The sequence below is a fragment of the Balaenoptera acutorostrata genome, chromosome 10 (genome assembly GCF_949987535.1).
Source record: "Balaenoptera acutorostrata chromosome 10, mBalAcu1.1, whole genome shotgun sequence".
Lineage (NCBI taxonomy): Eukaryota > Metazoa > Chordata > Mammalia > Artiodactyla > Balaenopteridae > Balaenoptera > Balaenoptera acutorostrata.
In genome coordinates this window covers 40200306-40329188 of record NC_080073.1, presented here as the reverse complement: position 1 = coordinate 40329188, position 128883 = coordinate 40200306, and the positions used below count along the sequence as shown (strand labels likewise).

Genomic DNA, 128883 nt, shown 5'->3' with positions numbered 1-128883 from the left:
GCTCCACAAGCTGAGGAAATGTGGAGGATGGAGAAGGCCGTCCGGGCCCCTCTCCCACCCTGGGCCTCCAAGTCTAATTTTATCACGAGAGAGGGAAGTGACCCAAGGACTGGGCTCTGCCTCCTGAACACCAGGGCCCAACTCTGGACCGCTGACTCCTGTCCAGCCAGTAGTTCTGGCCATGAGCCGCTGACCACAAGACTTAACCCTACGGCCTGGACTGTGGGCCTCGGCACTGTTTGCTCACCTCCATTTTAGCTCTTGTATATTTTCTCAGAATCATTTCCTTCTCTCCCACCCTTTCTTACCTCATTGGGATAGCAATACCGTAAATATAATAATAGCTACCGCTTATGTAGTGCTTAGGTCCCCGTGTTCCAAGGGCTTTATCTATTAATTTGTTTAATCCTTTTTTTTTTTTTTTAAATGAACTCCCTTTATTTATTTATTTATTTAATTTATTTATGGCTGTGTTGGGTCTTCGTTTCTGTGCGAGGGCTTTCTCTAGTTGCGGCGAGCGGGGGCCACTCTTCATCGCGGTGCGCGGGCCTCTCACTATCGCGGCCTCTCTTGTTGCGGAGCACAAGCTCCAGACGCGTAGGCTCAGTAATTGTGGCTCACGGGTCCAGTTGCTCCGCGGCATGTGGGATCTTCCCAGACCAGGGGTCGAACCCGTGTCCCCTGCATTGGCAGGCAGAGTCTCAACCACTGCGCCACCAGGGAAGCCCTGTTTAATCCTTTTTAAAAAATTTTTTTTTATTTTTGGCTGCATTGAGTCTTCGTTGCTGCACGCGGGCTTTCTCTAGTTGTGGGGAGCGGGGGCTACTCTTCGTTGCGGTGCACAGGCTTCTCACTGCAGTGGCTTCTCTTGTTGCTCTAGAGCGCAGGCTCAGTAGTTGTGGCGCACGGGCTCAGTAGTTGTGGCTCATGGGCTCTAGAGTGCAGGCTCAGTAGTTGTGGCACATGGGCTCAGTAGTTGTGGCTCACGGGCTCTAGAGCGCAGGCTCAGTAGTTGTGGCGCATGTGCTTAGTTGCTTCGCGGCATGTGGGATCTTCCTGGACCAGGGCTCGTACCCATGTCCCCTGCATTGGCAGACAGATTCTTAACCACTCTGCCACCAGGGAAGCCCTAATTCGTTTAATTCTTACAACAGTTCTATGAGAGAGGAATTGTCCCCATTTTATAGATGACCGGATTTGTTGTTATATCCCCTGTACCAGTGGCGACTCCTAGAATGAATGATTTTATGAGAGAGGCAGAGGTACAGCAATCAGTCTTTAAGAAGACTTGTCTTTAGATAGCATGTTTAGAGCAAATACTCTGCTTATTTAGATTGTATATTTATTTTAGGTGTCTGGTTGAGATTATGACCACTACCTCTGTTTTGGGCCTACCGTTAAATTCATTAAATATTTAAAAAGCTTTTGCTGGGGTGGAGGGATAAATTAGGAGGATGGGATTAACATATATATACTACTATATGTAAAATAGATAACCAACAAGGACCTACTGTATAGCACAGGAAACTATACTCAATATTTTGTAATAACCTGTAAGGGAAAAGAATATGAAAAAGAATATACATATGTGTAACTAAATCACTGTGCTGTACATCTGAAACTAACATAACATTGTAAATCAACTATACTTCAACTAAAAAAATAAAAAGCTTTTGCTTTCAAAGTTTTGTATTATGCAAATAATACAAAATAATTACAGCCTTAGAAAATACAGATAGTTATAATTTTAAAAAATCATCCATAATTCTACCATCTTCAAAGAAACAATGGTCAACATTTTGAACTTTTTGTATGGACATACATTATAATTATACAGTCAATATTTGTTTCATGGTTAAAGGAATGGAAAGTCCTTGCCTGAGCAGACATTTCCTGAATGGGATTTGCCCAAGTAGGTTGACATACTGAAGCATTTCCACCAGCAATCCAAGTATTGGAATGAAAACAGTGTCAGAAATGTTAGAGAACCTTTTTTTTTTTTCCTTTTTAAATGTTGTTGGGGGCTTCCCTGGTGGCCCAGTGGCTAAGACTCCGTGCTCCCAACGCAGGGGGCCCAGGTTCGATCCTTGGTCAGGGAACTAGATCCCACATGCCGCAACTAAGAGTTCACATGCCGAAACTAAAGATCCCGCACACAGCAACAAAGATCCCGTTTGCCGCAACTAACACCCGGTGCAGCCAAATAAATAAATAAATATATAAATATTAAAAAAAAAAAAGTTGATGAAGTGTTGAGGATGACTTTTTTTTTTTTTTTTTTTTAATGTTTGGGTCCATGGATTGTGAAATAAAAGCAAAAGAAAAGGAATAATTTAACCAAACCCTTTTCCCCATTCACTCAGGAATGCTCTCCAAAGTCCTGGAGCAGCTCTGGGGGGAAGGGAAGAGCCCTGCGCTGTGAATTGAGAGGTCTGAATTCTAATCTAGCTCTGCTTTGGGGCAAGTCAATTTTTGTTCACTCGTTCATTCAGTCTCTACTGTGAGCCTACCAATTTGCCAGATCCAAACAGACAGGGTTAATGCTTCCTTGGAGATTTGCCTGGAATACTCTTCTTCACTCAGCTAACACCCACCCTTTCGAGAAAGCTCTACCCTCAGATACCCTCACTGACACATTCCCGTTACCATCCACATTCCAGGCACCACGTGTTTACACTGGTTTCTGTGATAATTTAATCCCCCCCCAAAAAGATTATAAACTCAAAAGGATAGGGACCCCCGCCTTTCCTTTTCTCTACTCTAGTGCCTGATTCAGGGAAACCCTCAGTACATATAGATTGAATACATGCTATGAAGAAAAAGTGTGACTGCTTTGAGAGTGTTTAAGAAGGGAATCTAATCTGGTCTGGTACCGTCAGGGAATTCCTGAGGAAGTGTCCGGGAGGATAAGTCCTTAGGAGGTGGAAGAAAGCGTGTTCTGGGCAGAGGGACAGACCCTAAGCAAAGTCTCTGAGGCTGGGAGGAGGTCGCCCCCCCCCCCAACCTTGTGGCAGAGAACAAGTGGGAGGGGATGTTGCAGAGGGTGCAGACTCTGCAGGGGCTTGTAGACCACATTCTGCAAATTTATCTCAAGGGCAATGGGAAATAATTGAAAGGTTTACATTTATATTTGAAAAAGATAACCCTGGCTGATTTAATGTTTTACATGTGCCCATTCTTCTTTCACCCACCTGTGCTGTTAGCCAGATTGGATTTATTCTGCATGGTTACCTGAGGCAGCGTGAGCCTCCCTGGAGGCTACAAGGTTTCAGATTAACACTAAAAAGGAAAGTCAGAACTAACAAAGCTTTCCAAGATGGAATGAGCAGTCCACAAGTCTGTATAACCAGGGTCTTAGATGCTGTGGGGGTGAGGAGTACCTAGCATCGAGGGTTCCCAGATCCTAGTTCTACATTACAGTTATCTGGGGAGCTTTGACTTTTATTTAGTTATATATTTAGTGAGTTCGCAATTCATTTACATGGGACAAATTCAAATGATACCAAAAAAGGCCTAGACTAAATCTCCCTCCCATCCCTGTCTACCCTGTTTCCTCCCCATTGGTCATCACTGGCCAGTTTTGTGTGTGTGTGTCTCCTAGAGCCTGTGTCTATGCTAACAAGTGCATGTACATATTCCGCCACACATACTTTTTATTTTTCACAGATGGTAACAACATGTTATAAACACTGTCCTGAATCTCGCTTTTTTCCACTTCATATATCTTGGAGTTGGTTCCATATTAGCAGATAAATTTCCTCTTTTTTTTTTTTTTTTTTTTTTTTTAATGGCTACCAGTTTGGGGAGCTTGTTTGAAAATAGAGATTCTCTGGTCTCCCTTGGATATTTTGATTTCATAGGCTTGGTGTAGGGCCCTGCCTGGAATCTGTATAATCAGAAAGCTCTATGAATTGTTCTGAAACACAGTTTTGGGAACCACTTAACTGAATGACTTTTAACGCCACTGAATTCCAGAGATCCCACACATTATTCTAATACATAATTTGTGTTTATCCTGGTTTGTGCTGGGTAACAAGCTCTGTAGGATGGTATTCTGAGCACAGGCTAAATCTTGTGGTTAAATGTCTGCTCTGGGATAACAAACTTTTGTAGCAGAAACCGCCCCCCCACCCCCATTCTTTCACGTGTGCTTCCCGAACAGTGAAACCCACCCCCAGTACTTTTTCGGCCTCCTGTCTTATGGCAGAGAACTCCCAAATTCCCGTTACTGATAGGAATATCTCGCCTGAATTCCTGCCCCACATCTGAATTCACCTAGAATGGCCCGCCGGCAAATCACAACTCTACTTACCTCAAGTCCACTTACTTCTCTCTCTTTCCTTCCTAACCGGACTTGTGACCCTCCCTAGTGCCCTTGGCAGGAAAAGGCACCGGCACCTTCACCTGCCTGTTTTTCCCCCCCGCTGCTGACCTGATCTGGCTGGACTCCCAAGCCCTTGACTTGTAAATGCTCTTTCTAAATGCAAATCTGATCTCCTCTCACCCTCTGTTTGAAACCCTTTCCTGTACCCCCCAACTGCTTAAAGCAGGGGCTCCCATACATTTTGGACCCATGACCTGGAACACAAATATCAAAAAGTTTTCAATACATCATTTACTCAATACTACCTGTAATACACTGTTTTCTCTTTTATTTTTGTGACTTAAAAAATCCTAGCTATGAAAAAATTTAAAACTTTTAAAAAATCCTAGCTATGAGTCCCTAAAATAAATGTGTTATGATGGCCTGTGACCTACACTTTGAAAAGCAGTGGCCGACAGGCTCAGTAAGCTAATAATGGTGTCAGCAGGACTCCTTTCATCTCAAAAGCTGTATGAAAAAATAATGTGGGCATTCCCGGGCAGTCCAGTGGTTAGGACTCGGCGCTTTCACTGCCGTGGCCTGGGTTCAATCCCTGGTCAGGAACTAAGATTCCTCAAGCTGCCCGCAGAGCGGCCAAAAAAAAAAAAAAAAAATCTCAGAAAAATTCCTTCCCATTCCTCTTGTTTTGTGTAGTTTATTACTTGGCTCAACATCCCTGTTCTTGCGTTCATTCACTCAACAAATGTTTATTCATTGCTTACTGGGACAAACCTTGTGCTAGAAATAAAATGCTACAATCCCTACCCTCAGCCGGCTTATATCTGCCAAATAATGTCTCACAGAGGAATCCTTACAGTGAAGAAAGCATTATCATGATAATGGATGCTGTCTGGGGCGGGCTGGTGGAGCTAGGAGGAGGGGTGGAGATGGAGACTCAGAAAGCTGGAGTGGGGAGGGAGGGGGCACTTCCCAAAGGAGATTAAAGCTACTGAAGCTTGAGGGTGTAGGTTGTTGGAAAAGGGGGATTCGGGGTGGGGTGAGGTGGGGTGATTTTTAAGGAGAGGAAAGAGGCCTCAGAAGCCAGGAGGTGGGGATACTACTTCTGCAGAATGGGCTCGTGGGAATGGCTGTGAGGACACAAGTGGGAGGAAGGGGACAATTCTTGAAAGATTGAGCATGCTGAAGGGATTGGCCTCATCCTGTGGACAGGGGAGGGTGTGGAGGGTGGATGAAAATTGCTGCAGGGTGGATCAGTGGGGGAGAGTGGGGAAGCCTGGGGAACAAGGAAGGGGCTGTCCAAATAGTTCCGGTGAGGAATGGCAAGATCCTGAACCGAAGCGGCGGGAAGCAGGGTGAGGGCTCAACAATGGGAAGAGGGGTGTGAGTGACTTCAGGAGCTGAGGAAGGAGATGGAGCCACTGGGTTTTCATAGCTGAGTCACTGAGGTGGGGGAGGGAACAGGAGGAGTCTAGAATGATTTCTAGGAAAGGACTTAAGCAGCTGGGTGGGTGGTGGCATTATTTCAACAATAGGAGGCACAGTTCTTGGAGGAATCTGATGAGCTCAGTTTTGGGCTTGTCTACTGTCTGGTGTTGGCATTCGGGAGAGAGATTTGGAGTTCATTAGCATAAGGATGATAATGTCCACTGAGAGTGTGCAAGGAGTGTTTTAGGAGGCTGGCTCTGGAGGGCACCAGCACTGAAGCCTGGATGCAGCAGGAGAGGCCCAGGAAGGTGGGGCTGGAGAAGCCACCGCAAGGCAGGTGTGGCCAGTCTATGGTTCAATCCTGGTGAATGAAGGGAGTCACTGAAGGGGGCCATGCAGAGGTCTTCATCGTGTTGAGTGAGTGGTAGAGGTGGGAGGTGAGGAAGAAGCCACTGGAAGGCTCTGGGATGGCAAGAGATGGCACAGAAGGTATAGTACGGTTCAAAGTGCACCAACAAGCACTTAAACAAATGTTCATAGCCATGTTATTCATTTTAGCCCCAGCAGAGAGCAACCCAAATGCCTATCAATCATACAATGGTTACCTAGAGGTTCTTCCATACGGCAATGAAAAGTAAAAACTACACCATTGGGACTTCCCTGGTGGCGCAGTGGTTAAGAATCTGCCTGCCAGTGCAGGGGACATGGGTTCGAGGCCTGGTCCGCGAAGATCCCACATGCCGCAGAGCAACTAAGCCCGTGCACCACAACTACTGAGCCTGTGTGCCACAACTACTGAAGCCCATGCGCCTAGAGCCCGTGCTCCGCAACAAGAGAAGCCACCCCAATGAGAAGCCCGGGCACTGCAACGAAGAGTAGCCTCCACTCTCCGCAACTAGAGAAAGCCCTTGCAAGACAACGAAGACCCAACGCAGCCAAAAATAAATAAATTTAAGAAAACATAAAAACATACTACACCATGGATAAATCTCACAATCGATGTTGAGCGTAAGCCAGACGTGGAAGAGGACATACTGTTTGTCTCCGTGGCATAAAGTTAAACAAAAAAGAAAGTCCTGCTTTTTAATCTTGGTGATAGAAGTTAAGGTCCTGGTGATCTCTGGGGGTGGTGGTGACTAGAAAAGGCCGTGAGGAGGACTTTTTACATGAATGTGCTCACCTTGTGGAAATTCACTGAGCTGCATGCTCCTGATTTGTTCACTTTCCTGTATGAATAGTATATTTCAGTGAAATGTTTCCTGTTAGTAACAAAATAACTTTCCCTTGACCCCACTTTCCCCTCCAGCTATATTCCTTTCCTTCATAGTAAAATGCAAAAAAGTTGTCTCTAACTTCTCTCTGACCATTTTCTTTTTTTTTTTTTTTTTTGGAAAAGTATTTTTTTTATTAGTTATCTCTTTTATACATACTAGTGTATATATGTCAATCCCAATCTCCCAACCTCCCATTTTCTCTTCAACCCACTCCAACCAGACATTCACCCTGCCGACTCCGTGGAAATGGCATCTGGCAAGTTCTCCAGGGACCTTCATTTTGCTGAACCTAGTACCAATTCGTATGCCTGTCTTACTCTGCTCAGCAGCCATCTGTTATAGCACTGGACACAGTTCACTACTCCCTTCTAGAAATATTTGCTGCACTTGGATTTCAGGACACCCTACTCCAGATTTTCCACCTCTGTCCAGTTGCTCCTAAAAAAAAAAAAGATGCCTTAACAACATTATAAATCAACTATACTCCAATAAAAAATTAAAAAAAAATTCTTTGGAGAGGTCATGACAGAGGAAGCCATTTGGCCACTCAAGGGTGGGAAGCAGGCACAGGGAGGGAAAACAGCCTTGAAGTTCTTCTGGGGCATGGCGGCCTCTTGTTCCAAGTAGCAGCAGCATAGAGCCTGGCTCGAAGCCAGAAGGAGAAATGTTTGTGGTGTAAATGAAAACTAAGGATGTGAATGTTATCCTGAAGGCAGTGGGGTTAGAAAGGGCCTCTGAGACACCATCATTCCTCTCCACTCCTCTCCCTGCAAGGAAGATGAACTGAACTTATGGCTTGGGGTGGTGAGGCAGGTCCCTGGGGTCCCTTTTCTCTTCTGAAAAGGTTGACTTTTTCTGCTGCTCTTCCCCGGTGGACATTGGCATAGCACCCAGAGAGGCCACCAGAGGGCACTTGTTTCCCAGGAGAGTATTCTTGGGGACCGAATTGAGGAGTGTTGTTGGTAGAAAAGGCAGCTAGAGGGACTTGCCACGTGTGAAAAAGTGAATGCACCCCAGTCTCTGGGGCTCTGCTTCTAGAGCCTTTTTTTTTTTTTGGTCTGCGTTGGGTCTTCGTTGCTGCACATGGGCTTTCTCTAGTTGCGGAGAGCAGGGGCTACTCTTCATTGCGGTGCGTGGGCTTCTCATCGCAGTGGCTTCTCTTGTTGTGGAGCACGGGCTCTAGGCGCGTGGGCTTCAGTAGTTGTGGCTCACGGGCTCAGTAGTTGTGGCTCTTGGGCTCCAGGTGCGCGGGCTCAGTAGTTATGGCTCGCAGGCTTAGCTGCTCCACGACACGTGGAATCTTCCCGGACCAGGGCTTGAACCATGTCCCCTGCATTGACAGATGGATTCTTAACCACCAGGGAAGTCCCTCTAGAGCCTTTTTCAGGGTGGGACAAGCTCAGGGCCAGGAGCCCCAAACCTGTGTTGCTAGTCTTAGCTGGCCCTTTATCTTATGTATCAGCCTCTTGATCACTCTTGGTCTCGGATGCACCCCTCCAGGATATGGGAGGAATGACTCCTGATCAGTGTACCACACAGAGACATTAGCAAGAGAGAACAAAGCAAGTAGTGTAAACACTTCTCAGAAGTTTGAAATAAACTTCTGAAAAGTGAGTCTGACTCCCTCTGGAAGTCAGAGGTCCTGACTAGCAGCTGGGCCCTCCTTACAGCTTGCACCTGGGTGCTATTCACCTCACAGATTGTCCTGGGAGGAGAGGAAACACTTTGTGCCAGGGGCTGGAAGGGGCTGGAGACCAGGAAGCTGGACCTGTGGTAACATTGCCCTGTCCCAGTCTTTCTCAATCCCTGGACCTCCGGGAGGTGAAATTGTTCCTGGGGTTCCCTCCTGTCCTGGTTGAGTTAGAGCCTCTTGTGCCATCCTGCTGCTGACTGGTTGACAAAGGCCCCCATTAGGCAAGGTGCCTTGTTGGGGGGTGGCAGATAGAGGAAGGGCTCATGGTTTTTTTTAAAACATGTGACTTTTTTTTTTTTTAATTATTTATTTATTTATTTATTTATTTTTGGCTGTGTTGGGTCTTCGTTTCTGTATGAGGGCCTTCTCCAGTTGCGGCAAGCGGGGGCCACTCTTCATCGCGGTGCGCGGGCCTCTCACTATCGCGGCCTCTCTTGTTGCGGAGCACAGGCTCCAGACGCGCAGGCTCAGTAGTTGTGGCTCACGGGCCCAGTTGCTCCGCGGCATGTGGGATCTTCCCAGACCAGGGCTCGAACCCGTGTCCCCTGCATTGGCAGGCAGATTCTCAACCACTGCGCCACCAGGGAAGCCCAGGGCTCATGGTTTTGATAAAAGAAATTTTCACATATTGAGGTATGGGGGAGTCATTCTGGCTTATACATGAGTTAACTTGAATTTTATGGTAACTGAGACAGCCTGTTTGTGGCCTATCAAACATGCATTGTATATCTGTTTTAATTATTAAAGAAAAGGGCACATTGACCAGAAGTAAAGAATGCCCATGTTAAAAATAAAGCTTAGGGTTTATTAAAGTTCCCTGGTAGCCTAGTGGTTAGGATTCCAGGCTTTCACTGCCGCAGCCTGGGTTCAACCCCTGGTCAGGGAACTGAGATTCCGCAAGCCGTGTGTCCAGGGGTGGGGGGTGGGGGTGGGGGAAAGCTTAAATGTTTCCTTTCCTGGGACACCAATGCTGGTACTCCTCCTTTGATGATAAGGCTCCCTTCCCAGGTGCCAAGGCCATACTGACTCGCTGTGGACATGCTGGTCTGTTTTTTTTTTGAAACCTTGAAGAAATGTATCCCTGACTTGTTTAATGTTCTTTGTTCTGAGAAGATGTAAAACTGTGCTTTAGCCAGTTCCTGAAGCCACGCTTCTCAGGAGCAGTTTCTCAGAGTAATCTGGGAAGCTGGTTTCCAGGCTATAGTCCTCAGTTTGGCTAAATAAAACTCTCTTCTATTCTTATTATAGATTGTTTATTGATTATTTTCATTGACAGTTTCCAGGACCTAGACCTGAGCAATACCTGCCCTAGAGGACTTGGGGCTGGACCTATTCCAATCCTTTGAGCCTAAAATCCAGACTCCAAGGCGTGCCCTGGGCCTTCTGGGATGTTTGTGTGTTCTGTGAAAAAAGGGGCACAATTGAGGAAATCGGGGTTAATCAGAGTGAGACAGGTTCCTTTCCTGCAGGACTCTCACAGCCTTTAGTAAGCTAACGTGTATTGTGAGTCTCCGGGAAACAGCAAGGGAGGGTTCACATACTTCTTTGACCATGAGACCCTTTTCTTGGGAATCTTGCACGACCCCTAGTCCATGGAACATGCTCTGAGAAGTACCCACTTAATCCATGCAGCCCTCACATTCACTTCACAGAGGTAACGGAAACACAGAGTGGGCTAGGGGCTTGCCCCAGCCCCAGGTTGGTGGTCTCCTAAGCGTGGCCGGGGCCTCCCTTCCCTGAATGCACTCAGAGCCTTCCTGAGTGGGCAGGGAGGGGGCAGCTACAGGGCCACTGCTCTTCCTCGCCTTCACCCCTTTCTCTCATCTTCAGTGGCTCAAGGGCCAGTTCATGTGAGCGTGGGCTCTGTGGCCACGGAGAGCTGGGGACACCGAACAATTGCCCACACATTGCCGGCACTTCCCTCCCTACTCTGCAACTTTTGAAACTGAGATATAAATTATCTACCATAAAATTCACAGTTTTAATGTAATTATTTCAGCTTTGGCAAACACGCACAATCGTGTAACCATCACCACAATCAGGATGTAGAACATTTTCGTTACCCCAAACGTTCCCACACGGCCCTTTGCAGTCTATCTTGTCTTCCTAACCCTGGCCCCTGGCAGCCACTGATCTATTTCCTATCACGATAGTTTTTCCTTTTCTGGAGGTTTCATATAAATAGAATCATGCAACATGTGATCTTTTGCATCTGATTTCTTTCACTTACCATAATGTCTAGCATAATGTTTATGAGGTTCATTCATGATGCGTACATCACCAGTTTGTTCTTTTTTACTGGCAAGTAGCATTCCATCGTGTGGATGTCCTGCAATTTGATGGACTTGCTGATGGACGTCGGGGTTGTTCCTGGGTTTTGACTATTATGAAGTTGCTATGCACATTCTTGTACAAATTTTTGTGTGGAGGAATGTTTTCATTTCTTGATGGTAAATACCTTGGAGTGGAATTTCTGGGATGTATGGTAAGCGTGAGAGCTTACCCTTTTCAAGATGGTTTCTGGTTGTCCTCCCATCATCTGCAAGGAGAAGAGGGGGATGAGAGGGTGAGCTGAAGCTGGGAGAGGTTGGAGACTCAGCCTTACATCTGTCTCTGAGTAGTCTGGTACCTTAGGCAAGTTGCTTTATCCTGGTCTGGGCTGGCCTCAGTTTATTCATCCGTGAAATGGCAATAGCACTATGATTCTCCCTTCCTGTCCCAGCGGATGTTCTGTGGATGAAAGGAGATGAGCAAAGTTTATCTCTAGAAGCTGTGAGAGGACTATACTCTGAGGGGTGGAGCGAAGGTCAGCGGTACTTGCAAGGAAGAACATGGTCCTGGGACAAAGGCCTCCCTTTTTTTTTTTTTTTTAAGGCTTCCCTTTGAGAGTTCTATTCCTTCTCAAGTCAGTGTGGACAGGACAACAGTCAATTTCTGCAAATCGTAAGAGGTTCCTTTTGGTCCTGAGCTGAGTGGGCAAGGCCTAACATTTTTGGGGTTGTCAAAGGCGATCCTCTTGCCACAAACACCTTGGAATATGGAGCTATAAAGGAGGAGAAAAATTATGCAAGGAGGCCAAAGAAAAAAGGATCTTTACCACTGTCTTATACACATGTGGCCACTTAAATTTAAATTAATGAAAATTAAATTAAGAAGTCAGTTCCTCAGTTGCACAAGTCACATTTCAAGTGCTCAGTAGCCATGTGTGTTTAATGGCTGCCATACTGGATAGCACGGATATAGAATATTTCCTTCATCACAGAAAGTTCTGGTTGAGACTCCAAACCCTTCCCTTTGGGAGGGTCCGTATTATTAGGACATCTCTAGTAAACTGAGGCGGGCCCCATGGAGGTCAGCTGGCTTACAGATAAGGACCCCAGAAGATCCAATGGGCAAAACTCACTGTGAGAGAGCTGGCTGCACAGGGACCCTGTGGCTGGCTGGTGGGCATGGCCCCTGAGATGGACAGCTGGACATGGTGAGGGCCGTGCACAGGCAGAGGGCTGGGATGCAGCCCTGGCTCTCCAAGGGGCTGTGGAGGGAGGCAGGGTGGAAGAGGAAGTGGTTGGCTAGAGCAATTGTGGGAGCTGGCAGGTTTGCTAGCATAAGATGTGGGAGCTCCATTTGAGGGGTGGGCAGTGGGCCTTCTGGGAGGGTCAGACATTCGAGAAATGAATTGGGCCTAGGACTGGGCTGGGCCTCGTGAGAGCACCTCCTCGGCCAAGGCTCCTGAAGGGGGCGGGGGACTCTGACCTTCTTCTGCCTGAGCCCGGCTGTCTCCAGGAAGGCAGCCCTTGCCTGAGTACTCTCAGCAAGACTCTCAAGGGTTGGTGTTGTGTGCAGGTCTCAGACTATCAACAGCCAGTGTTGTGACAGGACCAGCCCTTGGGGTTCTGATTATGACTGCAAGATGCCCTTCAGCAATCGCCATCAGAGAACTTTGAAAAAAAAAGTTTCATTATTTATGGGACTGGGAAATTATGTGGCATGACTGGGGCCACTCAAAGACATCTAGGGTAGAGAGAGAGAGTATAGGCCTGGGGTCCTGCTTTTATTGCAGTTGAGGATGAGGGCCTAGGGTTTCTAAGGGCTCACTTTTTATTGGTGAATTTAAAACATAAGAGCAGGAATTTAAAGCACAGGAAGAGAAAAAACAAGTGGCCCAAATGGTCAGTTAAAGAAATCTGAAACAAAGGACCCTCAGTAGGGGGAGGTGGCCTGGCTTTTTTAATCTAGTCACGTGGCTGACAGCATGTTTATTGAAGATAGCCACCTTTGAAATGGATGCCTGGCCGTCAAAGCTTAAGTAAGGCACTTGCATTACAAAAAAGAAAAGAAAAGAGAGAAAGAAAAAAACAATCAACTGTCAGCGTTTACACTACAATCCACCAAGTGATGCCTGGGCATCAGAGTCAATGGTGAGGACCTTAACTACCTGGGTAGTTGATATGCTAAAAGTCAGAGGTTATAACCCAGAAACACACATCTAAATAGGATTACAGTAGCAAATTTTTTAAAAAATACATCTCTATTGGAGTATAATTGCTTTACAATGGTGTGTTAGTTTCTGCTGTACAACGAAGTGAATCAGCTATATGTATACATACATCCCCACATCCCCTCCCTTTTGAGTCTCCCTCCCACCCTCCCTATCCCACCCCGCTAGGTCATCACGAAGCACTGAGCTGATCTCCCGGTGCTGTGCAGCAGCTTCCCACTAGCTATCTATTTTACATTTAGTATTATATATATGTCAGTGCTACTCTCTCACTACGTCCCAGCCTTCACTTCCCCGACTGTGTCCTCAAGTCTGTTTTCTACGTCTGCGTCTTTATTCCTGCCCTGCCAGTAAGTTCATCAGTACCGTTTTTTTTTAGATTCCATATATGTGCGTTATCATATGCTATTTGTTCTTCTCTTTCTGACTTACTTCACTCTGTATGACAGACTCTAGGTCTATCCACCTCACTACAAATAACTCAATTTCATTCTTTTTTAGAGCTGAGTAATATTCCACTGTATATATGTGCCACATCTTCTTTATCCATTCATCTGTCAATGGACATTTAGGTTGCTTCCATGTCCTGATATTTTAAATAGTGCTGCAATGAACATTGTGGTACATGTATCTTTTTTTTTTTTAAATAGATTTATTTATTTATTTATTTATTTATTTTTGGCTGCATTGGGTCTTCGTTGCTGCCCGTGGGCTTTCTCTAGTTGCAGCGAGCGGGGTCTGCTCTTCGTTGTGATGCGCGGGCTTCTCATTGCGGTGGCCTCTCTTGTTGCAGAGCACAGGCTCTAGGTGCGCGGGCCTCAATAGTTGTGGTGTGTGGGCTCAGTAGTTGTGGCTTGTGGGCTCTAGAGCGCAGGCTAAGTAGTTGTGGCACGTGGGCTTAGTTGCTCCGTGGCATGTGGGATCTTCCCGGACCAGGGCTCAAACCCGTGTCCCCTTCATTGGCAGGCGGATTCTTAACCACTGTGCCACCAGGGAAGCCCACGTGTATCTTTTTGAAGTATGGTTTTCTCTGGGTATATGCCCAGTAGTGGGATTGCTGGGTCGTATGGTAGTTTTATTTTTAGTTTTTTAAGGGACCTCCATACTGTTCTCCTTAGTGGCTGTAGTAGCAAATCTTATAATAATTATACAGGCAATAGTCTGAAATCCAGTCTAGAGCCATTGTCCCAAACTTGAAGGTTTCAGCCATGAAAATAGGTCAGTGATCTTGAGGGTCCTAGGAATTTGTTCAAGGATTTGCATAATATTGTGGAAAATGTTAATATTTGGCACCATCCTGTGAAATAGGTCTGAGCCTGTCCAGAGTTGGTAGGTTGCTCCATATCTCATCGAACCAGTCTCTTAGTCCTGAGAATAGATCAGTTTAGTTAAAAGGTCGTGCCTCGTTTTCGGAAGCAGTGATGCAGGTGGGTTCCCCAAGTTAGGCCTACAGAGTACAAGCAATCAGGTATTTAATGAGAGGCATTTCTATGGAAACAATCAAAACAAAAAAATTAAAAAAAAAAACAAAGGTGAGTGACTGGAGCAGATTGTAGTCCCAATTTCTGACTTCTGAAGGCAGCCAGATTTCTAGGTGTTGGGCTTAAATCCTCTTCAAATGGAGTGAGAGCAGACAGTAGCAATCTAATAGATTTTCCTGGGTCACAGTTTGAATCTCTGGTGATGCTTCTGAGTGGCCCACACAGCAACAGACATGAAGATTGTCCATACATGAGCTGTTATGGTGATTTCTCTGATATTTATATTAAGTTGTCCTATTTTAGCCTGCATAGCTTCAGGAAAAGGGCAGTTTTAGTTCTCAATGATTCCAAGTCAGGAGGATGGGAGAAAAATTAGAAACATTAGTTTGGAGAGTTGTAGCCAGATATTAGAGGAAATGAGGAGAAATCAGTATCCAGACCAGTTTATAGGTAGACAACAAAACCTCAATGACAATTAACAGAACTAGTATTTAATATCCTCAAGTACATATTAAATCTTCTACTGAAACATAATTTTTCTGTCTACAATTACCCCCATTTTTTTTTTTTTTTTAGAAATTCACGTTCTTTTATTTATTTATTTATCTATTTATTTATTTATGACTGTGTTGGGTCTTCGCTTCTGTGCGAGGGCTTTCTCTAGTTGTGGCAAGTGGGGACCACTCTTCATCGCGGTGCGCGGGCCTCTCACCATCGCGGCCTCTCTTGTTGCAGAGCACAGGCTCCAGACGCGCAGGCTCAGTAATTGTGGCTCATGGGCCCAGTTGCTCCTTGGCATGTGGGATCTTCCCAGACCAGGGCTCGAACCCATGTCCCCTGCATTGGCAGGCAGATTCTCAACCACTGCGCCACCAGGGAAGCCCCAATTACCCCCATTTTTATCAAAGATAACCAGCATAAGGCTAATTTGCTTGCAAATTAAGTCTAGTTTCAATAAACTTGGCCTGATTTTTTATATAAGTACAGCAAGAAAAAGTGACGGACCATATAGGCTCCTTTAAGTCTGCTTGGCTGGAACTTTTCATAAGGAATCCCAGATTGAACTTTTAAAATTCTACATGACTCTTCTTGAGGCTTGGTTGGGAGGGGCCAGGGCAATAGGCCACGGCTGGCAGGGACTTGGGATGGGACATTTTTAGAGTGAGAAAGTCAGTGGAGAAGAATCCAGGAGAGGGGACAAATGGAGCCAAGCCCCTGACTGGCTGAGGGCTGGGCCCAGAAGACAAGATGGTGTGGGGTTGACTGTCTGCCTAGGGTTTGGCTAGGTGTGTAAGGCTCTAGAAGGGGCTGGGTACAGTCATCCACTCATCAACATTAACTGATGACTACTGTGTGCCAGGCAGTGCCTGGAGTTGGAGGTTGGTGCTGAATACACTCCTTTACCCTATTCCTGCGGAGGCCAGAGTGTGGAGGCAGAGGGGACGTAAGACAGAGACTGGTCCTCCCTCTCCTGGAGGACTCAATGCTCTTGAGCAACCCTGCCTAAGACACTCCCCATGGGCCCCAGGAGAGGCCAAGACGTTGTCAGGGAGATGGAGAAACCATTTCTTCACCTTCCACAGGAGGCTTCCCTTGCCCACTGCCCAGCAATCCCGTGAGGCAACAGCAGGAGCTGAGGCAAGGCCAGCTCACAGCCGGGGAGGAGATCAGGGATGGGGCAGGTCAGGAAGACACGTGGTTGAGCCATTGCATCAGGCCCAGGAGGGGCATAAAGGAGGGTCCTGCATGCTGGGAGGAGGCCGACTTGGGGACCATGGAGACTCAGAGGGCCAGCCTCGCCCTTGGGCGGTGGCCACTGTGGCTACTGCTGCTGGGACTAGTGGTGCCCTCGGCCAGCTCCCAGGCCCTCAGCTACAGGGAAGCTGTGTTTTGTGCTTTGGATCAGCTCAACGAGCGGTCCTTAGAAGCTAATCTCTACCGCCTCCTGGAGCTGGACACGCCTCCCAAGGCCGTGAGTCAGCAGGGGCCTGGGAAGGGGGCCACCTCCCACCAGCCCTGGCCACATTGTCACCCCCTCTGCTCAGGCTGTACCTCCTGTCAGGAAGGTGGGCTCCCACCTCTTCCGGGAAACCTTCCCAGAGCTGGGTCCCCTCCCAGCATGAGGCTTCCTGACTTATCATCTCTACTGTGGGAACAGGTGCCCTGGGCTCCAGGGCTTTCTGGGAGCTCCAGGGATGGGGGGGCAGTTACTCGGTCTGTGATGTGACTTCCCTGCTTTAAGTCCCCTCTGTTCCTTGTTGTCTCCCTACCAGGGAGGGCTCTGCTCAGCCTGGAGGTTCCAGTGACAAGGTGTTTCCCTGCAGGTGGTCCCTGACTTGCCTCCGCCCCTCTGTGGGGAAGGTGTTCTCATCAGAGCTGGTCTGAGGTCCCCTCCTGCTCTCTGTGTGCCCACGAGGCCAGGAGTGGGCTCTGCCCCCTTCCCCTGTGCACCCAGCACCAAGCCCAGGGCCAGGCACACAGGAGGGGCTGGAGAGGCTGCCGTCTAGGTGGGGGCAGGGAGACAGATCAGAGAAGGAAGCATGAGCTTGTGCCCAGTCATCCCACTTTGATCCTTGACCAGGACGAGAACCTGGACACCCCAAAGCCTGTGAGCTTCACGGTGAAGGAGACCGTGTGCCCCAGGACGACCCAGCAGCCCCCGGAACAGTGTGACTTCAAGGAGAATGGGGTGAGGTTGCGGGCTTAGAGTGCTGGTGGATGCTTCCCAGGGAGCTGAATAGGGGGCTTCAGGGAAGATTTCCAGCCCCTGGGCTGAGGCTGGGAGGCAATGGTCCGGGGGTTCCAGTTTGAACTCGAGCCTCCCCTTACAGCTGGTGAAAGAGTGTGTGGGGACAGTCATGCTGGCTCAGGTCAGGGACAACTTTGATATCACTTGCACTGTGGTGAGTGGCCCATTCTGTGTTGTGGAGCTAATAACAGGGTGGGTTGTGGAACATCCTTTGGACCAAATACCCACTGCCCCTTCCAGGGCAGAGAAAGGCCCTCCTACCCTGGTCCCTCCCTCACCCGAGCCCCAGGTCTCCAGGACTGGCTCTGCCATCCCTTAGAGCAGTGGTTCTCTAAGTGGGGTCCCCACCCGGGAACCTGACAGAAAGGCAGATTCCCAGGCCCCACTCAGACCTCCTGAATCAGACTCTGGGCTGGGGCCCAGCCATTTGTATTTTCACCAGGCCTCCAGGGGATTCTGACTGCTGAATTCTGAGAGGCACTGACTAGAGTAATGTGCTTTCAGCCCCTGCTCCCGTCCAGCTTTGATGGGATGGGCTTGTGACCCTGGGAAACCCCTTGCCATCTGTGGGCCCCAGTTTCCCCATATGTCTGTGTGTGTGTAGGGTTTCAACCACATGCTCTAAAGGTCACAGTCAGAAAGTGAACTGGGGCCCAAAGTCTCCTGAAGTCACCCACTTAGTGGGGATGTCCACGTGGGGAGGATTCTGGTCTTACCCTGGGCCCATTTTCCATAGTAACTTGTTTCTTCCTGTTGCATAGCCCCAGAGTGTCCGGGGACTGCGAAACCTGGGTAGGAAGATACTAAGAGGTTGGAAGAAGTATGGCCCAATTATCGTCCCAATAATCAGATTAATTGTGTGAATTGTGAGCCCAGGGAAAAGTCCTAAGGGTCTGCCTGCCCTGGTTCAGACTTCTGGACTCTGAGAAATAAATTCTTGTGAAAGCAACTTACTCCAGACCTCAATTTCATTTGTCTCCCCTCCTCCCACTTACCAGGACCGAGTCCTTAACTCTGGGAAGCCTCTTTTGGGTGTGTGTGTGTGTGTGTGTGTGTGTGTGTGTGTTCACTCCTGTAAACACAGTCATGGGGGTCACCCCTGTTCCTTCCAGGCGGGCATGGGGAGAGGCAGCAGGGCCAAGAGGTCCAGCATAGCATCTCCATTCTCGGGTCCCTCCCGTGCCCTTCACACGCCTCTGCCCTCCTCCTCCAACCCCCAGTAGGGACTTAAGGAGACCTGCTCTGTGTGCAGTGCTGGTGGGGATGCTGTCCTTGCTCACATGGAGGTGACAGTCCAGGAGGGGCCAGGCATTTGTTAAACACTCACAGAGACGCAGTTCAGTCTCAGGGCTAAGCCTACAGGTACAATGCCCATAGCGTTCCACTTCTCCTTGACAATCTGAAGTCTGGGAAAGCCTACCCCTCCTGGCTTTTCCTCTGGCATTGAGACACATCACTGTTTCTTCAGCTGGGTCTCAGATTTCTGTGGTGGGCTTGTGTGTAGGGATCACATGGTACAAAAATTTGCACCATTAAAAACAAGCATGCTGCTCATCTGGGTGAACAGCTCTGCATGAATGTGAGAGACACACAGAGTGACACACGGGTCACATCTCTGTGTGCCTGGGTGTTTCAGACACTGTGCACATCCTGTCCCCTCCTCATTCTCTAGCTGACCTTTGCTCTGGGGCAGACTGGAAACATTGGGGAGTTTGAACCCAGGGAGCAGCCTCAACCAACCACTGGGGGGACTTAGTGGAAAAATACCTCCTCTTCCTCACTCCTTGGGGGGCCCACTCCCAGACGTGTCACACCTCCCCCTGAGGTCCCCAGCTGGCTTGAGCCCCTGTCGCCCACTTCTGTGACCTGTTCATTGACACGTCCTCTTCTGACTCGGGTCCTGCCCTGTCTCCCTTCTCTACATTCGTGCTGGAGCTTTCTGGAATCACCTCCCAAACAAACTACTTCCACTAAATGCTTGTCTTAGGTCTGCTTGTGGGCCAACCTGAACCAAGACACAGATTCCCCTCTCTGAGAGGGACAGAGGACAGGATCTCACAGAGCATTTACTTTGTTACCTGTCAGGCTTGTCTCCTCTTGGTGAGCAGGTGGGGCTGATTTCAGGCAGGTTAGAGGAACCTCCTGCTTCTCACTCTACAGCAACCCAAGTTGAGGGAGGAAACTTTACAGAGGACACCCAGGGGGCTGTGTTCTGTCTGTGCCAGAGGATACAGGCTTGCCAGTGCCAATTGTTAAATGGTCAGGATTTTTTTGAGCTGGTTGTTAAACTCTCGGTAGCTTGAAATTGGCCTTGGTGGAAGTATTTCCATCATGGAAATCAGCAAATGTTACCTATCATTTTTGTCATAGCTGGTACATCACTGCCCACCCTGAGAGAGGGATCACTCATCAGGATGCTATGGGGTCTGTGTTGATCACATCTGTTTCCAATTGTCCCTCATGATTGCCCTTCCTGCTTCCATGGCATCCCTTCTCTATCCTCAGCCCTGCCTTGTCCTTTTGAAATGAAGCAAGACCCTATGGTCCTTCCCCACCATGTCCTCCACTTGCCTTTTGCCTGTGAAAAAAGCTTTAGCCAGAGAAGAAGTTTATTCAAAGAAGTGAGAAAATGCAGAAAGAAAGGAAAACAGTTCAACAAGACCAAATAATAATAGTTTAGTCATTCAGCAAATTCAAGGACCTTTCGTTCCTCCTCAAGGGCTATAGATAATGTTCTGAGCCATATCCTGTGAGCTGTTTTGTAGATACTGAAACCCCACCAGGTGGAAGAAGTTAACTACATGATGACCAGGCTGTAGCCATGACATAAGCTGCCACAATTCCAAGAACTGGCCTCAAAGAAATGGAAACTAAGCAGCCCTGGAACTGAAGATTAACTGTACTTCAAACAAGCAAGATGACACTGGTCAGATCACCACATGAGCAATTTCAAGATGAGTGTCAGAGTTGACCGTGCTATTTCTGCATGTAGCCTCCTCCCTCCGCTTATAAAAGCTCTTGCCCACTGATTGGCAGTGGAAGGGTCATTCAGCCTTTGGACAGGAGTCCCCCTACTCCCCTTACCACCTCTGAGCAAACGTTCCTTTCCACCAACCTAGTCTCTCTCTCTTTTTTTTTTTTTTTTTGGTATAAACTTATTTATTTATTTATTTTATTTTTGGCTGCGTTGGGTCTTTGTTGCTGCGCGCGGGCTTTCTCCAATTGCGGCGAGCGGGGGCCACTCTTGGTTGCTGTGCGCAGGCTGCTCATCGCGGTGGCTACTCTTGTTGCCGAGCACGGGCTCTAGGTGTGCGGGCTTCAGTAGTTGTGGCACCCGGGCCTTGTTGCTCTGTGGCATGTGGCATCTTCCCGGACGAGGGCTCGAACCTGTGTTCCCTGCATTGGCAGGGGGATTCTTAACCACTGTGCCACCAGGGAAGTCCCCAACCTAGGCTCTTTAGCAGCTTCAGAGCGGCGAGCAACCGGACCCACTCTTAGTAACACTTTCATATTTGACATGGATGTTGGCCAGATGTCCCTTGCCAGGGACTAGGCCCTCAACATGCATACATGACAAATGATACCAGAAAGGAATGGATGCTTACATTTCATTTCATCTGAGCCTGAGATTGGAAGTCTGCATGCCTTGTCAGAGCCTTCTAAAGTGATTGACTGGTGAGAGTATCATAGGACCACTTACCTGAGAAATCAAGTATCGGACCCTTTCATGGATTCCCTGGAGCATCAAGTCATGGTACCCTGGCTTGTCAATTCTCCTAACAGTAGACCTCTGGATGGTGAGTTCCATAGGCAAGTAATGCCCGCAGTTTTATAAGCATGGAATTGAGTGGACCCCAGCCCAGCATGGGGGAAAGGAGAGTGTTCCTAGGAGGAAACTGCTTAGGCGAAGTCACAGTGACTGGCACAGTAGAAGTGAGAAGTGACACTCAGTTCAGTGCTCAAGTGAGGCATGCAAGGGGTGGGTCAGTGTGGAAGTGGAGAGATGGACAAACCCAGGTACTAAGGGGCACTAGGGAACCAGTGATGATTTTAGCATGGGGAGAGCACATCCTTGTCCATCTTAGCCATCACCCTGGCTTCAGTGTGTGTGTGTGTGTGTGTGTGTGTGTGTGTGTGTGTGTGTGTGTCTACGAAGGGTGAATCATGAGGGTCCCAGCAAGGATGTGTCCCCCCAGGCAGTGGCCAAGGGGAGAGGAGGGAAGAGAGAATGGAAGGAGGGTTGCCCAAGAGGCTGGCAGAGTGTTGGGCTGACTGGGATGGAGTCACTGCAGAGACGATGAAGCAGGTTGATTCCCTGACAGGCTGGACAATGTAGGTGGTGGGTTCTGAGAGCCTGGTACTGGGCTGGTCAGTGTCCTGGTGTAGGTATGAGATGAGAGTTGGGGGACGTGATACTTCGGTTTTGACCACATTGGTTCTTAGGTGCCAGTGGGATGTTGGTCCCTGGGCGGGGCACTGGGCAGTAGGTGCTGTGAGTGCCCTGCCCAGATCCCCCTCACTGGGCGGCTGCCCCCCCCGTCCCCCAGCTGTTTGAAATGTGCAATACGGATGCTAATGGCTCACAGGTGCCCCCTTCACAGCTGCCTTCACAGCCTCCCAGGAGATGCCTGGGGGGTTGTGTCCGCTCTGCCCTCAGCCTGTGGATGGGGACTGACTATGAGGGGACATCAAAGCCCAGCCCCCGCCTCAGTCAGTCCTAAAGCAGGGGTTCCAGGCTTTTGTGGGTGAGGCTGAAGCTCGTCTCAGGGTAGAACACGTCCCTGCTCAGCTCCTTCCTCTGCCCTATCCTGCTCCCCTCCGCCTCCCTCCTCCCGACAACACCCCTCAATAAATCAGATGCCTCTCACTTCCCAGCTGAGGCTCTGCTTCTAGGGAACGTGGCCTGTGATGGCGGTGGAGCTGTGCAGAGTTCATCCACTCGTCCCAGGTGGGTCAGGTGCGGGGCCTGATGTGCAGAGAAGAGAGACGAGCCCGAGGCGTCCAGGGTGGTGGTGCAGGAGGGGAGTGGGGTGGGCGTGGTGCTGTAAGCCAAGGGGCACTGAGGATTTTACAAAGTGGTCAGGGTAGGACAGGAGCCCACGAGGCCCAGGGAGTTGAAATACTGTATGTACATATCAAATGTGCACTAATGATAAGTGTACGTCTTGTGGAGTTTTTGCTGTATGTATACATTTTTGTAATGCACCTAGAGATCTTATCTCCCTTCCAGTTGCTACCCCTTCCCCATAACCATGACCCTGACTTTGAAACCCTTAGATTAGTGTTGTCAGAATTTGAAACTCATAGAAAATTGAACTATAACATATATACTGTAGGGGCTTCCCCGGTGGCGCAGTGGTTAAGAATCCGCCTGGTAATGCAGGGGAAACGGGTTCGAGCCTTGGTCCAGGAGGATCCCACATGCTGCGGAGCAACTAGGCCTGTGCGCCACAGCTACTGAGCCTCTGCTCTAGGGCCCGCGAGACACAACTACTGAAACCCGCATCCTAGAGCCCGTGCTCCGCAACAAGAGAGGCCACTGCACTGAGAAGCCCACGCACCGCAACCAGAGAAAAGCCCGCGTGCAGCAACGAGGACCCAACACAGCCAAAAATAAATAAATAAAATAAAATAAAAAAAAAAAAAGAAAAAAGAAATACTGCTCCAAATGTTCTCATGTAGACAGTGTTGCACACATGACGAACTATGTCTTAGAAATTTAATTTCTAGGGTAGAAATTGTAGTCAAAAACAACAAACAAAAACATATATACTGTATTGTGCACAATTTTTTCATGCAACATGTTTGTGAGAATCTACCATGTTTTTGTATGTATTACAGTTGGGCAAATTTTTATTGCTTAGTTAGTATTCCACTGTACGAATATACCAGAATATGTTTACTTTCACTATTGATGGATATTTGTGGAGTTTACACACCATTCTTTTTAAATGGCTGCACTCTAGGACATAGAAAGCACAGAGCATTCCCACCGACACATGTCTGGAAGGTTTCCAGTCCCCAAGTAGGCAAAAAGAAGATGCAGGACGCATCTTGCTTCCTTTGTCCTCATGCACATGAGTGAGCGTCCATGAGGGAGGCTCCTGAAAAGTGGGACTTCTTGGGGGGACACTGATAATGGCCTGCACTGTGCCAGGCTTCTCCAAGTGAGCATGTCCAGGGGGGTGGGTATGGAGTGGACGGCTGCTGTCCCCCTTTACCCCCAGGAGTCGGGGAAGGCTCTATGGAGACTGAGTCTCTGGACCTCACCTTGAACTTCGGATGGGAGGAATTTCTCCATGGGGGAGAGGAGGGCCTTCTGTGCAACTGTAAGAAATCTTCCATTTTACAGACAAAGAGAAGGAGGGGCAGCTGGTGAAAGTCTGGTTTAAGTTGACCTAGGTGGTCAGCAGGTTGGGCAGAGGCCGGAACCGGGGGACCAGAAGCCAGGGCGCTCAGCCCTGGCCCTGCTCCTTCTCTTAACCACTCTGCTCTGTTTGCCTGGAAGTCCTGGGCTCTGGGGCCGGGATGAGGATGTGTCTAAACACAGGTGAGGCTGTGCTTTGTCCAGTTGGGGGTTTTAAGTGCAGAGCATGATGGGGAAGGAAGGCTGGCTCAACCAGACTGGGCGGGGAAATAGAGGGGAGCTGGGAAAGGTGGGAGCCCCAGGTTGGGGACGAGGTGGTGACAACACTCTTGCAGCAGCCTCTGCAGGAGCCTCTGCTCCCATCTCTTGGCTGGTGTGTCCTCTGTTGGGTTAGGAGGGGGCGTGGGGAGAGTGCCCAGGGCCCAGCCTGACCATCTCAGGGCACAGCTACTGTGGCCTCAGAGATCCTCCCTCTCTTGATGCTGCCCCTTTATCCACCCCACCGCCCCCCGCTTCCTTCTCCCCCTGCTTCTCTCTCTCTCTCTCTAAGCAAGAGCCCAGAGAGAGAACTGCAGGAAAATGGAGCCATGTGGGTTTCTCTGAGGCCATTGGAGTTGGGTTCACTCTCCCTTGCTGCTGAGAGTTCCACCAGAGCAGAGTATTTGCAAGGAAGTCACAGCTGGTGAGAGGCAAACCAAGAATTCAAACACACGTCTGCCTGACTCCAGAGTCTAAGGTCCTGGGTAGCCGTGGGGACGGCTTTCTGGCCTGTTGATACTAGTAGCTGCTCTTTATGGAGCATCAGTTATAGGCCAGTTGCTCCCAAGGTCTTTCCCAGGGTTGACTCCTTTATCAGACCTTGTCCTTGAGCAACCGGTTGCCTGTTCCCATGGAAGGATGGGGAAGGGGACCTCAGTCCTAAGGTTTAGGAAATGCAATGGTGCAGAGGCAGGAAAGCAAAGGGAGGATTACAGACACCCAGTAACCATGTGAATTGCTAATTATTTTCTACTGTAATCACCTTCTTTTCCTCCGTTGACTTGGGGAAAGGACACAAATTGACCAAGAGGCCCCTGGGGCAACACCTGGACTGGGAAACCACGTTGCACAGAAGCCCAGCTCTCCTTCCTTCTCCAAGGCTGAGTGTGCAACCAGCGCCATCCATCCAGGCTGCCACCTTCTGAGGTGCCCTGGCCATGCCCCCAAGGGTCCTGCAGGCCGGCTGAGTCCAGGAGCTACCCCAGGCCCCACAACTACATGGTCATTCCTCCAGAAAACTGTACAAGAATCTCCTTCTTGGCCTGTGGCCCCTCTATTGCTTTGGCCCATGATCTTTCCGGCTGTGTTCTCACCACCTCCCACACTGGCCCCCCCAGCCTGGTGTCTGATCCACAGCGCTGGACAGGGAGCCACTGGGGGTCAAATCAGAAGAGACTTCCTGAGGCTGTGGGAGCCAAGAGGAGGAGGTGTCATTTCTGGTTGGAGGTCAGGGAAGCCTTCCCCAGGAAGGGCAGCGCAAGCAGAGGGATCAGGCGCAGAGACGGGGAAGAGCAGGGGGCTCAGCGCTGTCTGAGTGGTTGCGGTGGATGGGGCAGCCTGACACCTGAGGCCTGCAGGGCAGGGGCTGAGGGCAGCAGGGAGCATCAAGACCCAGACCCTGACGCCCCTGCCTCAAGGCAGCGGGGGAAATGGCCACATCAGTGCTTGGCGTGAGCCCCTAGACAATGGTGCGGAGGGCGGACAGTGGTCTGGGGAGAGCCTGGAACCAGAGAAGGTGGAGTCCGGAGGCTGTGGCTACGCTTGAGAGGAGAGAAGACGGTGGTAGGAGCTGGGCCGGGCTGGTGGGAGGGCAGAGGGAGTGTCCTCAGGAGGAAGAAAGAGCAGGTGGGGCTCCCAGGCTTTCAGCTCAGGGCTCCTGCGGCGGCACCCAGCCAACAGCAGCCAACAGCCCAGTGCGGACAACCAGGGGCACTCATGGGAGTCTTGAGCTCAGAGATACAGACCAGTGATGTGTGTCCTTGATAACTGGTATCTTGAGAAGGGCTTTGCCCAGGAGTGTGTGAGGACTGGGAGGAGAAGCAGCCCGGATGCACCTGTGCCAGCCCTGCCTCTTCGGAGGAGGGTCCTTGGAGGAGACCGAGCAGGAGCCACGGGGGAGGCAGGAGGGCACCCAGGAGAGGGGCATCAGGGGAGAACTGGTCAAGGGCCATTTCAGGAGGACAGAGGGGTCCCCAGAGTCTGTATAGTCGAAGACAAGGCTTGAGTGTGAATTTGGATCCAGTGAGGACTGGCCAGCCTGCAGTGGCCTGGAGTGTGAGAGACGGCAGTGAATTGGGGTCCCAGTGCAGATGACCCCTCCCATGCTTGGTTGAGGAGGGGTCAGGGGAACAGGCCATGTCTGGTGGGGACCTGTGGAGAACTATTTGACCCGGAAAACAGTGTGGAAGAATCCAGGACAGGAGACAGATGCAGCCAAGCCCCTGACTGGCGGAGGGCTGGACCCAAGGACAGGAAGGTGGAGGTTGAAGTCTGCCTAGGGACAGGCTGGGCGGGTAAGACTCTAGTAGGGGTTGGTGCTGCCATCCATTTATCCAACGTTAACTGAGTGCCGCTTGGGTTCCAGGCAGTGCCTGGAGTTGGAGGTTGGTGCCGAATACACTCCTTTACCCTATTCCTGCGGAGGCCAGAGTGAGGAGGCAGAGGGGACGTAAGACAGAGCCTGGTCCTCCCTCTCCTGAAAGACTCAACGCTCTTGAGCAACCCTGCCTTTGACACTCCCCATGGGCCCCAGGAGAGGCCAAGATGTTGTCAGGGAGATGGAGAAACCATTTCTTCACCTTCACAGGAGGCTTCCCTTGCCCACTGCCCAGCAATCCCGTGAGGCAACAGCAGGAGCTGAGGCAAGGCCAGGTCACAGCCGGGGAGGAGATCAGGGATGGGGCAGGTCAGGGAGACGTGTGGGTGGGCCATTGCATCAGGCCCAGGAGGGACATAAAGGACGGTCCTGCATGCTGGGAGGAGACCGACTTGGGGACCATGGAGACTCAGAGGGCCAGCCTCGCCCTTGGGCGGTGGCCACTGTGGCTACTGCTGCTGGGACTAGTGGTGCCCTCGGCCAGCGCCCAGGCCCTCAGCTACAGGGAAGCTGTGCTCCGTGCTGTGGGTCGCCTCAACGAGCAGTCCTCAGAAGCTAATCTCTACCGCCTCCTGGAGCTGGACCCACCTCCGAAGGCCGTGAGTCAGGAGGGCCCTGGGGAGGGGGCTGTCTCCTGCCAACCCTGGCCACACTGTCACCGCCTCTGCTCCGGCTGTACCTCCTGTCAGGAAGGCACTTCTCCCTCTAGGTGGGCTCCCATGTCTTCCAGGAAACCTTCCCAGAGCTGGGTCCCCTCCCAGCACGAGGCCTCCTGCCTTAGCATCTCTACTGTGGGAACAGGCGCCCTGTACACCCTGTTCGGGCTTAAGGGCCTTCTGCGAGCTCCAGGGATAGAGGGTGGTCACTGGCTCTGAGACGTCACTACGCTGTTTTGAGTTCCCTCTGCACTTCTTTGTTCCCTACTTGGGAGGGCTCTGCTCAGCCTGGAGGTTCCAGTGACAAGATCTCTCCCTGCAGGCAGCCCCTGACTTCCCTCAGCCCCTCAGAGGTGCAGGTGTTCTCATCAGAGCTGGTGTGAGATCCACTCCTGCTCTCTGTGTGCCCACGAGGCCAGGAGTGGGCTCTGTCCCCTTCCTCTGTGCACCCAGCACCAAGTCAGGGGCCAGGCACACAGGAGGGGCTGGAGAGGCTGCCGTCTAGGTGAGGGGCAGTGAGATAGATCAGAGAAGGAAGCATGAGTCTGAGCTCAGTCTCCTTACTATGATCCTTGACCAGGATGGCGACCCGGACACCCCGAAGCCTGTAAGCTTCACAGTGAAGGAGACCGTGTGCCCCAGCACGACCCAGCAGCCCCCGGAGCAGTGTGACTTCAAGGAGAATGGGGTGAGGCTGGGGCCTGGGGGCACTGGCGGATGCTTCCCAGGGATCTGAACAGGGGGCTTCTGGGAAGATTTCCAGCCCCTGTGTTGAGTTTGGGAGGTGATGACTCAAGGGTTCCAGTTTGACCTCGAGCCTCCCTTTCCAGCTGGTGAAACAGTGTGTGGGGACAGTCACCCTGGACCAGTCCAAGGACCAATCTGACATAAACTGTAATGAGGTGAGCGGCCCCTTCTGTGTTGTGGAGCTGATAATGGGATGGGTTGTGGAACATCCTTTGGACCAAATACCCACTGCCCCTTCGAGGGCAGAGAAAGGCCCTCCTACCCTGGTCCCTCCCTCACCCGAGCCCCAGGTCTCCAGGACTGGCTCTGCCATCCCTTAGAGCAGTGGTTCTCTAAGTGGGGTCCCCACCCGGGAACCTGACAGAAAGGCAGATCCCCAGGCCCCACTCAGACCTCCTGAATCAGACTCTGGGCTGGGGCCCAGCCATTTGCATTTTCACAAGGCTTCCAGGAGATCCTGACTGCTGAATTCTGAGAGGCACTGACTAGAATAATGGGCTTTCAGCTCCTGCTCCCATCCAGCTTTGCTGGGATGGGCTTGTGATCCTGGGAAGACCCTTGCCATCTGTGGGCCTCAGTTTCCCCATATGTCTGTGGCTGTAAGGATTCAACCACATGCTCCAAAGGTCACAGCTTACAGGTGAACAGGGCCCAGTGCTCCTGGTGTGTCTGTTAGGGGGTTGTTCATGTGGGGAGGGAGGGGCCTCGTGTTGACTCCTGCCTAATCACAAAAGAAATAAATTTCGTTGTGGTTCACAGGTTCAGAGTGTCAGGAGAATTCGTTTCCGGCCTCCACGTTTGCCAAGGCCAAGGCCACGCCCGTGGATCCCGCCAAGGTTCCCCTTTCCAAGGATTCCCGGAAAACGGTGAAGGATTGCCTGATGTCATACCCATTAAGGGCTTTTGGTGAACCCTGAGCCCAGGGAAGAGTCCTAAGGGTCTGATATGTTCTGGCTCAGACTTCTGGATGGTGAAAAATAAATTCTTGTGAAAACAACTTCCTCCAGGCTTCAATTTCAATTTTCTCGTTCTTACCACTTACTGGGACCAAGTCCTTACCTCTGGGATGCCTCCTCTGTGTGTGTGTGTGTGTGTGTGTGTGTGTTCACTCCTGTAAACACAGTCATGGGGGTCACCCCTGTTCCTTCCAGGCGGGCATGGGGAGAGGCAGCAGGGCCAAGAGGTCCAGCATAGCGTCTCCATTCTCAGGTCCCTCCTGTGCCCTTCACACGCCTCTGCCCTCCTCCTCCAACCCCCAGTAGGGACTTAAGGAGACCTGCTCTGTGTGCAGTGCTGGTGGGGATGCTGTCCTTGCTCACATGGAGGTGACAGTCCAGGAGGGGCCAGGCATTTGTTAAACACTCACAGAGACGCAGTTCAGTCTCAGGGCTAAGCCTACAGGTACAATGCCCATAGCGTTCCACTTCTCCTTGACAATCTGAAGTCTGGGAAAGCCTACCCCTCCTGGCTTTTCCTCTGGCATTGAGACACATCACTGTTTCTTCAGCTGGGTCTCAGATTTCTGTGGTGGGCTTGTGTGTAGGGATCACATGGTATAAAAATTTGCACCATTAAAAACAAGCATGCTGCTCATCTGGGTGAACAGCTCTGCATGAATGTGAGAGACACACAGAGTGACACACGGGTCACATCTCTGTGTGCCTGGGTGTTTCAGACACTGTGCACATCCTGTCCCCTCCTCATTCTCTAGCTGACCTTTGCTCTGGGGCAGACTGGAAACATTGGGGAGTTTGAACCCAGGGAGCAGCCTCAACCAACCACTGGGGGGACTTAGTGGAAAAATACCTCCTCTTCCTCACTCCTTGGGGGGCCCACTCCCAGACGTGTCACACCTCCCCCTGAGGTCCCCAGCTGGCTTGAGCCCCTGTCGCCCACTTCTGTGACCTGTTCATTGACACGTCCTCTTCTGACTCGGGTCCTGCCCTGTCTCCCTTCTCTACATTCGTGCTGGAGCTTTCTGGAATCACCTCCCAAACAAACTACTTCCACTAAATGCTTGTCTTAGGTCTGCTTGTGGGCCAACCTGAACCAAGACACAGATTCCCCTCTCTGAGAGGGACAGAGGACAGGATCTCACAGAGCATTTACTTTGTTACCTGTCAGGCTTGTCTCCTCTTGGTGAGCAGGTGGGGCTGATTTCAGGCAGGTTAGAGGAACCTCCTGCTTCTCACTCTACAGCAACCCAAGTTGAGGGAGGAAACTTTACAGAGGACACCCAGGGGGCTGTGTTCTGTCTGTGCCAGAGGATACAGGCTTGCCAGTGCCAATTGTTAAATGGTCAGGATTTTTTTGAGCTGGTTGTTAAACTCTCGGTAGCTTGAAATTGGCCTTGGTGGAAGTATTTCCATCATGGAAATCAGCAAATGTTACCTATCATTTTTGTCATAGCTGGTACATCACTGCCCACCCTGAGAGAGGGATCACTCATCAGGATGCTATGGGGTCTGTGTTGATCACATCTGTTTCCAATTGTCCCTCATGATTGCCCTTCCTGCTTCCATGGCATCCCTTCTCTATCCTCAGCCCTGCCTTGTCCTTTTGAAATGAAGCAAGACCCTATGGTCCTTCCCCACCATGTCCTCCACTTGCCTTTTGCCTGTGAAAAAAGCTTTAGCCAGAGAAGAAGTTTATTCAAAGAAGTGAGAAAATGCAGAAAGAAAGGAAAACAGTTCAACAAGACCAAATAATAATAGTTTAGTCATTCAGCAAATTCAAGGACCTTTCGTTCCTCCTCAAGGGCTATAGATAATGTTCTGAGCCATATCCTGTGAGCTGTTTTGTAGATACTGAAACCCCACCAGGTGGAAGAAGTTAACTACATGATGACCAGGCTGTAGCCATGACATAAGCTGCCACAATTCCAAGAACTGGCCTCAAAGAAATGGAAACTAAGCAGCCCTGGAACTGAAGATTAACTGTACTTCAAACAAGCAAGATGACACTGGTCAGATCACCACATGAGCAATTTCAAGATGAGTGTCAGAGTTGACCGTGCTATTTCTGCATGTAGCCTCCTCCCTCCGCTTATAAAAGCTCTTGCCCACTGATTGGCAGTGGAAGGGTCATTCAGCCTTTGGACAGGAGTCCCCCTACTCCCCTTACCACCTCTGAGCAAACGTTCCTTTCCACCAACCTAGTCTCTCTCTCTTTTTTTTTTTTTTTTTGGTATAAACTTATTTATTTATTTATTTTATTTTTGGCTGCGTTGGGTCTTTGTTGCTGCGCGCGGGCTTTCTCCAATTGCGGCGAGCGGGGGCCACTCTTGGTTGCGGTGCGCAGGCTGCTCATCGCGGTGGCTACTCTTGTTGCCGAGCACGGGCTCTAGGTGTGCGGGCTTCAGTAGTTGTGGCACCCGGGCCTTGTTGCTCTGTGGCATGTGGCATCTTCCCGGACGAGGGCTCGAACCTGTGTTCCCTGCATTGGCAGGGGGATTCTTAACCACTGTGCCACCAGGGAAGTCCCCAACCTAGGCTCTTTAGCAGCTTCAGAGCGGCGAGCAACCGGACCCACTCTTAGTAACACTTTCATATTTGACATGGATGTTGGCCAGATGTCCCTTGCCAGGGACTAGGCCCTCAACATGCATACATGACAAATGATACCAGAAAGGAATGGATGCTTACATTTCATTTCATCTGAGCCTGAGATTGGAAGTCTGCATGCCTTGTCAGAGCCTTCTAAAGTGATTGACTGGTGAGAGTATCATAGGACCACTTACCTGAGAAATCAAGTATCGGACCCTTTCATGGATTCCCTGGAGCATCAAGTCATGGTACCCTGGCTTGTCAATTCTCCTAACAGTAGACCTCTGGATGGTGAGTTCCATAGGCAAGTAATGCCCGCAGTTTTATAAGCATGGAATTGAGTGGACCCCAGCCCAGCATGGGGGAAAGGAGAGTGTTCCTAGGAGGAAACTGCTTAGGCGAAGTCACAGTGACCGGCACAGTAGAAGTGAGAAGTGACACTCAGTTCAGTGCTCAAGTGAGGCATGCAAGGGGTGGGTCAGTGTGGAAGTGGAGAGATGGACAAACCCAGGTACTAAGGGGCACTAGGGAACCAGTGATGATTTTAGCATGGGGAGAGCACATCCTTGTCCATCTTAGCCATCACCCTGGCTTCAGTGTGTGTGTGTGTGTGTGTGTGTGTGTGTGTGTGTGTGTGTGTGTGTGTCTACGAAGGGTGAATCATGAGGGTCCCAGCAAGGATGTGTCCCCCCAGGCAGTGGCCAAGGGGAGAGGAGGGAAGAGAGAATGGAAGGAGGGTTGCCCAAGAGGCTGGCAGAGTGTTGGGCTGACTGGGATGGAGTCACTGCAGAGACGATGAAGTAGGTTGATTCCCTGACAGGCTGGACAATGTAGGTGGTGGGTTCTGAGAGCCTGGTACTGGGCTGGTCAGTGTCCTGGTGTAGGTATGAGATGAGAGTTGGGGGACGTGATACTTCGGTTTTGACCACATTGGTTCTTAGGTGCCAGTGGGATGTTGGTCCCTGGGCGGGGCACTGGGCAGTAGGTGCTGTGAGTGCCCTGCCCAGATCCCCCTCACTGGGCGGCTGCCCCCCCGTCCCCCAGCTGTTTGAAATGTGCAATACGGATGCTAATGGCTCACAGGTGCCCCCTTCACAGCTGCCTTCACAGCCTCCCAGGAGATGCCTGGGGGGTTGTGTCCGCTCTGCCCTCAGCCTGTGGATGGGGACTGACTATGAGGGGACATCAAAGCCCAGCCCCCGCCTCAGTCAGTCCTAAAGCAGGGGTTCCAGGCTTTTGTGGGTGAGGCTGAAGCTCGTCTCAGGGTAGAACACGTCCCTGCTCAGCTCCTTCCTCTGCCCTATCCTGCTCCCCTCCGCCTCCCTCCTCCCGACAACACCCCTCAATAAATCAGATGCCTCTCACTTCCCAGCTGAGGCTCTGCTTCTAGGGAACGTGGCCTGTGATGGCGGTGGAGCTGTGCAGAGTTCATCCACTCGTCCCAGGTGGGTCAGGTGCGGGGCCTGATGTGCAGAGAAGAGAGACGAGCCCGAGGCGTCCAGGGTGGTGGTGCAGGAGGGGAGTGGGGTGGGCGTGGTGCTGTAAGCCAAGGGGCACTGAGGATTTTACAAAGTGGTCAGGGTAGGACAGGAGCCCACGAGGCCCAGGGAGTTGAAATACTGTATGTACATATCAAATGTGCACTAATGATAAGTGTACGTCTTGTGGAGTTTTTGCTGTATGTATACATTTTTGTAATGCACCTAGAGATCTTATCTCCCTTCCAGTTGCTACCCCTTCCCCATAACCATGACCCTGACTTTGAAACCCTTAGATTAGTGTTGTCAGAATTTGAAACTCATAGAAAATTGAACTATAACATATATACTGTAGGGGCTTCCCCGGTGGCACAGTGGTTAAGAATCCGCCTGGTAATGCAGGGGAAACGGGTTCGAGCCTTGGTCCAGGAGGATCCCACATGCTGCGGAGCAACTAGGCCTGTGCGCCACAGCTACTGAGCCTCTGCTCTAGGGCCCGCGAGACACAACTACTGAAACCCGCATCCTAGAGCCCGTGCTCCGCAACAAGAGAGGCCACTGCACTGAGAAGCCCACACACCGCAACCAGAGAAAAGCCCGCGTGCAGCAGCGAGGACCCAACACAGCCAAAAATAAATAAATAAAATAAAATAAAAAAAAAAAAAAAAAAAAGAAATACTGCTCCAAATGTTCTCATGTAGACAGTGTTGCACACATGACGAACTATGTCTTAGAAATTTAATTTCTAGGGTAGAAATTGTAGTCAAAAACAACAAACAAAAACATATATACTGTATTGTGCACAATTTTTTCATGCAACATGTTTGTGAGAATCTACCATGTTTTTGTATGTATTACAGTTGGGCAAATTTTTATTGCTTAGTTAGTATTCCACTGTACGAATATACCAGAATATGTTTACTTTCACTATTGATGGATATTTGTGGAGTTTACACACCATTCTTTTTAAATGGCTGCACTCTAGGACATAGAAAGCACAGAGCATTCCCACCGACACATGTCTGGAAGGTTTCCAGTCCCCAAGTAGGCAAAAAGAAGATGCAGGACGCATCTTGCTTCCTTTGTCCTCATGCACATGAGTGAGCGTCCATGAGGGAGGCTCCTGAAAAGTGGGACTTCTTGGGGGGACACTGATAATGGCCTGCACTGTGCCAGGCTTCTCCAAGTGAGCATGTCCAGGGGGGTGGGTATGGAGTGGACGGCTGCTGTCCCCCTTTACCCCCAGGAGTCGGGGAAGGCTCTATGGAGACTGAGTCTCTGGACCTCACCTTGAACTTCGGATGGGAGGAATTTCTCCATGGGGGAGAGGAGGGCCTTCTGTGCAACTGTAAGAAATCTTCCATTTTACAGACAAAGAGAAGGAGGGGCAGCTGGTGAAAGTCTGGTTTAAGTTGACCTAGGTGGTCAGCAGGTTGGGCAGAGGCCGGAACCGGGGGACCAGAAGCCAGGGCGCTCAGCCCTGGCCCTGCTCCTTCTCTTAACCACTCTGCTCTGTTTGCCTGGAAGTCCTGGGCTCTGGGGCCGGGATGAGGATGTGTCTAAACACAGGTGAGGCTGTGCTTTGTCCAGTTGGGGGTTTTAAGTGCAGAGCATGATGGGGAAGGAAGGCTGGCTCAACCAGACTGGGCGGGGAAATAGAGGGGAGCTGGGAAAGGTGGGAGCCCCAGGTTGGGGACGAGGTGGTGACAACACTCTTGCAGCAGCCTCTGCAGGAGCCTCTGCTCCCATCTCTTGGCTGGTGTGTCCTCTGTTGGGTTAGGAGGGGGCGTGGGGAGAGTGCCCAGGGCCCAGCCTGACTATCTCAGGGCACAGCTACTGTGGCCTCAGAGATCCTCCCTCTCTTGATGCTGCCCCTTTATCCACCCCACTGCCCCCCGCTTCCTTCTCCCCCTGCTTCTCTCTCTCTCTCTCTAAGCAAGAGCCCAGAGAGAGAACTGCAGGAAAATGGAGCCATGTGGGTTTCTCTGAGGCCATTGGAGTTGGGTTCACTCTCCCTTGCTGCTGAGAGTTCCACCAGAGCAGAGTATTTGCAAGGAAGTCACAGCTGGTGAGAGGCAAACCAAGAATTCAAACACACGTCTGCCTGACTCCAGAGTCTAAGGTCCTGGGTAGCCGTGGGGACGGCTTTCTGGCCTGTTGATACTAGTAGCTGCTCTTTATGGAGCATCAGTTATAGGCCAGTTGCTCCCAAGGTCTTTCCCAGGGTTGACTCCTTTATCAGACCTTGTCCTTGAACAACCGGTTGCCTGTTCCCATGGAAGGATGGGGAAGGGGACCTCAGTCCTAAGGTTTAGGAAATGCAATGGTGCAGAGGCAGGAAAGCAAAGGGAGGATTACAGACACCCAGTAACCATGTGAATTGCTAATTATTTTCTACTGTAATCACCTTCTTTTCCTCCGTTGACTTGGGGAAAGGACACAAATTGACCAAGAGGCCCCTGGGGCAACACCTGGACTGGGAAACCACGTTGCACAGAAGCCCAGCTCTCCTTCCTTCTCCAAGGCTGAGTGTGCAACCAGCGCCATCCATCCAGGCTGCCACCTTCTGAGGTGCCCTGGCCATGCCCCCAAGGGTCCTGCAGGCCGGCTGAGTCCAGGAGCTACCCCAGGCCCCACAACTACATGGTCATTCCTCCAGAAAACTGTACAAGAATCTCCTTCTTGGCCTGTGGCCCCTCTATTGCTTTGGCCCATGATCTTTCCGGCTGTGTTCTCACCACCTCCCACACTGGCCCCCCCAGCCTGGTGTCTGATCCACAGCGCTGGACAGGGAGCCACTGGGGCTCAAATCAGAAGAGACTTCCTGAGGCTGTGGGAGCCAAGAGGAGGAGGTGTCATTTCTGGTTGGAGGTCAGGGAAGCCTTCCCCAGGAAGGGCAGCGCAAGCAGAGGGATCAGGCGCAGAGACGGGGAAGAGCAGGGGGCTCAGCGCTGTCTGAGTGGTTACGGTGGATGGGGCAGCCTGACACCTGAGGCCTGCAGGGCAGGGGCTGAGGGCAGCAGGGAGCATCAAGACCCAGACCCTGACGCCCCTGCCTCAAGGCAGCGGGGGAAATGGCCACATCAGTGCTTGGCGTGAGCCCCTAGACAATGGTGCGGAGGGCGGACAGTGGTCTGGGGAGAGCCTGGAACCAGAGAAGGTGGAGTCCGGAGGCTGTGGCTACGCTTGAGAGGAGAGAAGACGGTGGTAGGAGCTGGGCCGGGCTGGTGGGAGGGCAGAGGGAGTGTCCTCAGGAGGAAGAAGGAGCAGGTGGGGCTCCCAGGCTTTCAGCTCAGGGCTCCTGCGGCGGCACCCAGCCAACAGCAGCCAACAGCCCAGTGCGGACAACCAGGGGCACTCATGGGAGTCTTGAGCTCAGAGATACAGACCAGTGATGTGTGTCCTTGATAACTGGCATCTTGAGAAGGGCTTTGCCCAGGAGTGTGTGAGGACTGGGAGGAGAAGCAGCCCGGATGCACCTGTGCCAGCCCTGCCTCTTCGGAGGAGGGTCCTTGGAGGAGACCGAGCAGGAGCCACGGGGGAGGCAGGAGGGCACCCAGGAGAGGGGCATCAGGGGAGAACTGGTCAAGGGCCATTTCAGGAGGACAGAGGGGTCCCCAGAGTCTGTATAGTCGAAGACAAGGCTTGAGTGTGAATTTGGATCCAGTGAGGACTGGCCAGCCTGCAGTGGCCTGGAGTGTGAGAGACGGCAGTGAATTGGGGTCCCAGTGCAGATGACCCCTCCCATGCTTGGTTGAGGAGGGGTCAGGGGAACAGGCCATGTCTGGTGGGGACCTGTGGAGAACTATTTGACCCGGAAAACAGTGTGGAAGAATCCAGGACAGGAGACAGATGCAGCCAAGCCCCTGACTGGCGGAGGGCTGGACCCAAGGACAGGAAGGTGGAGGTTGAAGTCTGCCTAGGGACAGGCTGGGCGGGTAAGACTCTAGTAGGGGTTGGTGCTGTCATCCATTTATCCAACGTTAACTGAGTGCCGCTTGGGTTCCAGGCAGTGCCTGGAGTTGGAGGTTGGTGCCGAATACACTCCTTTACCCTATTCCTGCGGAGGCCAGAGTGAGGAGGCAGAGGGGACGTAAGACAGAGCCTGGTCCTCCCTCTCCTGAAGGACTCAACGCTCTTGAGCAACCCTGCCTTTGACACTCCCCATGGGCCCCAGGAGAGGCCAAGATGTTGTCAGGGAGATGGAGAAACCATTTCTTCACCTTCACAGGAGGCTTCCCTTGCCCACTGCCCAGCAATCCCGTGAGGCAACAGCAGGAGCTGAGGCAAGGCCAGGTCACAGCCGGGGAGGAGATCAGGGATGGGGCAGGTCAGGGAGACGTGTGGTTGGGCCATTGCATCAGGCCCAGGAGGGCGTAAAGGACGGTCCTGCATGCTGGGAGGAGACCGACTTGGGGACCATGGAGACTCAGAGGGCCAGCCTTGCCCTGGGGCGGTGGCCACTGTGGCTACTGCTGCTGGGACTAGTGGTGCCCTCGGCCAGCGCCCAGGCCCTCAGCTACAGGGAAGCTGTGCTCCGTGCTGTGGATCGCCTCAACGAGCAGTCCTCAGAAGCTAATCTCTACCGCCTCCTGGAGCTGGACCCGCCTCCGAAGGCCGTGAGTCAGGAGGGCCCTGGGGAGGGGGCTGTCTCCTGCCAACCCTGGCCACACTGTCACCGCCTCTGCTCCGGCTGTACCTCCTGTCAGGAAGGCACTTCTCCCTCTAGGTGGGCTCCCATGTCTTCCAGGAAACCTTCCCAGAGCTGGGTCCCCTCCCAGCATGAGGCTTCCTGCCTTAGCATCTCTACTGTGGGAACAGGCGCCCTGTACACCCTGTTCGGGCTTAAGGGCCTTCTGCGAGCTCCAGGGATAGAGGGTGGTCACTGGCTCTGCCATGTGGCCTCCCTGCTAAAGTCCCCTCTGCTCCTCGTTGTCTCCCTACCAGGGAGGGCTCTGCTCAGCCTCGAGGTTCCAGTGACAAGGTGTTTCCTTGCAGGTGGTCCCTGACTTGCCTCCGCCCCTCTGTGGGGAAGGTGTTCTCATCAGAGCTGGTCTGAGGTCCCCTCCTGCTCTCTGTGTGCCCACGAGGCCAGGAGTGGGTTCTGTCCCCTTCCCCTGTGCACCCAGCACCAAGCCCAGGGCCAGGCACACAGGAGGGGCTGGAGAGGCTGCCGTCTAGGTGGGGGCAGGGAGACAGATCAGAGAAGGGAGCATGAGCTCAGCTTCGTTTCCCCACTTTGATCCTGGACCAGGACGAGGACCCGGACACCCCGAAGCCTGTAAGCTTCACGGTGAAGGAGACCGTGTGCCCCAGGACATCACAGCAGCTCCCGGAGCAGTGTGACTTCAAGGAGAATGGGGTGAGGCTGGGGGCTGGGGGCTCCCTGGGAGCTGAACAGGGGCTTGGGGACCATTTCCAGCCCCTGGTGTGAGGCTGGGAGGTTATGGCCTGGTGGTTCCAGTTTGACCCGAGCCTCCCCTTCCAGCTGGTGAAACAGTGTGTGGGGACAGTCACTCTGGACCAGGTCAAGGGCCAAATGAACATCACCTGTGATGAGGTGAGTGGCCCCTTCTGAGCTGCAGGGGTTGCTGGGGGGGGTTGGACTGTGTAACATCCTTTGGACCAATTACCTGCTGCCCCTTCATGAGCAGAGAAAGGCCCTCCTACCCTGGCCCCTCCCTCACCCGAGCCCCAGGCCTCCAGGACTGGCTCTGCCATCCCTTAGAGCAGTGGTTCTCTAAGTGGGGTCCCCACCCGGGAACCTGACAGAAAGGCAGATCCCCAGGCCCCACTCAGACCTCCTGAATCAGACTCTGGGCTGGGGCCCAGTCATTTGCATTTTCACCAGGCCTCCAGGAGATTCTGACTGTGCTGAGTTCTGAGAGGCACTGACTAGAGCAATGTGCTTTCAGCCCCTGCTCCCATCCAGCTTTGCTGGGATGGGCTTGTGACCCTGGGAAGCTCCTTGCCATCTGTGGGCCCCAGTTTCCTTATCTGTCTGTGGGTGTAGGGATTCAACCTTGTGCTCCAAATGTCATAGCCAGAGGGCAAACTGGGGCCCCAAGTCTCCTGGTGTGGTCCTGGAAAGGGGTGTCCAGGTGAGGAGCGGTCTTGTGTTACCCCTGGGTCCATCCCCACAAGTATCCTGGTTCTTCCTCGTTCATAGGTGCAGAGTGTTGGGAGATTTAGTCGGCTGCGTAAGAGGATCCGAAAAGTCTGGCGGAAAATTGGTCCGATAGCTGGCCTGATAATCGGCCGTTTTGGGTAAATTGTGAGCCCATGGAGGAATCCTACAGGTGTCTGCCTTGGCTCAAGCTTCTGGACTCTGAAAAATAAAATATTCTGAAAGCAAATTCCTCCATTATTTAATTTCACTTGTCTCGTCTCCTCCCACTTACTGGGACCAAATCCTTAACTATGGGAGGCCTCCTATATGTGCCTGTGTGTGTGTGTGTGTGTGTGTGTGTGTATGTGTGTCTGTCTGTCTGTGAGAGTGTGTGTTTTTCTGTGTATGTATGTGATTGCACATGCAAAATACAGGAATGCTTGTTCTTTCCAGAAGGGCATGTTGTGAGGCAGCAGGGCCAAGAGGTCCAGGACATCGTCTCCATTCTCAAGTCCCTCCCATTCCATGGACCAGGCCATGAACATGCCTAAATGAACACTGACAAAAAAAAAATTGAATATTTTTCATCTCAGCCCTTGAGACGGGAGATGTAATTGGCCCCTGGCTGGGAGGTCTGCAGGCCTTGTCAGTGCCTTCAAAAGTGATTGACTGGTAAGAGGGTCTGCTCTTTGACCGTTAGACACCTCTTACCTTTGTGAGAAGGTGACAGACCCTTTTATGAATGGCACTGGGTCTCAGGCCATGGTACCCTTGGCATGTCAATTTTCCTCGAAGGCAAAAGTCTGGATGGTGAGTTCCATTGGGGAGTGATGTCCACAGTGTTATGGACGTGCAAAGGAGGGGACTTGAGCCCAGTATGGGGGAGATGAGGGTGCTCCAGCAAGGTAGAGCGAGGAGTGACACTCTGCTCAGTGCTCCAGGCAGGCATGCAAGGGTGGGGTCGGGTAGGAGTGGAGCGATGGACAGACCCAGGTCCTAAAGGGCACTAGGGAGCAAATGATGGTTTTAACATGGATGAGCAGATCCGTGTCCATCTTAGCCATCACTCTGGCTTCAGTGTGTGTGTGTGTATGTGTGTGTGTGTTCATGAGGGGTGAATCCTGAGGGGCCCAGCAAGGAGGTGTCCCCCCGGGGCAGTGGCCACGGAGAGAAGAGAGACGATAGAATGGGAGGGTTGCCCAAGAGGCTGGCAGCGTGTGGGGTAGACTGGGATGGAGTGTCTGCAGAGAGGATGAGGCAGGTTGATTCCCTGACAGGCTGGACAATGCGGGGGGTGGGTTCTGAGAACGTGATCATGGACTGATCAGTGTCCTGGTGTAGGTATGAGATGAGTGTGGGGGGAAGTGACGGTTGAGTTTGACTACATTGGTTCTGAAATGCCAAGGGGTTGTTGGTCCCTGGGCGGGGCACTGGGCAGTAGGTGCTGTGAGTGCCCTGCCCAGATCCCCCTCACTGGGCGGCTGCCCCCCCGTCCCCCAGCTGTTTGAAATGTGCAATACGGATGCTAATGGCTCACAGGTGCCCCCTTCACAGCTGCCTTCACAGCCTCCCAGGAGATGCCTGGGGGGTTGTGTCCGCTCTGCCCTCAGCCTGTGGATGGGGACTGACTATGAGGGGACATCAAAGCCCAGCCCCCGCCTCAGTCAGTCCTAAAGCAGGGGTTCCAGGCTTTTGTGGGTGAGGCTGAAGCTCGTCTCAGGGTAGAACACGTCCCTGCTCAGCTCCTTCCTCTGCCCTATCCTGCTCCCCTCCGCCTCCCTCCTCCCGACAACACCCCTCAATAAATCAGATGCCTCTCACTTCCCAGCTGAGGCTCTGCTTCTAGGGAACGTGGCCTGTGATGGCGGTGGAGCTGTGCAGAGTTCATCCACTCGTCCCAGGTGGGTCAGGTGTGGGGCCTGATGTGCAGAGAAGAGAGACGGGCCCGAGGCGTCCAGGGTGGTGGTGCAGGAGGGGAGTGGGGTGGGCGTGGTGCTGTAAGCCAAGGGGCACTGAGGATTTTACAAAGTGGTCAGGGTAGGACAGGAGCCCACGAGGCCCAGGGAGTTGAAATATTGTATGTACATATCAAATGATAAGTGTACATCTTGTGGAGTCTTTGCTATATGTATACATTTTTGTAACGCACCTAGAAATCTTATCTCCCTTCCAGTTGCTACCCCTTCCCCATATCCATGACCCTGACTTCGAAACCGTTAGGTTAGTGTTCCCAGATTTGAAACTCATAGGTAATTGAACTATAACATATGTACTGTATTGTGCACAATTTTTTCATGCAACATGTTTGTGAGAATCTACCATGTTTTTGTATGTATTACAGTTGGGCAAATTTTTATTGCTTAGTTAGTATTCCACTGTACGAATATACCAGAATATGTTTACTTTCACTATTGATGGATATTTGTGGAGTTTACACACCATTCTTTTTAAATGGCTGCACTCTAGGACGTAGAAAGCACAGAGCATTCCCACCGACACATGTCTGGAAGGTTTCCAGTCCCCAAGTAGGCAAAAAGAAGATGCAGGACGCATCTTGCTTCCTTTGTCCTCATGCACATGAGTGAGCGTCCATGAGGGAGGCTCCTGAAAAGTGGGACTTCTTGGGGGGACACTGATAATGGCCTGCACTGTGCCAGGCTTCTCCAAGTGAGCATGTCCAGGGGGGTGGGTATGGAGTGGACGGCTGCTGTCCCCCTTTACCCCCAGGAGTCGGGGAAGGCTCTATGGAGACTGAGTCTCTGGACCTCACCTTGAACTTCGGATGGGAGGAATTTCTCCATGGGGGAGAGGAGGGCCTTCTGTGCAACTGTAAGAAATCTTCCATTTTACAGACAAAGAGAAGGAGGGGCAGCTGGTGAAAGTCTGGTTTAAGTTGACCTAGGTGGTCAGCAGGTTGGGCAGAGGCCGGAACCGGGGGACCAGAAGCCAGGGCGCTCAGCCCTGGCCCTGCTCCTTCTCTTAACCACTCTGCTCTGTTTGCCTGGAAGTCCTGGGCTCTGGGGCCGGGATGAGGATGTGTCTAAACACAGGTGAGGCTGTGCTTTGTCCAGTTGGGGGTTTTAAGTGCAGAGCATGATGGGGAAGGAAGGCTGGCTCAACCAGACTGGGCGGGGAAATAGAGGGGAGCTGGGAAAGGTGGGAGCCCCAGGTTGGGGACGAGGTGGTGACAACACTCTTGCAGCAGCCTCTGCAGGAGCCTCTGCTCCCATCTCTTGGCTGGTGTGTCCTCTGTTGGGTTAGGAGGGGGCGTGGGGAGAGTGCCCAGGGCCCAGCCTGACCATCTCAGGGCACAGCTACTGTGGCCTCAGAGATCCTCCCTCTCTTGATGCTGCCCCTTTATCCACCCCACTGCCCCCCGCTTCCTTCTCCCCCTGCTTCTCTCTCTCTCTCTCTAAGCAAGAGCCCAGAGAGAGAACTGCAGGAAAATGGAGCCATGTGGGTTTCTCTGAGGCCATTGGAGTTGGGTTCACTCTCCCTTGCTGCTGAGAGTTCCACCAGAGCAGAGTATTTGCAAGGAAGTCACAGCTGGTGAGAGGCAAACCAAGAATTCAAACACACGTCTGCCTGACTCCAGAGTCTAAGGTCCTGGGTAGCCGTGGGGACGGCTTTCTGGCCTGTTGATACTAGTAGCTGCTCTTTATGGAGCATCAGTTATAGGCCAGTTGCTCCCAAGGTCTTTCCCAGGGTTGACTCCTTTATCAGACCTTGTCCTTGAGCAACCGGTTGCCTGTTCCCATGGAAGGATGGGGAAGGGGACCTCAGTCCTAAGGTTTAGGAAATGCAATGGTGCAGAGGCAGGAAAGCAAAGGGAGGATTACAGACACCCAGTAACCATGTGAATTGCTAATTATTTTCTACTGTAATCACCTTCTTTTCCTCCGTTGACTTGGGGAAAGGACACAAATTGACCAAGAGGCCCCTGGGGCAACACCTGGACTGGGAAACCACGTTGCACAGAAGCCCAGCTCTCCTTCCTTCTCCAAGGCTGAGTGTGCAACCAGCGCCATCCATCCAGGCTGCCACCTTCTGAGGTGCCCTGGCCATGCCCCCAAGGGTCCTGCAGGCCGGCTGAGTCCAGGAGCTACCCCAGGCCCCACAACTACATGGTCATTCCTCCAGAAAACTGTACAAGAATCTCCTTCTTGACCTGTAGCCTCTCTAACACTTTGGCCCATTATCTCTCCCAGTTATGCTCTGTCCACCCTCCAGCACCGGTTCCCTAAGTTCTTTCCCAGGGTTGACTCCTTTATCAGACCTCATCCTTGATCAGCCACCCGAGGTGTGTGCTTTCCAAGGACAAATTTACACAGAGAAAAATGGAGGCACAAAGAGACTGGGAGCTTCTTGCCCAAAAGTAAACAGCAAGTGAGGGGCAGAGCTAGGACCTGAACTTGGACTCTGGCTTCAGGGTCCGTGCCCTGGACCATTTTATGGCATGTCAGTCATCAGAACCAACTTCCCCAGGACCTGTCCCATCTGTCCTGACCCCAGGAGAGCAGAAGATCCACTTTCTGGAGGAGTTCCCATTTGTCTTCAGCGGACCCTGTCCAGATCTCCTGTTCCTTGTAGAAAAGCTGAGAAGGGCACTTTTGGAGCCCGGGTGCTCCTGTCTTTCCTGGCTCAGCTTCTGGTGCCCATTCTGTGGGAGGACCTGGGATGATCCTGAGCTTCCCTTCCTTATTCTTTTTTGTTTTTTTCTGGCTGCACCGCGTAGCATGCGGGATCTTAGTTCCCCAACCAGGGATCAAACCTGCGCCCCCTGCAGTGGAGGCTCAGAGTCTTAACCATTGGATCACCAGGGAAGTCCCCTGAGCCTCCTTTCCTCAGCTCACAGGGCCGGGTACCCAGCTCTCCACGCCACGCTCAGTGTCTCAGAGCACAGGGGAGCTTGTCCTGAGGAGCGAGGACTCTGGAGGTCAGGCCGGCTGGGCTGGGCAGCTGCAGGAGGCTGTTCCAGCCCAGGAAGCAGCCTGCTGTGTGGGTCCCACTGGGCCTGAGCAGGTTGGGGGCAGGGGGGTGCTGGGCTGGAGAGGAGGCCATGGGCCCTGTCACGAGCTCCAGATGCCCCCAGAGTTGGACGGCTGTGGGTGCTGTGGGCGATGGAAAGAGCGCTGGCCCGGGAGTCCAGCCCCAGCCCTGCCACGTGCCCGCCCCGCCGCAGCCTTGCTGAGCCCCCTTGTCTCTTGCTCTCCTGGGGCCTGGTTGCCCTTCTGAGCAATGGGAGTTGCTATAGTTAGCGCTGCTACACTTGTGTATGTTTGTGTGTGTTTAGAGCCCTTCTTTATTTCTTAAAGAAGACTTCAGAGAACCAGTAAATCAAAGTGATAAGTGTGTGTTGTATTTCCCAGGGAATTAAAATCTCTGCCATCTGAGGAACTCCTGAAGCAGGTACTTGGAGCTCTTCCTGCCATGACTGTATTTTTGGGGTTGGGGGCAGGGCCAGTGTCACGAATGTGTCACCAGTGCAGTCACACAGGCCCCTGTGCTCAGAAGGGCTTGGTACTTGGTAATGACTTATTCTTTTTTTTTTTTTTTTTAACATCTTTATTGGAGTATAACTGCTTTACAATGGTGTGTTAGTTTCTGCTTTATAACAAAGTGAATCAGCTATACATATACATATGTCCCCATATCTCTTCCCTCTTGCATCTCCCTCCCTCCCACCCTCCCTATCCCACCCCTCTAGGTGGTCACAAAGCACTGAGTTGATCTCCCTGTGCTATGCGGCTGCTTCCCACTAGCTATCTATTTTATATTTGGTAGTGTATATATGTCCATGCCACTCTCTCACTTTGTCCCATCTTACCCTTCCCCCTTCCCGTATCCTCAAGTCCATTCTCTAGTAGGTCTGCGTCTTTATTCCCGTCTTGCCCCTAGGTTCTTCATGACCATTTTTTTTTTTAGATTCCATATATATGTGTTAGCATATGGTATTTGTTTTTTTCTGACTTACTTCACTCTGTATGACAGACTCTAGGTCCATCTACCTCACTACAAATAACTCAATTTTGTTTCTTTTTATGGCTGAGTAATATTCCATTGTATATATGTGCCACATCTTCTTTATCCATTCATCTGTCGATGGACATTTAGGTTGCTTCCATGTCCTGGCTATTGTAAATAGAGCTGCAATGAACATGGTGGTACATGACTCTTTTTTGAATTATGGTTTTCTCAGGGTATATGCCCAGTAGTGGGATTGCTGGGTCATATGGTAGTTCTATTTTTCATTTTTTAAGGAACCTCCATACTGTTCTCCATAGTGGCTGTATCAATTTACATTCCCACCAACAATGCAAGAGGGTTCCCTTTTCTCCACATCCTCTCCAGCATTTATTGTTTGTAGATTTTTTGACGATGGCCATTCTGACCGGTGTGAGATGATATCTCATTGTAGTTTTGATTTGCATTTCTCTAATGATTAATGATGTTGAGCATTCTTCCATGTGTTTGTTGGCAATCTGTATATCTTCTTTGGAGAAATGTCTATTTAGGTCTTCTGCCCATTTTTGGATTGGGTTGTTTTTTTTTTTGATATTGACCTGCATGAGCTGCTTGTAAATTTTGGAGATTTGACTTATGCTTGAGGTCTTAAAATTCCCATGATTTTGCACTAGGGGCCCCACGTTCTCATTTTGCAGATGACGTAGCCAGTCCTGGCCAGTGGTGACTCCACACTTGTCACAACACAGGAAGGAGGTCCTGGAAGCCATTCTGAGAGAATTTATATCCCTGGGTACTTGCCTCGAAAATGCCTGAGTCTTTGCCCTCAGCCATGAGCAGTCAGAGGGCAGGGAAGAGCCCAGGAAGGGAAGGAAGAGAGTGGGAATACAGAGCAGAAGGGGACCCCCAGAACAGCCCTTCAGTGCCTCTGGAGGGGCAGTTTCTGCCTTCCCAGGGCATCTATGACCAGATGCATTGACCTTCACTAAGACAAGCCAGGCTGTGGGGAGGGACCACAGAGGCCCCCAAGAAAGGTGAAGGTGTGTGGGCCTCGTGTGCAGTGCCCTGTCTCACTCCATCCTCCTGGAAGCTGGGGTCCAGATAGGCTTGACCTGCTTCCTACTTGCAGCACATGGCCTCTTGGAGGCCGACCCTGAGACCCTGGGGTTTGCAGGTCTTTGTTCTGGTAGAAGAAAGAGGGAGGATGTGCCTTCTCAGATGTACCCGAGGCATCCAGAGTCCCCTCTGGGGAGGGGCTTGCCCTAAGCCTGATCCTCTTCTGCAAAGCTCAGGCACCCACTCACTCAGCCTCCACCTGGGCCCAGCTCACCTTGTCACGCAGCCCCAGATGCTGCGGAGAGGAGCTGGTTAGGCGTTTGATCGAGGTGGGGTAGCGCTGCCCTCCTGCTAGCTGCTCTCCTTCTCCTAGGCCCATGCCTGGGAAATCCCAGTCTGGCTGAGGGCTTTCCAGGAGGACATAACCTCCCCAGTTCTTTGCTTCACATGAAGTGGTACAAGGGAAAGGAGGAAGCTGACCCTGAGCAGAGGGTCCTGACCTTCCTCCCTGACCCAAATTCCCACCCTCACAGCATCCATGGCTGCCTTCCCTGCTCACTGCAGAGGGCAGGAGCGGGGGCTGAATTCCCTCCCCTTGTCCCTGTAGGAGGGCAAGCGTGGTGGGTGAGTCGGGGGCAGTTGATCCACGTCCAGGTCTGTCATTTTTCAGAGGGTGGGGGGGCGTTGTTGGAATGATATTGCCTGTGGGTCTCATTTTATACTCATCAGCTGGTCAAATCAGAGAGCTAGTGGGTGTCCCCACAGTTGGGGACACAGCAGCCTAGGGTCCAGTTCTCTTTCCCATGAAGTGTCTGGACAGGAAGGATGGCTGAGAGGAGCAAAGGAGTGGGTGATGTAGGATCAGGGCTCATACCTGAGTTTGTTGGGGTGAAGGGTACATGAGGATTTCTCAAGGACCAGATGTGGAGTCAGGGGCAACCTGCCTGGGGACAAGGGCTGTGATGTCTTTCCTGAGAAGACCTCCACTCTGATAGGCTGTGAGGACTAAACCAGGAAAGCCAGATGCTGGAGGCATGGAAGGCAGGCCCCCCATTACAGGAGGTGCAGTGTGAGGACCTGGCAGAGGACCCTACACGGGATGCAGGGAGGATGGGGAAGGGGACTTGAGTCTGAAGTGTGAGCAAATGGAAAGGTCCAGAGACAGGAATACACAGGGAGGGTTTCATAATACCCAGTAACCATGTGTATTGCGAATTATTTTCTACTGTAATCACCTCCTTTTCCTCCCTTGACTTGGGGAAAAGACACAGCTTGACCAAGAGGCCCTTGGGGCAACACCTGGACTGGGAAACCAGGTTGCACAGAAGCCCAGCTCTCCTTCCTTCTCCAAGGCTGAGTGTGCAACCAGCGCCATCCATCCAGGCTGCCACCTTCTGAGGTGCCCTGGCCATGCCCCCAAGAGTCCCGCAGGCTGGCTGAGTCCAGGAGCTACTGCAGGCCTCACAACTACATGGTCATTCCTTCAGAAAACTGTACAAGAATCTCCTTCTTGGCCTGTGGCCCCTCTATTGCTTTGGCCCATGATCTTTCCGGCTGTGTTCTCACCACCTCCCACACTGGCCCCCCCAGCCTGGTGTCTGATCCACAGCGCTGGACAGGGAGCCACTGGGGCTCAAATCAGAAGAGACTTCCTGAGGCTGTGGGAGCCAAGAGGAGGAGGTGTCATTTCTGGTTGGAGGTCAGGGAAGCCTTCCCCAGGAAGGGCAGCGCAAGCAGAGGGATCAGGCGCAGAGACGGGGAAGAGCAGGGGGCTCAGCGCTGTCTGAGTGGTTGCGGTGGATGGGGCAGCCTGACACCTGAGGCCTGCAGGGCAGGGGCTGAGGGCAGCAGGGAGCATCAAGACCCAGACCCTGACGCCCCTGCCTCAAGGCAGCGGGGGAAATGGCCACATCAGTGCTTGGCGTGAGCCCCTAGACAATGGTGCGGAGGGCGGACAGTGGTCTGGGGAGAGCCTGGAACCAGAGAAGGTGGAGTCCGGAGGCTGTGGCTACGCTTGAGAGGAGAGAAGACGGTGGTAGGAGCTGGGCCGGGCTGGTGGGAGGCCAGAGGGAGTGTCCTCAGGAGGAAGAAGGAGCAGGTGGGGCTCCCAGGCTTTCAGCTCAGGGCTCCTGCGGCGGCACCCAGCCAACAGCAGCCAACAGCCCAGTGCGGACAACCAGGGGCACTCATGGGAGTCTTGAGCTCAGAGATACAGACCAGTGATGTGTGTCCTTGATAACTGGCATCTTGAGAAGGGCTTTGCCCAGGAGTGTGTGAGGACTGGGAGGAGAAGCAGCCCGGATGCACCTGTGCCAGCCCTGCCTCTTCGGAGGAGGGTCCTTGGAGGAGACCGAGCAGGAGCCACGGGGGAGGGAGGAGGGCACCCAGGAGAGGGGCATCAGGGGAGAACTGGTCAAGGGCCATTTCAGGAGGACAGAGGGGTCCCCAGAGTCTGTATAGTCGAAGACAAGGCTTGAGTGTGAATTTGGATCCAGTGAGGACTGGCCAGCCTGCAGTGGCCTTGAGTGTGAGAGTTGGTAGTGAATTGGGGTCCCAGTGCAGATGACCCCTCCCATGCTTGGTTGAGGAGGGGTCAGGGGAACAGGCCATGTCTGGTGGGGACCTGTGGAGAACTATTTGACCCAGAAAACCGTGTGGATGAATCCAGGACAGGAGACAGATGCAGCCAAGCCCCTGACTGGCTGAGGGCTAGACCCAAGGACAGGAAGGTGGAGGTTGAAGTCTGCCTAGGGACAGGCTGGGCGGGTAAGACTCTAGTAGGGTTTGGTGCTGTCATCCATTTATCCAACGTTAACTGAGTGCCGCTTGGGTTCCAGGCAGTGCCTGGAGTTGGAGGTTGGTGCCGAATACACTCCTTTACCCTATTCCTGCGGAGGCCAGAGTGAGGAGGCAGAGGGGACGTAAGACAGAGCCTGGTCCTCCCTCTCCTGAAGGACTCAACGCTCTTGAGCAACCCTGCCTTTGACACTCCCCATGGGCCCCAGGAGAGGCCAAGATGTTGTCAGGGAGATGGAGAAACCATTTCTTCACCTTCCACAGGAGGCTTCCCTTGCCCACTGCCCAGCAATCCCGTGAGGCAACAGCAGGGGCTGAGGCAAGGCCAGGTCACAGCCGGGGAGGAGATCAGGGATGGGGCAGGTCAGGGAGACGTGTGGTTGGGCCATTGCATCAGGCCCAGGAGGGGCATAAAGGACGGTCCTGCATGCTGGGAGGAGACCGACTTGGGGACCATGGAGACTCAGAGGGCCAGCCTTGCCCTGGGGCGGTGGCCACTGTGGCTACTGCTGCTGGGACTAGTGGTGCCCTCGGCCAGCGCCCAGGCCCTCAGCTACAGGGAAGCTGTGCTCCGTGCTGTGGATCGCCTCAACGAGCAGTCCTCAGAAGCTAATCTCTACCGCCTCCTGGAGCTGGACCCGCCTCCCACGGCTGTGAGTCAGGAGGGCCCTGGGGAGGGGGCTGTCTCCCGCCAGCCCTGGCCACACTGTCACCCCCTCTGCTCCGGCTGTACCTCCTGTCAGGAAGGCACTTCTCCCTCTAGGTGGGCTCCCACCTCTTCCAGGAAACCTTCCCAGAGCTGGGTCCCCTCCCAGCATGAGGCTTCCTGCCTTAGCATCTCTACTGTGGGAACAGGCGCCCTGTACACCCTGTTCGGGCTTAAGGGCCTTCTGCGAGCTCCAGGGATAGAGGGTGGTCACTGGCTCTGAGACGTCACTACGCTGTTTTGAGTTCCCTCTGCACTTCTTTGTTCCCTACTTGGGAGGGCTCTGCTCAGCCTGGAGGTTCCAGTGACAAGATCTCTCCCTGCAGGCAGCCCCTGACTTCCCTCAGCCCCTCAGAGGTGCAGGTGTTCTCATCAGAGCTGGTGTGAGATCCACTCCTGCTCTCTGTGTGCCCACGAGGCCAGGAGTGGGCTCTGTCCCCTTCCTCTGTGCACCCAGCACCAAGTCAGGGGCCAGGCACACAGGAGGGGCTGGAGAGGCTGCCGTCTAGGTGAGGGGCAGTGAGATAGATCAGAGAAGGAAGCATGAGTCTGAGCTCAGTCTCCTTACTATGATCCTTGACCAGGATGGCGACCCGGACACCCCGAAGCCTGTAAGCTTCACAGTGAAGGAGACCGTGTGCCCCAGCACGACCCAGCAGCCCCCGGAGCAGTGTGACTTCAAGGAGAATGGGGTGAGGCTGGGGCCTGGGGGCACTGGCGGATGCTTCCCAGGGATCTGAACAGGGGGCTTCTGGGAAGATTTCCAGCCCCTGTGTTGAGTTTGGGAGGTGATGACTCAAGGGTTCCAGTTTGACCTCGAGCCTCCCTTTCCAGCTGGTGAAACAGTGTGTGGGGACAGTCACCCTGGACCAGTCCAAGGACCAATCTGACATAAACTGTAATGAGGTGAGCGGCCCCTTCTGTGTTGTGGAGCTGATAATGGGATGGGTTGTGGAACATCCTTTGGACCAAATACCCACTGCCCCTTCGAGGGCAGAGAAAGGCCCTCCTACCCTGGTCCCTCCCTCACCCGAGCCCCAGGTCTCCAGGACTGGCTCTGCCATCCCTTAGAGCAGTGGTTCTCTAAGTGGGGTCCCCACCCGGGAACCTGACAGAAAGGCAGATCCCCAGGCCCCACTCAGACCTCCTGAATCAGACTCTGGGCTGGGGCCCAGCCATTTGCATTTTCACAAGGCTTCCAGGAGATCCTGACTGCTGAATTCTGAGAGGCACTGACTAGAATAATGGGCTTTCAGCTCCTGCTCCCATCCAGCTTTGCTGGGATGGGCTTGTGATCCTGGGAAGACCCTTGCCATCTGTGGGCCTCAGTTTCCCCATATGTCTGTGGCTGTAAGGATTCAACCACATGCTCCAAAGGTCACAGCTTACAGGTGAACAGGGCCCAGTGCTCCTGGTGTGTCTGTTAGGGGGTTGTTCATGTGGGGAGGGAGGGGCCTCGTGTTGACTCCTGCCTAATCACAAAAGAAATAAATTTCGTTGTGGTTCACAGGTTCAGAGTGTCAGGAGAATTCGTTTCCGGCCTCCACGTTTGCCAAGGCCAAGGCCACGCCCGTGGATCCCGCCAAGGTTCCCCTTTCCAAGGATTCCCGGAAAACGGTGAAGGATTGCCTGATGTCATACCCATTAAGGGCTTTTGGTGAACCCTGAGCCCAGGGAAGAGTCCTAAGGGTCTGATATGTTCTGGCTCAGACTTCTGGATGGTGAAAAATAAATTCTTGTGAAAACAACTTCCTCCAGGCTTCAATTTCAATTTTCTCGTTCTTACCACTTACTGGGACCAAGTCCTTACCTCTGGGATGCCTCCTCTGTGTGTGTGTGTGTGTGTGTGTGTGTGTGTGTGTGTGTGTGTGTGTGTGTTCACTCCTGTAAACACAGTCATGGGGGTCACCCCTGTTCCTTCCAGGCGGGCATGGGGAGAGGCAGCAGGGCCAAGAGGTCCAGCATAGCGTCTCCATTCTCAGGTCCCTCCTGTGCCCTTCACACGCCTCTGCCCTCCTCCTCCAACCCCCAGTAGGGACTTAAGGAGACCTGCTCTGTGTGCAGTGCTGGTGGGGATGCTGTCCTTGCTCACATGGAGGTGACAGTCCAGGAGGGGCCAGGCATTTGTTAAACACTCACAGAGACGCAGTTCAGTCTCAGGGCTAAGCCTACAGGTACAATGCCCATAGCGTTCCACTTCTCCTTGACAATCTGAAGTCTGGGAAAGCCTACCCCTCCTGGCTTTTCCTCTGGCATTGAGACACATCACTGTTTCTTCAGCTGGGTCTCAGATTTCTGTGGTGGGCTTGTGTGTAGGGATCACATGGTATAAAAATTTGCACCATTAAAAACAAGCATGCTGCTCATCTGGGTGAACAGCTCTGCATGAATGTGAGAGACACACAGAGTGACACACGGGTCACATCTCTGTGTGCCTGGGTGTTTCAGACACTGTGCACATCCTGTCCCCTCCTCATTCTCTAGCTGACCTTTGCTCTGGGGCAGACTGGAAACATTGGGGAGTTTGAACCCAGGGAGCAGCCTCAACCAACCACTGGGGGGACTTAGTGGAAAAATACCTCCTCTTCCTCACTCCTTGGGGGGCCCACTCCCAGACGTGTCACACCTCCCCCTGAGGTCCCCAGCTGGCTTGAGCCCCTGTCGCCCACTTCTGTGACCTGTTCATTGACACGTCCTCTTCTGACTCGGGTCCTGCCCTGTCTCCCTTCTCTACATTCGTGCTGGAGCTTTCTGGAATCACCTCCCAAACAAACTACTTCCACTAAATGCTTGTCTTAGGTCTGCTTGTGGGCCAACCTGAACCAAGACACAGATTCCCCTCTCTGAGAGGGACAGAGGACAGGATCTCACAGAGCATTTACTTTGTTACCTGTCAGGCTTGTCTCCTCTTGGTGAGCAGGTGGGGCTGATTTCAGGCAGGTTAGAGGAACCTCCTGCTTCTCACTCTACAGCAACCCAAGTTGAGGGAGGAAACTTTACAGAGGACACCCAGGGGGCTGTGTTCTGTCTGTGCCAGAGGATACAGGCTTGCCAGTGCCAATTGTTAAATGGTCAGGATTTTTTTGAGCTGGTTGTTAAACTCTCGGTAGCTTGAAATTGGCCTTGGTGGAAGTATTTCCATCATGGAAATCAGCAAATGTTACCTATCATTTTTGTCATAGCTGGTACATCACTGCCCACCCTGAGAGAGGGATCACTCATCAGGATGCTATGGGGTCTGTGTTGATCACATCTGTTTCCAATTGTCCCTCATGATTGCCCTTCCTGCTTCCATGGCATCCCTTCTCTATCCTCAGCCCTGCCTTGTCCTTTTGAAATGAAGCAAGACCCTATGGTCCTTCCCCACCATGTCCTCCACTTGCCTTTTGCCTGTGAAAAAAGCTTTAGCCAGAGAAGAAGTTTATTCAAAGAAGTGAGAAAATGCAGAAAGAAAGGAAAACAGTTCAACAAGACCAAATAATAATAGTTTAGTCATTCAGCAAATTCAAGGACCTTTCGTTCCTCCTCAAGGGCTATAGATAATGTTCTGAGCCATATCCTGTGAGCTGTTTTGTAGATACTGAAACCCCACCAGGTGGAAGAAGTTAACTACATGATGACCAGGCTGTAGCCATGACATAAGCTGCCACAATTCCAAGAACTGGCCTCAAAGAAATGGAAACTAAGCAGCCCTGGAACTGAAGATTAACTGTACTTCAAACAAGCAAGATGACACTGGTCAGATCACCACATGAGCAATTTCAAGATGAGTGTCAGAGTTGACCGTGCTATTTCTGCATGTAGCCTCCTCCCTCCGCTTATAAAAGCTCTTGCCCACTGATTGGCAGTGGAAGGGTCATTCAGCCTTTGGACAGGAGTCCCCCTACTCCCCTTACCACCTCTGAGCAAACGTTCCTTTCCACCAACCTAGTCTCTCTCTCTTTTTTTTTTTTTTTTTGGTATAAACTTATTTATTTATTTATTTTATTTTTGGCTGCGTTGGGTCTTTGTTGCTGCGCGCGGGCTTTCTCCAATTGCGGCGAGCGGGGGCCACTCTTGGTTGCGGTGCGCAGGCTGCTCATCGCGGTGGCTACTCTTGTTGCCGAGCACGGGCTCTAGGTGTGCGGGCTTCAGTAGTTGTGGCACCCGGGCCTTGTTGCTCTGTGGCATGTGGCATCTTCCCGGACGAGGGCTCGAACCTGTGTTCCCTGCATTGGCAGGGGGATTCTTAACCACTGTGCCACCAGGGAAGTCCCCAACCTAGGCTCTTTATCGGCTTCAGAGCGGCGAGCAACCGGACCCACTCTTAGTAACACTTTCATATTTGACATGGATGTTGGCCAGATGTCCCTTGCCAGGGACTAGGCCCTCAACATGCATACATGACAAATGATACCAGAAAGGAATGGATGCTTACATTTCATTTCATCTGAGCCTGAGATTGGAAGTCTGCATGCCTTGTCAGAGCCTTCTAAAGTGATTGACTGGTGAGAGTATCATAGGACCACTTACCTGAGAAATCAAGTATCGGACCCTTTCATGGATTCCCTGGAGCATCAAGTCATGGTACCCTGGCTTGTCAATTCTCCTAACAGTAGACCTCTGGATGGTGAGTTCCATAGGCAAGTAATGCCCGCAGTTTTATAAGCATGGAATTGAGTGGACCCCAGCCCAGCATGGGGGAAAGGAGAGTGTTCCTAGGAGGAAACTGCTTAGGCGAAGTCACAGTGACCGGCACAGTAGAAGTGAGAAGTGACACTCAGTTCAGTGCTCAAGTGAGGCATGCAAGGGGTGGGTCAGTGTGGAAGTGGAGAGATGGACAAACCCAGGTACTAAGGGGCACTAGGGAACCAGTGATGATTTTAGCATGGGGAGAGCACATCCTTGTCCATCTTAGCCATCACCCTGGCTTCAGTGTGTGTGTGTGTGTGTGTGTGTGTGTGTGTGTGTGTGTGTCTACGAAGGGTGAATCATGAGGGTCCCAGCAAGGATGTGTCCCCCCAGGCAGTGGCCAAGGGGAGAGGAGGGAAGAGAGAATGGAAGGAGGGTTGCCCAAGAGGCTGGCAGAGTGTTGGGCTGACTGGGATGGAGTCACTGCAGAGACGATGAAGCAGGTTGATTCCCTGACAGGCTGGACAATGTAGGTGGTGGGTTCTGAGAGCCTGGTACTGGGCTGGTCAGTGTCCTGGTGTAGGTATGAGATGAGAGTTGGGGGACGTGATACTTCGGTTTTGACCACATTGGTTCTTAGGTGCCAGTGGGATGTTGGTCCCTGGGCGGGGCACTGGGCAGTAGGTGCTGTGAGTGCCCTGCCCAGATCCCCCTCACTGGGCGGCTGCCCCCCCGTCCCCCAGCTGTTTGAAATGTGCAATACGGATGCTAATGGCTCACAGGTGCCCCCTTCACAGCTGCCTTCACAGCCTCCCAGGAGATGCCTGGGGGGTTGTGTCCGCTCTGCCCTCAGCCTGTGGATGGGGACTGACTATGAGGGGACATCAAAGCCCAGCCCCCGCCTCAGTCAGTCCTAAAGCAGGGGTTCCAGGCTTTTGTGGGTGAGGCTGAAGCTCGTCTCAGGGTAGAACACGTCCCTGCTCAGCTCCTTCCTCTGCCCTATCCTGCTCCCCTCCGCCTCCCTCCTCCCGACAACACCCCTCAATAAATCAGATGCCTCTCACTTCCCAGCTGAGGCTCTGCTTCTAGGGAACGTGGCCTGTGATGGCGGTGGAGCTGTGCAGAGTTCATCCACTCGTCCCAGGTGGGTCAGGTGCGGGGCCTGATGTGCAGAGAAGAGAGACGAGCCCGAGGCGTCCAGGGTGGTGGTGCAGGAGGGGAGTGGGGTGGGCGTGGTGCTGTAAGCCAAGGGGCACTGAGGATTTTACAAAGTGGTCAGGGTAGGACAGGAGCCCACGAGGCCCAGGGAGTTGAAATACTGTATGTACATATCAAATGTGCACTAATGATAAGTGTACGTCTTGTGGAGTTTTTGCTGTATGTATACATTTTTGTAATGCACCTAGAGATCTTATCTCCCTTCCAGTTGCTACCCCTTCCCCATAACCATGACCCTGACTTTGAAACCCTTAGATTAGTGTTGTCAGAATTTGAAACTCATAGAAAATTGAACTATAACATATATACTGTAGGGGCTTCCCCGGTGGCACAGTGGTTAAGAATCCGCCTGGTAATGCAGGGGAAACGGGTTCGAGCCTTGGTCCAGGAGGATCCCACATGCTGCGGAGCAACTAGGCCTGTGCGCCACAGCTACTGAGCCTCTGCTCTAGGGCCCGCGAGACACAACTACTGAAACCCGCATCCTAGAGCCCGTGCTCCGCAACAAGAGAGGCCACTGCACTGAGAAGCCCACGCACCGCAACCAGAGAAAAGCCCGCGTGCAGCAACGAGGACCCAACACAGCCAAAAATAAATAAATAAAATAAAATAAAAAAAAAAAAAAAAAAAAAAGAAATACTGCTCCAAATGTTCTCATGTAGACAGTGTTGCACACATGACGAACTATGTCTTAGAAATTTAATTTCTAGGGTAGAAATTGTAGTCAAAAACAACAAACAAAAACATATATACTGTATTGTGCACAATTTTTTCATGCAACATGTTTGTGAGAATCTACCATGTTTTTGTATGTATTACAGTTGGGCAAATTTTTATTGCTTAGTTAGTATTCCACTGTACGAATATACCAGAATATGTTTACTTTCACTATTGATGGATATTTGTGGAGTTTACACACCATTCTTTTTAAATGGCTGCACTCTAGGACATAGAAAGCACAGAGCATTCCCACCGACACATGTCTGGAAGGTTTCCAGTCCCCAAGTAGGCAAAAAGAAGATGCAGGACGCATCTTGCTTCCTTTGTCCTCATGCACATGAGTGAGCGTCCATGAGGGAGGCTCCTGAAAAGTGGGACTTCTTGGGGGGACACTGATAATGGCCTGCACTGTGCCAGGCTTCTCCAAGTGAGCATGTCCAGGGGGGTGGGTATGGAGTGGACGGCTGCTGTCCCCCTTTACCCCCAGGAGTCGGGGAAGGCTCTATGGAGACTGAGTCTCTGGACCTCACCTTGAACTTCGGATGGGAGGAATTTCTCCATGGGGGAGAGGAGGGCCTTCTGTGCAACTGTAAGAAATCTTCCATTTTACAGACAAAGAGAAGGAGGGGCAGCTGGTGAAAGTCTGGTTTAAGTTGACCTAGGTGGTCAGCAGGTTGGGCAGAGGCCGGAACCGGGGGACCAGAAGCCAGGGCGCTCAGCCCTGGCCCTGCTCCTTCTCTTAACCACTCTGCTCTGTTTGCCTGGAAGTCCTGGGCTCTGGGGCCGGGATGAGGATGTGTCTAAACACAGGTGAGGCTGTGCTTTGTCCAGTTGGGGGTTTTAAGTGCAGAGCATGATGGGGAAGGAAGGCTGGCTCAACCAGACTGGGCGGGGAAATAGAGGGGAGCTGGGAAAGGTGGGAGCCCCAGGTTGGGGACGAGGTGGTGACAACACTCTTGCAGCAGCCTCTGCAGGAGCCTCTGCTCCCATCTCTTGGCTGGTGTGTCCTCTGTTGGGTTAGGAGGGGGCGTGGGGAGAGTGCCCAGGGCCCAGCCTGACCATCTCAGGGCACAGCTACTGTGGCCTCAGAGATCCTCCCTCTCTTGATGCTGCCCCTTTATCCACCCCACCGCCCCCCGCTTCCTTCTCCCCCTGCTTCTCTCTCTCTCTCTCTAAGCAAGAGCCCAGAGAGAGAACTGCAGGAAAATGGAGCCATGTGGGTTTCTCTGAGGCCATTGGAGTTGGGTTCACTCTCCCTTGCTGCTGAGAGTTCCACCAGAGCAGAGTATTTGCAAGGAAGTCACAGCTGGTGAGAGGCAAACCAAGAATTCAAACACACGTCTGCCTGACTCCAGAGTCTAAGGTCCTGGGTAGCCGTGGGGACGGCTTTCTGGCCTGTTGATACTAGTAGCTGCTCTTTATGGAGCATCAGTTATAGGCCAGTTGCTCCCAAGGTCTTTCCCAGGGTTGACTCCTTTATCAGACCTTGTCCTTGAACAACCGGTTGCCTGTTCCCATGGAAGGATGGGGAAGGGGACCTCAGTCCTAAGGTTTAGGAAATGCAATGGTGCAGAGGCAGGAAAGCAAAGGGAGGATTACAGACACCCAGTAACCATGTGAATTGCTAATTATTTTCTACTGTAATCACCTTCTTTTCCTCCGTTGACTTGGGGAAAGGACACAAATTGACCAAGAGGCCCCTGGGGCAACACCTGGACTGGGAAACCACGTTGCACAGAAGCCCAGCTCTCCTTCCTTCTCCAAGGCTGAGTGTGCAACCAGCGCCATCCATCCAGGCTGCCACCTTCTGAGGTGCCCTGGCCATGCCCCCAAGGGTCCTGCAGGCCGGCTGAGTCCAGGAGCTACCGCAGGCCCCACAACTACATGGTCATTCCTCCAGAAAACTGTACAAGAATCTCCTTCTTGGCCTGTGGCCCCTCTATTGCTTTGGCCCATGATCTTTCCGGCTGTGTTCTCACCACCTCCCACACTGGCCCCCCCAGCCTGGTGTCTGATCCACAGCGCTGGACAGGGAGCCACTGGGGCTCAAATCAGAAGAGACTTCCTGAGGCTGTGGGAGCCAAGAGGAGGAGGTGTCATTTCTGGTTGGAGGTCAGGGAAGCCTTCCCCAGGAAGGGCAGCGCAAGCAGAGGGATCAGGCGCAGAGACGGGGAAGAGCAGGGGGCTCAGCGCTGTCTGAGTGGTTGCGGTGGATGGGGCAGCCTGACACCTGAGGCCTGCAGGGCAGGGGCTGAGGGCAGCAGGGAGCATCAAGACCCAGACCCTGACGCCCCTGCCTCAAGGCAGCGGGGGAAATGGCCACATCAGTGCTTGGCGTGAGCCCCTAGACAATGGTGCGGAGGGCGGACAGTGGTCTGGGGAGAGCCTGGAACCAGAGAAGGTGGAGTCTGGAGGCTGTGGCTACGCTTGAGAGGAGAGAAGACGGTGGTAGGAGCTGGGCCGGGCTGGTGGGAGGCCAGAGGGAGTGTCCTCAGGAGGAAGAAGGAGCAGGTGGGGCTCCCAGGCTTTCAGCTCAGGGCTCCTGCGGCGGCACCCAGCCAACAGCAGCCAACAGCCCAGTGCGGACAACCGGGGCACTCATGGGAGTCTTGAGCTCAGAGATACAGACCAGTGATGTGTGTCCTTGATAACTGGCATCTTGAGAAGGGCTTTGCCCAGGAGTGTGTGAGGACTGGGAGGAGAAGCAGCCCGGATGCACCTGTGCCAGCCCTGCCTCTTCGGAGGAGGGTCCTTGGAGGAGACCGAGCAGGAGCCACGGGGGAGGCAGGAGGGCACCCAGGAGAGGGGCATCAGGGGAGAACTGGTCAAGGGCCATTTCAGGAGGACAGAGAGGTCCCCAGAGTCTGTATAGTCGAAGACAAGGCTTGAGTGTGAATTTGGATCCAGTGAGGACTGGCCAGCCTGCAGTGGCCTGGAGTGTGAGAGACGGCAGTGAATTGGGGTCCCAGTGCAGATGACCCCTCCCATGCTTGGTTGAGGAGGGGTCAGGGGAACAGGCCATGTCTGGTGGGGACCTGTGGAGAACTATTTGACCCGGAAAACAGTGTGGAAGAATCCAGGACAGGAGACAGATGCAGCCAAGCCCCTGACTGGCGGAGGGCTGGACCCAAGGACAGGAAGGTGGAGGTTGAAGTCTGCCTAGGGACAGGCTGGGCGGGTAAGACTCTAGTAGGGGTTGGTGCTGTCATCCATTTATCCAACGTTAACTGAGTGCCGCTTGGGTTCCAGGCAGTGCCTGGAGTTGGAGGTTGGTGCCGAATACACTCCTTTACCCTATTCCTGCGGAGGCCAGAGTGAGGAGGCAGAGGGGACGTAAGACAGAGCCTGGTCCTCCCTCTCCTGAAGGACTCAACGCTCTTGAGCAACCCTGCCTTTGACACTCCCCATGGGCCCCAGGAGAGGCCAAGATGTTGTCAGGGAGATGGAGAAACCATTTCTTCACCTTCACAGGAGGCTTCCCTTGCCCACTGCCCAGCAATCCCGTGAGGCAACAGCAGGAGCTGAGGCAAGGCCAGGTCACAGCCGGGGAGGAGATCAGGGATGGGGCAGGTCAGGGAGACGTGTGGTTGGGCCATTGCATCAGGCCCAGGAGGGCGTAAAGGACGGTCCTGCATGCTGGGAGGAGACCGACTTGGGGACCATGGAGACTCAGAGGGCCAGCCTTGCCCTGGGGCGGTGGCCACTGTGGCTACTGCTGCTGGGACTAGTGGTGCCCTCGGCCAGCGCCCAGGCCCTCAGCTACAGGGAAGCTGTGCTCCGTGCTGTGGATCGCCTCAACGAGCAGTCCTCAGAAGCTAATCTCTACCGCCTCCTGGAGCTGGACCCGCCTCCGAAGGCCGTGAGTCAGGAGGGCCCTGGGGAGGGGGCTGTCTCCTGCCAACCCTGGCCACACTGTCACCGCCTCTGCTCCGGCTGTACCTCCTGTCAGGAAGGCACTTCTCCCTCTAGGTGGGCTCCCACCTCTTCCAGGAAACCTTCCCAGAGCTGGGTCCCCTCCCAGCATGAGGCTTCCTGCCTTAGCATCTCTACTGTGGGAACAGGCGCCCTGTACACCCTGTTCGGGCTTAAGGGCCTTCTGCGAGCTCCAGGGATAGAGGGTGGTCACTGGCTCTGCCATGTGGCCTCCCTGCTAAAGTCCCCTCTGCTCCTCGTTGTCTCCCTACCAGGGAGGGCTCTGCTCAGCCTCGAGGTTCCAGTGACAAGGTGTTTCCTTGCAGGTGGTCCCTGACTTGCCTCCGCCCCTCTGTGGGGAAGGTGTTCTCATCAGAGCTGGTCTGAGGTCCCCTCCTGCTCTCTGTGTGCCCACGAGGCCAGGAGTGGGTTCTGTCCCCTTCCCCTGTGCACCCAGCACCAAGCCCAGGGCCAGGCACACAGGAGGGGCTGGAGAGGCTGCCGTCTAGGTGGGGGCAGGGAGACAGATCAGAGAAGGGAGCATGAGCTCAGCTTCGTTTCCCCACTTTGATCCTGGACCAGGACGAGGACCCGGACACCCCGAAGCCTGTAAGCTTCACGGTGAAGGAGACCGTGTGCCCCAGGACATCACAGCAGCTCCCGGAGCAGTGTGACTTCAAGGAGAATGGGGTGAGGCTGGGGGCTGGGGGCTCCCTGGGAGCTGAACAGGGGCTTGGGGACCATTTCCAGCCCCTGGTGTGAGGCTGGGAGGTTATGGCCTGGTGGTTCCAGTTTGACCCGAGCCTCCCCTTCCAGCTGGTGAAACAGTGTGTGGGGACAGTCACTCTGGACCAGGTCAAGGGCCAAATGAACATCACCTGTGATGAGGTGAGTGGCCCCTTCTGAGCTGCAGGGGTTGCTGGGGGGGGTTGGACTGTGTAACATCCTTTGGACCAATTACCTGCTGCCCCTTCATGAGCAGAGAAAGGCCCTCCTACCCTGGCCCCTCCCTCACCCGAGCCCCAGGCCTCCAGGACTGGCTCTGCCATCCCTTAGAGCAGTGGTTCTCTAAGTGGGGTCCCCACCCGGGAACCTGACAGAAAGGCAGATCCCCAGGCCCCACTCAGACCTCCTGAATCAGACTCTGGGCTGGGGCCCAGTCATTTGCATTTTCACCAGGCCTCCAGGAGATTCTGACTGTGCTGAGTTCTGAGAGGCACTGACTAGAGCAATGTGCTTTCAGCCCCTGCTCCCATCCAGCTTTGCTGGGATGGGCTTGTGACCCTGGGAAGCTCCTTGCCATCTGTGGGCCCCAGTTTCCTTATCTGTCTGTGGGTGTAGGGATTCAACCTTGTGCTCCAAATGTCATAGCCAGAGGGCAAACTGGGGCCCCAAGTCTCCTGGTGTGGTCCTGGAAAGGGGTGTCCAGGTGAGGAGCGGTCTTGTGTTACCCCTGGGTCCATCCCCACAAGTATCCTGGTTCTTCCTCGTTCATAGGTGCAGAGTGTTGGGAGATTTAGTCGGCTGCGTAAGAGGATCCGAAAAGTCTGGCGGAAAATTGGTCCGATAGCTGGCCTGATAATCGGCCGTTTTGGGTAAATTGTGAGCCCATGGAGGAATCCTACAGGTGTCTGCCTTGGCTCAAGCTTCTGGACTCTGAAAAATAAAATATTCTGAAAGCAAATTCCTCCATTATTTAATTTCACTTGTCTCGTCTCCTCCCACTTACTGGGACCAAATCCTTAACTATGGGAGGCCTCCTATATGTGCCTGTGTGTGTGTGTGTGTGTGTGTGTGTGTATGTGTGTCTGTCTGTCTGTGAGAGTGTGTGTTTTTCTGTGTATGTATGTGATTGCACATGCAAAATACAGGAATGCTTGTTCTTTCCAGAAGGGCATGTTGTGAGGCAGCAGGGCCAAGAGGTCCAGGACATCGTCTCCATTCTCAAGTCCCTCCCATTCCATGGACCAGGCCATGAACATGCCTAAATGAACACTGACAAAAAAAAAATTGAATATTTTTCATCTCAGCCCTTGAGACGGGAGATGTAATTGGCCCCTGGCTGGGAGGTCTGCAGGCCTTGTCAGTGCCTTCAAAAGTGATTGACTGGTAAGAGGGTCTGCTCTTTGACCGTTAGACACCTCTTACCTTTGTGAGAAGGTGACAGACCCTTTTATGAATGGCACTGGGTCTCAGGCCATGGTACCCTTGGCATGTCAATTTTCCTCGAAGGCAAAAGTCTGGATGGTGAGTTCCATTGGGGAGTGATGTCCACAGTGTTATGGACGTGCAAAGGAGGGGACTTGAGCCCAGTATGGGGGAGATGAGGGTGCTCCAGCAAGGTAGAGCGAGGAGTGACACTCTGCTCAGTGCTCCAGGCAGGCATGCAAGGGTGGGGTCGGGTAGGAGTGGAGCGATGGACAGACCCAGGTCCTAAAGGGCACTAGGGAGCAAATGATGGTTTTAACATGGATGAGCAGATCCGTGTCCATCTTAGCCATCACTCTGGCTTCAGTGTGTGTGTGTGTATGTGTGTGTGTGTTCATGAGGGGTGAATCCTGAGGGGCCCAGCAAGGAGGTGTCCCCCCGGGGCAGTGGCCACGGAGAGAAGAGAGACGATAGAATGGGAGGGTTGCCCAAGAGGCTGGCAGCGTGTGGGGTAGACTGGGATGGAGTGTCTGCAGAGAGGATGAGGCAGGTTGATTCCCTGACAGGCTGGACAATGCGGGGGGTGGGTTCTGAGAACGTGATCATGGACTGATCAGTGTCCTGGTGTAGGTATGAGATGAGTGTGGGGGGAAGTGACGGTTGAGTTTGACTACATTGGTTCTGAAATGCCAAGGGGTTGTTGGTCCCTGGGCGGGGCACTGGGCAGTAGGTGCTGTGAGTGCCCTGCCCAGATCCCCCTCACTGGGCGGCTGCCCCCCCGTCCCCCAGCTGTTTGAAATGTGCAATACGGATGCTAATGGCTCACAGGTGCCCCCTTCACAGCTGCCTTCACAGCCTCCCAGGAGATGCCTGGGGGGTTGTGTCCGCTCTGCCCTCAGCCTGTGGATGGGGACTGACTATGAGGGGACATCAAAGCCCAGCCCCCGCCTCAGTCAGTCCTAAAGCAGGGGTTCCAGGCTTTTGTGGGTGAGGCTGAAGCTCGTCTCAGGGTAGAACACGTCCCTGCTCAGCTCCTTCCTCTGCCCTATCCTGCTCCCCTCCGCCTCCCTCCTCCCGACAACACCCCTCAATAAATCAGATGCCTCTCACTTCCCAGCTGAGGCTCTGCTTCTAGGGAACGTGGCCTGTGATGGCGGTGGAGCTGTGCAGAGTTCATCCACTCGTCCCAGGTGGGTCAGGTGTGGGGCCTGATGTGCAGAGAAGAGAGACGGGCCCGAGGCGTCCAGGGTGGTGGTGCAGGAGGGGAGTGGGGTGGGCGTGGTGCTGTAAGCCAAGGGGCACTGAGGATTTTACAAAGTGGTCAGGGTAGGACAGGAGCCCACGAGGCCCAGGGAGTTGAAATATTGTATGTACATATCAAATGATAAGTGTACATCTTGTGGAGTCTTTGCTATATGTATACATTTTTGTAACGCACCTAGAAATCTTATCTCCCTTCCAGTTGCTACCCCTTCCCCATATCCATGACCCTGACTTCGAAACCGTTAGGTTAGTGTTCCCAGATTTGAAACTCATAGGTAATTGAACTATAACATATGTACTGTATTGTGCACAATTTTTTCATGCAACATGTTTGTGAGAATCTACCATGTTTTTGTATGTATTACAGTTGGGCAAATTTTTATTGCTTAGTTAGTATTCCACTGTACGAATATACCAGAATATGTTTACTTTCACTATTGATGGATATTTGTGGAGTTTACACACCATTCTTTTTAAATGGCTGCACTCTAGGACGTAGAAAGCACAGAGCATTCCCACCGACACATGTCTGGAAGGTTTCCAGTCCCCAAGTAGGCAAAAAGAAGATGCAGGACGCATCTTGCTTCCTTTGTCCTCATGCACATGAGTGAGCGTCCATGAGGGAGGCTCCTGAAAAGTGGGACTTCTTGGGGGGACACTGATAATGGCCTGCACTGTGCCAGGCTTCTCCAAGTGAGCATGTCCAGGGGGGTGGGTATGGAGTGGACGGCTGCTGTCCCCCTTTACCCCCAGGAGTCGGGGAAGGCTCTATGGAGACTGAGTCTCTGGACCTCACCTTGAACTTCGGATGGGAGGAATTTCTCCATGGGGGAGAGGAGGGCCTTCTGTGCAACTGTAAGAAATCTTCCATTTTACAGACAAAGAGAAGGAGGGGCAGCTGGTGAAAGTCTGGTTTAAGTTGACCTAGGTGGTCAGCAGGTTGGGCAGAGGCCGGAACCGGGGGACCAGAAGCCAGGGCGCTCAGCCCTGGCCCTGCTCCTTCTCTTAACCACTCTGCTCTGTTTGCCTGGAAGTCCTGGGCTCTGGGGCCGGGATGAGGATGTGTCTAAACACAGGTGAGGCTGTGCTTTGTCCAGTTGGGGGTTTTAAGTGCAGAGCATGATGGGGAAGGAAGGCTGGCTCAACCAGACTGGGCGGGGAAATAGAGGGGAGCTGGGAAAGGTGGGAGCCCCAGGTTGGGGACGAGGTGGTGACAACACTCTTGCAGCAGCCTCTGCAGGAGCCTCTGCTCCCATCTCTTGGCTGGTGTGTCCTCTGTTGGGTTAGGAGGGGGCGTGGGGAGAGTGCCCAGGGCCCAGCCTGACCATCTCAGGGCACAGCTACTGTGGCCTCAGAGATCCTCCCTCTCTTGATGCTGCTCCTTTACCCACCCCACCGCCCCCCGCTTCCTTCTCCCCCTGCTTCTCTCTCTCTCTCTCTCTAAGCAAGAGCCCAGAGAGAGAACTGCAGGAAAATGGAGCCATGTGGGTTTCCCTGAGGCCATTGGAGTTGGGTTCACTCTCCCTTGCTGCTGAGAGTTCCACCAGAGCAGAGTATTTGCAAGGAAGTCACAGCTGGTGAGAGGCAAATCAAGAATTCAAACACACGTCTGCCTGACTCCAGAGTCTAAGGTCCTGGGTAGCCGTGGGGACGGCTTTCTGGCCTGTTGATACTAATAGCTGCTCTTTATGGAGCATCAGTTATAGGCCAGTTGCTCCCAAGGTCTTTCCCAGGGTTGATGCCTTTATCAGACCTTGTCCTTGAACAACCGGTTGCCTGTTCCCATGGAAGGATGGGGAAGGGGACCTCAGTCCTAAGGTTTAGGAAATGCAATGGTGCAGAGGCAGGAAAGCAAAGGGAGGATTACAGACACCCAGTAACCATGTGTATTGCTAATTATTTTCTACTGTAATCACCTCCTTTTCCTCCCTTGACTTGGGGAAAGGACACAGCTTGACCAAGAGGCCCCTGGGGCAACACCTGGACTGGGAAACCACGTTGCACAGAAGCCCAGCTCTCCTTCCTTCTCCAAGGCTGAGTGTGCAACCAGCGCCATCCATCCAGGCTGCCACCTTCTGAGGTGCCCTGGCCATGCCCCCAAGGGTCCTGCAGGCCGGCTGAGTCCAGGAGCTACCCCAGGCCCCACAACTACATGGTCATTCCTCCAGAAAACTGTACAAGAATCTCCTTCTTGGCCTGTGGCCCCTCTATTGCTTTGGCCCATGATCCTTCCGGCTGTGTTCTCACCACCTCCCACACTGGCCCCCCCAGCCTGGTGTCTGATCCACAGCGCTGGACAGGGAGCCACTGGGGGTCAAATCAGAAGAGACTTCCTGAGGCTGTGGGAGCCAAGAGGAGGAGGTGTCATTTCTGGTTGGAGGTCAGGGAAGCCTTCCCCAGGAAGGGCAGCGCAAGCAGAGGGATCAGGCGCAGAGACGGGGAAGAGCAGGGGGCTCAGCGCTGTCTGAGTGGTTGCGGTGGATGGGGCAGCCTGACACCTGAGGCCTGCAGGGCAGGGGCTGAGGGCAGCAGGGAGCATCAAGACCCAGACCCTGACGCCCCTGCCTCAAGGCAGCGGGGGAAATGGCCACATCAGTGCTTGGCGTGAGCCCCTAGACAATGGTGTGGAGGGTGGACAGTGGTCTGGGGAGAGCCTGGAACCAGAGAAGGTGGAGTCCGGAGGCTGTGGCTACGCTTGAGAGGAGAGAAGACGGTGGTAGGAGCTGGGCCGGGCTGGTGGGAGGCCAGAGGGAGTGTCCTCAGGAGGAAGAAGGAGCAGGTGGGGCTCCCAGGCTTTCAGCTCAGGGCTCCTGCGGCGGCACCCAGCCAACAGCAGCCAACAGCCCAGTGCGGACAACCGGGGCACTCATGGGAGTCTTGAGCTCAGAGATACAGACCAGTGATGTGTGTCCTTGATAACTGGCATCTTGAGAAGGGCTTTGCCCAGGAGTGTGTGAGGACTGGGAGGAGAAGCAGCCCGGATGCACCTGTGCCAGCCCTGCCTCTTCGGAGGAGGGTCCTTGGAGGAGACCGAGCAGGAGCCACGGGGGAGGGAGGAGGGCACCCAGGAGAGGGGCATCAGGGGAGAACTGGTCAAGGGCCATTTCAGGAGGACAGAGGGGTCCCCAGAGTCTGTATAGTCAAAGACAAGGCTTGAGTGTGAATTTGGATCCAGTGAGGACTGGCCAGCCTGCAGTGGCCTGGAGTGTGAGAGTTGGTAGTGAATTGGGGTCCCAGTGCAGATGACCCCTCCCATGCTTGGTTGAGGAGGGGTCAGGGGAACAGGCCATGTCTGGTGGGGACCTGTGGAGAACTATTTGACCCAGAAAACAGTGTGGAAGAATCCAGGACAGGAGACAGATGCAGCCAAGCCCCTGACTGGCTGAGGGCTGAACCCAAGGACAGGAAGGTGGAGGTTGAAGTCTGCCTAGGGACAGGCTGGGCGGGTAAGGCTCTAGTAGGGGTTGGTGCTGTCATCCATTTATCCAACGTTAACTGAGTGCCGCCTGGGTTCCAGGCAGTGCCTGGAGTTGGAGGTTGGTGCCGAATACACTCCTTTACCCTATTCCTGCGGAGGCCAGAGTGAGGAGGCAGAGGGGACGTAAGACAGAGCCTGGTCCTCCCTCTCCTGAAGGACTCAACGCTCTTGAGCAACCCTGCCTTTGACACTCCCCATGGGCCCCAGGAGAGGCCAAGATGTTGTCAGGGAGATGGAGAAACCATTTCTTCACCTTCGCAGGAGGCTTCCCTTGCCCACTGCCCAGCAATCCCGTGAGGCAACAGCAGGGGCTGAGGCAAGGCCAGGTCACAGCCGGGGAGGAGATCAGGGATGGGGCAGGTCAGGGAGACGTGTGGTTGGGCCATTGCATCAGGCCCAGGAGGGACATAAAGGACGGTCCTGCATGCTGGGAGGAGACCGACTTGGGGACCATGGAGACTCAGAGGGCCAGCCTTGCCCTGGGGCGGTGGCCACTGTGGCTACTGCTGCTGGGACTAGTGGTGCCCTCGGCCAGTGCCCAGGCCCTCAGCTACAGGGAAGCTGTGCTCCGTGCTGTGGATCGCCTCAACGAGCAGTCCTCAGAAGCTAATCTCTACCGCCTCCTGGAGCTGGACCCACTTCCCAAGGCCGTGAGTCAGGAGGGCCCTGGGGAGGGGGCTGTCTCCCGCCAGCCCTGGCCACACTGTCACCGCCTCTGCTCAGGCTGTACCTCCTGTCAGGAAGGCACTTCTCCCTCTAGGTGGGCTCCCACGTCTTCCAGGAAACCTTCCCAGAGCTGGGTCCCCTCCCAGCACGAGGCTTCCTGCCTTAGCATCTCTACTGTGGGAACAGGCGCCCTGTACACCCCTTTTGGGCCTAAGGGTTCTCTGGGAGCTCCAGGGATAGAGGGGGGCCCCTGGCTCTGCCATGTGACTTCCCTGCTTTAAGTTCCCTCTTAACTCGGTGTCCCCCTACCCAGGAACGACTCTGCTCAGCCTGGAGGTTCCAGTGACAAGGTGTTTCCTTGCAGGTGGTCCCTGACTTGCCTCCGCCCCTCTGTGGGGAAGGTGTTCTCATCAGAGCTGGTCTGAGGTCCCCTCCTGCTCTCTGTGTGCCCACGAGGCCAGGAGTGGGCTCTGCCCCCTTCCCCTGTGCACCCAGCACCAAGCCCAGGGCCAGGCACACAGGAGGGGCTGGAGAGGCTGCCGTCTAGGTGGGGGCAGGGAGACAGATCAGAGAAGGAAGCATGAGCTCAGCTTAGCCACCCCACTTTGATCCTGGACCAGGACGAGGACCCGGACACCCCGAAGCCTGTAAGCTTCACGGTGAAGGAGACCGTGTGCCCCAGGACATCGCAGCAGCCCCCGGAGCAGTGTGACTTCAAGGAGAATGGGGTGAGGCTGGGGGCTGGGGGCACTGGCGGATGCTTCCCAGGGATCTGAACAGGGGGCTTTGGGGAAGATTTCCAGCCCCTGTGTTGAGTTTGGGAGGTGATGACTCAAGGGTTCCAGTTTGACCTCGAGCCTCCCTTTCCAGCTGGTGAAACAGTGTGTGGGGACAGTCACCCTGGACCAGTCCAAGGACCAATCTGACATAAACTGTAATGAGGTGAGCGGCCCCTTCTGTGTTGTGGAGCTGATAATGGGATGGGTTGTGGAACATCCTTTGGACCAAATACCCACTGCCCCTTCGAGGGCAGAGAAAGGCCCTCCTACCCTGGTCCCTCCCTCACCCGAGCCCCAGGTCTCCAGGACTGGCTCTGCCATCCCTTAGAGCAGTGGTTCTCTAAGTGGGGTCCCCACCCGGGAACCTGACAGAAAGGCAGATCCCCAGGCCCCACTCAGACCTCCTGAATCAGACTCGGCTGGGGCCCAGCCATTTGCATTTTCACAAGGCCTCCAGGAGATTCTGACTGTGCTGAATTCTGAGAGGCACTGACTAGAGTAATGTGCTTTCAGCCCCTGCTCCAGTCCAGCTTTGTTGGGATGGGCTTGTGATCCTGGGAAACCCCTTGCCATCTGTGGGCCCCAGTTTTCTCATCTGTCTGTGAGTTTAAGTATTCAACCACATGCTCCAAGTGTCACACTGGAAGTGAATTGGGGCCCCAAGCTTCCTGCAGTGACCCAGGAATGGGGGTGTTCAGGTGGGGTGTGGTCCTGTCTTAATCTTGAGCCAGTCCCCAAAAGAAGTCTGTTTCCTCCTGGTTCACAGATTCAGAGTGTGCGGCTATTACGCTGGGTGCTTCGCTTGCTCTGGAGAGGCAGGAGAAGATAGGCAAAAAGACTGAGAGAATTGGTCGGAGAATCAAAGATATCTTTGGGATATTTCAGCCCAGTGAATAGTGCTAAGAATCAGCTTATCCTGGCTCAGACTTTTGGACTCTGAAAAATAAATTCTTCTGAAAACAATTTCCTACGCATTCAAATTCACTTATCTCCTCTCCTCCGTCTTACCAGGAACAAGTCCTTAACTCTGAGAGTCCTCTTGGGTGTGGGTGTGTGTGGGTGTGTGTGTGAGTGTGTGTGTGTGTGTGTGTGTGAGAGAGAGAGAGAGAGAGAGAGAGAGAGAGAGAGAGGATCACTCCTGTTAACATAGAGATTGGTGAGGCAGCTGTTCCTTCCAGGTGGGCATGGGGAGAGGCAGCAGGGCCAAGAGGTCCAGCACAGTGTCTCCATTCTCGGGTCCCTCCCGTGCCCTTCACACGCCTCTGCCCTCCTCCTCCAACCCCCAGTAGGGACTTAAGGAGACCTGCTCTGTGTGCAGTGCTGGTGGGGATGCTGTCCTTGCTCACATGGAGGTGACAGTCCAGGAGGGGCCAGGCATTTGTTAAACACTCACAGAGACGCAGTTCAGTCTCAGGGCTAAGCCTACAGGTACAACGCCCATAGCGTTCCACTTCTCCTTGACAATCTGAAGTCTGGGAAAGCCTACCCCTCCTGGCTTTTCCTCTGGCATTGAACATATCACTGTTTCTTTAGCTGGGTCCGAGATTTCAGTGGTGGGCTTGTGTTTAGGGAATCACCTGCTACAGAAATATGCAGCATTAAAAAGACGTATCCTGAGATGTAGAGAACAAACCTATGGACACCAAGAGGGAAAGTGGCAGAGGAGGGTGGTGGTCGTGGTGGTGGGATGAATTGGGAGATTGGGATTGACATATATACACTAATATGTATAAAATGGATAACTAATAAGAACCTGCTGTATAAAAAAATAAATAAAATAAAATTCAGGGCTTCCCTGGTGGCGCAGTGGTTGAGAATCTGCCTGCTTATGCAGGGGACACGGGTTCGAGCCCTGGTCTGGGAAGATCCCACATGCCGCGGAGCAACTAGGCCCGTGAGCCACAACTACTGAGCCTGCGCGTCTGGAGCCTGTGCTCCGCAACAAGAGAGGCCGCGATAGTGAGAGGCCCGCGCACCGCGATGAAGAGTGGCCCCCGCTCGCCGCAACTAGAGAAAGCCCTCACACAGAAACGAAGACCCAACACAGCCATAAATAAAAAAAAAAAAAAAAAAAAAGAGTGGCCCCCTCTTGCCGCAACTAGAGAAAGCCCTTGCACAGAAATGAAGACCCAACACAGCCAAAAATAAATAATAAATAAATTTTTTTAAAAATCAAAAAAAAAAAAAAAAAGAAGCATCCTGCTCATTGGAGTGAAGAGCTCTGCATGAATGTGAGAGACACACAGAGTGACACACGGGTCACATCTCTGTGTGCCTGGGTGTTTCAGACACTGTCCATGTCTTGCCCACTCCCCATTCTCTAGCTGACCTTTGATCTGGGGGAGACTGGAAACACTGGGGAGTTTGAACCCAGGGAGCAGCCTCAACCAACCACTGGGGGGACTTAGTGGAAAAATACCTCCTCTTCCTCACTCCTTGGGGGGCCCACTCCCAGACGTGTCACACCTCCCCCTGAGGTCCCCAGCTGGCTTGAGCCCCTGTCGCCCACTTCTGTGACCTGTTCATTGACACGTCCTCTTCTGACTCGGGTCCTGCCCTGTCTCCCTTCTCTACATTCGTGCTGGAGCTTTCTGGAATCACCTCCCAAACAAACTACTTCCACTAAATGCTTGTCTTAGGTCTGCTTGTGGGCCAACCTGAACCAAGACACAGATTCCCCTCTCTGAGAGGGACAGAGGACAGGATCTCACAGAGCATTTACTTTGTTACCTGTCAGGCTTGTCTCCTCTTGGTGAGCAGGTGGGGCTGATTTCAGGCAGGTTAGAGGAACCTCCTGCTTCTCACTCTGCATCAACCCAAGTTGAGGAAGGAATCCCTGCAGAGGAAACCCAGGGGGTTGTGTTGTGTCTGTGCCAGAGGATACAGGCTTGCCAGAGCCAGTTGTTAAATGGTCAGGATTTTTTTGAGCTGGTTGTTAAACTCTCGGTAGCTTGAAATCGGCCTTGGTGGAAGTATTTCCATCATGGAAATCAGCAAATGTTACCTATCATTTTTGTCATAGCTGGTACATCCCTGCCCACCCTGAGAGAGGGATCACTCATCAGGATGCTATGGGTCTGTGTTGGTCACATCTCTTTCCAATTTCCTCCCATGACTGCCCATCCTGCTACCATGGCAACCCTTTTCTATCCTCAGCCCTGCCTTGTCCTTTCATATTTTACATCAGTGTTGGCCAGATGTGCCTTGCCATGACGAGGCCCTCCACATGCATATGTGACCACTGATAGTGGAAAGGGTTGGATGCTTACATTGTTTTCGTCTCCACCCTTGACCAGGGAGCCAAAGTGGTCCCTGGCAGGGAGGTCTGCAGGCCTTGTCAGTGCTTTCTAAAGTGATTGGCTGGTGAGAGTGTCTGCTGTGTGACCACTAGGCCCCTTACCCGTGAAAGAACAAGTATCAGACCCTTCCATAAATGGCTTTGAGCATCAGGCCAAGGCAGTGGCCAACAGAGGAGGGAAGAGAGAATGGAAGGAGGCGTTGCCCAAGAGGCTGGCAGAGTGCAGGGCTGACTGGGATGGAGTCACTGCAGACAGGATGAGGCAGGTTGATTCCCTGACAGGCTGGACAATGCGGCGGCGGGGTGGGGAGCTTCCAGAGAGCATGGTCACGGCCTGGTCAGTGTCCTGGTGTAGGTATGAGATGCGTGTGGGGGGAGATGAAAGTTCAGTTTTGACCAGGTTGGCTCTTAGGTGCCAGAGGGATGTTGGTCCCTGGGCGGGGCACTGGGCAGTAGGTGCTGTGAGTGCCCTGCCCAGATCCCCCTCACTGGGCGGCTGCCCCCCCGTCCCCCAGCTGTTTGAAATGTGCAATACGGATGCTAATGGCTCACAGGTGTCCCCTTCACAGCTGCCTTCACAGCCTCCCAGGAGATGCCTGGGGGGTTGTGTCCGCTCTGCCCTCAGCCTGTGGATGGGGACTGACTATGAGGGGACATCAAAGCCCAGCCCCCGCCTCAGTCAGTCCTAAAGCAGGGGTTCCAGGCTTTTGTGGGTGAGGCTGAAGCTCGTCTCAGGGTAGAACACGTCCCTGCTCAGCTCCTTCCTCTGCCCTATCCTGCTCCCCTCCGCCTCCCTCCTCCCGACAACACCCCTCAATAAATCAGATGCCTCTCACTTCCCAGCTGAGGCTCTGCTTCTAGGGAACGTGGCCTGTGATGGCGGTGGAGCTGTGCAGAGTTCATCCACTCGTCCCAGGTGGGTCAGGTGCGGGGCCTGATGTGCAGAGAAGAGAGACGGGCCCGAGGCGTCCAGGGTGGTGGTGCAGGAGGGGAGTGGGGTGGGCGTGGTGCTGTAAGCCAAGGGGCACTGAGGATTTTACAAAGTGGTCAGAGTAGGACAGGAGCCCACGAGGCCCAGGGAGATGACTCCTAATATTTTCCTATTGTTTGTGCAGATGTGAAGGCCACTAACTTCAGTGGGGGGCAGCACAGAAGCCAAACACAGCGAGTGGAGGAGAGCAAGAGGTAAGGAAGAGGGAGGGAATGAGTGAGGACAAGGAGAGGCCTCTCCATCCCCCAGACCCCTGCTGTGCCAAGGGGGGAATCTGGGCTGTAATCAGGCAAGGTCCTTGTGGACCCGGCCCTTGAGCCCCACCAGGGAGGTCTCAGGAGTTAGTTTGGGGGCTCCCGAGATGGCACAGGGCACTCCAGGTCAGCCTCAGTGGGGCAGAGGAAGAGAATTCTGAGGGGTCTAGATGTCTGAAAGGAATTGCTCTCCTGCCTGTGTGGCCCTGAGCAGGAGAATTGATCTTTCTGGGCCTCTGTCTCTCTATCTGTAATTGGGAACAGCATTATCTCCTTTAAGGGCTGGTCTGTCATTTAGGTAGAGAAGGAAGTTCAAGGACCTCATAGGGGCCGAATGTGAATTACAGAGGGTGAGAGAGCCAAGGAGACAATAGTTAGAGTGTGTTAGTCTCAGGGCACAGTGCCGGCTCATCTGTCAGTGCAGGGACCCAGAGAGACACTTGGAATTCCCATCAGAGCAGGAGGAGATGAATTAAATGCAGCCTGTGCACACAGCGGACTTCCCTGAGGGCACTGAACTGGCCCCTCTGCACTAGCCTTTCCCATGTGGCCGTTAGAAGGTAGCAGCTGGCCCAGTAGGGCGGGGGACCCTCCAGACTGCCTGTGCTCTGATGCCTGTGGGTGGGCTCAGTGATGCCCCTGCCAGTCAGAGCCCAAAAGTCTTGTCCCTCAGCCCCCATGGTCTCTCTAGCCTCAGTCCGAGGGTGAGGGCTGCCCTGGTTCCTGGGGTCCTACTTGCAGCCCCCTGTTTTCCTGTGTGCCACTCTGCCTCTGTGTCACCCCAGCCAGAGCAGGGCAGGACGCTGTCAGGGGAGACAGAGGGCTACACTGTCACTTTCATGGGCCCTAGGCACTTTCACCTTCGTGGACTCATTCATCCACAGAAAAGTATTAAAAATTACATTTTATAACTGCATTCGTACAAAGTTGAATACAATCTTGGCTAGATATAATGTTATATATTCATTGCTATTATAGTCATGTTAATATTCTGTTCATAAAAGGAATTAAAATTAAAATATTTTTGTGGGTCCCTAGAAGTATCATGGTCCGTAGGTACAGTGCCTACTCTACCTAATGGATGAGTTGGTCCCTTGGGAGGTGGTTTTTCTGGTAGCAGCGCAGGCGCCCTGGCAGGGAAGTAAATGCTGCTGCTGCCTAGGGAGACTAGGCACTTGCAGGTGTTGCTCTGAGATCGCCCCCGCTAGCCATCTATGGGTACTGCAGGGCAAGCTTGAGGGCTCATGGAGACCTCCAAGGGGGACTGCCTGCGGTTTTTTCTGCCCTGGTGTCTTGGCAGGCAGCAGGCTAGCAGCTGGGGTTCCCCTGGGGACTCGATCTTCTATTCGTGATTCTTTTGAATCTCAGCTCTATCGAATGAGATTTTGTGAAACTAGACTCTCCACTCTTCAAAGCACTGGCAACATTACTTACTGTCGGTAAAACGGAGAACTAGCTGTTACTTAGAACATAGACTTATTCCGTGTTGTCACAGAGAAGGAAACCAAAACATAGAGAAGTTATCTAAAGCTAAGGTGGTAGATAGAGCTGGCTTCCTTAGCCTCGTAGAATTCTATTTGTATTTCTTATGATTAGGGGTAGCCTCTTATGTAACTACAGAGCAATTATCAACTCTATACATTTACATGGATACAATACTTTTTCCTATATGTCAGATGATATAATCATGTGCTTTACAGAGTTTCTCACCTGCAGTATGGGTTCCAGCCTAGGGTCAGGTGTGTCAGGAAGCTGTCAGGTCTCATTTGCCTCCTTTAATCTGGAACATTTCCATAGGCTTTTGCCTCCTTTTATTCTCAAAAAGGTTTCTGTGTTTCTGTGTGTGTGTGGATGGGGGTTGGATTGTTGGGTGTTAAAATGTCAAGGTGTATGTATGTGTTGGAAGTGTTGTGCAGTGTGTTTGTGAGAGTATCGGTATGTTGTGTTCCTAGGTGTGTGAGAGTGTGTGTGTGGGTTTGAGTGTAGTTTGTGTGTATGTGAGGTTGTATAGAATGAATGTTGGTGTGAGTTTGTGGGTATATGTGTAGGTGTCAGGGTGTGTCTGAAATGTGTAGGTGGGATGTGTGTCTGGGTGTGTGTGGGTTTGTGGGGGATTTATGAGTGTGGGATGTTTCTTCTGTGTGGGGATATATCAGTAGAGTTGAGTGTGGGGATTTCTAAAGTGTGTGTGTGGATGTGTGTGTATGAGGAGTGTATAAAGTGTGTGTGTGTGTGTGTGTAATTCAGGGGTGTGTATGTGTATGTATGGCTGGGCATTCATGTGTGCACGGGTGTTGTGAGTGGGCGTGTGCAGGTTTATATGTGAGTGTAGGGGTATAGTGTCAGTGTGGTTGTGTGGGTGTTTGTGGCAGTGTGTTTGTGTACATTTATGTAAATGAAAATTTTATTTATTCTGTTTAATTTACAAAAATTAGATTAATACTGGTTAAAATATGTTTTAAGCAACATAAAAGGAAATAATGTTTTATTGACTCATCATTTCCAAGAGAAGCGTGCAACTATAGCAAGGTCTTAGGGGCAAGAATTAGACCGAAGAGTAGAAGCAGGTTACAAATAAAAGGAATGTAATGCTTATGCAATCACTCAATGTTGTAACTTTAAAAATTTCAAAAACATTTTAGTTGGTAATAATTTACAGAAAAGTAGAAAATGTACAAATAAACTTTCCTATTCTCTATTCCCAGGGTCACCTACATTTTACCTAAATTGTTTGTTTCTCTCTTTCTCTTTCCCTCCCTCTCTCTTCCTCCCTCTCTGTCTCTGTCTCTCTCAGTGGTTTCTATGTCCCCAGGGTTTGGGTTTTATTCAGCTGTGGAGCCCATCGCCGGTGCAGAGCGAGTTTGCTGCTCACAGTTCCCGGGGAGGGGGAGGAGCGGGTCGTGCTGGCCCACAGGAGAGGACAGTGACAGGCAGAGAGCCAGGGCGGGGCACTGCGGGGAAGCCCGTGTGATGTTCTCCAGGGAAGGAATGGACGAGGCTTGAGGGTGAGGCTGACCAGGTTTAGGATCGGCTAGCTTGAGTAATTTCAGTGAGCTGGGGCTGGGGTGTAGAGGCTGCCCAAGTTGTTGATGCCTGACCCTGGGGCGATTAGGACAGGGGGTTAGCGTCTCAGCAGCAGAGAGGGTGGGGTGGGGTGCTGGTCAGTTTGCATGTGAAAGGCGAGCTGAGGGAGAGTCTGCTGTCTCTAGGTATCTGCTAACCCTGGGAGGGGATGTGAAAACATCAGAAACAGAAAGTAGAAAACCTGGTTAACACAGGGCCACTTACATAATGTAATCACTGACACATCTGGATTATAGCCTCATATCTTTAGCTCACCCATTTCCTGAAGATGCCTGTTCCTGTTCCTGGATGGATCAGCTAAGTTAAAGGCAGGTGTGTGGGCTGCACCACGTGCAGCTGTTCAGCCTCCAAGATACCTGTTTATACCTGTGCATGAACAAGGGTGCTCCGCTCAGGGGGTGGAGTTGTGGGCTGTGTAGCCGCCCTGGAAGACACCCCCCAAAATTCACCTTGTTACATTTTTCACTGACTCGTGGACAGTAGTACACCATGAACTGACAGTGTGGTCAGGTGCCTGGCCGTGGGACAACAGAACGGTCAAGTCCCAATCTTTGTGGGGATAAACATTATGGCAAAACATAATGCTTTGCTCAGCACCCACAGCCCCTGTTCATGACTCCTGCAGATGCCCATGGAAAATGGCCATTCAAGGATAACATCAATGGAATCAACAAGTGAGTCAAATCTGCACTGCCCAGGTGGGGACCCATATCATGTGGATACTCCATCACACAGGGCATGGTGATCCATCTACATTCAGCATCGAACTCAAAATAAGGCCTAGCGAAGCCAGCACCTGAGGCCAAGGAAGCCTGACCAGTGTGGCTGACTGCCAGCTCCACAGCTGAGTGACAAAGGGAACGCCAGGGCAATAACCAGCGATGCCATCCCCATCGGCACAGCATACGTGGCCTATAGTATTCCAGGACTCTCAGATGGCCTATGTTTCACACCTGGATTCACAAAACACATCCAATCCACAATGGCACTGCCTTACGGTAAGAACTACCAGGAGCGCACAGTTACCCAGATCGCTCCCAGGACCTTTAATGCCCTGTCTCATCTCCAAGCAGTCGGTGCCATTGGAAGATGGAGTGGACGCTGACAGGGAACACTGAAAGGATGAGTGGACACCAAGGCTCACCTCCCAGCGGAGCGCACACTTAAGGAAGGCAGCTTGAGCTCTAAATGGGCCGATTCCCTGGAAGACCACCTTCTAGTTACGTAGAATGTTTAATTATGAGCCTCGGAAATGAGGGAGGAGGCCCACACAATCTGGAAGACTCTCCAACCACATGAGTAGTCTTTCTCACCCCACTTTTCTTCTTCCCATGCACCCCTGGAAGCTCCTAGTACTGGAATTTGCAAGTTGCCCAGAAGAGCCTTGTGGCGGGCGAGACTACCCTAGTGCTCATTGTGCTGCCTGCCCTGCTGCTGGAAGGGCAGGAGGGGCAGTGATGGTAACGATCATGAACATGAGGTGACAGCCCATAAGGTGGTCCTGCTGGTGTGGGCCCCCCATCAGGGCAGAGGGAGTTGTTCTATGATGGGTCAAGGTGTTCTATGATGGGTCTATGATGGGTCAAGGAGTATAAGGATGAAGCTGCTGGGCACGTAGGGAGGAGTCTGGGCACGTGGCGCCGGTGAGACAAGGGGAGGACTGGAGACAGGACCAGTGATCGCTGAGGGACTGGTCGTTCGACCACTTGGTTGTGAAGAGAGTAACTACCCTGGTGATGGGAATAGAAGGCCTTCGACTCACAGCGTCAAGGGTGGGAGGAGGCACCATTCACCTCTCTCTCAACTTTTGTCCGCAGCGCACCTGGCCACTTTCACCCAGACTGCTACTCTCATCCTCAGCTTGATCAGCGGCCAATGAAGAGTCTTGATCTAAGGACTCTTGGAAACCTTCCCGCAACTGCTGCCCCCAGGAGTGAACAGCCTCCACCAAGCAGGACAGAACAAGACTGACCTTCTGGATACTGATATGACTTTTTTAAGCCTCATCATGAAATTTTGAACTCTTTTATATATTTTGCACAGACTATAGTAACTGTTCTAAGTTTAAATGCTTGTGGGATTCTGACCCCACATGCGCAACACCTCCTGCTGAGCTTGCTGCTACTTAGTATGTGAAAGTCTGGCCTATACTTACCCACAACACACAAACTAGTCTAAATTCTCTCTTGTGGTGATAAAGAGTGCCTTGCCCTAGACTTCCTGCTGGCTTTTGAGGTGGGGTATGTGCAGTTGCCAACTTGCTGCATCTGGGTTAATAATAATACACTTAGCTGATTTGGCTCCAGGTGGGAGCCTGGCCAGTCCGTGTTCCAAGGGGCCTGATCATCCTCCTGGGAGTCATAGCCACGGTCACTCTCGCCTGATGTTGCCTAAGACACAGAAGACACTTGGGTCCACAGCCCTTCAGTACAGGCTGTGAGGGCGCAAGCCTATGTCTCTCAAAAGAATTCAGTTGGTTATGTGAAAATTTGGGTTGTAGCGTTGTAGGGCAATGGCTCTACCCTAGTGACCTTGCATATAAACATATAGGCCCTGCAGGCAAGGCTTGAACTGCAGCTGATCCGGATCTTGGCAGAAGGCCTTGTGATCCTCCTTGGAGCCCACTGCCTGAGTACAACAGGCCCTTCGTCCTGGCCGCCACCAGCTTCAGCACGGGATCCCCTAAGAAGCTCCTTCTCCTCTCAGTTGAGACTATGGCTGACTGGCTGGGTGGGGCTCTGTGGTAGTGGTGAAAAGATTCAAAGACATTATTTGGGTGTAGGATGGGGAAAGATGGAGCCCAGTCAGGTGAGGGGACAACCACTGTGATGTAACCGAAAGTGAGGTCTGGCTGTTCACCGCTCAAGAGCCAATAATGAGGCAAGGTTGGTGGAAAGGAAAGTTGGCTTTATTTCGATGCTGGTAAGGTGGGGAGGGTGGGGAGGTTTGGAGGGTGTCCAAACGCCCATTCCCCGCCACTGACAATCAGTGGACAAGATCTTTTATAGACAGAGGGAGGGGTTACATGCGGAAACAGTACCGTCAGCTCTGACGGTCATCTTGAAATTGCTCACATGGAGGTCTGACCAGCGTCATCTTGATTGTTTTAAGTACAGTTAATCTTCAGTTCCAGGGTCGGTTTGTTCCCATTTCCTTGAGGCCAGTTCTCGGAATTGTGGCAGCTTCTGTCATGGCTACAGCCTGGGCATCATGTAGTTAACTTCATCCACCTGGTGTGGGTTTCAGTATCTATAAGACAGCTCACAGGATGTGGCTCAGAACATTATCTATAGCCCCTGAGAGGGAACTAAAAGTCCTTAACTTTGCTCAGTGACTAAACTATTATTGTTTTGTCCTGTTTGACTGCTTTTCTTTGCTCCTGAATTTTTTCACTTCTCTGGTTAAACTTATTCTGTGGCTAAAGTTTTCTACAGACAAAAGGCAGGCTGAGGACATGGGGGGCAAGGATCATAGGGTCCTGCTCCATTTCAGAGAGAGGTGTTTCTTAGAGCTTCCGTCCTTCCAGCCACTTGCTGTGGCTCTACACACAGAGGTAAGCAGTGTGCCCTGCTTGGGGAGAGAAGAGGGCAAGGGGAGGAGGGGCCAGGAAAGAGTCAGTTCCATGGTAGGAGGGAGAGTTAGGGAAGTTTTTGTTTTTATTTTTCGATGTTTTCTTTTTTTCTGTCTTTTTCATTATTTATGATTTTGTTGTTGTTGATCTTGTTTGCTGTACCATGAGGTCCTAGCAGTCCTTCCTCTAATAGAAACTGACAGCCTATAGAGACAGAACTCACTGATGACCATGCATGATGACTAGAAATACATACATGTACAGAGCGAGAAGGACAGTGAAAAGATTTAGTTTACCTGTGAGAACCATCCCACGAATGTCTCGTATTAACAAGTGCAAAATATAAACAAACACATAAACCCCGATCAAAATGAAAGCAAGTAAAACTACCTAACATTAAAACACAGTGTAAGCAGCCGCATAGCACAGGGAGATCAGCTTGGTGCTTTGTGACCACCTAGAGGGGTGGGATAGGGAAGATGGGAGGGAGATGCAAGAGGGAGGAGATATGGGGATATGTGTATATGTATAGCTGATTCACTTCGTTATGCAGCAGAAACTAACACACCATTGTAAAGCAATTATACTCCAAAAAAGATGTTAATAAATAAATAAAAATTTTTAAAAAAGAAAAGAAAAGGAAAGGACTATCACATACGGAAATGTGGACATGTGAAAAATAAATAAATAAAACTAGTCTTTGGAACAACAACAATAAATAAATAAATAAATAAATAAATAAATAAATGCATGAGAGCAATGAAAAAAAATTAAAAAATAAAACGTAGTGTATAAAATGGTGTGAGACATTTAAGTCACTCGACAGTCTTTTAGTCAAGAAAAAGCTGTGTTTGTGTCCTTTTAAATTTCACCCTGAAGGCCTTGCAGAAGTGACGGAGGTTAAAGCTTCCAGCCTTGTTCCATCTGACAGGGGATGCAGTTCACGGTGGGCCCGTGCTCCTTTCTTATTCTCCGTTTCGGTGGACTTTCCTGCCAGCGTGTTGATGCCCTCCCCAAGCTCCGCGCTGTGCCGTCCTGTCTGTGCTGCTGAGGCAGTGAAAACTGTAGGGAAGAGAATCAGTACAAGAACACACAGCTTGAGTCTGCTGTTGCTGATGAAACTGAGCGGTGTCCTGCGACGGGAGCCACTCTTCCCCACGGTCTTTTTGGGTGAGTTTGGTGATTGCTCGTCTCTCCTGACCTCACTCCATTCTGTGATGTCATCACTGCTCAGAGAGGTTTCCTAGAGCCAACATTCTTTTCCTCTTAGGCATGCAAAGGGAAATTTTACCCTGGCAGCTCTGTAGGTCAGATGCCAGGAGGCTTGATGGCTTTCTCTGCTCTGTGTTCACAAGGCCCAGCCAAGACGGCAGGGCTGGATTCCTTTCGAGAGCCTCTAGGGGAGAATTACTACCAAGCTCGTTCAGCTTGTTGGCAGAATTTGGTCCTCTGTGCTTGTAGGACTGAGGTCGTGAATCCCTTGCCTGCTGGTGGTTGGCGTTGTTCTCAGCTTCTAGAGGCTGTCCCCAGGCTTTGGCTCATCTTTCTCCATCCTCAAAGCCATCAACTGCCAGTGGAGTTTTTCTCTTTCTTCCAATCTCTCTGACTTCTGAGAGCTTGAATTTCTTAATAATTTTTGAGCCAAGGGACCCATGTTTTCATTTTGCAAGTTATGTAGCTGACCCTGGCCAGTAGTGGCTCCACCTTTCCCACAACACTTGAAGGAGGCCCCAGAAGCCATTCTCAGTGCAACTTACTTCACTCCATACTTGCCCAACGTGTACGTGTTGTCTTCGCCCATGGTCTTGAGCATCCAGAGGACAGGGGACAGCTCAGGAAGGGAAGAAAGAGAGTGGGAGTTGGCACAGGGCAGAAAGGGACCCCCAGAGCAGCCCCTCAATGCTCATAGCAAAGCAGGTCAAAAAGTTGAGTCTCCAGGCCTCTTAAAGCAATGGACTGTAGGAGAGATGCAGGGTTGGCCAAGGTGGTGTTTGGTGGGCCAGACAGAGGCGGCCAGGGGTTCATCCAAGAGAGAGACAGGAGGTCCCATATTGGACCAAGGAAAACTCACACTGGAGCCAGAGCTCTGAGTACTGCCATCAACCCTGACTTGACCAAGACCTGCTTCCCAAGGCCACACCCCTACCCTGCCCTGGGCCTCAGTTTCTTCCTTGGCCTAATGAGACTGGTGGTAAGCCCTGCTTACCTGACTAGAGTGCTGTGAGTTCAGAGGAGGTGGATGTACAGGAGCCCTTTGTACCCTGAAGGACCAGACACACAGGTCACATCCCTGGACTCAGGTCTCCATAGACAACATGTCCATGGGAGGCTGTGAGGAGGGACAGGACACAAGGGGGCCCAGGCTCCCCTCACAGTGTGGTTTCCATGACCATCCCAAGGATTACTGTTAGGGTTGTTGCTTTGGTGACTGGATGGACCCCAGGCACCCCACTCAGTGGTGCCACTGGAAGAAAACTCACTTCGATGAGGTTGCCCATGGGCACACAGGTGACCATCATGGCAGGGAGCCATGGATGGAACCCCTTGCTTCACCAGCTTCAGGGACAACAGGGGGATCTGTCTCGTGTCCAATTCATAGCCAGGGCTTCACACCAACACAGCATGGCTCTCACCAAACACAGCTCTAGCCCACCCAAAGTCTTGCCACCCAACAGCCCTCCTAGTCTCCATCCCCATCCAATCTACAATCCCACCTCCCCAGGCTCATCTCTTGTGTGTTGTTTTAATCGAGCTCGATATCTGAAAGGAAGTTCTCCCGAGGGCGGGGGGTTGTTGCTGGAGCCATGATCAGTGGTTCTTAACTGATGGTGAGCAGTCAGAAAGGTGCCTTTAAAATCTCCAGATTACTTTATTTTGTTTTGTTTTTTCATTTTCTTTTTCTTTTTTGATTTAATATTTGTTGGCTTCCAAACTACTTTTTGGAAATAAGAAAAGCAGGTGCCACCTGGATCTATTGAGTTGGACCTGGGATCATGAGAAAGGTAGGGCTGAAGAAATGGAATCAAAGGAAATTGTGTTCTGATCTGCAGTCCATCCTTCTCCCCAGGAGATGGTCCCTTCTCTCTTTACTTCCAAAAGCGCATACTAAATGTCAGAACCTGGGTGGAGCCTCTGGAGGGGCTGTTTCTACCTTCCCAGGGCATCCACAAGCAGACTTAAGACCTCCACTAGGACATGCCAGTCTGTGGGGAGGGACCACGTAGGCACCCAGGAAAGGTGGAGGGGTGTGTGGGCCTCGTGTGAAGTGCCCTGTCTTACTCCAGCCTCCTGGAAATCGATGTCTTTATAGGCTCAGCCCACTTCCTGCCGAAGCTCGTGGTCTCCAGGAGGCAGACCCTGAGACCCTGGGGTTTGCAGGTCTTTGTCCTGGTAGAAGAATGAGGGAGGATGTGCCTTCTCAGATGTACCCGAGGCATCCAGAGTCCCCAGGCTCTGGGGACAGAGCACCCTCTGTCACCCTCTGGGGATAGACCTAGCCTCGGCCCCCAACTGTCATCTCTACATCCATGTCCCCAGTAAAACCCACTCACAGGAATGGTGCCCATGCCCACCAGTCTGCTCCATGTCTGGGGCTGGCTGTGAGCGTGGCCCTCTTCTGCAAAGCTCAGGCACCCTCCCACTCAGCCTCCACCTGGGACCAGCTCACCTTGTCACGCAGCCCCAGATGCTGCGGAGAGGAGCTGGCTAGATGTTTGTTGTCGTGGCTGGTGGTGAGATCCGGAGCCGGAGCCTGGCGCAGGCTCAGGTCCTTGGACAAGGAGGTAGGTTGGCCTCAAGTTTGGCTCTGCAGCAGCAGCAGCACGGTCACCCTGATGCCACCAAGTATTCTGGCTACAGTGTGTCGGGTGCAGCCTCTGTTTGGTTTTATGTACCCACCCCCAGAGAAGGGTGGCGCTGCCCTCCTGCCAGCTGGCCTCCTTCACCAAACCCGTGCCTGGGAAACCCCAGCCGGGCTGAGGGCTTTCCAAGAGGATGTAACCTGCCACAGCTTTTTGCTTCACATGAAGTGGGAAGTGGGAAGGAAGAAGCTGACCTGAAGCAGAGAGAGGGTCCTGACACTCAGCCCTGACCCAAGTCCCCACCCTCACAGCAGCCGTGGCTGCCTTCCCTGCTCACTGCAGAGGGCAGGAGGGAAGGCCGAATTCCCTCCCCTGGTCCCTGTGAGACGACCAGCATGGTGGGTGAGTCGGGGAATTTGGTACAAGTCTTGGGTCTCCTGTTTCCTGGATGGTAGATCCTTATTTGAGTGATTTAACCTGTAGGTTTCATTTTCCTCATGAACTGGACAACTCAGGGAGCTGGTGGGTGTTCCCCAACATTTGGGGGCACAGCAGCCTGAGGTCCAGTTCCCCTTCCTGCCCAGAGTCTCATGGACAGGAGGGATGGCTGGGAGGAGCAAAGGAGAGGGGAGACGCAGGATCAGGCCTCATACCTGACTTTGTTGGGGTGAAAGGTGCATGAGGATTTCTCAAGGACCAGATGTGGAGTCAGGGGCAAACCCGCCTGGGGACAAGGGCTGTGGTGTGTCTCCCGAGAAGACCTCCACTCTGACAGGCTGTGAGGACTAAGCCAGGAAAGCCAGACTGGAGGCATGGGAGGCAGGCCCCCACCACGGGAGTTGCAGTCTAAGGGCCTACACAGGATCCAGGGAGGATGGGGAAGGGGACTTCAGTCGGAAGAGTGAGCAAATGCAAAGTTTCAGAGGCAGGAAAGCACAGGGAGGATTTCAGGGTTACCTAATAGCCAGTAACCATGTGTATTGCTAATTATTTTCTACTGTGATCATCTGCTTTTCCTCCTTCGACTTGGGGAAAGAATACAGCTTGACCAAGAGGCCCCTGGGGCAACACCTGGACTGGGAAACCAGGTTGCACAGAAGCCCAGCTCTCCTTCCTTCTCCAAGGCTGAGTGTGCAACCAGCGCCATCCATCCAGGCTGCCACCTTCTGAGGTGCCCTGGCCAAGCCCCCAAGAGTCCCGCAGGCCAACTGAGTCCAGGAGCTGCCCCAGGCCTCACAACCACATGGTCATTCCTCCAGAAAACTGTACAAGAATCTCCTTCTTGGCCTGTGGCCCCTCTATTGCTTTGGCCCATGATCCTTCCGGCTGTGTTCTCACCACCTCCCACACTGGCCCCCCCAGCCTGGTGTCTGATCCACAGCGCTGGACAGGGAGCCACTGGGGGTCAAATCAGAAGAGACTTCCTGAGGCTGTGGGAGCCAAGAGGAGGAGGTGTCATTTCTGGTTGGAGGTCAGGGAAGCCTTCCCCAGGAAGGGCAGCGCAAGCAGAGGGATCAGGCGCAGAGACGGGGAAGAGCAGGGGGCTCAGCGCTGTCTGAGTGGTTGCGGTGGATGGGGCAGCCTGACACCTGAGGCCTGCAGGGCAGGGGCTGAGGGCAGCAGGGAGCATCAAGACCCAGACCCTGACGCCCCTGCCTCAAGGCAGCGGGGGAAATGGCCACATCAGTGCTTGGCGTGAGCCCCTAGACAATGGTGTGGAGGGCGGACAGTGGTCTGGGGAGAGCCTGGAACCAGAGAAGGTGGAGTCCGGAGGCTGTGGCTACGCTTGAGAGGAGAGAAGACGGTGGTAGGAGCTGGGCCGGGCTGGTGGGAGGCCAGAGGGAGTGTCCTCAGGAGGAAGAAGGAGCAGGTGGGGCTCCCAGGCTTTCAGCTCAGGGCTCCTGCGGCGGCACCCAGCCAACAGCAGCCAACAGCCCAGTGCGGACAACCAGGGGCACTCATGGGAGTCTTGAGCTCAGAGATACAGACCAGTGATGTGTGTCCTTGATAACTGGTATCTTGAGAAGGGCTTTGCCCAGGAGTGTGTGAGGACTGGGAGGAGAAGCAGCCCGGATGCACCTGTGCCAGCCCTGCCTCTTCGGAGGAGGGTCCTTGGAGGAGACCGAGCAGGAGCCACGGGGGAGGCAGGAGGGCACCCAGGAGAGGGGCATCAGGGGAGAACTGGTCAAGGGCCATTTCAGGAGGACAGAGGGGTCCCCAGAGTCTGTATAGTCGAAGACAAGGCTTGAGTGTGAATTTGGATCCAGTGAGGACTGGCCAGCCTGCAGTGGCCTGGAGTGTGAGAGACGGCAGTGAATTGGGGTCCCAGTGCAGATGACCCCTCCCATGCTTGGTTGAGGAGGGGTCAGGGGAACAGGCCATGTCTGGTGGGGACCTGTGGAGAACTATTTGACCCAGAAAACCGTGTGGATGAATCCAGGACAGGAGACAGATGCAGCCAAGCCCCTGACTGGCGGAGGGCTGGACCCAAGGACAGGAAGGTGGAGGTTGAAGTCTGCCTAGGGACAGGCTGGGCGGGTAAGACTCTAGTAGGGGTTGGTGCTGTCATCCATTTATCCAACGTTAACTGAGTGCCGCTTGGGTTCCAGGCAGTGCCTGGAGTTGGAGGTTGGTGCCGAATACACTCCTTTACCCTATTCCTGCGGAGGCCAGAGTGAGGAGGCAGAGGGGACGTAAGACAGAGCCTGGTCCTCCCTCTCCTGAAGGACTCAACGCTCTTGAGCAACCCTGCCTTTGACACTCCCCATGGGCCCCAGGAGAGGCCAAGATGTTGTCAGGGAGATGGAGAAACCATTTCTTCACCTTCACAGGAGGCTTCCCTTGCCCACTGCCCAGCAATCCCGTGAGGCAACAGCAGGAGCTGAGGCAAGGCCAGGTCACAGCCGGGGAGGAGATCAGGGATGGGGCAGGTCAGGGAGACGTGTGGTTGGGCCATTGCATCAGGCCCAGGAGGGACATAAAGGACGGTCCTGCATGCTGGGAGGAGACCGACTTGGGGACCATGGAGACTCAGAGGGCCAGCCTTGCCCTGGGGCGGTGGCCACTGTGGCTACTGCTGCTGGGACTAGTGGTGCCCTCGGCCAGCGCCCAGGCCCTCAGCTACAGGGAAGCTGTGCTCCGTGCTGTGGATCGCCTCAACGAGCAGTCCTCAGAAGCTAATCTCTACCGCCTCCTGGAGCTGGACCCACTTCCCAAGGCCGTGAGTCAGGAGGGCCCTGGGGAGGGGGCTGTCTCCCGCCAGCCCTGGCCACACTGTCACCGCCTCTGCTCAGGCTGTACCTCCTGTCAGGAAGGCACTTCTCCCTCTAGGTGGGCTCCCACGTCTTCCAGGAAACCTTCCCAGAGCTGGGTCCCCTCCCAGCACGAGGCTTCCTGCCTTAGCATCTCTACTGTGGGAACAGGCGCCCTGTACACCCCTTTTGGGCCTAAGGGTTCTCTGGGAGCTCCAGGGATAGAGGGGGGCCCCTGGCTCTGCCATGTGACTTCCCTGCTTTAAGTTCCCTCTTAACTCGGTGTCCCCCTACCCAGGAACGACTCTGCTCAGCCTGGAGGTTCCAGTGACAAGGTGTTTCCTTGCAGGTGGTCCCTGACTTGCCTCCGCCCCTCTGTGGGGAAGGTGTTCTCATCAGAGCTGGTCTGAGGTCCCCTCCTGCTCTCTGTGTGCCCACGAGGCCAGGAGTGGGCTCTGTCCCCTTCCCCTGTGCACCCAGCACCAAGCCCAGGGCCAGGCACACAGGAGGGGCTGGAGAGGCTGCCGTCTAGGTGGGGGCAGGGAGACAGATCAGAGAAGGAAGCATGAGCTCAGCTTAGTCACCCCACTTTGATCCTGGACCAGGACGAGGACCCGGACACCCCGAAGCCTGTAAGCTTCACAGTGAAGGAGACCGTGTGCCCCAGGACATCGCAGCAGCCCCCGGAGCAGTGTGACTTCAAGGAGAATGGGGTGAGGCTGGGGGCTGGGGGCACTGGCGGATGCTTCCCAGGGATCTGAACAGGGGGCTTTGGGGAAGATTTCCAGCCCCTGTGTTGAGTTTGGGAGGTGATGACTCAAGGGTTCCAGTTTGACCTCGAGCCTCCCTTTCCAGCTGGTGAAACAGTGTGTGGGGACAGTCACCCTGGACCAGTCCAAGGACCAATCTGACATAAACTGTAATGAGGTGAGTGGCCCCTTCTGTGTTGTGGAGCTGATAATGGGATGGGTTGTGGAACATCCTTTGGACCAAATACCTGCTGCCCCTTCGAGGGCAGAGAAAGGCCCTCCTACCCTGGTCCCTCCCTCACCTGAGCCCCAGGTCTCCAGGACGGGCTCTGCCATCCCTTAGAGCAGTGGTTCTCTAAGTGGGGTCCCCACCCGGGAACCTGACAGAAAGGCAGATCCCCAGGCCCCACTCAGACCTCCTGAATCAGACTCTGGGCTGGGGCCCAGCCATTTGCATTTTCACAAGGCCTCCAGGAGATTCTGACTGTGCTGAATTCTGAGAGGCACTGACTAGAGTAATGTGCTTTCAGCCCCTGCTCCAGTCCAGCTTTGTTGGGATGGGCTTGTGATCCTGGGAAACCCCTTGCCATCTGTGGGCCCCAGTTTTCTCATCTGTCTGTGAGTTTAGGTATTCAACCACATGCTCCAAGTGTCACACTGGAAGTGAATTGGGGCCCCAAGCTTTCTGCAGTGGCCCAGGAATGGGGGTGTTCAGGTGGGGTGTGGTCCTGTCTTAATCTTGAGCCAGTCCCCAAAAGAAGCCTGTTTCCTCCTGGTTCACAGATTCAGAGTGTGCGGCTATTACGCTGGGTGCTTCGCTTGCTCTGGAGAGGCAGGAGAAGATAGGCAAAAAGACTGAGAGAATTGGTCGGAGAATCAAAGATATCTTTGGGATATTTCAGCCCAGTGAATAGTGCTAAGAATCAGCTTATCCTGGCTCAGACTTTTGGACTCTGAAAAATAAATTCTTCTGAAAACAATTTCCTACGCATTCAAATTCACTTATCTCCTCTCCTCCGTCTTACCAGGAACAAGTCCTTAACTCTGAGAGTCCTCTTGGGTGTGGGTGTGTGTGGGTGTGTGTGTGGGTGTGTGTGTGTGAGAGAGAGAGAGAGAGAGAGAGAGAGAGGATCACTCCTGTTAACATAGAGATGGGTGAGGCAGCTGTTCCTTCCAGGTGGGCATGGGGAGAGGCAGCAGGGCCAAGAGGTCCAGCACAGCGTCTCCATTCTCGGGTCCCTCCCGTGCCCTTCACACGCCTCTGCCCTCCTCCTCCAACCCCCAGTAGGAACTTAAGGAGACCTGCTCTGTGTGCAGTGCTGGTGGGGATGCTGTCCCTGCTCACATGGAGGTGACAGTCCGGAGGGGCCAGGCATTTGTTAAACGCTCACAGAGTCGTTCAGTCTCAGGGCTAAGCCTGCAGTTACAATACCCATAACGTTTCACTTCCCCTTGACAGTCGTAACTCTGGAAAAGCCCACCCCTCATGGCTTTTCCTCTGGCATTGAACACATCACTGTGGCCGTTTCTCAATGCCATTCAAACAAAAAGCAACCACACTCATAGAAAGAGGGATCAGATTTGTGGTTACCAGAGTGTGGGTGGAGATTGGACGAAGGTTGTAAAAAGTACAAACTTTCAGTTATGAGATACATAAGTACAGGGATGTAATGATGACTATAGTTAACACTGCTGTGTGGTATATTTGAAAGTTGTCAAGAGAGTAGATCCTAAGAGTTCTCATCACAAGTAAAAAAAACATTTTTTTTTCTTTTTGTATCTATAGAGATGATGGATGTTAATGAAACATTGTGGTAATCATTTCACAATATATGTAAGTCAAATCGTTATGCTGTACACCTTAAACTTATACAGTGCTGTATGTCAGTAATATCTCAATGAAACAGGAAAAAAGTACTTTTTTTTTTTTTTTTTAAAGCTAGGCCTTTTTTTTTTTTTAATTATTATTTATTTATTTATTTGGCTGTGTTGGGTCTTCGTTCCTGTGCGAGGGTTTCCTCTAGCTGCGGCAAGCGGGGACCACTCTTCATCGCGGTGCGCAGGCCTCTCACTATCGCGGCCTCTCTTGTTGCGGAGCACAGGCTCCAGACGCGCAGGCTCAGTAATTGTGGCTCACGGGCCTAGTTGCTCCGTGGCATGTGGGATCTTCCCGGACCAGGGCTCGAACCCATGTGCCCTGCATTAGCAGGCAGATTCTCAACCACTGCGCTACCAGGGAAGCCCAAAAAGTACTTTTTAAGAGTGTAAGAGGATTATTGCAGCAAAAAGTTTGTGAACCGCTGCCCTAGAGAAACTCTCCATGGGTGTGCAAGGAGACATACAGGATAATAGCCAATTGGAATATTGGCCTATTTTTACAATAGAACTCTTTTTTTAATAAATTAATTAATTAATTTATTTATTATTTTGGCTGTGTTGGGTCTTCGTTTCTGTGCGAGGGCTTGCTCTAGTTGCGGCGAGCGGGGGGCCACTCTTCATCGCGGTGCGCGGGCCTCTCACTATCGCGGCCTCTCTTACTGCAGAGCACAGGCTCCAAACGCGCAGGCTCAGTAGTTGTGGCTCACGGGCCCAGTTGCCCCGCGGCATGTGGGATCTTCCCAGACCAGGGCTTGAACCCGTGTCCCCTACATTGGCAGATTCTCAACCACTGCGCCACCAGGGAAGCCCATACAGCTGTGAACAAAAATGAACGGATTACCGTATATCATTAAAGAAACTGCAAAATGAGCTAGTAGATACGTTATAAGGCTATTTATAGAATGTTCAAAAGCATGGAAAGAAGACTACGTTTTGCTTATGGGTACCAGTGGTAAAAACAGAAAACGTGCCGGAGGAGAAATCAGCAGGTCAACGCGGTAATACTGTCTTTCTCCGAACCGCGAGGGTCGCGCTCTGGTCCGAAACTACGCTTCCCGGCAGGCCACGCGCTGCGCCGTGACGCACTTCCTGCAGACGCACGATCTTCCCTTTGCACCGCCCGTGGCCAGGGGCGGGCTGTGAGAGCTTTTAGCGAGTGGACGCCCAGGTTAGCGTCGCTGTTGCTGCCGCTTCGCCTACCCAGGCGCAGATGTGGACCTCGCAGGAGCAATTCCGGCTTGGCAGCGGACGGTGAGTCGGGCGAGCTGGCGAAGTGCCAGGGCGAGAAGAGGGTGACCGCACCCCCCCCTCCCTCCGGCGCTCCGACCTCAGGCGCCGGGCTGGCGTGGGCGGTATCCGAGGCTGAGGCTGGTCCTTCAGGAGGTGTGGAGGTGGAGGGTGCGCGCTGTGGGCTGTGCAGATCACACTTCCCGACTGCTCGCCTTCCTTGTGGGTGGGGCGGGGTTTCCTCCTGTGGTGTCCAGTACCCTGTCCTCGTGGTTTGCAACTACTTCTCCAAATCTCCCCGCTTCGACTTCCGCCTCGGGGGTCCCATTTGCGCTGTCCACTCCGGCAGCCTTTGGCTGCCAGTGACTATAGAACGCTTGAGGTGTGGCGAATGCTACTGAGGAACTGCATTCTCATTCTTAATTTTACTTCCTGTTAATTAATATCTAACTGAATAATGAAGAAGTCTAAAACATTTTTCCATCAGACACAAGGTTATTGTTTTGCTAAGACTACACTTCCCTTTAATCCTTGAAAATTTAACGTCTTTTTGAGATGTGCTGTAAGTGTCAAATACACACCTGATTTCCAAGAGATGGTTGGGGGGATTTCCCTGGTGGTCCAGTGGGTAAGACTCCGCTCCCAATGCAGGGGACCCGGGTTGGATCCTTGGTCGGGGAACTAGATCCCACATGCATGCTGTGACTAAGAAGTCTGCATGCCGCGACTAAAGATGCCGCAACCAAGATCCCGCGTGCTGCAACCAAGATCCCGCGTGCTCCAACTAAGACCTGGCGCAGCCTAAATAAGTAAATAAAATAAATAAATATTTTTTAGAAAGAGAGAGATGGCTGGGAAAAAAGTATAAAATATTGATTGAAATGATAATATCTTAGATATGTTGGGTTAAATGTTATTAAAGGTAATTTCACTTTTTATTTTTTAAAAGATTTATTTATTTATTTATTTTTGGCTGCCGTTGGGTCTTCGCTGCTGCGCGCCGGGGCTTTCTCTAGTTGCGGAGAGTGGGGGTTACTCTTAATTGCGGTGCGCGGGCTTCTCATTGCGGTGGCTTTTCTTGTTGCGGAGCACGGGCTCTAGGCGCGCGTGCTCAGTAGTTGTGGCTCATGGACCCTAGAGTGCAGGCTCGGTAGTTGTGGCGCATGGGCTTAGTTACTCCGCGTCATGTGAGATCTTCCCGGACCAGGGATCAAACCCGTGTACCCTGCACTGGCAGGTGGATTCTTAACCACTGTGCCACTAGGGAAGTCCCGAATTTCACTTTTTTTTTTTTTTGGCTGCACGGTGGGGCAATGCGGAATCTTAGGTCCCCGACCAGGGATCAAACCCATGCTCCGTGCAGTGGAAGCACGGAGTCTTACCCACTGGACTGCCAGGGAAGTCCAGGAAATTTTAAATTACATATTTGGTTGGCACTGTAGCTCTCATATTGCTCTTGGATAGCGCTGCCCTGTGAGAAGGGATATTTTTGCATCTGGTAGAGCCTTCCTAGCCTCTTGGGGAAGGCTCCTAGAGGAGCTGATGTGTCTGGAGGGCATTCTTACCCTGTCTTGTCTGAGGGGTCTGTATCTACCACATTGCATGTTTCTGTTGGAGGTTCCTGCAGAATGGCTTTTTCAGCCCCTTTTCCCTAGCCACCATGAGCCTTCCTGGGGTGGGTTGTGCTGTAGAGAGAAAAGTAAGGACATGATGGTGATTTGAGAGCATGAGATTGGAGGAGGATGCATCTCTCACAACCAAATGTCTCCTGAGACTCATGTTTTCTTTTCTACCAAGGTGAAGAAGATTCTAATGGTTTTAGAAGACATGTTTACACTTTTAATAGATACTGAACTGCCGTGTAGATGGTAGTTTGCTCCCACCAATTATTAAAGAGGCACTGTTTCCTCACTGAGTTGAGATGCCATATTTGCCACATACTATGATTAGATTGCCCTTTCTTCCACCCACCCATCCATCCATCCATCCATTCATTCATCATTCCATCCTTCTTTCTCTGCAATCTGAATTGTAGATATGACCAACCTGTGATTGACCTGTATCATGAGGGAGGGGGGAAAAAACCTTAATTGCTTTTAGGCACTTAGAGTTTTGGAGGTCACTTGTTGCCAGAGCATAACCTAGCTTATCAGTCAGATAGTGATCCTTTTCTCCATGTCAGTCTGAAAAGTCTGGCTTCTTCAGTGTGAATTCTAGATGTCTGGTCACTCTGCATTTTCATTCAGTCGTTGGTTCGATAGGCATTTATTGAAGCAGTGATAAGTGAAGCTGCTCTGAAACCAGAAACTTAGATACTAGGCTTGGCGCTGCCACTTGGGAGTGATACAGTCTTGTGAGCCAGTGACCTAACTTCCCAGTTCTTGGCTCCCTCTTTTGTGAGATAGAGGTAGCAGCAGTATTTACATCATGGCTTTGTCATGAAGATTAATGAAGCAGTGGACTTAGCGCGGTGCCTGGTAAGTGGTACCTGCTTAATCAGTGTTAGCTACTGCTAGTGGTAGTTCTAAAAGAAGAGCTGTGTAGGATAAGTTATGCTGCAGTAATAAATGACCTCAAATCTCAATGGCAGTCTAACAACAGCAATCTAACTGGAATCCTATCTAACCCTTAGTGGGTTAGCTTTGGCTCTTGGGTTAGCTTTGGCTCTACTTCGTGTCCTTTAGATCCATGACCAAGGGTGAAAGGGCAGACCCTATGTGGGCAAGGAGCACTGTGACAGAGGGAGAAGAGCAAGAGAGATGAAACCACACAGTGGCTCTTAAAGTTGCTGTTTAGAAGAGAGACGTCATTTCCACTCACATTTCACTGGTGAGGCAAGTCACTTGTATGTGCCTGATGTCAGTGGGTGGGGAAGTGTAACCCGTTTGCAGAGAAGGAAAGCCAATACTTGGGAATAGCACAATCCAGTCCGAGGAATTTACCCTAATTGCTAGGATTACAAAAATGTCTGAAGAATTGTATTAAGCACTGTCAGGGACAGGTAGCTGGGGGAGTCCTGGAGAAAATAGGATAAGTCAGAAAAAGACTGTAAGAACATGAAGTTATATCTGGGGACTTTCTTTTTTCTGTTCCAGCTTTTATAGATTGGTGAGGACAAATTGGCATAGTCTCAGGGTCAGAGTTTCCCTTCAACTTACTCTCTCCTAAAAAGTCATATTGAAGAACTTCCCTGGCGGTCCAGTGGTTAAGACTCTGTGCTTCCACTGCAGGGGTAATGGGTTTGATCCCTGGTCGGGGAACGAAGATCCTGCATGCCACGTGATGCGGCCTAAATAAATAAATAAATAAATAGTCATATTGAAAAGAGTTCAATGTATGCATCCCCTTCTTTCTATTCTGTTTCATTACTCTATCTATTGCTGTACTACTGCTAAAGCACTTTTATTTACTATGGCTTGACAGTGTGTTGTCATATTTTAGAAGACAAGTCTTCTTAGTCTTTATTTTCATAATTTTCTTGGCTATTCTTATATATTTTCTTTAAAGGAATTTTAGAATTATCTTGTCTAGAGCCATAAAAATTCTCTGTTGTGATTCTGACTGGTGTTGCATTGAGTTTATTTAATTTGGAAGGAATTGATTGGCTTGCAGTATAATTCACCTTGTCCAGAAGCATGGTATGACTCTTCATCTACCTGCATATCCTATTATGATCTCCTGAATAAACTCACATTCTAGAAGGGAGATAAATGGAGAAACTTAAACGTAAACATGTAGTGTGGTGTGATTGAGAAGAGACCCAGGTTGGACATAAGAGGGAGTTACACCTCTGCCTGTGGCATTGGAGTATGAGTCAGGAAGGCTTACTGGAGCAGGAGAACCTGAGTGGTCACAAAGGGGCAGTAGTCAGCAGTGGACTGAGACTCTAGTCAAGGAGTCTGCAGCACTTCAGGTTCTGTAACAGCAGTTCCCTAACACTGCTTGCCTTTCTCTGGGCCATGTTGCTGGAGGTCTTTGACTCAGGTTTGTGGGGAGACAGATAATGCAAACTTCTGATGGGGTCATATGCCTTACAGATACCGGAATGGAAGATAGACAGCTTCCCAGAAGACAGTGTAGGGCCTGGGGCTCTACCTAACTGATGGGACTTGGTTCAAAACTCAGTATTGTAGAAACTCCTTAGAGCACAGGGAATTGACTACAGCTGGAACCTAGACCAGCAGAGCCAGAAGCTGGGCATTGCATGCCCTGCACAGGGTTTGAGAATAGAAGCCCAGGTACTGTTCCGTCATGGCCATGGTATTACCTGCCGCTTCCATGAAGAGTTGGAGACGTGAGAGTAGTGGGGGTTGTTGAAGTCTCTGCCTTAAAAGAAATAGTATGCTAATCGTGGGGCTTATCCAAAGTGGCTGAGCTGTTTGGTGCTAGCAGCAACCTGATAATCCAGACCTTGGGCTGCTAGCTGAGGACCTGATCTCTTCCCCTCCCGTCTCCTCCTCTCCTGTTCCTTTAAGATGGCTGACAAAGGCCAAAGTGTGATGGGAAGAAGGGAGGGAGGCTGTGCCAAATGGTCCTGAGTGAGGTAGCTGGCGGGAGCACGCAGTGCTCAGGTGGCTTTGTAGCTGGGCACTGCTGATGGAGGGGAGCCTCTGGCTGCTGTGTGGCTCCAGTAGGGGCCTTTCCCTCTCTGGCACTCACACCAAGGCAGGTGTGTATATTGTGGGGCTGAGGGTCTCAAGTTTTGGGGGACTTTGGGGATCCCCCATTAATGTATGTTATTCCCATTTGTGATTTTCCAGGTATGGAGGGCAGGGGCTGGTGCTTGTGGAAGTGGGGCTGGAGGAGGTGGGTCCCGCTCCCTGATCAGGCCCGTGATACTTCCTTGTAGAAAAAGCAGCAGCCTGTGGGCTCCATAGCTATAGCCTGTGTGGTGGATGCTCAGAGCTTCCCTTGATAGACTAACAGGTGAGTCAGTGAGCTGTGTCCAGCAGGTGGTACAAGGGTTAAGAGAATGTGTGGAAAGATTTAACAGTGTAGGATTGAGGCTGCTATATTTAGAAGGCCTGCTTGCAAGGTTGGCCCTTTGCTGGCATCTGGGAACTTGGCACTTGACCTATTCCCTAACTAACAGGTATAGTTCATTGTACCTTGACACCTACCTTCCTTCTGGGAGTCTGGAATTTTTATACCTTCTCAGCAGAGGGTGCCTACATGACTAACCCCCAATAAAAACCTTGGGCATCTGAGGCTTTAGTGGCCTTCCCTGAGTAGAAACTCTGCACATATGTTACTGAATTTTTCACTGTTGGAAACTCACTTTGTCCCCTCATGGGAGGGAGAGAGCATGAGGAAGCATGTGCCTGGATTTCTCCAGACTCTGCCTGTGTCATTTTCCCTTGCTGATCCTGTTGCATATCTTTTTGCTGTTATAAACCCTAACAGTGAGTACAACTGTGTTGAATCCTTAGAGTCCTTCTAGTGAGTCACTGAATGGGGGGGGTGGTGATCTTGGGGACCCCTGATACCGGGATCCAAGTAAATGTAATTTTGGTATCAGTGCCAGAGAAGTTTGGAAGCCAAGGCACTGAATGCCTAGCATCTGGCTGGGAAGCTGTGCTTGAGCCAAGTTCTCAGCAGGGCCAACCTTTACTCTTTTGAAGTGGCCAGAGTTGAACCCCTGGACTTAAGGAGTCAATGAAAGGAGACACTACACAGTTCAGCAGAGGGGAGAATACCAGTGGGAAGAAAAGAGTTCTGCATCACCCATAGGGCCTATAGCAACCGGTACTCCATTGCCAAAGATGCTCCCTTGCCCTAGTCCTAGAGACCACTGGCACCCCAGAGACCAGTGGCAGCTGCAGATCAAGTTCATGACTGTCTAAGAGGGAGGTGTCTAGACCTCTTAAGTTATAGTCAGGAGCGGATGGGCGCTGAGGTATTGAAGGGGAAGATGGGATTGGCTCTGACACTCCAGTGGTGCCAAAACTCTTTTCTGGAACCAGGATTCCATCTGAAAGCCTAGCTGTCAAACCTGAAATAGTGACTGTGTCTCCAACTGGGAGAGGCATAGTTCCTCCCCAGTGCCCCGCTCAAGTCCGGCAGATAGGAGTCCTGTGGATGTCTTTCCTGTCAAGTCTTCAACTACCAAGTCCCTGAGGCAATGGGCAGTATCTAGGGCAGGCCTGGTATGGTAGTCCCCTGCTAGCCCCTACCATACCCCAGACCTAATGGAAGATGTGGCACCCCAAAGAAGCAATTCCCTGTGCCCAGGATATCCCATAGGAGAGCTTAGAGACCCTGAAGGAAGTTGCAGAGGACAGAGACTTAAGGGCAGTGAGGGATCAGGACAGGTCTTCATCTGGGAAAACGCAAGGGTTTTCCCTGGTGGCTTGTCATGGTGGTGTTCTGGAAGGCTGCCTTCAAGCCCTAGGTCATTTCTGGCCTGAGATGGGTCCAGTGTTTTGGTGATGGTGAGTTCTCTGAGGTGTCTCTGAGCAAGCAGGTGGCCCTGAGACTGCTCAGCCAGTACTTTAACCTGGCCACCTTCAGGAACCTGGTTGCTTATAGGAAGGCCATGTACCAGGCCTTGGAGAAAACCAGGGTATGAATTGGCAAGCCCTTCTCAGCAGTCCTGAAGAGCTGGAGATCAACCAGAGTCCATGTTGGAATGGGCCCATAGGGGCTTCAAGCTGATTGGCCTCCAACCCAACAACTGACTAGCAGGTAAACTGAAGGTGGGTTGTGCAGGCAGTGAAACATGGAATTAAAAAAAAGGAAAACAGGACCTGAAGACACACAGCTGCCATTTCTGACAACTGCCCACCATCTGAATGCCAAAAGTCAGATTGCTACAATAATGGCAAAGACCTCAGGGGAGAAGACCAGAGTCCAAAGCAAATAACTTTGGATATAACAAACAAGTGCAGTCTAGAATAGGGCTTGGCAAACTTTTTATGTAAAGGGCCAGGTGGTAAATATTTTAGGCCTTGTGGGCTTCATGGTTGCTGTAGCAACTACTCAACTCTGCTGTTGTATAAAAGCAGCCAAATAGGTAAATGAATGGACATTGCTATGTTCCAATAAAACTTTATTTGTGGACATTGAAATTTGAATTACGTATGATTTTCATGTGCCATGTGATAATATTCTGTTTTTTACTTTTTCAACCGTTTAAAAATATAAACACTCTTCTTAGCTCATGAATGGTATAAAAACAGGCAGTAGACCAGATTTGTTCTGTGCGTAGTTTGCCAACCCCTGGTCCAGCACTTAGCTCTTTGTCCTGTGGTAGGGGCATCTCTGTCTCCTTCCGTCCACTCTTTGAGGATGGGCTCTACCTCTGCCCAATGTGCCAGGTCCAGTTCAATTGAAGGACAGTAAAATTGAAGAAAGTAGAGACAGTAACCACCAAGTTGAACTTTAAAAGGAGAATGATTTTCCCTGTTGTCATGAATGGCAAAGATGTTTTTTAGTACACTGAGCTAGAAAGGATCTTTGACTTCCTTGAATGCTGTGCAGAGTGTCCAACATGGACAGAGGCACCTGCTGGTGAAGTCCTGGACTGTGCCTGTCATCCAACACCTCTTGCCGCTCAATGGTCTCATGATGGGGAGAGAGGATGACTCCTAAGAGTCAGTTGAGGGATCCTCAACTGTGTGAGGCTCGGCTCAGCTGTGTGAGGCTACTCTGTGTACCTCAGTTTTCCCACCTGCTTAGTGGGATCAGAGCCACCCTGTCTCTGGCAGGGGGAGGCTCTGAGCAGACTGAGAAGCCACCTCCTTGTGTGCCGCTCAGATCTAGCCACTGGGAGTGGTCAAATGTGGTACTCATTTTTTTCTTCTAAAACTTTAGAACTTGCAATAGTAAGATTACTGGATTTTTTTTCCCCTCTTGCATTTATCTTCAGGAACCTGGTTGCTTATAGGAAGGCCATGTCAGAAAAACAGTAGCTAAGTCACTCAAACCACAGTGCTAACTACGGTTGTGACTTGAAAAATTGCCCAAGATCCTTATCAAACAACACTATAATTTTATTTTTTAATTTTAAACTGCTTCATTTTTCACAGGGATGTGCAGTTCTGGATGAACGTGTAGATTTGGGACATTTTATGGGACAGAATGATGGTTTTCTAAGGCATGTAGGAGGCTGTATTGTGTAAATGTCTTTCTTGAATCATCTGACACATTCTCCTCAGCTTAGTACAGAAGCCAGGGTTGCTGTTGGGGTCCATTTAGAGTGTTTCCCCAGATGGTGATTATTTCAACAGAGCTGACATCATCATCACTTTGAGGACCTTTTTTTTTTTCAATACCGAGAACAAGGCCACCCTTGGCTAAATCCCTCCAACTAACCACACTGTAACCCTCTGAGGAGCCCAAGAAGGAGTGGGTCAAATTATAAGCTTCCATATATCTTGTAGACAGGTATGCCTTATCAGTATCTCCCTCTCTTTCTCACTGATGTGAGGGGTGTCAAGGAGGAAGCTTAGGGCTACAGCTAAGACCCTCCTCTAGTGATGCACTGTGTTCCGCAGGGATCAGAAGCATGTTCTTTTTGTTTCCTCTCATTGAAGAGATGGCAGGGAAAGCTTAAGCTTCCACCCAAGGTGGTTTTGTGTGTGTGTGTGTGGTGGTGGTGTTTTTTTTTTCTTTTTTATTGGAGTATAGTTGGTTTACAATCTTGTGTTAGTTTCAGGCACCCAAGATGTTAAAGCCTTGCCTTTTAAAATTCCATGGTAATTTGTTTGTTTGTTTTTAAATAAATTTATTTATTTATTTATTTATTTTTGGCTGCGTTGGGTCTTTGTTGCTGTGTGCAGGCTTCTCTAGTTGCGGCGAGCGGGGGCTTCTCTTCAGCTAGCAGGGGCTACTCTTCATTGCGGTGCACGGGCTTCTCATTGCAGTGGCTTTTCTTGCTGCAGAGCACAGGCTCTAGGCATGTGGGCTTCAGTAGTTGTGGCACGCAGGCTCAGTAGTTGTGGCACGCAGGCTCAGTAGTTGTGGCTCACGGGCTCTAGAGCACAGGCTCAGTAGTTGTGGTGCACAGGCTTAGTTGCTCCACGGCATGTGGGATCTTCCTGGACCAGAGCTTGAACCCGTGTCCCCTGCATTGGCAGGTGGATTCTTAACCACTGCGCCACCAAGGTAATTTGTTTTTAAGGGGAGTAAGGCAAGCTGCATTTTAGAAATGCTGTTGTAGTGGTCTTTAATACCTTCTGCTCTTTACTAGTGCTCTTGTATAAAGTAAGGAAAAACTTTGAAATTTTAAAAATTCATTTTTCTTAAATCACATTTATATTTCTGTGCTTAAAATTTTCATAAACTTTTTTTTTGGGGGGGTAACTGGAGCCATGTAACAAGTATGGGAAAAAAAACTATGCCTTGTCGGAACAGTTTTGCTGATTTTTAGGGTGGAAAGATGATGGGTGCTTAGAGTTTACCTTATTATATTTAATTAAGATCAGTATTTCTCTAAAAACATAAGTAAACAGGGAAGGGGTGTAGACCTTGGAGGTTAACTCAAGCGTTAAGGCGAGAGGTGAGAGGAGCTGAGGTCCTGGATGGGATAAGGAGGGGCTGAGACTTCTGGTTCAGGTGAGAAGGCACAAGTGGCCACAGCTGAGACTCGGAAGCGTTCTCAGGAATAATCCTGATAGGCCTGGGTTCTCAAGGCCAGTATTTCTTTCCCCAGTTCTGTCTTTTAAGAACTCTGCCAGACTTGGTAAAGAGGAGAAGCCTAGATATCTGGTGAGTTGGGGCCACCTTTCTCTTCTCTGAAATGCTAGCTTATTTCTCAGAGATTCAGTGCGTCTCTCTTTCTTGGGGAGGGAGGCAGAGATGAACGTTGAGGTGGCCATCAACATTCATCAGATCAACATTCATGCCTGTGTTTGCCGTTGTGCTAGGCACTTTATAATGATTTCTGCATTTAGTTTTTTTTAACTTTTTGAGCTTATAGAAAAACATAACTAAGTTTAATATAAAGAATTTAGGGCATTCTAAAACACAAGGGTAACTTTTAATAAAAACGTGGGGTTATTAAAGTCCTAAAATGCACTATTAAAGTTCCCTTCATCAGAGTTCACACAAATAATTATATTACCTTAATAGTATCTCATAGTCTGGTCTTATACACTGGATTTCTTTTTAACTATTATTGAAATTTTCAAGCATGTCTAAAAGTAGAAGAAAAGAGTTAATGAACCCTCATGTATCCATCAACCTACTTCAGTAACTATCAACTCATGGCCAGTTTTGTTTCATCTCCAACCTTACTGGATTATTTATTTATTTATTTTTTACGATAATGTCAAGTTTAATTTGCCAAATATACAAGTTGGACTTGTGGAGCATGTTTTGGCTGGGTGCTACACAGTAAACAGGTTTCTTGAAATGATCCATGGGCAGGGTTAAGAATGGGCCCGGGGCCTGGCCAGAGTCGGGGGTAGGGAGTAGGGTGGGAAGGTCAGGGGGGAAGCCTCAGTCAGAGGGGACTGGCTGGGGATGAGCCATGACCCTCAGAGACCCAGGGCCCTGGCTCCCAGGTGACAGGCCCCCTGATCGGGCGCCCGGGCAACACAGACAGGGGGCCGTCCATCACAAACTTGTCAGCAGCTACTGCGGCTCAACCGCCCCTTGCCTCGCAATCTACCAGACAAATGGAAGCTCTTCTTACCCCACCTCCCAGGCACCCCCCAACAAGGGTTCTGAATTCTAAAAACAGCCAAAACATTCAAATGGTTACATATGAAATGCTGTCCTGCATCTTTCTGTCTCAAAGATAGCAGCTGCCCCCTCCCCCCACCCACCATCCCCCCAAATGATTTCTGTGCCAAGATGAAGAGGAGCCGTGGGGGGCTCCCCGCCGCGAGGGGCTGCTGCAGTGGCGCCGGGGCACAGGGTGGGTGAGACACGGCAGGGGTCCTGGCAGCACGGCCCAGTTCCCTGCTATCTCCTCCCACAGGCCGTGCTACTTATTCAGGGAGAGCGACTGCATTCGTTTTCCTGACAAAGCTGCATCATCTTTTGCTTTCCTCTCTTCTTCTTTCTTCCTGGCAGCCTCCTCCTGCTGTTTCCGGATGATCGCCAGCCGGGCAAGGTCGGCCTTGGCTTGCTCCGTCTTCCCCGCTAAATGCATTTTCATGTAACGCTCTTTTGCTTTCTGCTTCTCGATTTCTTCTCTTTCTCTCCTTGAAAGTTCCTTGGGCCCGTCCAGGTCCAGCTGTGTGACCTTTTTGGTTGTCTGTGCCACCCGGTTGGGGTTCTCAATGTCGATGAGCCCTTCTACACCTTTGCGCTTTTGCTGGTAATCATCTTCTTCATCCTCGCTCTCATCTGAGTCTAGGGACTTTTTCTCCTTTTTGGGGTCACCTGCAGCCCCATCTCCACCTTCTTCTCCTTGTTCCTCTTCTTCCCTGGCCTTCTGCTTTTCAGCCTGGAGCTGTGCGTCGATCTCCTCGGGGCTCGTGTACTGCCTTGCCCAGCCTTTGTGGCCTCCTTTTCTCCCTCCTTTAGGCATCGCGGCTCCAGCAGCTGTGGCGGCGGCGCCTCGAACTCTTACTGGATTATTTTAAAGCAAATTTAAGACATCATACTGTTTCATCCATAATTTCAGTCCTGTGTTTATCCTTAAAACAACTTTATGAGGTAAAGAGAGTCCTCCTTTGGGAGACATCTGGTTCAGAGGGATTTCGTGACTTTTTTTTTTTTTTTTTTTTAAAGATTTGATTGATGGATTGATTGATTGATTGCTATGTTGGGTCTTCGTTTCTGTGCTAGGGCTTTTCTCTAGTTGCGGCAAGCGGGGGCCACTCCTCATCGCGGTGCGCGGGCCTCTCACTATCGTGGCCTCTCTTGTTGCAGAGCACAGGCTCCAGAGGCGCAGGCTCAGTAGTTGTGGCTCACGGGCCTAGTTGCTCCGCGGCCTGTGGGATCCTCCCAGACCAGGGCTCAAACCCGTGTCCCCTGCATTAACAGGCAGACTCTCAACCACTGCGCCACCAGGGAAGCCCCGTGACTTTCTTATAATCACACATGAGCACCTAAATTGAACTCAGATTGCTCTGATTCTCAAAACCATGAGTTTTCTGTGATGCCTTCTTGACTTTTTTTCGTCCTAGAAAACTATTCAATGATAAAAGAACTTGGAGAATTCACCTTCCTGTTCTGATGCTTCATCCCACCCTTGCTCCCCTGATCCCATCTTCTTTTCTACACCAAAAGTGTAATTTATTGATTCTTGGGTACAGGACTGTGTAAAATTCTGTGAACTAGCCAAACAGAATGTAAGTACACTGTCCTTATTCTCAAGGAGCCAGTAGTCTTTGGGAAATAATGCATAGAAATAGGAAATAATGACACCTGGTAATTATGATGAAGACAGTTAAAACAAAATAGTTAAGGGAAAGACATGACTAAGTGTTAGCCTGTAGCTGTTAAAACAATGCACAGCCACAAACAATGGTCTTAGGTTTTGGATTGACAATCAAATTAATGGTACACAATGCATTTTAACTCTGCATTAAATCTAGGTAGCTTCGTGAAAGGATACAGGACAGAAAACAGCAGCTACATCGTTGGTATTTTCCTCAGGGGATTTTGCATTAGCAATGGTCAGTTTCCAGGCCCTAGGACCACAGATACCAACCTTGATTGTCAGAGATGGGAGTGACTTGGGAGCAAATCACTTTCTAACAGGGAAGTAACTGCCTTATTTTTACCACCTCCCCAACACTTTATTGAGATTGCTTTGTATAGTCTAGGTCCTTTGCATTTTCATTTAAATATTAGAATCAGCTTATCAGTATCTACAATGAGATTATTTTTTTAATATAAATTTATTTATTTATTTTTGGCTGCGTTGGGTCTTCGTTGCTGCGCGCGGGCTTTCTCTAGTTGCGACAAGCAGGGGCTACTCTTTGTTGCGGTGTGCGGGCTTCTCATCGCGGTGTCTTCCCTTGTTGGGGAGCATGGGCTCTAGGCATGCGGGCTTCAGTAGTTGTGGCACGTGGGCTCAGTAGTTGTGGCTCACGGGCTCTAGAGCGCAGGCTCAGTAGTTGTGGTGCAAAGGCTTAGTTGCTCCGCGGCATGTGGGATCTTCCCGGACCAGGGCTCAAACCTGTGTGCCCTGCATTGGCAGGCGGATTCTTAACCACTGTGCCACCAGGGAAGCCCTACAATGAGATTTTGGTTAAAATGGCTTTGAATTTTTACATCAGTATGTGGGAGAACTAACATCTTAACATTATTGAGTCTTCTGGTCCATCAACACAGTATATCTTCACTTATATAGATCTTTATCTTAGGAATCTTACAGTTTTTGATGTACATGTCTGGCACATATTTTGTTAAATTTATCTCTCAGTACTTCATGTTTTTTTTTGATGTTAGTGTATTGGAATGACACTATTTTTTAAGGTTTTTTAAAATAAAAATTTAATTTTAAAATAGTTTCAGATTCACAGAAAAATTGCAAGGATAGTATATAAAAAGAATTCCCATATATCCCACATCTAGTTTTCCCTGTTATTAACATCTTACATTAGTATGGTATTCTTGTCACAATTAATAAACCAGTTTTTATGTTATTATTAACTAAAGTCCATACTTTATTCAGATTTCCTTAGTTTTTACCTAATGTCCTCTTTCTGTTCCAATATCCCATTCAGGCTATCATACTACATTGGTTGTCATGTCTCCAAGGAGGTGTTTTGGGCAGGTATTTTGTAGATTGTCCCTTAATTGGGATTTGTCCAATTTTTTTTTTTTTTTTTTTTTTACATTTGGGACATTATTTTTTATTACAAAAATAAACATCCAGGGTTCCTGTAACCAGAGAAAGTGGGTACAAATCCTCATTTTTTTTTAGGCATCACTTTGAGTAAGAGATACTGTTTTAGTATTCTTCAGCTGTCATACCTGAATATCACAGATTGGGTGACTTAAACAACAGACATTTATTTTCTCATAGTTTTGGAGGCTGGAAGTCCAAGATTAAGGTGCCAGCAGGGTTGGCTTCTAGTGAGAACTTTCTTCCTGGCTTGTAGACGGCTGCCTTCTCACTGTGTGTCCTCACATGGCCTTTCCTCTGTTCAAATGCACATTCCTGGCGTCTCTTCCTCTGTTTATAAGGACACCATAACTTTATGACCTAATTTAACTTTAATTATCTCCCAAAAGGCCCTGTCTTCAAATGGAGTCACATTGAGGGTTAGACTTCAACCTATGAATTTTGGGGGGATGCAGTTCAGTCCATAACATTCCATCCTCGCCCCCCCCATTCACATCCTTCTAGTATGCAGAATACATTTACCCCAAGCCAACAGCCCCAAAAGTTTTAACCCATTCCAGCATATTCCAAGTCCAAATTCTCATCTATTTATCATTGAAATCAGGTATGGGTGAGACTTGAGATATTGACGTTTTTTCTGATTAGGCTGAGATACGGTTTTCTGGGAGGAACACCACAGAGGTGAAATACTATTCTTATCACATCATGCCAATGGTAGATAGTATAAGCATTACTTACCACCGTTAATGTTAACCTTGATCATTTGGCAGAAGGAGGGTTGTCAGGTTTCTACACTGTAAAGTTACTACCCTGCCTTCCCCGTACCTTATACTCTGGAAAGAAGTCACTATGCAGAGCCCACTTGAAGCGTGGGTAGTTACACTCCACCTCTTTGAGGGTCGAGTAACTACATAAATTGTTTGGAATTGTTCTGCATGGGAAACTTGTCTAGTCTCCTCCATTTATTTATTTGATCATTTATTTATATCAGTATGAGTCATGGATATGTATTTTATACTTTGGGTTATAACCTAGTATCACTTTATTTATTTTGTTGCTCATATTGTTTCAGGAGCTCTTTAGTTGGTTCTTGTGTCCCTTTGACATACTCGCATTATTGTGGTTTTTTGCCTTTTTTAAGTACTTCCTTACTTTCTGGCTCTACAGTATGCTCCAGGCTCATTTTGTTTATGTCCTGCTCCAGTCCTCAGATCAGCCGTTGCTCCTTTCATTGGAGAATGATATTAGAAACCAAGATCTGTATGCTAGGTGTGCCCTTTACTACTGGAGTGTCATTGCTTCCAGGCCCTCTCAGCTGACAGAGCAAAGAAATGTGATTGTGTATACTAATCTCTGTATATACTCATTTATAAATATTTCTTTATGTAATTATATTAAGCTAAACGTGAGTTTGTTCTGATGCCTCCAACTCAAATCCATTACCACATGGATCATTCTAGCCTCCTCACCTTGCTTATTTATAACCTCCCACCAACAGTGAGAAACCTGACTTCCACTATTCACCATCCATTCACTTAATTTTTCAATTCTAGTTTATAAGTGTAGTGACTTCAGAATTGTTTACCTGTGCCCCTGTGGAAAACAACTTTATCAATTAGCATATAGTAATTATTTATATATAGTCCCTTTTGTCTACAGACTCCACTCGTTTCCAAAGTAAGCTACTTAGATTAGCTCCTTTTTTCTCCACCACCTTTAGGGAGGTTATTTCATATATTTGTAATACATTTTTTTCACATTCTGCATTCCATCCTGGGATTCCCTGACCTCCTAAATGAATTTTTAAAATTTACACACACTAAGGTTTATACTTTGTGCTGTAAGGTTCTGGGGTTTTGATAAGTGCGTAGTGCCACGTATCCACCATTACAGTATTATACAGAATAGTTTCACCCCTCTAAAAAAATCCTTGCTTCACCAGCCAAACCCTCCTGTTTTTTTTTTCCTTTGGCTGCACTGCACAGCATGTGGGATCTTAGTTCCTTGACCAGGGATCGAACCCGTGCCTCCTGCAGTGGAAGCATAGAGTCTTAACCGCTGGACCCCGTGCCTCCTGCAGTGGAAGCGTAGAGTCTTAACCGCTGGACCGCCAGGTAAGTCCCTGATTTTGCTTCTTTAGCCTGTTTTTAAGGTGGATTACATTGATTGCTTTTGAAGTGTTGAACCAGCTTTGCAAACCTATAATAAGTCTCCCCTGGTTGTGGTGTATAGTTCTTCTTATACATTTTTGGGTTTGATTTGCTTGTATTTTGTTGGGGGTTTTTGTGTCTGTGTTCATGAGATATACTGATCTGTGGTTTTCCTTTTTAATGTCTTTGTCTGGTTTGAGGTATTCTAATGTCTTTTCTGGTATTAGGGTAATGCTGGCCTCATAGATGAGTTAGGAAGGGTTCCCCCTGCTTCTGTTTTCTGGAAGAGGAGTGGAAGTCTTTTGTGGTACAAAAGTTTTAATTTTGATGAAGTCCAGTTTATTTATTTTTTCTTTATGGATCATGGTTTTGGTGTCATGACTAAGAACTCTGCCTGGCCCTAGGTCTTGAAGGTATTCTCTTATATTTTCTTCTAAAAGTTTTATAGTTTTACATTTAAATCTAATATCCATTTTGAATAATTTTTTGTATAAAGTATGAGGTTTTAGGTTGATGTTAATTTTTTTACCCATGGATGTCCAGTTGTTCCAGCACAATTTGTTGAAAAGACTCTTCTTCCTCTATTGAATTGCTTTTGCACCTTTATCAAAAATCAATTTGATGTATTCATGTTGGCTTCTTTCTGGGTTCTCAGTACTCTTTCATTGATTTGTGTCTATTCTTCCACCAATATTATGCTGTTTTGGTTATTGTAGTGACCAAATAGTAAGTAATAATTTTAATATCAGGTATAGTGACTCTCTCACTTTGTTCTTCTGCTTCCTTTGCCTTATCATATAAACTGTAGAATAAGCTTGTCTGTATCTACAAAAAATCTTCTTGGGATTTTGATAGGAATTGTTTTAAATCTATAGATCATTTTGGGGAGAATTGACATCTTCACTGTGTCAAGTCTTGCAAACCATGAACATGGTGTGTCTCCCCATTTAGTTAGATCTTTGCTTTCTTTCATCACCATAAAGACTCTGTACAAATTTTGTTAGATTTATGTTTTAGCTATCTCATTTTTTTGAAGTGATTGCAAATGGCATTATGTTTTTAATTTGTTTCCATGTGATCATTGCTAGTATATAGGAATGTGATTGACTTTCGTGTGTTCATCTTGTATCTTGTGGCCCTCATGGACTCATTTATTAATTCTGTGATCTATTTTGTAGATTATTTTGGATTTTCTACAAAGACAACCATGTTATCTGCAAATAGGGACAGTTCTGTTTCTTCCTTACCAAATGTCTGTGCTCTTATTTCCTTTTCTTGCCTTATTGCCTTGGCTGGAGTGTTTGATTACTTTTTGAGAACTAAAAATTATTTATCTTTAAAGTCAGTTCTCACTTAAATATAAAACATTATATTGCTTAATTATAATAAATAGCAATAATAAATATTTACTTCATGTCAGGCATTAATCTAAGCACAATCCTGAAAGTAGATGTCATTATCAAACCCATTTTATAGATGTAGAAACTAAGACACAGAGAGGTTATGTAAGTTACCCAAGGTTACATATTTTATAAAGTAATGGAGCTGGGATTTGGATTTGTGGCATTTGGTTCTACAGGTTGGATTCTTAACACATCCATTGTGCAAAAATCCTGGCTTTCCTTCTAGCTGAGCCAGTCTTATGCTTAAGTGAGGGAAGTAGAGGGGGAAGAGAAAGCAAGAAAGAAATGGAGAAGTTGCTGGAACATAAAAGACAAAAGGTGTGAGCAAGAGAAAGTGTGAGACCTGATGTAAGAAGAATAGGGGAAAGATTATTAAGAATATGAGGACCGGCCATCATCGGATGAATGGATAAAGAAGATGTGGCACATATATACAATGGAATATTGCTCAGCCATAAAAAGAAACGAAATGAGGTATTTGTAGTGATGTGGATGGAGTTAGAGTCTGTCATACAGAGTGAAGTAAGTCAGAAAGAGAAAAACAAATACAGTATGCTAACACATATATATGGAATCTAAGGGAAAAAAAAAAAAAGGTCATGAAGAACCTAGTGGCAAGACGGGAATAAAGACACAGACCTACTAGAGAATGGACTTGAGGATATGGGGAGGGGGAGGGGTAAGATGTGACAGGGTGAGAGAGTGGGCATGGACATATATACACTACCAAATGTAAAATAGATAGCTAGTGGGAAGCAGCCGCATAGCACAGGCACAGGGAGATCAGCTCGGTGCTTTGTGACCACCTAGAGGGGTGGGATAGGGAGGGTGGGAGGGAGGGAGATGCAAGAGGGAAGAGATATGGGGACATATGTATATGTATAACTGATTCACTTTGTTATAAAGCAGAAACTAACACACCATTGTAAAGCAATTATACTCCAATAAAGATGTTAAAAAAAAAAAAAAGAATATGAGGACCAGAATATGCCAGAAGAAGCTGGTCATGGAAAGCCTGAGAGGGCCCCCACGCCATTCCCCCCATAGGTCTTGGCTGCCTAATTGTGGGTCCCAGCTTGTTGTCTAGACATATGTCTTCCCTCCTACACTATACAAAGCCTGACTGCCTGGGCTGTCAGGGTGTGTATTTGACAGCCCTCCCCAAACCCACACACCCAGTGATTTCTGTATTTATACCTAGTTTCCCACTCTCAATTCAGCATCATTATTATTCTTTACTCCTTTTGCCACTTCTGTGTATTGGATTTTAAATCTATTTTAGAATCTAGCTCTGAAGCAAGACTGCCTAGAAGCTCTGGCTTGGTAACCTTGTGGCTCAGTTCACCACCTCAGCCCCCCAGCTGTGGTCTTTGATGTGACAGAAGCTTAATTAGTTTAGCTGTAGAACCTGGAGTATACATCACCAACTCCTAGGGTGTGAAAAACCACTTAGAAGGTGGGCTAGATAGAAGACTGAAATAGACCTGAGAGTAGGAGGAAGCAAGTCAGAAAATAGGCATTCAGGGTGATCAAAGACAGCTGAGAATGATGTACACATGTCCCTCAATTCCACAGACTGAAGGAGCTTAGTAATTAAAAATCTAGGGCAAGGCAGTAGTGACACAGACAACCCAGAGGTTGCAGCAGGTGGTAACGGATTAAATATTGCTTGAATTCAATAGAAGTAAGTAATTTGGTGACTACCATGAGACTTGAGGGCAACACCACCTTTTAGGCATAACTAATGAGAGAAAATGTCCCTGAATATACCTATTCTAATAAGAAGAGACCTGATGAGAAAGCATGTGGTATGGTTCTAGTATGCAGAAAGTTGAAGCAAGGTTGCTGAGACTTGGAAGAAATAAAGAGGTGAGAGAAAACTGGTGCATGACGGAAGAAAAAACAGCTTGCAGTGAAGAGAATAAGGGCTCTGGAACCGTGAAGGACTGTTTTCCAGTCAGGTTGTTTTCTTGTCATTTGGGAAAGTTCTCTGGGCCTCAGTGTTCTTTCTCTGAAATAAAGACTGTAATATCATTCTTACAGTGATGATCTTGCAATGTAATTTCATAAAATGTAAATATGTTCCTTAAAAATTTTTCCATAGATTAAGGTTAAACTTCATTTATCTGGAAATGCCATTCTCAGGAACCACTACTTGCCATCCTCGCTGCCAACCATTTTATATATTCAAATATTGCCCTACACATTGAGTGAGAGGTTGGAGGGCTTTACAAAAGGCAATGTCAAAATACATACAGTGATAGGGATCTTATAAATCCCTTTTCTCAAGCAGAGAAATCTGTGTGTGAGTGTGTGTGTGTGTGTGTGTGTGTGCGTGCGCACGCATGCACCCAGTGACCTTTATTAAGCTGGCCAGATGTTCAGTACATAGTTGTCTTTTTTTTTTTTAATAAATTTATTTATTTATTTATTTTTGGCTGCGTTGGGTCTTCGTTGCTGCCCGTGGGCTTTCTCTAGCTGCGGCGAGCAGGGGCTACTCTTTGTTGCGGTGCGTGAGCTTCTCTTGTTGCGGAGCACGGGCTCTAGGCGCGAGGGCTTCAGTAGTTGCAGCATGCAGGCTCAGTAGTTGTGGCTCGCCGGCTCTAGAGCACAGGCTCAGTCGTTGTGGCGCACGGGCTTAGTTGCTCCACGGCATGTGGGATCTTTCCGGACCAGGGCTCAAACCCATGTCCCCTGCATTGGCAGGTGGATTCTTAACCACTGCGCCACCAGGGAAGTCCCATAGTAGGTCTTGACCAGGCTGGTTCACTACAGTGCCCCACCTTGCCTCCTTGCCTGCGCTCTGCATCTCACCCAGGCCCCACACATAGAGGCACCTCTCAGAACCCACACGCATGACTGGTTCAGGCAGCAACTGTCCACTCCTGATGAATGCTCTTAGGTGCAAGCCTTCAGAACGGCTGATAATTTGGCAATTAACCAGCAGGCTGAAGGAATACAGTTTGAATCCTTTGATAAAGCTTGGCGTGCCTCAGCACTATCTCCTTTTGTTCAGAGAAATATATTTTAATCAGTGTTAACAAATACTCATTCTAGACCTGGCATGAGGCACTCACATTTTTCTCTATAGTCCGAGTTGCCTCTTATTTTTTCTCTAATCTTCATCGTTTCTTAATGCCCAGTATAAGCCCTGCTTCTGTGCTGCCTTTTTTTACTTCTACAGCTTGTCTTCCACCCTCCATTCGAATTTCATCCATTATAAGTTGTCACATTCATACTCCTGAACTCTGCTTTAATGTTTTCTCATTGATTCAAAAATAATTTTCCCAATTAAAATGTAAGTGTTTTAGGGCAAGGAGTGTGTCTTATAGATTAGTCCTGCTTTCTGCATGTTATAACACCAAGCCAAGTGTCGAGTAATGCCCAACCCTGCAAACCCTCAGATCCGTTACTTATGTAGCAAGATTCTTCAGGACAGCCAGTTCCATTCTCCATGTGAAAATTGATGGTGACTTGATGAGTATGAATTTGTTGGTTGATTTAGGGACCAGTGAAATTCGAGGATGTGGTTGTGATTTTCACTGAGGCAGAGTGGAAGAGACTGAGCCTTGAGCAGAGGAACCTATACAAAGAAGTGATGCTGGAGAATTTCAGGAGTCTAGTCTTGTTGGGTGAGGATATGTTCTCTTCCTTAATTTTTCCATTCATATATTTATTGACCATATAGCCAGCCAATGTTCTAAGCTCTTAGAACACATCTCTGAATAAAACTATAAAGCATTTTTTGGTCATTCTAGTATAGTGACACTGACATATACAATAAATAGCATATATAAGTAAATTATGTATGTTAGAGGATAATAAGCTCTACATAGCTTTAAAATATGTATAATATATACAAATATAAGTAGAGCAGAATTAGGGGGATCCAGGGTGCTGGGGTGTAGAGGCAGGGGTGGGTGATCAGGGTAGGCATCTGTGAGGAGATGGGTGTGAGCAAAGGCTTGAAGGAGGTAAGAAAGTTAGATATGTGGATGTAGTGGGAGACTCTTCTGTGCCAGGGAACAACCAGTGCTGAGACCCCGAGATAGGAAAGGAAGGAGGCCGGCGTGATCGGAGCACAGAGAGCAAGGAGGAGAGGAAGGTAATAAGAGAGGCCTCTCTGTGTCCTAGAAGTTAAAAAAGCTTATAGTGTAATTAAATCTGTCCGTTTTGTGTTTTATAGGTTATTTGATATCAAAATCATATTTTTCTTCATTTATTTGAAACCTGAAACTGATTATTTGTCTAGGATGGTAAATACAAAATTATTCTGGATATTCCTGCATTCTTAAGAGTCCTGTTTTCAGAGTTGCACATAAATTTATGTCAGAAGCTTTTTCAAGATTTTTCTCTATTTGGCATAGCTATGAATTAAGTAGTTCTGATTTATTTTTGTCTGCTTGGATCTGTTATGAACTGCTTTCCTCGGTTTGAATTGGCCCCATTTCACTCCATTTGGCTTCTGACCTAGTTTCTCCATCTGTCTCAGTGAAGATTCACCCATTTAAATTTGCTTTCAGCTGGCCAAACTGATTTGGTCTTGTTTTTACCTTGTTTCGTCTGGTGGTCTTCTTCTATGTCTCTGTGCTCATGCATTTCATTGATTCTGAGAACTATATTAAAATTATCTCAAAGTAAATTAATCTTTACATGGAAACTTTGGATCCTGTTGGGTCCATTTCAGACTTTAAACTGTTTTGCTGTACTTGATTCATCCTTCCTTTTCTCTGTATATCTTTTTTTCTTTTATTGGTGAATTACTTAAAACAAATCCCAAATAATGTGACATACCACTCCTAAATATATCACAATGTAACTAATAAATAAGGACTTTTTTTTTTAATATGTAACCACATTATCAGTAGGGCTTCAGTATCATCCAACTCTTGGTCTTTGTTCAAGTTTACCTGATCATCTCAAAAAAGTCTTTTTGAGAATTTGAATCAAGATCCAGACAAGATCCACACATTCCATTTTTTTTTAAATGTCCCTTAAATCTGTATCAGTTCTTCCTCCCTCTTCTGGTTTTTCTCTCAAGACCGTGGATCTGTTTGTAATGCTCTGAATCTAGAATATAAATCTATTTTAGATAATATTCTAAAGTAGTTTTTACATAGTAGATTATAAATCAAGGGAGAATAGTTTTGAACTTTATCAAGAAGTGTCCACCAGGGACTTCCCTGGTGGCGCAGTGCTTAAGAATCCGCCTGCCAATGCAGGGGACACAGGTTCAATCCCTGTTCTGGGAAGATCCCACGTGCTGCGGAGCAACTAAGCCCATATGCCACAACTACTAAGCCTGCGCTCTAGAGCCCACGAGCCACAACTACTGAGCCCGCATGCCACAACTACTGGTGCCCACATGCCTAGAGCCCGCTCACCACAAGTAGAGAAAGCCCGCGCGGAGCAGTGAAGACCCAACGCAGCCATAGATAGATAGATAGATAGATAGATAGATAGATAGATAGATAGATAGATAAAATGCCATTTGCAGAAAAAAAAAACCAGAAATGTTCATCAGCATGAAGAACATGGGAATTCCCTGGTGGTCCATTGGTTAGGGCTCGGCGCTTTTACTGCCGTGGCCCGTGTTCAATCCCTGGTCAGGGAACTAAGATCCTGCAAGCTGCGCAGCACGACTGGAAAAAAAAAAATGAAAACATCGCATCACCAATGGCATTGCTGGTTGTAGTGTTTGAGTTACCACCCATACAGCACACCTATGTCTGTCACCAATAGAATATACACATGTCATCAGTAAGGCATATCCATGTCTGTCTGCATTTGTAACTGTCATGTCCACAGTGATCTGCCTGTAGCTGTAAGCATCTCATTGCTTCATTATGTCTCCTAATGTAGTCCTGTGAAATTCATATTGAAATACATAAATTTTATTGTAAATTACTTTCTTTTATTTCTCTTTTATATTTTGGTTAGGGCATTACATTATTTTTAAAAACTGTGTATGGGGACATTTTATTAAATATGAATCTCATTACAAGACAGTAAATGAGATGTTGCAAGACGTAGACTATGAAAAGGAGCCTTTGATTCTGACATTATTGAGAACGTGTCTGTCTTCTGCCTAACCTTTTAAGTTCTTTCTTAATTAACTCTGTTCCTATCACTTATTCATGCAAAAGTATTTATTAACTATTATATGTTAGGTCCACTTCTGGGTTCTTGGAATATACCAGTAGTATATCTGGGAGAAGCATGTTCCAGACATAGGAACCAGCCAGTGCAAGGCATCAGGAGGGAGTTCAGTGTGGCTCAGATTGGAGGGAATGAAGGGTGGATTATAGATGGAGTCAGAAAGCCGATAGGTTATGAAAGAACGTGGAACCTAGTGGGCCGCTCTCAGGGCTTGGTTTTTACTCTGAACATTACGGGGTTTTTCGGGTTTTTAAAAAATAAAGTAAAGAGTTCTATTTATTAGGAATGTAGAATAAAGAAGGAAGAGATTGGAAGGGGCTTTAGTGACCTGCTCCCATCCCATTCTTCTATTCTTGATCCCAGGGCAGAACTTTCATGGCTCTAGGGAATACTTCCTTTGGATGGATGAGGGTCCTGGCAGGACTGGGCTCAGTAGATCCTCTGGAGCAGCATGGCTTAGCCACCCCTCATTCTGTCCTGAGAGAGTCAGTGCAGTTGGACTGGGTGTCTGGGAATCTCCTGATCAGGATATCTGGATGGCTTTGTAGCCCTAGACCATGGTCAAAGCCCAGAATACCTCCTGTCCCAAGATTTAGTCTATAGGCCAAATTTGGTTAGTTTTTCCCCAAACAGATTGTTCTATGTCAGGGGGTTTAATTCTCACTGGCTTCTTTTCTCCAGAGACCTAGTCAAAGCAGCAAGAGTCTCATTATTTGCTTAGAAGCTTTTTTTTTTTTCCTTTAAGGACAGATTTAGTAGAAAATAAACCTTTGTATGCTGATTAGTTCAGAGTTATCTGTGGTTTGTATAGTGTTTAAGAGCACATCCCAAACCCTGTTTTGTTCTTTCTTTGTGACTGTGAACAAGTTACTTAACCCTGCTAAACTATTCTCTGCTGCCTTCTGCATTGGAGACATCCAGACTGAGTGACTCCTACGTCAATCCACTCTTTCTTCTCATAGGAAAAGTCACAAAGTACGTTCCCATGTAGGTCATAGGATTGTTCTCTCTTGTTGGAAATAAATGGTTGTAGCTGTGTGTGTCAGTGTAACTGGTTATGGCTTAGAAGATAATTTTAGTGTAAGTGCAGATACAAAGTTGAAGATGCCTCTGATGCTTACTTGGAAGATTATTTATTGGAATAATATGTAGAATAATAGGTTCTGCTGTGGGTTTTTTTTTTTTTTTTGATTCAAGTAAAAGATGTAAAATGTAAAAATTGACTACAGTACATAATCTGAATCTAATCATAGGAAAATGTCAGCAACATTCTATACATATTCTAGAACATGAGGAATGTTCCCTAAAAAAAGAACTCTATTCTTCAAAAATGCCAGTCTCATGAAAGAGACACTAAAGGAAACTAAAGAAACATGAAAACTAATTGTAATATCTGATTGTAGACTAAATCCTGTACTGTAGGGAAAATGCTATAAAGGACATTATTGGATCAATTGACAAAATTGGAATATATATGATAGTTAAAGTATTATGTAAATGTTAAATTTACCAGAGTTCAAGCGGAAGTTTCTGTGGGGCACCTGAGAAGGACACAGTTAAGATGGAGTTTCCAGCCCAGTGAGTCTGAGGGCCAGACCGTGACCCCATAAAGCATGATCTCCTGTCCAGACTGTGGCAAAGATGTTGAACCAACTTGCAAATTCTGCCCCTACTGCAGAAAACCTTTGCCTACAGAGGAGCATGAGGGGTCCTAGACCTTTGTCAATCCGTCTATGTCATCCTCCCAAGCTTGGACTCCTTCCCTGAAATCTACATTCATATATATCAGACTACTTGCTTGACATCTGTTGGATGTCCCATAAGTGTCTCCACATGCCCAGAACTAAGCTCCTGATATGACTGCCACCCCCCACCTGCCTCTTCCATAGACTATCCCATCAAGGTAACAGCAGTTTAGCTTAGTCAGTTTCTCAGACCATGGAGTCATCCTCAAGTCCTCTTTCTCTCCCACCCCGTGACTGCAGCCCTTCAGCAGATCTCATCATCTCTCCCTTTAAAAGTCAATGCTGAGGACTTCCCTGATGGCACAGTGGTTAAGAATCCACCTGCCAATGCAGGGGACACAGGTTCGATCCCTGGTCTGGGAAGATCCCACATGCCGCAGAGCAACTAAGCCCGTGCACCACAACTACTGAGCCTGTGCTCTAGAGCCCACAAGCCACAACTACTGAGCCCATGTGCCACAACTACTGAAGCCTGTGTGCCTAGAGCCCGTGCTGCACAACAAGAGAAGCCACTACAATGAGAAGCCCGTGCACCACAATGAAGAGTAGCCCCCACCCACCACAACTAGAGAAAGCCTGTGAGCAGCAACGAAGACCCAAGGCAGCCAAAAATAAATAAATAAATAAATAAATTTATTTTAAAAAAAAATTTACCAGAGTTGATAACTGTATTGTGGTTATGAAAGTGAATATCCCTACTTTTATGAGACACACACTGAAGTATTTAGGGGTAAAGGGCATTGATGTATGCAGTTTACTCTCAAATGATTCAAAGAAAAAATATATATATACATATACGTATACACACATATACATATTATAAAATACAAATGTTAGCAGTAGGTTATTAGGGTAAAGGATATACAGCTGTTCTTTGTATTGTTCTTATTCTTGCAACTTTTCTGTTGCATTTGAAATTATTTCCAAATAAAAAGTCAAAAGAAGTTGAATGGAAATACAGGTCTGGTGAAGCATGTCTTGGAGAGACAGACATTAACAGCTGTGAATGATTAATGGGCTAGATCTTACTATAAGACAAGGAAGAAAAGCCCAGCCAGCCCTTCCTCTGACTACTTTGACTGAAAACTTTCTTTCTTCAGCAGATTCAAAGCCAGAAGTCCATCCCTGGCCCCTCTGCCCTCTGCCCTCTGGCCTTTGGCGGTCAGCAGTTTCTCAGCCACCATGAACTCTGCAGTCATCTTTTTTTTTTTAAAGATTTATTTATTTTATTGATTGAGTGATTGATTGCTATGTTGGGTCTTCGTTTCTGTGCGAGGGCTTTCTCTAGTTGTGGCAAGCGGGGGCCACTCTTCATCGCAGTGCGCGGGCCTCTCACTATCGTGGCCTCTCTTGTTGCGGAGCACAGGCTCCAGACGCGCAGGCTCAGTAGTTGTGGCTCACGGGCCTAGTTGCTCCACGGCATGTGGGATCTTCCCAGACCAGGGCTCGAACCCGTGTCCCCTGCATTAGCAGGCAGATTCTCAACCACTGCGCCACCAGGGAAGCCCCTGCAGTCATCTTATTCCAGGTTCATGTGCAGGAAATCAACTCCAACCAGGGGATCCTTGCCCAGATGACCACCAGCAGTGGCAGCAACAACATTCTGATAAAAACCACTGGGGGGCCAAAGCAGAAGATCAAGGAATGAGAGTCTCTACACCTTTGTTTTGGAGTACAAATGAGAAGGGGACTTAAGTGGTTTTCTCTTGCCCACCCCAGGGACCACCAGTAAGCTCTCAGGGAGGCAACAAAGTGTTGAAGGTACAGCTCAGTCCAGCCCAGAAGGTAAGCTCTGGGGAAGCAGACAACATTCCTGAGAGGGTAGAACTCTCAGGATTTGGAGCAGTCAGGTTTAGAGGTGTGGACTAGGTTTTAGCCAGAAGTCAGACCTCTTCAGACACAGGCTGTCACGAGCGGGGATATCTCCTGTGTGCAGAAAGTGTGGGCGAAGCTTTAGCAGGAAGTCACATCTCAACAGACATCACAGGACACACGGGGGAAAAGCCTTATATATGTGGGGAGTTGTGGGCAAGGCTTTATAGATAAGTCACCCCTCTACAACCACCAGAGTACACACTCAGGTGAGAAGCTTTATGTATGCAGGGAGTGTGGGCACGCTTTTAGCCACAAGTCACACGCACACAAGGGAGAAGCCCTTTGCATGATGTGTGGGCGAGGCATTAGTGAAAAGTCAGACCTCATTAAGCACCAGAGGATTCACACAGGGGATAAGCCTTATGTGTGCAGGAACTGTAGCCAAGGCTTTAGGGTGAAATCACACCTCATCACACACCACAGGACACGTTCAGGTGAGAAGCCTTTTGTTTGCAGGAAGTGTGGGTGGGGTTTTAGCCGCAAGATAATCCTAAACACACACCAGAGGACACACACAGGAGAGAAGCCTTACGAGTTGCAGGGTATGTGGGCAAGACTTCAGCCACAAGTCAGCTCTCAGCACGCATCAGAGGGTGCACTCAGGGGAAAAGCCTTATGTGTGCAGGGAATGTGGGCAAGGCTTTAGCCATAAGTCAGCCCTCATCAGACACCAGAGAACACACTCAGGGAAAAGCCTTAGGTGTGCGAGGAGTGAGGGTGTGACTTTAGCAACAAGTCAGTTGTCAGCCACATCAGAGGGCACCCTCAAGGGAGAGGCCTTGATTGTGAGGTAGTGTGGGTGAGGCTTTAGCTGGACATCACTCCTCATCACAGAGCAGAGGACATGCTCAGGGAGAAGCCTGACAGGGAGTGAGGGTAAGGTGTTAGCTGGAGGTGAGCTCATAAGAAACACTGGGAGTCAAATCTCTCCACCATCCATTACCACCCTGCTAGAGCTCTGCGAGGGCTTCAGGGACAGTCTTCTGACCCCTTACACCCTCTGTGAGTATGAAGATGGCAGAGGTCTAGCCTCTGGGAACAGAGGTACCAAGTGATGGTCCTCTTGGAGAAGTGGTCTTTGCTTCTACCTACTTCCTTCTTCAGCTGTGTCCTTCTATTGGCTTCTATGACACTTTCCTGTTCTATTTTTGTCTACGTCTCTAGCCTTTGACGCATCCTCTTCTACCCCACTTTAGGTATTACTCAGGGTTCAGTCTCACCCTCCAATCTGAGGGACTCCTTAACCATGTCTCCTTCCTAACCCTCCAGTTCCAAACCCAGGTCCCTTTAACCACACCCCCAAATTCTTCAGTCTCAGGATCTAAACCTCAAAACCATGCTATTTGGCCCTCCAAGGACAGGGATAAGGTTACTAGCAATGCCCCACCATCAGCCTTCCAATACCAGGTTTTAGGGTTTTTAAACACAGCCCCTCCTGAGCCCTTCAATCTCAGTGCCCAGTCTTTTAGCCACACTCTCACATCAGTCCTCCAGTAATTGTTCTAAGGCCCTTTGAACCAAACCCACTCTCACTTATCTTACATTCCCAGGGCCCATGTGGCCCAGGTTCCTGATAGTTCACCTAACTTTCTTCTTGGCCCTAGCGCTGTATGTCAGTGGGTATACCCTGGAGGGCTGTCTACTCAGGCCCCAGTGTCTTTATTTGCCAAGAGGATATTTGCCACAGAGAGGAAGAAGAGAGATTTTTTGTAACACCCCCGCCACCACCACCAAAATCTGGCTTGGTTTGGGGCTGGAGGAGAGATAAAAGGGGTTGTTGGTCCAGATGCCTTTGTCCACAGCCTCTCACATGGAAGTGGTTGTCTCTAGAGTTAGCCTGGTGGGGGGTAAGGGCTGGGAGCACCTGGAGTGTAGGTTCCCCCCCCCACTTCAACTCAGGCACTACTGCGCGGTCTACCACCATAGTGCTGCCCCTTTTCCCATGGCCTTAGCTAAAACCCACAGAGGGAAGTCTGTGTTTTCTCTAGGGGTTGCCAAGCAGAGAAGGGGGCCCCCCCCCATCATTCCATGTGACCTCAAAGCTGCTTCCTGATAGGGCAACGAAAGTGGAAAAATTAATAGTCTTACACCTTGCTTTAAACATGATGGGAAAAAGATGTTTATTTTCTCTTAAAATCCATGCAGAAACTGTAGAGACAGCACACAAGTCTGGCCCAGCAAGACCACTGTCAGGCCTAGGAATCAGGGAGAGATGCAGAGGGGACCTCTGTCCAGGTGGGTGCAGATAGCTTTGGGTGCCTTCCAGTCAGGAGTCACTCCTTCATGGACAGGGGTTAAAATTGGCCCCATCTCTGCAATGATAGTCTTGAGGTGTTGTGAGATCTTAACAATAAAGGATTGTGGGAGGAGACGGGATGGGAAAAGGAGGCAAACACTTCCAGGACTGTTGGGCTTCATAGAATTTCTTGCCAGGGAGGAATAGCTGGATTTTTGCTGTAGGGGCTGGTGGCTCATTTCTTTCTTTCTTTTCTTTTTTTTTTTTTTTTTTTATAAATTTGTTTATTTATTTATTTTTGGCTGCATTGGGTGTTCGTTGCTGCGCGCAGGCTTTCTGTAGTTGCGGTGAGCGGGGGCTACTCTTTGTTGCGGTACGTGGGCTTCTCATTGTGGTGGCTTCTCTTGTTGCGGAGCACGGGCTCTAGGCGCACGGGCTTCAGTAGTTGTGGCACGCGGGCTCTAGAGCGCAGGCTCAGTAGTTGTGGCGCACGGGCTTAGTTGCTCCACCGCATGTGGGATCTTCCCGGACCAGGGCTCGAACCCGTGTCCCCTGCCTTGGCAGGCGGATTCTTAACCACTGCGCCACCAGGGAAGCCCTGGTGCCTCATTTCTGATGGGTGATAAGGCATCTCAGACTCAGGGCTGCAGGACCTGGTAAGTAAAACTGAGATCATGGCAGCCTCTGTGTTCTTGCTGGCCTTGTCCTTCAACCTCACCCCAAAAGCGCTCGGCTTTGTCTCTTTCGGGGTAGTTTCATTTAGCCCTCCAAATGCCTCGCCCCGTTTTCTTGAGCTTTGTCCCCCAGTGCAGATTTCTCCCTTTGTTTCCCAAATTTTCTTCTAATGCTGAAGTGCCCGAAGGATGGAACTGTGGGGAGGAGGGACCTCTTTTGCTTTGGGAGGGACCAGAGAGGGCACCCAAGGGGCTACTTGCTACATCTGCTTGTTTCCCAGCTTCCATGGGGGTGAGGATAGACCCTTTCAACGTCAGCTCAAGTTGCTGTCACTGATTCCCTACCTTCCGCCTCCCTGGGTAATAGAGGTACCCCCACTACCTCACCCTACTTTCGCACAGTTTTAACACGTCAGTGGGTCTGCATTTAGAGCCACTTTCCCATGGGGCTTTGTGGGAGTGATCTCTCGACTCCATCCCAGGGGTCCTGGTTTTCTGCAGCTGTTTCCATCATCATTCCTTCTTCTCCCTTGCCTTGTTGCCCCTACTTTCCACATCTTGAGAGGGTATGAAGAGCCCTTCATACCCTGACCTCAGTAATACCTATTTCTGGGCCTTAGGGTGAGAGGTGGAATTAAGGCCCCCAAAACTGGCTTCTGTTATTCAGATGCTGGGCGCTAGGGTTAGCCTCTTCAGGAGAGGAGGAGAGGAGGATGGCCATGAGGCCCAGGCATTTGTGAGTCATAAGGGGATCATGGGCTCTCAGAACCTTAGAGTCCCAGACTCATGAATCCGAAGTGGCTCCTGGAGAACTGGGATAAAGGGAGCATCAGATTAGGCATCCAGGGCTGCTCATTTGGGCAAGTGAATCCCACTCTTCATCTTGACCTTGGGTGATTCAAGGGCTCATGTTCCCCAGGGCCATATATGACCAAAAATAAGCCTCTGGGAGAATTTGTGGAATGGTGAATTCATGGGAGGGAATTCTTGGGTACAAGAGTATTTGAACTTGGAGATTCCAATTTAATGAGAAAGAATTTTGTGTGGTGGAAGGCTGACAGGTGAGAAAACTTGTGAATGTTCTGAAAGACACTGTGAAGAAGTATCTGTCTTTTGAAATGTCCAAATTTTGCTGGATTTCTATTTTACTCCCTATTCTCAAGCTGAATCTGTACTGAAAGTATTTTTAATAAATTTTAAAATTTATTTTAAAATTATATTTTAATAAATTTTATTTGATTTTAAGTGAAACGTATGCAAATGTAGAAATAGAAAATGAACTTACTTGATTTCAGGTTGAGACAAATACATACAGCCGTCTTCTGTAAATAATCATTTTTAAATTTTAGAAGTTATTCTCATAGGAAATAATGGTCATATAGAAGGTGTATCTGCGTCTGGGAGATGGTAGTTGCACAACATGCAGTATCTGTTATGATTTTGTTTTCCCACTATCAAACTTATCTTTGGAAGATGAACCAGTTCTTGAAGTCCAGCTCTCAATCCAGGGCTCTTTCCGTTCTGTCCCACTGACCTTGTCCACTCTGAGTTTTCCAACAGCTGTTAAGTCTTTAAAGCTGTGATTTCTCCTGCTCCTGGGATTCTATCTTGTGTCTGTTGAACCAGTTGGAAGGACAGATCACTTCTGTATATGTGACAGTCCCTAAATGCACATGCACATTCTCATTACAAGCGTGTAAAACATCACATCAGTTATGCAGTCAGCAGTGAAAGCCACAATGACAGTACACTGGGTCAGCTCAGAAGCCCCACTCCCAAGGTCACTTTAGCTGCCCTTCCCCACTGCAAACCCATCAACTGAATTTGGGTGCATTTTTCCCCCTATTGGAAGACCATCCAAGGAGTTTAGTACATGTACATCAGGGGCTAAAGCCACAGCCACCAGGAGACCATGGAAGGCAGAGTCCATGGGGGACAGAAGGGAGGCTTTTTTCCTCCTCTGGGTTCTCACCCCAGGGTTGGTGCTGCTACCCCTCCCTGTGTGCCTCCTGGCATCCAGTGAGCTCCTGGGTTATCTGTATGGCTCCATGGCCACCATGCCACCGTGACTCTACACTGCAGTCCTCAGTGCTTTTGGCCACACCTGCACTCAGCACCCCCTTCCCTCCCACAGGACCAGGTAGGATGGTGACTTAGGCACTTGTACCCAGCAGAGATATAAAAATTTGAACCTCTCCTCTTTGAAAATACCCCTGGGACTTCCCTGGTGGTCCAGTGGTAAAGAATCCACCTTACAATGCAGGGGATGTGGGCTCGATCCCCAGTCAGGGAACTAGATCCCACATGCCGTGGGGCAACTAAGTCCGCGTGCTGCAACTACTGAGCTTGTGCGCCTCAACTAGAGAGCCTGCGTGCCGCAAACTACAGAGCCCACACGCTCTGGAACCTGCACTCCACAACTAGAGAGAAGCCCGCACACCGCAATGAGCCTGTGCGCTGCAGCGAAAGATCCCACATGCCTCAGTGAAGACCACACATGCCGCAACTAAGCCCCAACGTAGCCCCCCCCCAAAAAAAATTAACAATAAATAAATAAATCTTTAAAAAAAAGAAAATATCCCAGCATACTTGAACAGCATGTGGCCTTTGGTCCCCCTTGGGGACAGGGAAGCCTGGTCCCTCCTGGAAGCAGCTGCAGTTGGGATAGAGAGGAAGGGAGTTTGGAGAATGCTGCTCTGTGCCAGTATGGAAGGCTTTGCATTTTTCACTTTTAAGTGGCTGCCTCATGGCTCAACCAAAGGAACTTTGGTTTCTGAGTGTTTTCACTCCTCAGAAAGTTCTGTCTTCATTGCTGACATTTACTTCAGCTTCGGAGACTGCTTGGCTAAGGATCACCTTTCAGCTTGACTGCAGAGCTGTCTGTCCCATTGTCAGAGCATTCGTCCCTTCTCTCCTGGAAGAAAGTAAGCAACAATCAAGGCCACATCTAGGGGCTTGTTACAATCCTACCTCTCATCAGTCAGCCTATAAATTTTTATCAACAGGTAGGACAGTGGGGCCCCACTGGGCGAGAACATTTTCTGATAGATCCCAGTACCATATCCCTGGAACTGGCCTATGGGATCCTTTGCCTTTCTTCCAGAAAGCCATGTCTTTATCACAGCATCACATCCTCATTGCCAAATGAACATTTAGAGGGATGTTTAGGACTCATGGTGGATTGTCCACAAGTAAAGAAGAGAGACAAGGAAAAAATCCAAATATATGATGTTGGTAACAAGAACAACCAGTCCTATGTAGGTGAAGAAATCAGAAATGTAGATAATTTTTTTTAATTAATTTATTTATTTATTTTTGGCTGTGTTGGGTCTTCGTTTCTGTGCGAGGGCTTTCTCCAGTTGCGGTGAGCGGGGGCCACTCTTCATCGCGGTGCGCAGGCCTCTCACTATCGCAGCCTCTCTTGTTGTGGAGCACAGGCTCCAGACACGTAGGTTCAGTAGTTGTGGCACACGGGCTTAGTTGCTCCGTGGCATGTGGGATCTTCCCAGACCAGGGCTCGAACCCGTGTCCCCTGCATCGGCAGGCAGATTCTCAACCACTGCGCCACCAGAGAAGCCCAGAAATGTAGATAATTTGCCCATGTTCACACAACTAATAAGGGGTGGTACTTGGATTCAGCTTGGTATTCAGGAATAAGGATTCCAAGGTAGCATATTGAAGGTTTCCAAGGTGGAAACCTCTGTGATAGGGCACTGCAGAAATAGCACCTGGCAAAAATTTGTGCTTTCTGTGCCTAGAAAGGCCCTTTCCTTGTTACTGGGGGTGGGAGGGGAATGGAGGAGGAAAGGGGGAGATCCTTTAGCCAAAGAGCATCACAGGAAGCATACACTGAAGTAATGCTATGACTAACTGGGTCATTTGGGGCTTGTCATGGTGGTGGACCACCAGGAAAACAAAGAGCTATCATATGTAAGTAATCAACCTTGATCATTATGAGTTGCTGACATTGCTTCTCCCCAAGGGGAAGGGAAGAGTACATCTGATCCCAGGGGATTCTCTGATGTGCTTCATACCAGGGATAATCTTCAGTGGACCCTCACAGCCGTCAGCTCTTACATCAGGGTGAAACATGTAAGGGATCAGTATATAAGCATCTTAGACCTGTAAGTGCTGACTCTGGGGGGAGGAATTATAATATGGTTGGTAAAGGATGGAGATAATAAGAATCAGTTGTGGCCTCATGTCTAGTTGCAGTAGTAGGAAATGGGGAGGTTTTTTCCCCACTAATCGGCTTATATTGAGTCTTAAATAGAGATTGTGGCTCACCAGCATCTTGCCTGGCTCTGGGCTATGCTGAGCTACACGTAGACCAAAGCATGAACAGGGAAGGACGGCCTTGGACAACTTCTATACTCCATCTCTTGGCCACATCCTTACCATGGCTGTTGCTGCACCCAGGTGAAATCAGAGAGCTCCTTATGTCCATTTCTCTTGTGTTCCTCCCAGGAGCTTCTCTACTGATGCGGTGCAGGAAGCCTTTCTGGCAATACGCAGATTTGGACCTGCAGGGGAGTTCAGTCTTCCTGTGGAAATGCTTAACAATGGATGATGGAAACCAGTGGGCAGGTCCCCAGCTTCTTGGTCTCTGATGGGAGGGAGAGGACTTCCAGCTAGATGGAGGCCAGTTGTCCACAGTGGTGACCACCTCAGTACCCCTTTCTTGGGTTGGCTTTCTCTTCGCTGTTTTACTCTCCCACTCTCCCAGTGCCTCCACTCTTATTTTCTGAGATCACTTCCCAAAATAAACTAGCTACATATAAGCCCTCATTTCCTGCTATGCTGTTACTTCAGGAGAAAAAAAGGCCACTCAACTGTGGCTACACTGCCAGTAACCCAGTTACCACAATACTACCTTTGTAGCGACAGGCAAAGCTGAAAGAGGAGAAAGACTCCATGAAATTCTCATCTTGTCCACCGTTCCCAGACCTGTGAGTTAAAAATCTTAAACCACTAACTAGATGACCAACCCCCCACCCCACCCCGCCCCCAGCCCACCTGCTTATGCAAAATGCTCTGAGAGAGACAGGAGGAGCCAATTTCTCCCAGGACCCCAAATAAGTTTGTAGCTCTTGATGTCCACATGGAAGAGACTTATCTCTGTTTGTAAGAAAACTTTGGACCACAGAGGTTTATATATAACATGTTTTTCCGAGGGACTCAATCACATGAGGATTGTGGCTTCTACTTCTAGGGGGAAAACTGCTGGAATTTCTCAACTTCCATCACTTGATTTTAACTCACTAACATGTTTCCTTAAGCCTCCAGCCCAGCTCATTTGAGCCACACACCCTCCCTGCCCTGCCCTGCCCTCTGCTCCTTTGGAAACCTTCTTCCGCGGTCATCCAGGCTTCTCACTGTGAGAGACTCAGGCAGTCTTGGTCCTCCAACCCTGAATCCTAGCTTTGTACTCCACTGAGCTGGGTTTCTGTCTGAGCTGTCAAAGAGCCTATTTTATTTTGTTAATGGGTTCAATGAATCAAAGTTCTATTTCTGCTAGACTAATATTACAGTCACTTTCATAAGAAATCAGTCGTGTACTTTGGCCATGGTGCCGTTTCTGTGGTCTACATTCCCTACAGGGGACAGGAATGCTTACTTTAACCTCAGCATAAAGAGTGTGAGATCAACTTATGTGATTTCATTTGGTTTTAACTCCTCTTGGTAAAGTGGTAACTAGAATTATGTCCTACCCTAATCATAATCTATCAGCTATCTCTATGCATTACCTAAGTTTGTATATGAGAAAGCCACTTTTAATTGTACAGTCTTATCAAAAACATTGTCAGTAATTAAATGTGCTAAAATAGACAAAGGAAAATAGTGTGAGATTAAGTCATACACTGAGAGATGTGATTAACTTAACTCTTTCTATCTGAAATCCAAAGGAAGAGAAGAAGAGATCATTTAAATTGTCATTTATTGAGATCTTGGGTTTTTGACCTTATGTGCATGAGTTAGTTTAATCCTCACAGTAACTCTGAAAGTTAAGTATGACTTTCTCATTTAACAACTGAATTGAGTGGAGACAAATATAGCTAAAGTCACATAGCTAGAAAGTGATAGAACCAGGATTTGAATTCCGATCTGTCACCAAAGCTCCAGCTTCTAATCCCTGCACCTCCTTTCCAAACAACTTGAGAGGAAACACTGTGTTCACCCGCACATTCTACCTTTCAAATAACTCAGAACACCCTCACCCCGACCACAGTGTCCAAACTGCCAACCTGTTCACTCACATCTGTGCACACAGGTTTGCCACCAAGTGTGAACCCTCCATTGTCCTCTCTGTCCATTTCTTTTTTGTGTCCAGTTTAATCCTTGGATGATTGTTTCAACTATTTACTTGCCAAGACTAAATATTCCTTGTCCCTTTGATCTTTCACCAAACCTGCTCATGAAATCCCTGATCTTGGATGATTCCACCAATTGCATATTTCATGGCTGCAACTCAGCACAACACATGACAAGGCATGCGACTCATATGCCAAATACGGGGTCACAGAGTTCTTAATTTGCCCTCAGAAATGCCTGGTAATCCTACTGTGTCTCATGAGTCAGTTCCCTTTCCCATGCTTCATAAGTATTATTTCAAACCTTTTCATGCTTTATGAATTTCATCTTTCCCCTCACTTTCAATAGATGGCTTTGACTCCTGTTTGACAAATGAAAGAGATATTGCTGAAGAAAGAGCTAACATCCCCACAATGAAACATGCAAGCATTCCTATGCCTCTCTCCTATAGTGAAGGAGGAGCTATCTTTAATTCCAAGATTGACCTTTTCCTCTAAAGTGTGTATGCGTCCTAGTCCCTCCTGCTTCTCAGGAATTTTAATGATTATAAATTATATTTATTGTAAACCAATCCGTCTCTAACGACTCCACTTCCTTAGCATTTAAGCATGTTCAAATTATTACTATTCTGAAAAATTCTCGTCTAATCCCATTTTCTTTCCATCTACTGTATCTTTTAACAGACTAGGAAGTAATCCCCATTTATTCACTCTTTCATCCCAAACACTTCTCAGTCCTCTCCACTCTTTTCTATACCCACCATTTAGTGGACACTGTTGCTGGAGCACAGCAGTAATATTTTTTTAATCCCCCTTTTTGCTCAGTCTTCATTTCTCTTGCAGCCTCAGCAGAATTTGATTACCTTTTTCTTATTTCTATCCTCTCCCCACACTCTTTCAACTGTTTTCCAGCTTCTGTGGTCACCCTCAGCCTTTTGTAGGGTACTTCACCACCATATGCTGAATTGTTTCAGTCCCAGCATTCTCCTCCCTCCCCTCCACTCTGTGCACTCTGTCTTGCCAGTCACATCCATTCCCTTCACTTAAATCTCTAGTCATTTCACTCTACTCAGTCACCAAGGATGTCTTCTCTACAGTGGCCATATAGGTAGGGACTGAGGGGCACGTGGAGCAAGAAATATTCACAGGTACAGAGCTTTAAGGATTAGATACAAAAAATGGAGGGAAGGAGAGTGCTTCCTCTGGCTGTTTACCGATAGCTGGGGCTCCTGATCGGTCTCTCTTGTCAGTTTGCCTGGTGTTTTTAGCTGGCCTTTGTTTAGTTTTGCGGGGGAGAATAGGCCAGTCAGGCTTCCATCTGTTGCTGGGTTAGGGTTGGAGAAATGCCTTGTCTGGACCGCCTTGTTCTGTTGTGTGGGAAGACTGAACATGCCCCGCTGCTGTGATGTTCCTCCAGTCCTCAGGTCCCAAACTAGTTCTTCAGAGAACCGTACAGAGTTTTCTCGATTGTGTCTTGTATTATTTTCAGGTATACAGTTGTACTCAGCAGGGAGGAGCAGAGAGAAATGGGGCTACACTGTTTTGTCTAGAGTGAAAGTCACTGGCCACTGATGTTCTAGGCTAATCTTTTGAGAGTTTTGCTGTAAAGGTGAGCAGAGAAATGGGACAGTGGCATGAAAGAGATGTAGTATCAAGAAAGTTTGCTTTTATTTTATTTTTTATATGAGAGAGACTATAGCATGTTTGTAAGATCCATCTCCTGATGATGTAGGAGAGAGAGAAAATAACTGCTGGGGCAATGCCTTGAGTATGTGGGAGAAGATAGGATCTCCTGCACAGAATGGGGATGGCTCTAAACAGGAGCTTGGAAGGTTTGTTCATTGTTCATCCTAACGGGAGGGAAGCATGTGAGCACAGATGCAGGTAGGTCCTCAATGTGGTCTTGGGAGTGTGAGGAGTCTCTTCTGGCTGTTTCTGTTATCTTCCTGAAAGAGGAAGCAAGGTCAATAGCTGGAGAGTGAGGAAGGAGGAAGAAGTGTTGGAGGTTTGAAGAGGGAGAAGAATATACAAGAAAGTTACCTAGGAGAATGGACGAGTGAATGGTCTAGGTTTGGAAGACATGAGAGAGGGATGTAGAAGACAATGATTTTAAAGTAGGATTTAAAGAATTTAGAGATGTAGGAATTCTAAGTGATGTCAAAGACCAGGGTATGGATGG

The 128883-nt window shown here is 50.2% G+C and overlaps 9 protein-coding genes across 9 annotated transcripts; 8 read left to right on the top strand and 1 right to left on the bottom strand.

Annotated features, from left to right (window-relative positions):
- The first annotated feature begins 16469 nt into the window (after positions 1-16469).
- Positions 16470-18307, top strand: LOC130709117 (cathelicidin-5-like). Its single transcript, XM_057555753.1, has 4 exons — positions 16470-16667; positions 17277-17384; positions 17527-17598; positions 18206-18307. Exons 1-4 carry the CDS (start codon positions 16470-16472, stop codon positions 18305-18307), a joined length of 480 nt encoding a protein of 159 aa, XP_057411736.1.
- Positions 18308-26847: 8540 nt separating this feature from the next.
- LOC103009700 (antibacterial protein PR-39-like) lies at positions 26848-28796 on the top strand. Its single transcript, XM_057555105.1, has 4 exons — positions 26848-27045; positions 27683-27790; positions 27933-28004; positions 28609-28796. The coding sequence occupies exons 1-4, from the start codon at positions 26848-26850 to the stop codon at positions 28717-28719; spliced, it is 489 nt and encodes a 162-aa protein (XP_057411088.1). The 3' UTR covers positions 28720-28796.
- Positions 28797-37293: 8497 nt separating this feature from the next.
- LOC130709075 (cathelicidin-6-like) lies at positions 37294-39143 on the top strand. The gene is made up of 4 exons (XM_057555114.1): positions 37294-37491; positions 38127-38234; positions 38361-38432; positions 39042-39143. The coding sequence occupies exons 1-4, from the start codon at positions 37294-37296 to the stop codon at positions 39141-39143; spliced, it is 480 nt and encodes a 159-aa protein (XP_057411097.1).
- Positions 39144-49252: 10109 nt separating this feature from the next.
- On the top strand, positions 49253-51201 carry LOC103016277 (antibacterial protein PR-39-like). Its single transcript, XM_057555094.1, has 4 exons — positions 49253-49450; positions 50088-50195; positions 50338-50409; positions 51014-51201. The coding sequence occupies exons 1-4, from the start codon at positions 49253-49255 to the stop codon at positions 51122-51124; spliced, it is 489 nt and encodes a 162-aa protein (XP_057411077.1). The 3' UTR covers positions 51125-51201.
- Positions 51202-59713: 8512 nt separating this feature from the next.
- On the top strand, positions 59714-61563 carry LOC103016278 (cathelicidin-6-like). The gene is made up of 4 exons (XM_028163182.2): positions 59714-59911; positions 60547-60654; positions 60781-60852; positions 61462-61563. Exons 1-4 carry the CDS (start codon positions 59714-59716, stop codon positions 61561-61563), a joined length of 480 nt encoding a protein of 159 aa, XP_028018983.2.
- A 5742-nt stretch (positions 61564-67305) lies between these two features.
- LOC130709074 (protegrin-5-like) lies at positions 67306-69212 on the top strand. The gene is made up of 4 exons (XM_057555107.1): positions 67306-67503; positions 68140-68247; positions 68390-68461; positions 69065-69212. The coding sequence occupies exons 1-4, from the start codon at positions 67306-67308 to the stop codon at positions 69125-69127; spliced, it is 441 nt and encodes a 146-aa protein (XP_057411090.1). The 3' UTR covers positions 69128-69212.
- A 17106-nt stretch (positions 69213-86318) lies between these two features.
- Positions 86319-88227, top strand: LOC130708996 (antibacterial peptide PMAP-37-like). The gene is given in 5 exon segments (XM_057554071.1): positions 86319-86516; positions 87153-87260; positions 87403-87474; positions 88080-88119; positions 88122-88227. Coding segments are annotated over 5 exon segments (507 nt in total). The 3' UTR covers positions 88211-88227.
- Positions 88228-100787: 12560 nt separating this feature from the next.
- Positions 100788-101911, bottom strand: LOC103016000 (28 kDa heat- and acid-stable phosphoprotein-like). Its single transcript, XM_057554070.1, has one exon. The coding sequence runs from the start codon at positions 101878-101880 to the stop codon at positions 101332-101334; it is 549 nt and encodes a 182-aa protein (XP_057410053.1). The 5' UTR covers positions 101881-101911; the 3' UTR covers positions 100788-101331.
- A 7680-nt stretch (positions 101912-109591) lies between these two features.
- Positions 109592-117564, top strand: ZNF589 (zinc finger protein 589). Its single transcript, XM_028163181.2, is given in 5 exon segments — positions 109592-109660; positions 111210-111336; positions 116712-116748; positions 116750-116802; positions 117128-117564. Coding segments are annotated over 5 exon segments (462 nt in total). The 3' UTR covers positions 117304-117564.
- The last annotated feature ends 11319 nt before the right edge of the window (positions 117565-128883 follow it).

What these genes read in the sequence shown, in the direction of transcription:
- LOC130709117 (XM_057555753.1), top strand. Translation starts at nt 16,470, where the DNA reads ATGGAGACTCAGAGGGCCAGCCTCGCCCTTGGGCGGTGGCCACTGTGG. An exon ending in TGGACACGCCTCCCAAGGCC is followed by an intron (nt 16,668 to 17,276) that starts GTGAGTCAGCAG and finishes ATCCTTGACCAG; the next exon opens with GACGAGAACCTGGACACCCC. An exon ending in GTGACTTCAAGGAGAATGGG is followed by an intron (nt 17,385 to 17,526) that starts GTGAGGTTGCGG and finishes CTCCCCTTACAG; the next exon opens with CTGGTGAAAGAGTGTGTGGG.
- LOC103009700 (XM_057555105.1), top strand. Translation starts at nt 26,848, where the DNA reads ATGGAGACTCAGAGGGCCAGCCTCGCCCTTGGGCGGTGGCCACTGTGG. An exon ending in GTGACTTCAAGGAGAATGGG is followed by an intron (nt 27,791 to 27,932) that starts GTGAGGCTGGGG and finishes CTCCCTTTCCAG; the next exon opens with CTGGTGAAACAGTGTGTGGG. An exon ending in CTGACATAAACTGTAATGAG is followed by an intron (nt 28,005 to 28,608) that starts GTGAGCGGCCCC and finishes TGTGGTTCACAG; the next exon opens with GTTCAGAGTGTCAGGAGAAT.
- LOC130709075 (XM_057555114.1), top strand. Translation starts at nt 37,294, where the DNA reads ATGGAGACTCAGAGGGCCAGCCTTGCCCTGGGGCGGTGGCCACTGTGG. An exon ending in GTGACTTCAAGGAGAATGGG is followed by an intron (nt 38,235 to 38,360) that starts GTGAGGCTGGGG and finishes CTCCCCTTCCAG; the next exon opens with CTGGTGAAACAGTGTGTGGG. An exon ending in TGAACATCACCTGTGATGAG is followed by an intron (nt 38,433 to 39,041) that starts GTGAGTGGCCCC and finishes CCTCGTTCATAG; the next exon opens with GTGCAGAGTGTTGGGAGATT.
- LOC103016277 (XM_057555094.1), top strand. Translation starts at nt 49,253, where the DNA reads ATGGAGACTCAGAGGGCCAGCCTTGCCCTGGGGCGGTGGCCACTGTGG. An exon ending in TGGACCCGCCTCCCACGGCT is followed by an intron (nt 49,451 to 50,087) that starts GTGAGTCAGGAG and finishes ATCCTTGACCAG; the next exon opens with GATGGCGACCCGGACACCCC. An exon ending in GTGACTTCAAGGAGAATGGG is followed by an intron (nt 50,196 to 50,337) that starts GTGAGGCTGGGG and finishes CTCCCTTTCCAG; the next exon opens with CTGGTGAAACAGTGTGTGGG.
- LOC103016278 (XM_028163182.2), top strand. Translation starts at nt 59,714, where the DNA reads ATGGAGACTCAGAGGGCCAGCCTTGCCCTGGGGCGGTGGCCACTGTGG. An exon ending in TGGACCCGCCTCCGAAGGCC is followed by an intron (nt 59,912 to 60,546) that starts GTGAGTCAGGAG and finishes ATCCTGGACCAG; the next exon opens with GACGAGGACCCGGACACCCC. An exon ending in GTGACTTCAAGGAGAATGGG is followed by an intron (nt 60,655 to 60,780) that starts GTGAGGCTGGGG and finishes CTCCCCTTCCAG; the next exon opens with CTGGTGAAACAGTGTGTGGG.
- LOC130709074 (XM_057555107.1), top strand. Translation starts at nt 67,306, where the DNA reads ATGGAGACTCAGAGGGCCAGCCTTGCCCTGGGGCGGTGGCCACTGTGG. An exon ending in TGGACCCACTTCCCAAGGCC is followed by an intron (nt 67,504 to 68,139) that starts GTGAGTCAGGAG and finishes ATCCTGGACCAG; the next exon opens with GACGAGGACCCGGACACCCC. An exon ending in CTGACATAAACTGTAATGAG is followed by an intron (nt 68,462 to 69,064) that starts GTGAGCGGCCCC and finishes CCTGGTTCACAG; the next exon opens with ATTCAGAGTGTGCGGCTATT.
- LOC103016000 (XM_057554070.1), bottom strand. Translation starts at nt 101,880, where the DNA reads ATGCCTAAAGGAGGGAGAAAAGGAGGCCACAAAGGCTGGGCAAGGCAG.